The following is a 103,818-nucleotide window of genomic DNA, read 5'->3' on the forward strand; positions in this document are numbered from 1 at the left end:
AGAAGTGACTTGCCTATAGTCACATAGGTGGTAAAAACACAGGATTCAAAATTATTTTTTCCGACTCAGAATCCAGCATCAATTGCTCAACACCCGGTCAAGAAACCACAATCTAATTAGGGCCCAGATGGTGTAAAGAAGACCTTGGGTCTGACCCACCAATGAAAACAGTTTCAATTTCAGGGGTGTGAGCAAGGAAAAAGCCTATAACCGGAGGCAAAAGAACAGTAGTGGAAGAAAAGTGTGGTCAGCCAAGGGGAAAGGGAAAGTTAGGTTTTATCCCAGGAAAACTCTGCACAGAGCACCCCTGCTGGAATATTCTGAGACAATGGAATGGACAGACAATGGAATTGTTTCCACTGGCCCTTGGAAAGAACTTGACAATGACTTTAAGGAACAAGTGGGGGAGTTGTGATGGTGGTTAGAGTTAAACCTATGGAATTCCATGCTCCTATTCCAGGACTGAGGGAAGAGTGTTTGACATTCAAAGATCTTTGAGGCTATGTCCTCACCCTGGTCTCCTACCCAGTTTCCAAGGACCTGAGGTCTGACAAAAAATAATTTCAAACTATTTCATCCATAAGGAGTAAATGCTTAATAAATGTGTGTTGCCTTTTCCAATCCCCATCCCCCCCCAGAGTTTGCCAATTTTATTGTGTTGAATTTGGAATGAGAGGTCCCAGATTTTACCACTTAGTAAGTTATTACATTGAGTAAGTCAGTTCACTTGTCTAGGTCTCAGTTTCTTCATCTTTAAATAAGGTTTAGACTAGGTAACCTCTGAGGTCCCTATTCATTCTTATTTTATAATCCTATCAGGTAGCATTCCTTGCTTCCTCTGCCGGGCCCAAAGAGGTTAGAGAGAAGGTAGAAACACAGTTTGCATCTCCTGAAGCAGACCAACAAATTTAAAGTCACAAGTGAACAGCTGGCTTGTTGTGGGGAATCCTAACCAATATATCTGAATCTAGTTCTCTAGACTTGTGACTATAATCCATTCAGGATTCCCCCTGGGGAGGAGATCAGATAGTTTTTAGAACTTTATTCTCAGCATCCCCCTTTCCAGCTATCTATATCAAAGCTTCAAAAAAATGGAAAATAATTGTCCCCCAGAAACTCACATTTATATAGCACTTTAAGACTTACAAACTATTTTTTGAAGAGCAACTAGATGAATTCAAATCCAGCCTCAGACACTGTTCATTTACTAGCTGTGTGACCATGGGCAAGTCACTAGACCCCAATTGCCTCCATACAAACCAAAAACAAAAAAACAAAAAACAAAACTATCTTCTGAATAACAGCTTATTCATGTTCATTTTATAAAGAAATATATAGTTTAGGTTTCTTATAATCTTAACAATACTTAATACTTACAATCCAAGATTGATTTAGAGTTGGATCACACTCTCTGATTGCTTTGTACCTATCATATATTTACTTACACATGTACCATTTTGGTATTGTCCAGCTTCATAGAATAATGTGAGCTCTCCGAGGGCAGACACTACCTTTATATATCTAATATCATCTGACACAAGGTAGACAATAAATGTCTATTGAATTGACTATAGATTCCAACCCATGAAACCATAATAATGTAAAGTGACTTGTCCAAGATCATACAGATGGTAACAGAGTTAGGATATTACTCCAAGCTTTCTGGGGCCAAATTACCCACTCTTTCTCCCCTACCAGGCTGTGCCCTCTATTAAGTGTCTAAGCCAAGATTCAAAGCCAGGTTTCCTAATTTCCAATCCAATCTCTTTCCACTGCACCCTGACTCAAAGTTTGGGGTTCTCTACTTTTGCCTCTAACTTGTAACATCTATGAACCAAGATGGAATAAGCCATGCAGAGGTGGCCAAGTATGCATTTTTGATTGAATTATAGATCCTGAGATTCTTTCCCCCTAAAGAAATGCAGAAATAAGAGGGACCAGAAAGATCTGAAAACATTCCTGCTATTCTTAAGGGCTCTATCACACTTTTTCTTTAACATATCAATATGTTTTCTAAGGTCAACTTTTAGATGGAAAATTTTTCATATTGGAATCTTCCTTACATTTGCACTTTTATACCTTGAGCTCCAAATCCTTTGGGTGGTCTATGTGACTTTAGATAAGTAACATACCCTCTTTGGGTTTCAGTTTCCTCATTTATTTAAAAAAAAAAAATTGAGGGAGGACTTTCAATTACTTGGCTTCTGAAGTCACTTCCAGCTCTAGATTTGTGAACCTATGATATTGAAAATGTCACTGTCTCTCCTAGAAAAAGGGTGTCCAAATTGTGCACATTACTTGGGTAAACTGTTGGCTGTGAAAATAGTGTCTCCCACTTGGAGTTAAGGTTCGGAGATGGGATGGAGAGAGGAACTCTGATGGTTAAGCTCTATACTCATATGAGAAACCACTCTGCTATGACTACCACTCTGTCCTAAGCTCCTAGGTACTCTCCTCTCTCATCTGAAGGAGGGGGCAGGTGAACTGCCTGGGAAACAAAGAGGCGGTGGGAGTGCTTCGAGACCCAAGGAAACAAGTCAAATATCTGAAAGCTTCCACCTGGGCCCAGCTCCTGAAATCCCATGTAGCCCAGAAATCATTTAACCCTCAACTCAAACATATAAATGCCATGTTCATAAGTACATTTTCCTGTGTAAATGTTTATGTAAAGTAATTTTGCAATGCACTGTGCTGGACTAACTGGTAAATTCCTTAAAGAAACAGACTATGTCTTATTGTTGCTTTCTACCTTCCACACTTGATATTGGTCCTTGATGCAGTTAGTACGCAAAAGTTTACTTTCTGGTTCAGTGTCTATTAGGTTGTAAAAATGCAAAAAAAGCAGATTTTACCTGTGTGGTCTACCTAAGACATTAATAAGTAGATCGTTAATTAAAGTTTTACTTGTTGGGAAACATTCTTAGGATCCAAAGCAGGCATGAAAGATGATCCTTTGGAAGCTTCCTTTGATTACTTCCAGGATCAGAAATGATCCAGGTACCAGGGAAGTATCTCTGATTCAATTTTCCAGTTTTTCTTCTGGGGTATGGGCTATCTAATGAATATCATCATCCAACTGTGGAATTCATTCGTGTGGATTCTGATAACTGACCATCTGTGCAGATGAGCCTCCTGCAAACAAGGAGCACCAGTTCCCTAAAAGTTCCTTCCTGGCTCCCTGTCTACAGTTTGCTTCTGCAGTTGCTACCAGCAGGTATGTTCTTTTAGCATAAATAATAGCAGGAAAGGTCATTCCCCTCCGTAACTTTCTGCCCCTTTCCTTCCCAAACACCTCTGTGCTTGGCTTAATTCTTCATGCTTATTCACAGTCCATTTCATCAACCCCACTGAAGAGGGGACTGACCCATTGTAAGCTGCCCTTTGCTGGTAGGGAATGACAGCGTGGCCAGATGGAAGGGAAGGGGCTGGCCATTATATTGCCTGAGGGGTGGGCACTGTAGGGAGGAAAACCTCAGAGATTAATTGTATTTAAAATACATAATTCATTTCATGCCCTAAATACTACATGTGGCTACAATAGGCTGCAATAATTAAATTGTTTTAGTTTACAGGCTTCCAGTGAAGTTTTTGGATTCAACATGCAAATTTATGCCAAACAGGCAAATATTAAACTGTGATTATATATGAAATTAAAAAAAAAAGTTTTTCCATCAGCTCTTCTCTGATATGGAGTAAAGAGCAAAGGAAAAGCAGACAAGTATTACTGCTTCCAAACCTATGCAGCCTCCTCTACTCCCTCACTCTCCTCTCTTCAGCAATCTCTCCCCCTCCCCAATATAATTAGTTCATGTGTCATAGTTACTCTAGGGATAATACCTCCAACAAAAGAGAATAATTAGCAAATTTGTCAACTAGGGTCCAACTAGAAATAATGTTTACTTAAACCAGTGTGCAGGATTCATTAAGAGTATTAGTACCTTAGAAAACTTGATACTATGCCATGATATATTCTATTGTTCATCTCAAGTCACAGGGAACTTTTTGATTAGTGTGAAAACAAAAAGTGCTAGGTTTTAATAGGTTTTACACTCACTTTTCTGAAAGTGACCAAAACTTACCTCTCATCTAAGAAAACTGACCAGATATATTTGTATACATGTGTGTTATTTCTGGGTTTTTGAGTACATATGTACCAATATATGTCTTCTTTTCTCTACACACCAAATTTTCAGTCAATATAACTCAAAAATAACTCACATGATTGAATCAAAGGGGCAGCTTTGCCAGGCAAAAGTGAAAAATGAGTATGTGGGTGTGTTTGGGTTGGATATCTGAGAAAGACAGAGTTAAAGAGATGAGAGAAGGGGAAAGAGACAGAGACAAACACAGAGAAAGAGAGACAGAGAGACAGAGGCAGAGACAAGAGACAGAGAGAGAAGTAAGGAGTAAGGGAAGGAGGGAAGAAAGAAAGGAGGAGGGAGGGAAGGACAGAGGGAAAGATAAACAGAAAAAGAGATAAAAATGTATGTGTACACATATCCCTGCCCACTTTCTGCCCTACCCAGTCTTTACCACCTAAAAAAAAAAAAAAAAAGATTCAGCCTTTAATACTCCTCACATGGATCTTCTCTGTCCCTTAGAACCATTCCACTTGCCAACTTGACCCAGGCCTTTCAATCCCAAGCTGTTCTGTGTGGGCATCAGTCCCTGGCTGCCCAGGGATTGCTGGTGCCATTCTCCCATGCTCAATGACTTCTCTCCTTTGCTTAGGAATGGGGTGCATTAGTTCTGGCCACTGAATTCATTATTGAATACTTAGTAACCACACCAAGAACTGGAATCATGTAAAACTTTCCCCCTTTAATGTACATTTGGTCCCCATTATCTTCCCTGGGGTTCTGGTACCTTAAATACATTTGAATAGGGCTTTTATCAAGAACAAAGCAACAATTACAATAAACTGTACACATTAAGTCATTTCTTTGGAAATAATTTTCTGATTCTTCTTATTATCCATTCTCTCTCCCTGCCATTGGAGAGCAGTCTCCTCCCTTATCCTGGGCCCCATTCATACACATTTATCAACCCAGGTGCTTGTAGGGTCTGGTGTGGACAGAACCACGGCCATCTCCCTTTCCTTCAGACCCAGCAGAAAAAGAACAAGGGGTCAGACTGAGCTGAAAATAACAATAGGAGGTCGTTTCCAGGCCCTTAGGTACAAGGACCACCCAGTCTCTGCTAGATTTGTAAGCTCCAGGAGAACACGGAGTGTTTAAACTATATACCTCCCCTAGTCCCAAGCACAGTGTTCTCCACACATCAATTCCTTTAAAAGCGCCTGTTGATTTTAATTGAATTGAACTCTTCTCTAGCTCTGAGGAGCATCAGCCAACACACACCTTCAGTGGGCCATTCCAGCACAAAAGCCAAGAAAATTTTAAAATAAGGAAACAAAGAGAAAATCCAAAATGTGGGGCAAAGGAGGCTGAGAGTGTCAAAATTCCAATGAGAAGATATTGCTTCTCTTTGGTCCAAGAACATCACTTAATCTATGAATGGAACCAATGGCCCATTCACAGGTAGGACAGCACACAAATGTACCATTCTCAGAGCAGGGACCTCTCCTTCTAAAGCAAAAGCCTTAGGAAGCAGATGGCCCGGTGCTTCCTAGAGAAACTTCTGAGTGGGAGACCAAGCTCTAGCCCCCCCCCCCAAGCACCTGTTTATACTCCGAAGCCTACAGAATTTCTGATCTTCTAAGGCGACACAAGAGAGATTACAGGACTTAGAGAATAAGGGAAGCCTGGGGATCTTCTCCGTGTGAATCACACAATCCAGTCCTGCTGTGTACCCCCAACCTCACCCCCCGAGAGTGCAAAGGGCTAAGAAAAGCATTTCTCAACTGGAGTGGAGGAGGAAAATCGACTCTGGTGTAAAATTATTAATTTAAAAGTATTAAAAACTATACACGGACACACAGACACATAACAATTGGGAGTCAGGAAAAAATGTTCAGCTTCCTGGAACTCATTTTCTTCAGGTCCAGGCAAGAACCAAGCTCCCCAGCCCAGTGCCATGGGCACTGCTCATATGGGATATCCCGGTCTCAGCAAAGGGGGGAGACGCCCAGAGAGCATCTCCTTGGGGAGAAAGGAGAAGGAAGTCTCTCAGGTCCAGACTCAGGGACAGGATCAGAGGGAGATTGGACAGTCAGCTGAGACACAATCCTGGGAGTTTTAGGGGTGAGGCTGGGCTGGACCGGAAGCAAGTCTGAGGCTCCCCTGGCAGATTTGTGACCCTCGGAGACAAGAGGATAGAGTTCATATCCTTGAAGAATCTCAAGGGAGGGATGAGTCCGTTGGTCCACCATCCATACTTCTATGAATGTGTGTGAGAAGAGGCCAGCACATTTAGAACAAGCCCTACACTCCCGTCTGCTCTTTAATCCAGTCCCGAAGAATGGGGATTCTCGTATAGACCCCCGGCTTGTTCCGCCGAGCGCAGCCGTCACCCCAGCTCACCACTCCAGCCAGGAACATCCGCCCGTCATTTTCCACACTGGACAGAGGGCCCCCTGAGTCACCCTAAAAGAAAAGAAATCCCAAACCATGTGAAGATCACACTCCCTGTCCTAGATTCCAGCCACCACTGGACTCGCTTCCCAAACTTCCTCACCCATCCAATCACACTATTTTACAAAGCCACATCCATATTCATATGCTCTCATTCTGTGTCTCTCGGTTTCTGTCTCTCTCTCTTCCTCTTCTCTTCTTTCTCTCTCTCTTTTCCTCTCTTCTCTCTCTCCCCTTCCCCTTTTCTCTTCCTCCCCCCTTTTCTCCTATCCTCCCCTTCCCCTCCCCCCTTCTTCAGCACATCAGTCCCTCTTGTCTCTCCCCATCCAAAGCTGGCAGCTGCCTACCTGGCAAGCATCAACACCCCCATTGAGGAAACCGACGCACATCATGCGGGGGGTCACCTGATTGGGCAGCAAGGACTCGCATGTGGTCTGATTAATCACTCGGATCTCCCCCTTCTGGAGGATCAATGCCCCTGTGCCTAGCAGTTGGGAAGAAGCAGCAGAAAACTCTCAGGAGGGCCTCAAGCCCCGGGCCTAGGCACCTCCTGCGGCAGGTTCTGCCCCACACGCAGACTGCCTCCTCCCACCCCGTCCAGCCTCTTTCTGAGTAGGAAGAAATCAGTCAGCCCTCCCCTCCCCACCAGAATAGGAGTCGTGTCCAAGGAAGCGAGCCCCAAAGAGATCAAAGGGGAATGAGAGCAGGGGAATGGGGGGACCCAGGTGCCTTCACAAATGGGGGACCAGAGGGAAAGCTCCCCAGCAGCCTCTTACCTCCCTCCTTCGTGTGCCCCCAGCCCGTCACCCAGATGGCCTTGCCCGCGGGGAAGGTGTGGGACGAGTCAGGCAGGCAGATGGGCCGAATTACAGAGCTGAACTGGACGGGCTTATCTAGCTCCAGAACAGCAATGTCGTAGTCGAAGGTGAGGTCGTTGAAGGCGGCGTGGGGGATGATCTGCTTGAAGCCCCTCTCCTGCACCCCCTTGACACTGCGCTTGCTCTGGTCGTGCAGACCCAGGAAGGCTTTCCATTGGGTGGGCTCAGAGTATCTGGGAAAGACAAAGAGGGAACTGCACATTCAACAGCATGGTCGTCCTGGGGATGAGGAAAGGGGTCTCCAAGTGCCGGACTTAATTCTCTCACTGACTTTTTCAGTGGGGGCGCACGACACGCTCTCCCTGTGCTTCCAAATGGGAACTCGGATATTTGTAGTTTCAACAAATATTAATTCCTGCTATGGAAAGGCAGTGTGCTGCTACAGGAGAAAATATGGGCTTAGAAATACCTGGGCATAAATACTGCCTCCAGTGCTGAAAAGCCTCCTGAGCTTGGGCAAAAGCTTCTGTTCTCTCCCCACCCACCCATCCAGACTCCAGGGCTCCTACATGAACATTCACAAGGAGACAAGCCAGAATTCATCCACCCCCTGGCCCCCATTCCTAAAATCTTCTCAGCTTCATTATTCTTCTCCCCGCCTTCCTTCTCATCACAGAAAAGGAAAATCTCCCCGTGTTCACTAGTTCTTCCCTCCTGACTGTATGTGTCCCCATTCTGTCCATCATCTTCCCTGACCACCCTCTCTCCTGCAAATTCAATTTCTGCCTCTTCACTCCAGAGATGGCTTTATGCAGCCCTGGCTCACTAAATCCAATTCATTTTCAAATAAGACATCACCTTGTTGATGTCATCGGTCCTCTTGGAGAACAAAGGACTGACAAACAACTACATTTCCTGGAGCCTGCAAATGTCTTCGCATCTCCCCACAGTTGGTTATAAGTTCTCTCTCTACAGTATCTTTTTCACCTGTCTCCTTGTCTCCACTCAAATGCTACCAAGGTTCCAATTCTAGTTCTCCTTAGAAAAATAACTTGGGCTTCAATTTCCCTGGCTGTAAAATGAGGAGCTTTGGACCATATAATTTCTCAAGTCCTTTGCAACCCTAAAGCCTTTTTCCTTTCTGCCTAGATTACTGAAACAACATCCTTCTTTCCAATCCATGCTTGCCCAAATCATCTTCCTACAGGTCTAACCTGACCGTGTTGCTTCCTGATTCAGTCCTACAGCATCATCATCTGCATGTGATCTTGGACATTAAAATCAGCAAGTCTCCCTGTGGTCTCCATAATTAACATTATGGAGACTTGCCCAGACTCTCCATTCTGGCCCTGCTAAAAAGCCCTGCCCTACCCTGCCCCCGAGATGAAAAGACCAAGATGCTTTGTAAAGTGTTTCATAAAACACAAAGCAGAGACACCTGTCCTATCTTGCAGGTGATGAGGGAAGCTCACAGATGATCCGAGGAAGTTTCCCTTCTCCCGTTCCCTCCAACCCCAGGCTTTCCAATCCCAGGTTGAGCCTCTCAGAGGACACAGCACCTACCTGATTCCTGAATCATCAACGAAGCAGTGGGCTGCAGAGACAAGCCAGGTGGAGGAGATTAGTGACGCCCCACAGAGGTGACCCTCGCCCTCTGCATGGAGGCTCACCTGCCACGGCCACTCTCCTTCGTCTGAGTTCTGGCCTCCAACAATCCTCGCCTGTCTACTGAATGACCGGAGACCACAATCTATTGAATGATAGGAGAGAACTCAGGTGGAGTGTGTGAGCTGGGAAAGGGAGGCTCCCCACTGCCCAAGATCCATTCTGCTGGCCCTTTTGAAGCTAAAATTATCTCTTTAAGTCCTCTTTTCTTCTGACTCCCAGGAAGCAAGGAGGATTTCTGGTTTAATTGCTTTTTAGTTTCCTCCTTTGCATATGTTTACAGAAAGTATTTTAAGAAGCTCCAGAGAGAAAGATAAATTCATAAAATATCCAGGCTGAAAAGCAGCCCAGATTCCCAAACACCGTACTGATAGGAAGGAACAAGGAGAATGGGCCTCTAAGAGTTGTTTTTCTCCCTTCCTGATGGACACAGAGGCTAATGTAGTAGGGGGACTTCCCTTAGCTGTTTCCTACAAGCCAGGGACAAAGAGAAACCCAAAATAAAGGGGCCACGCCTGCTCCTGCCCTTGATTCCATACCACAGTTCTTCTCATCCGAGCCATCACTGCAGTCTTTCTTCCCATCACATTCTGGGTTCCTTTTGCTCAGACACAGTCCATTGAGGCATTTGTATGTGTATTTGGTGCAGGGGATGGTCGAGACTGACAACAAAGGGGGAGAAAAGGTCAAAGCTGGGGTTGGGGAATAACACTCAGTCTCCTCCTAGAGTACAGGTTATCAGGGCTAGAAGTCAGCACCAAGCTGAAGCATCCTTGCCATACCCACACAAAAATTACTCCAACTCGTACTTTTTGTGCCTTTTTTATAAGACTGGATCTCCCTATCTCACTGAGGCCGGACATGCAGCAACTATTCACAGGCCGAAGCCCACCATTAATCAGCATGGAAGTTTTAACTTGCTGCTTTTCTGACCTGGGCCTGGTCACCCTGGGCAGGCTGGTGGCCCCCTACCCCTAAGGTTACCATATTAGTGCAGCACTCATTTGGCTTTGGCCTTTATGCAGTTGAGAACTCCTAAACTCAGGCTATCCCTCAGATTCAGCTCTTCTGATAGCAGGGACTGTAGTATGAACCACCGTGCCCAATCCATTAACTTCTAACACAGTTGCAGCTCTCCTTGCCTAGGACTACCAACTCGTATCTCTACCATGCTTCAAAAAACTTCCCAAGATTTCAAGAAGTCTTTCCTGACTTACCATTCCTTCTACTATGCTTTCACCAAATAGTATATAGCACTGTCTGCATTTATTAAATAATATTTGTAGATATATTGCTTTGTCTATGTCTGAATGCCTTTGAATGGGTCCTAAATTCCATGTAAAATGCATGTTTCCCTGAAGGCTGGAGCCACACAAAGTGTTCCCTTTTTGTTTCTCACTTGCACACAAGGTATGAGGCATAGACTTAATTCAGAGTCCTCAGTCACTGAGGGGGAAAAAATGGAGTGGAATATTCCTAGCTCAACCCCAGAGGAATTTTTGTTGGTTCTAGGGGTAATCTCTGATACCTTGACCCCCAAATTCCCACAAGAGGTCCCCAATCTCTGCAATGAGCGGTCTCAGGACACCTATTTCTTCAGCTCTTACCACTATCACACTCAGCTTCATCACTCCAATCTCCACAGTTATTCTGCTTGTCACATTTCTGGCTCTCGGGGATGCATTTTCCATTGCCACACCTGAAGTTTCCATCTGGGCAGCCTGAAAAAGCACACAGCTAATTGTTTCTCTCTATCCTATGACATCCCCCTATCCCAAAGCAAGCCACCACCGTCCTAAGGGGACTAACCCAAACAGAAACAGATCTCAGTGGGTCACATATTGACTTGGAAAACCACAAATTAACATCGTCTAATTTATTGCTATTTTATTGATCTAATTAAGCATTCCCAGTTATTTTAATCTAATTTGGGCTGCACAGAATTTGACAAGTCACTTGTGGTTCCAATGCAAGTTTGACACCTCTCCCCTAGGATGCTGAAAAGGGGTAAATGGAATAGGCAACAGCTTTGCCTGAGCCCTTCCCCAGGAACCCTAAATGCTGAGGAAATTACTCACTGCACTGAAGCTCATCGCTGTTATCCCCACAGTCATTCAGGCCATCGCAGACCCAAAAGAGGGGCTTACAAAATTCATTCTTGCAAGTGAACTGGAAGGTTGAGTTACACACTGTTGGAAGGAGGAAATGAGAAGAGGTGTGAGCAGCAAAGTGATGGAGAAATGAGGGAACTTACAAACAGAAGAGTCAGGGGGCCTGAATCTCGGTAACACATCTGGCTTAGACAATAACAATAACATACTAAGATGGAAAAAGGAATACCTAGAGTGTTCAGGGGCTACAAGGCAAATGCTACAGAAACGCTTCATGTCCAATTCAGGCAAAAGATTAAAAAAGATTTAAAATTGGACTCCAAGAGTGAGGAGAACCTGGACTAGGTTATCCCTTCCACATCCTGGGGGTTGAGGGCATAATGACTCTGTGACCTGGAAAATCTGTGTAAAATGTTTTAGTTCTCCCTTCATACCAGATAAGAATTCTGATATGTTGATCTTACAATGTGTCCTATATACCATGTAAAATGCATAAAGGCTGGAGCCACACAAAGTGTGGCTTTTTATTTCTCACTTGCACACAAGGTATGAGGTGTATACTCAATTCAGATCCTCAATGACTAAAGTCATCTACTGGTCATCTGCAACTTCCACAAAGTTCCCCCAAAATATCATTTCATATCTTATGCCGACCCACAATGGAACCACTATGTGGAAGGGATAACAATTTCAATAGGAGGTTCCCAACCAGCTCCAGATTCATCTTATGAGAAGCACCGGGCAGCCACTTTTGGTGGGGGGTAGGAAATGGGGAGGGCCTAGAAGTATCCATGGGATAAAAGAGTCATGGGGGTACTGTGTGCCCACACAGGCAAGGCGAAAGGCAGGGAGTCACAGGGCTCAGGGCCACCATCTTGGAGACCAAGTCTATCCCACGGCAGACTCCTCAACTTACCACACTGAAGCTCATCACTGAAGTCTGTGCAGTCTGCCCAGCCATCGCAGCGCAAAGTGTTATTGATACAGCGCCCTGATTTGCAGGTGAACATGCCAGGACAGGCTGTGGGGGAAAGGGTGGAGGGACAAAGTGGGGGGCCCCTGTTAAACTCGTAGTTCTCATTTATTAATCTAATTCATCTGAAAACCTCCTACTCCATACCTAAGGGCAAGGACTTAAGAAGAGACGGCCCTGGACACCAGTGGATGCGGATCAGAGAACTCTAGTAAATCTCTTTGGAAAGCTCAATGCTAAATTAGAAAGAGCCCAAAACTGAGCATCAGGAGATCCTAATTTTAATCCTGCTTATGTCACTTGCTACATGTGCACATGACCTTTCTGAACTAGAGGTTTTCTCAACTGTAAAACAGGGTTAATGTGCTTGCGTTCCTTACCTCACTATATTGTTGTAAGGATCAAATAAACTGATGGCTATATGCTTTATAAATATGAAAAAAACAGAAGCTCATCTTGAACCAATTTCCTTTTTTTTTTTTTTAATTGAAGCTTTTTATTTTCAAAATAAATGCAAGGATAATTTTTCACCACTCACCCTTGCAAAACCTTGTGTTTGGACCAATTTCCAAACAGGCTAACTTTCCAAAGCCACCCTTTCTTTACTCACGATCACTGGAGTCATAGGAGAGGTACTCGGCGAAGAAACCTGTGTCAGTATAGGACTCGTCTGAGTGGAAATGGACAGTGATCTTGTTACTATTGCTGGACACAACAAACTGTGGCTTCTCTCCACAGAACCTGAAGGGGATAGGAAAAGAAAGATGATGTGCATTCTTGTGACCATTACTGAACCCCAGCCAAAGGAAGAAAAGGGATTATGGGGTCAGGAAGTGGGAAGGGGGACCAAGTCCAGGAAGCGGGCTGGGAAAATCCCCACTGGTCAGCCAGAGTGAACGCAAACCCCTACAGAAGGGACAAAGCTGGAGCTAAGGGGTTAGGAGCGAGCCACCCAGGGGAGGCAAGGTCACTCCTCCACCACAGGCAATTCTCTCCATTTCTCCCAGAACACTTACTTTTCCCCATTGATTTCCACATAGTCCTTGGTGCAGGTCCCCAAGGTTTTGTGAGGCTCCACTAGGTAGAAGAGTTTGAAACGAACCTTGACATTTTGGTCAGTGGGGACCTGCAAAGGGAATCACACTCAGCCACTATTTCCCCTAAGCCTTTATCCCAAGATCTTGGGAAGGAAAGTCCTCTCATCATTCTTGTTCCTAAAAAAGGATCTAATTTTTTTTATTCCTTTCTTCAAATTCTTCCCTTCCCCTGACAATTCACCCAATATTAGTGACACCAAAGATACTGAAAACACAATAATTCAAATTTATAAGGATGGGCCAAAGATTTCAGCGCAATTTTGGCTTTAATATCTTAAGCAGCTCAGAACTACACTAAGATTGAGGGTCACCCTGTCTAATGCTTTCGAGTTCATAAAATCCTTTCTTCCCAATGACCCTGAGAGACAATGATTATTCCTGTTTTACATATGATGAACCCAAGGGTCAAAGAGATGCTGTGATGTGCCCATGGTCACAGACCAAGGCAAAGACTTGGAAGTCCAAGGCTTTTGACTGTGACCAAGTGTAACACCATTTGGTTTATATTGCAGCAGAAAGGTCATACATTAGATGGTTAACAGGATTTCCTAATTACAAAGGTGAGACACCAGAAACTGTTGCTAGGGAAGATTAGCATTTCCAACACTGGAGGTTGTTAGAGAAGAAAAAAACTAGAATGACAAGGAGATCAGTCCTAGGAGCCTCTCACCATCTCTTGAAGCCCTTTTTTCAAGGTCATGTTGTAACAACACATAGCTTTTTCTCATCCCTTCTTCCTTGTCTCCTACCTTATTGTACTAGGTACATAATTAGACACACCTAACTCCTACCTCAATATCCCACGTGCAGTCAATATTGGGGGGGTAGTGGCCTGGGTAGTAGGGAGTACTGAATGTCCCCTGCACTCCAGTTAGGCGACCTCCACATTCTGAAAGTCAAAAAACACGAGAAGCAATGTGAGGCATCCATAAACAGAGTTTGGATGAAAGGCATAAGAAGAGACAGGTCAGATGGATTCTTTTCAATAGGAGCTTTCAGGTAAAAAGCCAGAGATACTGCTGTTACTTCCCCCTTATTTCTGGGGTGGGAGGAAGAGTAATGAGGATCTAAAAATTCTGGTGATGGTTGGATACACCAAGGCCTTCATGGGTTTCCTTTAAGATAATCCTCAAAACCCAAGCTGCTGGTTCAACCTTACAGTCATCAGACAAAGTCTGAAGGTGTTAATCTTTGTTTGCTATGGATCCCTCTGACAGTCTGGTGAAGCCCATTTCACAATAAAGTTCTTGAAATGCATAAAAGACATGCTTACAAACACAATTATATTAAAATAGTTTTCAAAATATTTTCTTAAAAAGAAATTCACAGATTCCAAATTAAGGACCCCTGCCACAAAAGCTCCAGTATTATATGTTTCAAATCATCCAACCTGTTCCTTAGCCAGCATACCAGCCTCCCCTTTCCCAAGCATCCTTGCTACTGAGGATTTCAATTTAATTCAGTAAGTATTTATTAAGATCTGGGCACTGTTGGGAGTCAAGTTATAAACACAAAAATATTCTCTTCCCCCTAAGGGGCTCACATTTTAATGGGGGAAGAGAAATGGGGAAAAGAGAGAAAGAGAATATATACATATATACATGATCAAAAGAAAATGTACAAAGTAAAAAGTCATTTTGAGGAAGGGAAGCAAAAACAATTGGGAATATCAGGAAAGGCCTTATAAAGGAGATGAAAACTGCCTTGAAGAAAGAGCTCAATATTCCAAGGAGCTGAGATGAGGAGAAAGTAAATTAGCCATGTAAGACAACTCATGGAAAGTTATAGGGAAAAGCAACAGGAAATGATGAGGAGGCCCTTCCAAGCAGGACCAGTGAGTGTATGAGAGGAAGTTATATGAAATGAATCTGAGTCATAATCAGGGAAGGACATATTTTGCATCTCTATCTGGGAAGCCAAAAGGCTTTAAGTGCTACACAAAGCAGTTTGTGCTTTATCCTAGCTACAACAGGAGTCACTGCAGTTTCTTGAGCAGGGGAGGGATGTGGGCAGGAATGATTTTTTAGAAATGTCAAAGTTTGGTGGCCATGTGGAAGGTGCATTAGAGAGCAGAGAAGCTTGAACAAAATTGTCTGTGTACTGGCAAACACTTGCTCAGTCACAAAACCATTAAGTGTCCGAGGCTGAATCAGAGACAGTACTGTCTCCACTGTACCACCCAGGTGCCTGTCCCATTCCCCACCCCCACCTCCAACCCTTTCCTTACCTGTCATCTTGGACAACTGGAAGAATTCGGCCTTAAAACCGGGATGACGCCGCACAGTGTTGGTGATGAGTGTGACGAGCATGACGTTCTGAGAGGAGAGGAAGGTCAGGTTGTAGGATGGAGGGTAAGTGCCACACAGCCTGTGAGGGAAGGAGGGAGAGGCTGAGGGAAGAAGGAGCAGGCAAGCCCCCGAGGCCTCTTCCCCATTTTAGACCTGGATCTTAACCCTGCTGCAATTCCCGTATTTCAGGAGTCAGATCTGGAAAGTGACCCTGAGCAAAGCCCCCCGCACATAATCAGCCGTGTCCTGACTGACAACAGAGCAGGGACAGTATCTTGGCTCGGGGACTTCACTGATGAAATCACTTCTGAATTCTCAGGACATTCTTCTGTGGCTCACTCCAAATACTGGACCTGTTCCTGGCTGTATACCAGGGTTCTCAACTTTGGGGAGCATGGTGGACCCCTCTGGTAGTTGATTGAGGCCCATTTTTTAAGTACACAGGCCCCAGGTTAAGAACCCCTCTCAGAGATAACTAAGCAGCATATAGAGTAGCAGCTCTGCAGTCAGAAGGATCTGGGTTCCCCACTTCAGACAGTAGTTATGTGACCCCTGAGCAAGTCACTTAATCCTGTGTTTAAAAAAAAAAAAAAGCCCCAATTTAGAAGTTATTAAATGGCTTTTCTTTTCTTTTCTTTTTTGTTTTTTTGCTGATGCAATTGAGGTTAAGTGACTCACCCAGGGTCACACAGCTAGGAAGTGTTAAATGTCTGAGACTAGATTTGAACTCAGGTCCTCCTGACTTCAAGGCTAGTGCTCTACCCACTGCGCCATCTAGCTGCCCCTATTGGGTGGCTTTTAACTAAAAGTAATGCACAGCCTTTTGCACTATAAAATCAGTGGCTCAAGCTTAGCCAGCAGATATCTCAACACAGCAAATGAAAGAACCTATGTAAAGGACCCCTCAAAATTCCACATAAATGCTCACCAATGTCATCATTACATCTCACCCTCTCCCTTCCAATTCTCCTTATGCTGCCTTGCTCTCCTTGCCTGTTTGTTACCTTTCCATAAAAGGGTGGCAAGGGGCTTGAGCCCCAGCATACTCACTGTACCACAGCACGAGGTTCCACAGGGCTCAGGGAGTCATACACCATGACCACATCACTGCCAACATCATCACACGGTGCAACATCAAAAGTATGGAAGGTAAGGCTCAGTATCAGGCCAACATCTCCACGCAGTGCCCACTGGCAGCGGGCACGTGCTGGGTAGGGGCTGTCTGGGAATCCTGGGGTGGTGAAGCGGGTCACCTCATCAGCCCGGGCATGTAGGGAAAAGCTGCAGCTGTCTGCACAGAAGAGCATTTAAAATGAGAGAATTTGAGGGAGGGAACAACAAAGAGAGAGGCAAGCAGAACAGATACAAAGAAAATATATATAATATGTACAAAATAAGCATTGAATAATGAGGGGAAGATACTAGTAACTGATAGGCAGGGCACAAATCAGGAAAAGTTTAATGGCAAAATACTATGAGTTGAGTCTTGAAAGAAAGATTCTAAGAGGCAACAGTGAGGAGAAAGGGCATTGGGAGATGCTTGGGAGATGGAGGGTCTCACATAAAGAAGGGTAAGAAGGTAGGTCTGGTAGAACAGCTGACTGTGGGAAAGGGAGCAATGTATTGTCAGAAAGGTAGATTGGTGCAATAATGATGGGAGGAAAAACAACTTTAAAAGACTTCAGTAGTCTGATCAAAGGACCAACCAAATAATTGTACCTTCAAAAGATTGATGATGAAACTCACCACCCACCTCTTAGTCAAAAGCTCATAAATTAGTTACAGAAAGAGACTTGTAGTCTCAGACATGGACCATGTGCTCACTTTCTTGCTTGAATATGTAAATTTGTTATAAGGGAGGGTTTCTATCTGGGGAAGAGGGTGAGTTAGTGGGTACTGACATGCATGGGGAAAAAAAGAAAGAGCCTCAATTAAACATTTTTAAAAGCCTGAAGAAGATAAAAAGTGCAAATGGGGACATAAACCAATTTTATTAAATTTTATATATTTTACAAAAAAGAAGTTTGATTTCCAAACACAATTCTCTTTCTTGTTCTTTGTACAGTGTAAGATTTGTGTTTACTTTGAAAAACTTCAGAACTCTGATGGGTGCAATTAGTAACCAACCACAATTCCAAAGGACTGATGATCAGGCATCCTACCAACTCCTGACAGAGAGATGATTAGAGCTCCTGGTATGGAAAGAGACATGTTTTTAGACTTGGCCAATGAAGGAATTAGTTTTGCTTAATTCTCCATATCTGTTATAAGGGTTTTACTTTTTTTTTTCCAATGGAGGGCAATGGAAGAGAAAGTAAATTTTTGTTTATTGAAAAAAAAATTTAATTTTTTTTAAAAAGAGCCCTATTAGTGACCAATCACAATTCCAGAGGACTAATGATGAATCATGACAGAGGAGATGGATTTAAGATGCAGATGAAAGATACATTTTTAGATTGGGTCAATATGGGAATCTGTTTTACTTGACTATGCATATTTGTTACAAAGTTTTTGTTTTCCTTTACTTTTCTTGGGGTGGAGAGAGAAAGTAAATACTTGCTAGTTGAATAAAAATTAAAGTTCAAAACCCAAAATGTTTGAATTTTTTATTTTTGTAATGAAAAATAATTTTTAAAAGTCATAAACTACCTACAAAAGTATTTATAAAAGCTCTTTTTGTGGTGGCAAAAAATTGGAAATTGAGAAGATACCCATAAATTGAGGAATGGCTGAACAAGTTATGATGTATGAATGTGACAGAATACTATCGTACTGTAAGAAATGATGAAGGGGATGGTTTCAGAAAACCTGGGAAGACTTGAGGAACTGTTGCAAAATGAAATTAGACTAACCAGGAGAACAAAGTACATAGTTACAGCAATATTGTAACACTAATCAAATGCGAAAGACTTAGTAACACTGACTAATACAATGATCCATGCATGACAATTCCAAAGGTCACAAGAAACAAAATGCTGTCTATCTCCAGAAAGGAACAAGCTGAAGCATGTTTCTCTCTATATATTTTCTTGCTTTTCCCCCCAGGCAGCATGGCTAATGTGAAAATATGTTTTGTATGGCTTCCTATAGATAGTGTTATATCTCTTTATCTTCTGAGAGGGAGAGAGAAAATTTGGAATTGAAAATAAATTTTTAAGATAAAACAAGATATGAGGGAAGAAAATTAAAGTAAACTGGTGTCAGGTCAAGAAAGAATTTAAAAGCCAAAAAAAGTTCATCTTTGATCCTAAAAATAGGATCAACAGAAAGTCATTGGCATTCGCTGAGAAAGGGAGAGATATAATCAGACCTGTAGTATGGGAAAATTACCTTTAATAACTTTGTGGAGAATGGATTAAAGTGGACAAACGAGCCGGGAGGAAAATCAGCAGCTCATTGTATCAACTCAGGAGAAAACATATTAAGGGTGAGGTAGAGTGAGTGGCTATATGAGTAAAGAAAAGAAGAGAGATGTAAAAAATGTTTGTAGAAAGGATAAAATTTGGCAACTTTATTGAGAAACAGAAAGTGTAGCAGTCTTTAAAGAGATCAATATGGATTTGCAGGGAACTCAGTGATCAATTTAATTTAAAAACAAACATGTACACAAAGGAGACCAACATTCCAAATATATCAAAAAATGCAAAACAGTACTTTTGAGTACCATAGAAGCAAAGAACTAAATACAAAGTAATTGCAAATTGCCTGGGAAATGATTGAACAAACTGTGGCACATGAATGTGAAGGAACATTACCAGACGCTAACAAACAATGAATGTGAAAAATTCAGAAACATAGAAAGATATATACACTGATACTGACTGTAATAAGCAGAAGCAGAAAAACAACACACACAATGAACATAACAATGCATAGGGAAAAAACAAAAAACACACTGGCTTCTATATAAATTATAATAAAGAAGTCTGACCCTAGTTGGAAAAATGCTCTCCTTCTTTACAGGGTTGGGATATAATGGATATGGAATACACGATATAAACTGTCAAGCACATGTGTTGACTGGTTTTGCTAAACTGTCTTCTTTCCTCTTTCCCTTTTATGGGATGGGGGAAGGGATATATTCATAAAAGAAAATAATTTAAAATAAATATTTAAAAATTAAATGTAAAAATGAGAGAGAGAAAGAGAACACAAGAAAAGTCAAGAGCAGTGTGATTCAGTAAAAAGAATACTGGATTTGAACTCAGGCTCCTTGTGCTCAAAGTGATTAATTTCTCTGGGTCCCAAGTGCTCATCAGTAAAAGGAAGCAGTTAGTGTAGTTGACTTAAAAGGTCCCTTTTACTTCCAAGGATGTAATCCTATGCTGCAATCATAAATAACCATGGATGAATACATAAGAGGAACATGTACTGTAAGAATAGAATAAGGACTGTAAATACCCGGAATGAGTTGAAGTTGTCAATAAATAAATATTAAGAACAATAAGAAGGGCGGCTTTTTAGAAAAGCTAAACAGAGGATGAGAGAAAAATCAAAACAAGTAACTAAGATTGCTATTTTGGTAGATAGATTAATGATTATGGGCAAATAAACAGCAGAATTATTTGATGCTTACTGTACTTCTCGTTTTTTTTTTTTCTCCCTACCAAGAAATATGATTAGGAAGAGTGAAAATAACAAGGGATTGAAATCAAAGATGAGTGAAGAGATGCTAAAAGAGCAACTAAATGATGAGCTCATTAAAGCTCATCACCAGATGAGACACATCTGAGAGCACTAGAAGAACCCACAAATATAAATGCTGAGACTCTATTAATAACAAAATTTAAAAAGCTGAAAAGAAAAGAAGTATTGCAGTTCTGGAGAGAGAAAATTTCCCTCAACACCCCCACCCAAATTTCAAAACAAAGACACAATAAAGTAGTGCTAAACTAAAGGCTAATGACCTTGAGTGCGATTATTTTTACAATTCTAGAAAATATTATAAATGAGATGGGGTATGGGTAAATAATATGAACAGAAATTTTCAGATGAAAAAACTAAAGCATTTCTAGTCATATGAAAAGGTGCTCCAAATCATTATTAGTTAGAGAAATGCAAATTAAGACAACTCTTGAGATAGCACTTCACATTTATCAGACTGGCTAAGATGACAGAAAAAGATAATGATAACTATTGGAGGGAACATGGGAAAAACTGAGACACTAATGCATTGTTGGTGGAGTTGTGAACTGATCCAACCATACAGGAAAGCAATTTGGAACTATGCCCAAAGGGCTATCAAACTGTGCAGACCGTTTGATTCACCAGTATCTCTACTAGATCACTATCCCAAAGAGATCATAAAAAAGGGGAAAGGACCTACATGTACAAAAATGTTTGTAGCAGCCCTTTTTGTAGTGGCAAGGAACTGGAAATTGAGCCCATCAGTTGGGGAATGCTTGAATAAGTTATGTTATATGAATGTTATGGAATATTATTGTTCTATAAGAAATCATCAGAAGGATAATTTCTGAGAGGCCTGGAGAGACTTACATGAACTGATGCTAAGTGAATGAGAAGAACCAAGAGAACAATTTACAGTAACAAGAAGATTGTGATGATTAATTGTGATGGCCTTGGCTCTTCTGATTCCAGATAATCCCAACGGATTTGTGATGGAGAGCGCCACCCGCATCCAGAGAGAGAACTATGGAGACTGAATATCCAAAAAGCATAGCATTTTCTCCCCCTTTTTTTTGCTCATTTTTTTCTTTCTCGTAGTTTTTTTCCCCTTTTGGTCTGATTTTTCTTGCACATAACAAATATGGAAAATACTTAAAAGGATTACATGTTTTAAACCTATATCAAATAGCTTACTGTCTTGGGGAGAAAGGATATGAGGGAAAATTTTGAAACACAAATTCTTACAAAAATGAATGTTGAAGAGTAGTTAGATAGTACAGTGGATAAAGCACTGGTCCTAAAGTCAGGAGAACTTGAGTTCAAATCAGACCTCAGATACGTAACACTTCCTAGCTGTGTGAACCCTGAACAACTTAACCTCAACTGTCTTAGAGAAAAAAAAAGGGGGTTGAAAACTATCTTTACATGGATTTGGAAAAATAAAATACTATAATTTAAAAAGAGAGAGAGATGGAATATGAGCACTAAGAAAGGGAAGCAGTGATCACAAAGTACCAACATAACTGCATCAAGAACACATTGTGCCAAACTAATTTTCTTTTTTGATGGAGTTTATAGACTTGTAGGTCAATGGGAAGCCCAAAATATAATTCACTGGTGTTTTAGAAAATAATTTAACAAAATCTCTCTTGATGATTTTATGGACAAGCTGGAAAGATGTGTGCTCGATGTTGGTATAAGTTACATAAATTCAAAACTGTTAAATGAATATATCTATAGAAAAATCTATATTATTTAGGGAGTGAGGGGGAAGGGAAGATGTCCTACAAAATCCTACAAGGGTCTGTCTTAGATGCTGTCTTTCTTAAGATTTTTATCAGTGTCCATCAGTTGGAGAATGGTTGGGTAAATTGTGGTATATGAAGGTTATGGAATATTATTGCTCTGTAAGAAATGACCAGCAGGAGGAATACAGAGAGGCCTGGAGAGACTTAGGTCAACTGATGCTGAGTGAAATGAGCAGAACCAGAAGATCACTGTATACTTCAACAACAATACTGTATGAGGATGTATTCTGATGGAAGTGGAAATCTTCAACATAAAGAAGATCCAACTCACTTCCAGTTGATCAATGATGGACAGAAATAACTATACCCAGAGAAGGAACACTGGGAAGCGAATGTAAATTGTTAGCACTAATATCTGTCTGCCCAGGTTGCATGTACCTTCGGATTCTAATGTTTATTGTGCAACAAGAAAATGATATTCACACACATGTATTGTACCTAGACTATATTGTAACACATGTAAAATGTATGGTATTGCCTGTCGTCGGGGGGAGGGAATAGAGGGAGGGGGGGCAATTTGGAAAAATGAATACAAGGGATAATATTATAAAATATATATATAATAAAAAAAAAAAAAAAAAAGATTTTTATCAGTGCCTTGGATAAAAACACAGTTAATACACTTATCAAATTGACAGATGACACAAAGTTAGAAAGGACCATTATATGATGAATAAAAGAACTGAGATCCAAAATGATAGGCTAGAATAGCCAAATAAAATATGATGAAATTTAATAATCACCAAGACCTACACTTGAGTTCAATCAACTGTACAAAATGAGGAAATACAACTGAACAACAGTTTTATGGAGTTTCTGAATTGCAAGCTCACTATGAATCACAAAGTAGCTCAAATAAAAACTGATGCAATCTTAGGTTGCAATCATCGAAATAGACCGTCTAAAAATAAAGGATCTTCATAGCTATTCTGTGCACCTTGGCCAGACCACATCTGAAGTTGTGGGTCTGCTTCTTGGCACCACATTTTAGGAAGTACATGGACAAACAAGAGCAAGTCTAGACAAGTATCACTAGGGTGGAATGAGAACTAAAGACTATGCCACAGAATAACTAATGTTTGCTTGGGTGTTTTTTTCTCTCATGTTTTTTCCCCCTTTTGATCTGATTTTTCTCATATAGCATAATGAATAAGGAAATATATTTAAAAGAAGTGCACATAGTTAACCTATAGTGGATTGTTTGCTGTCTAGGGGAGTGAGGGAGAAAACAAAATGGAACACAAGGTTTTGCAAAGGTGAATGTTAAAAACTACCTTTACATGTATTTAGAAAAATAAAAAGCTATAATTTTTTTAAAAAGGAAGAATAACTAGAAATTAGAAATGTTCAGTCTGAAAGAGAAGAGAAGTGAGGTATATATGGTAGCTATCATGAAGTATGTGAATGGGTATTGCATGAAAGAAAAATTTAACAAAAACAACAGGTACAATATGCAGAGGTAGATTTTAGTAAAACTGATAGAAGGAATGGGTGCTGTCTATACTCAGAGGGGAGGCTGATTGTGTCTGAATGCAAAATGAAACAGGCTCACTCTCTCTTTCTTAACTTGTTTTTTGACAGTTTTTTTTAAAATTAGGGTGAAAACTCTCTGCTTTCTTTTGTAGCATGGCTTTGGTGGAAATGTTTTGCATTAAAAAAAAAAATGATAGAAGCAAAGATTTCCAAACAGTAAATGCAATCCAGAAGTGAAAAATATTCATTCAGCATCTACTCTGTGCTATCTGGAAATACAAAAATAGACAAAAAGGATGTCTGCTCTCAAGGAACTCATACTCTCTAATAGGGTACAACAGGGAAACAACTATGTACAAATAAGCTAAGTCTAGGATAAGTTGAAAATAATCAACAGAAGAAAGATACTAGCATTAAGGAGGATTGAGGAAAGACTTCCGGTAGAAGGAGAGATTTTAGTTGAGACATGAAGGCACCTGGGAAATAAGGAAGTGGGAAAGAAGAGGGAAAGCATTCCAGGAAATATTACTTACTGTCTCGTGTTGTTTGTAGTGTTCTGGCATCAGTGGCTAAAAAAGGAAGAGAAAGTACAGACTATTTATGAGGTTTGTGTATTTCCTTCTCTCCTGCTTCCTTATTACCCCAAAGGGAGGAACTCTATCAATAAGCCAAGAACTCTGATCCCCAATGCAAGACTGATGGATCTGTCTATTCTATTCATGAAAAAAGAAAAAGATTCTACTGAGAGATCCTTGAAGGACAGCTCCAAACCTCCCAGGCTATGACTCAGCCCTCATTTTCCCCCATCCTTCCTTCTAGCCCTTCTTTCCCTCTTCTTGGCTCCAACTCACTCTGGCTCATCCATTCACCTCTAACCCCAGAACTCACGGAAAGCCACAATGGAAGCCACATTGAAGGACTGCAGAGCTCGGGACCTGGGAGGCAGTGACAGGACATATTCTTTTGATATGGCTCGCTCAACTTCCTCTGCCTTATACTGGGGGACACTGAATTCTGACCAGTAGTAGGCAATAACACTGCCCTCACTGAAAAGAAAGAAGGACATGGAATCAGGTTTGTCAATCAATTGATTAAGCACCTACTCTCTGCCAGGCATTGGGCTAAGCACTGAGGACAGAAAGAAAGGCAAAGGACGGTCTTTGAACTCAAGGAACTCACTGTCTGGTGGGAGAGATGACATGTGAACCACTATGTGCAAACAAGATGTATGCAGGACAAATTGGAGGTAATCAACAGAGGGAAGTCACTAGAATTTAGGTCTGTATCTGCAGGGAGGAGAGGTAGGGCCCTTCCTTACAAATATGGGCTCTGGACCCACACAAACTAAAGATTCATGCTCCGAGTTAGAACCTCCTATCTTTTCTCCCCAACTCTCTAGATGGGAAAAGTATCCATGCCCTCAAGAAAGAGTGGCTTTCTCTCTAGAGCTTCAGAATAGAGCTTCAGATATGGACTCATACTTGGGTTTGAATTATGCCTCAAACATTGACTAGGTAAGAGACCATGGGCATTTTACTTAACATCTCTCAGCCTCAGTTTCTTACCAGTAAAATGGGGATACCAGCAGTACCTACCTCATAGGATTGTTGTGAAGATCAAATGAGATAACATTTGTAAAGCACTTTGCAAATCTTATGGGGCTAAGTAAAGGTGAGCTATTATTATTACTATTAATATTCTAGATTCTCCTTAGCCTTTATTAAATAATAACAGTCACTTGTATTTATGTAGAGTTTTGAAGCTTACTAAGTGTTTTCTTTATTGATGAGCAAGGTGATTTCAGAAAAGCCTGGGAAAACTTGCATGAACTGATACTAATTGAAGTGAGCAGAACCACTATATACAGTAACAAGATTATGTGAAGATCAACTGTGATGGATATGGCTTTTTTCAACAATGAGGTGATTCAAGGCAATTCTAATAGAGTTGTGATGGAGAAAGCATCACATCCAGAGAGAGGACTATGGGGACTGAATGTGGATCACAACATAGTATTTTCATTTTTATTGTTGTTTATTTGCTTATTTTTTCTTTCTCATTTTTTCCCCTTTTGATCTGATTTTTTCTGCATAGCATGACAAATATGGAAATACATTTTAGAAGAATTGCACATATTTGACTTATATCAGATTCCCTGCTGACTTGAGGATGGGAGTGGGAAGATGAAGGGAGAAAAATTTAGAACAAAAGGTTTTACAAAGATGAATGTTAAAAACTATCTTTGCATATATTTGGAAAAATAAAATACTATTAAATTTTTTTTAAGTGTTTGCATTTCAATAATCTTCAAAACAGACTCTCAGAGAGAGTCATAATAACTCTCATAATGACATGGCCGAAAAAGGTCAGAGATCAAAACTGAACTCTGGTCTATTAAATCCAAATCTGGAACTCTTTCCACTATACCTTTTGTTTCCATGTGGAAGATTGCTTTCCTGTTCCTTAGTGTCTTGCCATCTGATACTGGCTCATACCAGAGCCCAACCTAGGGCTAATTCAGGTTCAGAATGATCCATGGTGTCTTCAAATGAGAACAACTGATCAGGGTTCCCCTGTGTCTCATAAAACCTATACTGCTGATTTTCCTCAGGTCACCTAAACTGGAATTCCAGACAACTTCCACTATCTCAGTGCATTTACAAAAGGGGTCAGGTCATGCCCAAGTAAAGAAGTTCTTTGCTTTTTTCCATTTAATCCTTTTCCCCATATCCCATCGAGCTTCTAACCCCACCACCTTACCTGAAGGCCGTTATTCCAGATTCCTTGTAGAAGGGCCCAAGGGCTGGGATTCCATTGTATAAAACTTTTAGCTGCCAAAGAGCATAAGATGGGCATAGAAAATTAAAGAAGAGAAGGTCACAATATATCCTATCAACTGGCTTGCACTTGTCCTGAATTTCATATCCACCAAGCCCAAGAACCTTTCTATTCTGGGATACCTTCCCACTCAAGTGTTCTTTGACAGACCAATACTCAATCCTAGTGTCATTAATTGAAGTGGAAATAGAGCAGCAAGGCAGCTATGCTTTCTTGCCTGGACAACTTTATTACAAGAAAGCTTACCGCTTCCTTAACCTTGTTGGCCAGGTGTGCAAATTCCGTGGAGTTGGAATTCTCATAGGCATCTATAAAGTTCTCATTTGTAATTCTCAGGTAACCATTGAAGATCTTTTGCACCCGTACATTCTGATCTATAAGAAACCAAGGAAAGTAAAAAAAATGAAATCAGGGACAGCCCTTTCCACCCACTTTCCACCAGACACTGTCATAGACTGTCTCTTTGTCAATGTCCCAACATCATTATAAAATAGAATGGGACTAGATGGATTCTAAAGTCCTTTTCCAGTTTTAGCTCTAAAACCTAGCCCATCTGCCTCCATTGATGCAATGCCAGAAGATACAGCACAATAATACACCTATATCTCTGTCTGCATCCTGTATCCTATTACAACAGTTCTCTGGGATCTCTCAACTTAAGCTACAGTGTCCAGAGGAATCCATGCAGGACAGAGCCCTCGACCAGGGGTGTCAAATGTGATTGCCAAATGAAGCTCAAACCAGATTAAAATGTGTTTGGGAAATTTTGAATAAAATAAATGGAAATACAATTAAGCATAGATAATATTAATGTGTGGTTTTCTAAGTGAATATACAACCCACAGGGATCCTTCTGTCTTAAGTTTGTTGCCTCTCGTCTATTTGAGTTTGAGATTGCTGTCTTAGAATACAAATAATTATAATACACTCAATCTCAATCATTATTCCTCCTTCAGACCACTATTCAGGCTTTCAATTCACCCCACCCAGAGACCACTCCTTCTACCTATTAGTATATTAATGGCACTTTTTCTTGTACTCACAATTAAAATGCCACACCAGAATTCCAACCATAAGGGAAAGAAGGATGAAGAAGATCACCAATGCAAGCAGCACAATCCAGCGCTTCGGTCCTCGTTTTTCCACCTTCCTTGAATTGTTAGCTGGCAAGAATTCCACTCCTTCTTCAAAGACATTTATATTCTAGGAGGGAGGAAGAAAACCGTAGAATCATCTGGTTAAATCTGAAAGATTTAAGGTCTTCTAAATCAAGGCCATCAAATTAACAAGTAACAAAATTGGGACCCAGAAGGGTAAAGTAAGTTTATCCAAGAAATAAGTGGCAGCACCAAAATTTGAATGTAGCTCCTCTGACTCTAGCCAGTTAGATAGCACAGTGGATAGAGTGTAGGACCTGAAGTTAGGAGGACTCATCTTCCTGAGTTCAAATCCAGTCTCAAGCACTTCCTAGCTATGTGACCCAGGCAAGTTGCTTAACCCTGTATGCCTCAGTTTCCCCATGTGTACAATGAGCTGGAGAAGGAAATTACAAACCACTCCAGTATTTTTGTCAAGAAAGCCCCAAATGGGGTCATGACGAGTTAAGTGTGACGGAAAGGACACTATGTGCCAGGTAAGAGTTCTTGCTTTCAAGGACTTTACAGTGAGGTTAAGGACAGAGCCTCAGATTACACCCATAATTAGTGGATGGGACTGGATCTAGCAACAGCACTAAAGCCCAATTCAGACAGGTAAGAAAAGAAGCAGGAGAGATCATCTTATAAAAACCTAGAGAGAAAGCTTCAAGGAGAAGAGGGGAATCAGAAGTGTTCAGAGTTGCAGAGGTCAAAAAGGATGAAGGCTGAGAAAAGGCCATGAGACGTGGTTAGCACTAAATGAAAACTGCAGCAACAACCTCTTAACTGCTAAATCAAAAATTTTTCCTCTCAGTCTTCATCAGTCATGACCCTTCTGATCCCTGTGACATAGCTGACCAATCCCCTGGTTTGACCTCCACTGGTCTCGGGATATTAATCACTCTTGGTTCTCTGCCTGCCCAATCATTCCTTCTGATTTGTGTCTCCTGGACTCTGCTCTGAATCCCTTCTCTCTCAGGGATCCTCACTTCCCGTGGGTGCAGCTGCCATCTTCAAACAGATGATTCTCAAAAAGCTATAACTAATGTTGATCTCTTCTGAATTCTCATCCCTACTTTCAATCAACAAATATTTATTTAGTGCCTCTGTGCCAGACATAGTGTTAGGTATTGGGGATGCAAGTACAAAAACTGAAATAATTCCTATGCACAAGGAGCTTGTGTTCTAATAGAAAAGACAAGTGCATATAAACATATTTATAATAAAAATATAAAGCTAAAAATGTATATAAAGTTGTTAAATAGGAGATAGGAAGAGAAGATATTAAAGATTTAGGAATGGAAGGGTGAGAAGACGGTGCTTCACTACCTTCTTAAAAGAAGTACTCTAAGGAATAGAGTTAAGAATGAAATTTCAGTCATGGGAAATAGTTCTTGCAAAGGCATAGAAAGAAAATGTCATATAAGAATATCATAGTTTACAAAGTTTACCCAATGAGGATGGAAATATAGTTTGGGACCAGGTTATTTAGGAAACTTAGAAGCTAAATAGGGGAGTTTATTTTTTCTTCTATAGACAACAAAAAATCATTAGAATTGAATAAGTAAAGGGGATAAACAATCAACTCACACTTAAAGAAAATTACTTTGGCAGCAGCATATGGAATGGACTTGAGTAGTGCAAGATTTGAGATAGGAAAACCAATTAGGAGGCTGTTGCAATCAATATTCTGGGCTAGAGGTTCAATGAGCTCCTGAACAAAGTTGGAACTTGTCATAGGAGTCATATTTGAGAAATGTGAAGATCAAAATAGTCAAAATTTGGCAATTGATCACATATGAAGGGTGAGGGAAAGCAAGGAGTCTAGGATAATGCCAAAATTATGAAAACCTGAAAGAATGAAAAATTATAGTGTCTTAGACAGAAATTATAATAATATTGTTTAGTTATTTTTCAGCCATGTCTCTTTGAGACCTCTTTGGGGGTTTTCTTGGCAAAGATATTGGTGAGATTTGCTATTTACTTCTCCAGTTCATTTTACAGATGAGGAAACTGAGACAAACAGTAAGTAATCTGCTCAGTTAATAAGCATCCAAAGGCCAGATTTGAACTTAGATTTTTCTGAGTCCAGGTCCAGTGCTTTAGCCATTGCACACCTAGCCGTCAGTAGGATGTTTTGGTAGACAGAGGGTTTAGGGAGAAAACTCAATTGTAAATATGTTGATTTAAAATGTCTTTGGGACATTCCGTTTGAAATGTACAAACATCAGTGATATCTTCCTGAAACTCAAAGGAAAGACTGGGGAAATAAATACAGATCTGGGAGTCACTCACAAAGAGATGATATGAAAATGAGTGGATGGCAGCAGCTCCATGAGAAGCAGAAAGTTTTCCATGAAAAAAAAATGTAAAGAAAAATAGGGCCTAAGTCAGAACTTTGGAGAATATCCACAGTTAGAGAAAGGTGTGATGAGGATGATGGACAAGGAAAAGAGACTGAGTAGGTGCAATACAACAGGTGAGAGGAGAATCAGAAAAGTGAACAGAAAGAAGAGGGATACCAGGAGGAAGGTGATCAACATTCTGAAATGCAACTGATGGATTAAGAAGGATTAGGTCTGAGAAAACATATATGGCAATTAAGAAATCACTGGTAACTTTGGAGATGGCAATTTCAGCAGGAAGCCAGAATGCAAAAATATTCAGGAGCAAGAGAAGTAGATGTTAGACATCTCTACTTGGATGTACTGTAATCAAAATCAACATGTCCAAAGTAGAATTCATATTTTCCTCTAAACCCTCTCTAAATTTCCCAATTTCTCCTCATGCTACCTCTATCCTTCCAGTCCCCCAGGTTTCCACTTGACTTTTCCTTCTTCCCAACTATCCCATCAGTTGCTATTGATTCTAGTTCTACCTCATCTCGACATCTATCAGCTTCTCTGCATTCTCTACCTTACTTGAGATTCTCTCCTGAACTCTCACATTGCCACCTGCCTTTTGGACTTATAGAATTCAATGTCTGGTAAATGTCCAAAACAGAACTCATCTTTCCTTTCAAATTCTTACTCTCCGAATTTCCCTATTAGTGTCAAGAATATCATCCTCCTCCTAATCACCTAAAATCACAACCTCAAAATCATCCTCAACTTCTCACTCAGACTCATCTCACAAATCCCATCTGTTGACAAGTTCTATTATTTTTTGTAAGGGCCCTTTAAATGGGAGGACACAGTGCATCGGGAGATTGAGGCCCGGAAGTAATTTCTGTGGATATTAGGACTGCCCTTGGGCGGGATCCTGGCCATATTGAGATAGCTTCGTAATGGGTGACTCTCTCGCTGATTGGCTGTGTGTGTGACCTCACAGGCCCTATGTAAGCCCACTGCAGGCAGCAACCGCCCTCTTTAACCTGGTGCTCTTCACTCTGGCTCCCTAGCCTGGGTGGCCAAGCCAAGATGGGTAGCCAAAAGAGGTAAGGGTTTTGGTAGTGAACACATGGGTCTTCTGACCAGGTGTTCACCAGGGAACCAACAAGTCAGGGCATCAGTCAGGGCATTATGTGAGTAGGTATAATAAAGGCTTTTAAGATTACATGTGGTTGTTCTTGAGTGCGCTACCGGTTACTAAGCTATAGATTCAAGAGATTATGGCCAGAGACCTTAGAAGGCCTCAGAGGAGGCGAGCCGGGTAGAGCTCACACTGCAAAGGACAGTGGTCAAAGGTACTCTGGTGAGTCTAGGACAGACTAGTAATTGTAACTGCCAGGAGAGCACGTTACAATTTCTACCTTCACAATATCTCTAGTTCATACCCACTTACACAGCCCTCATCCTTACTTATAAACTACTGGAATAGTCACCTGATTGATGTCCCTATCTCAAGTCTCTTCTCCATTCTACTCAACTGCCAAAGGAATTTCCTAAAGGTTCTGATCATGTCACTTTTCTCTTGGTTTCCTTTAAGACTCAACTCAAATTCCATATTCTGAGATTCCTTTCCCGTTCTCTACAACCTCCTCTAAAATGTCACCATCTGAAATGATCTCCTTTTATTTATTTTATGTTACATATGACCAAGTCAATTATATTATATAAATTTTGTATATACATAATTACTTGTATCATGCCTTTCCTGTTAGAAATTCCTTGAAGTCATCATCCAAGTTTTTGTCCCTTTTTTGTATTCATGAATTTAATTCAGTGCTATGGCCACATAGTAGGTGCTTAATAAGTGATTGTTGGTTTGCTGATGGACTACAATAGCTTCCTGATTCATCTTCTTGCTACCAGTCTCTCCCTCTCCAATCCATTCTCCATACAGGTTCAAAATTGTTGTCCTCTCAGGAAAACCCAATAAACAATATCATTGTTCAATGATCAACTGTGATAGACTTAGTTCTTCTCAGCAATACAGTTTTCTAAGACAAGTCCAAAAGACTCATGATGGAAAATGCTATCCACATCTAGAGAAAGTACTGATAAGAGTCTGAATGCAGATCAAAATATACTATTTTCATTTCATTTTTTGGTATTTTTTCCTTTTGTTGTTTCTTTTTTCATAACATGATTAATATGAATATGCACATTTTGCATTATTACACAAATATAACCTATATCAAATTGCTTACCATCTTAAGGAAAGGGGAAAGAGGGAGGGAGAAAATTTGGAACTCAAAATTTTATATAAAAAAGTTTAAAAATAACATACTCTCTATGGGGAAAAGGGAAAAGAAAACAAATGGTATTTTCTAAACATGTCTAAATCATGTCAGTCCCTAACTCAAAAATTTCCAACACATTCCTATTCATATAGGATAGAATACAAAATACAAAACCTTCACAATCTAGTTCCCACCTACCTCTTCAATTTAATTTCATATTACTTCCATTCACACATCCTCCTTTACAGCCAAAATAGTCTATTTGTTAAGTTCCACACACGAAATTTCATATCCTAACTGCAGATTCCCAATGTCTAGAACACAATTAACACCTTTTCTTGAGCTCAGAATCTGTAACTTCATCAAAGCACAGCTTGGATGACACACCCACTCAGGGCTTTTTTTGATTGCATTAAGATTTTCTCCCTTTTGAAATTGCTTTGAATTATATTGTACTTATCTATCTGCATAAACATATATGTGTGTGTGTGTGTGTGTATATATATGTATACATATATATATTCTTTATCAGATCCTTATAGGGACTGTCCTATGTCTCCTGTCATGCACCAGAAAAATGTAATTCTTTGACGTTAGAGGTGTTTTATTTTTAGCACAATGCCTGATGCATAAATATTCATTAAAATGAATCTGAATACTCATTTGGACAAAGAGGCAAGGATCTGAGCAAGGGGCATAAAAAAGTAAGAAAGAGATTTGTTCCTGAACAATTTTCTCTCTCATCTATGTCCCCATCTGCTGAGAAGAAAAAGAACAAAATGTATCATCCTCAGAAACAAATTTTCTCACCCTCAGAAATTCAAGTTCTCAGCTCCTATTTACACTGCAGGTGAACCATGTAGGGAGAGGTGAATCCCAGCCAACATTTAACAAGCCAAGAGAAAAAAAGGTTTTATAGCCACAGACTGGCTGTTCTGATTATCCTGTTTAGGAACAACCTCTGTTGATTTTAACCCCCACTGTCCCAACAGAATTTAGCTTGAGACGTAGTACAGAGCTCTGTCACAAGCCATCCATACATAACCACAGGCTCCCATCTGAAAGAATGCTGAGAAGCAGTAAAATATAAACATGTAAAAAAACACTGACTGTGGGCACCTATTCCGGACCCTTGCAAAGGCATAATCAAACAGAACTGGAAGTCAAGGACAAATGCAAACTGTCTCATAAAGCCATGGTCAGAATGCCTTAGAAATGCTCAAATTGTCACCTGTGGTACAAGGAAAGTCAATGGAAAGAATTATGTATTGGAGAGCATTTAATAAGTGCCTTCTATGTGCCAAACACTGTTAATCACATTACAATATTATCTCATTTGATCCCCATAACAACCCTGTGAGGTTGGCAGACTTGCCAGAATCAGAAGAAATCAGACTTAGGTTTTGAATCCTGGTTCTGTCACTTACTGTCATGAGCAAGTCACTTTCCTTAGGGCCTCATTTTTTACTCTATCAGAGAAGATTTAATATGCTTGATTCCTTCTTATCTCCAGATCCTAAATCCATGTTCCTCTACTTTATACCTGCTTCTTCCCTGCCTCCCGTGCCCTAAGAAGCTTCTGAAGGCTTTTCATGCCTTAGACACAACCAGGACTTGTGGCCAGACTTGACATGCCTCGCCAGATAGTCTAGACAAAGTAATCTGGGCAAATCCCGCGGATGGGGATACCAGATACTGGATCAAATTCTAGTGGCCCTGGATATTGCAGTACCCTCAAATCCATGGGAAGATGCAAAAACAATGTCTGATCTCACTGAATACTAGGCAAATATTCAGCTACTCACTAGGGCAGTATGACCTAGATGGGATGATGGTATTTCAGAAATAATACTGCTACCACAACAATAATTATTACTACTATTACTATTACTATTAATACTACTTCTAAATAATACTGCTACCAACAATAATTACTCTACTATTACTAATTACTACTACTATTACTGCTACTATTACTACTTCTACTACTGTTATTATTACTACTACTTCTAATACTGCAATTATTACTACTGCTACTACTATTACTACTGCTACTACTACTACTACTACATGACAATGACTACTATAACTACTACTACTACCAAAAAGACCTAATATGTATAGAGCATTTTTCTATCTATTACATCTCATTTGATATTCTATGTGTTTGGCAGCACATCTAAGCTTCTCAAAGGCTAAATGAATTTTTGTGGTCCCCCAATATCAAGTGCCATCAGTACCTTACACAGGTAAGCCCTTAACAAATCCTTCTCAAGTTGAAGATCATTTTTATCATCTTTACAGATGGAAAAAATGAGGCTCAGGGAATAATTTACCCAGTAAATTACCCAGTAATTTGCCTTGCTCAGGAAGTAAATTTGTTGTGCATACCCTTTGATCCAGTAATGTTTCTAGCAGCCCTTTTTATAATGGTAAGGAACTGGAAACTGAATGGGGAATGGCTGAATAAGTTATGGTATATGAATATTATGGAATATTATTGTTTTATAAGTAATGATGATGAGCAGGCTGATTTCAGAAAAGCCTGGGACGACCTGCATGACCTGATGCTGAGGGAAGTGATCAGAACCAAGAAAATGTTGCACACAGGAACAAGATTATGGGATAACCAACTGTGATGGACTTGAGCCTTCTCAACAATGTTATGATTCAAGGCAATTCCAACAGACTTGGGATATCATCCCCACTTGAGAGAGAATTATGGCAAATGAATGTAGATTGAAGCATAGCATTTCCACCTTTTTTGTTTGTTTTCTTTCTCATATTTTTCCCTTTTTGTTCTGATTTTTCTTGCATAACATGACAAATATGGACATTTGTCTAAAAGAATTGTACATATTTAATCTACATCAGATTACTTGCTTGGGGAGAAGGAAGGTAAGGCAGGTAGGTAGAAAAAATTTAGAACACAAAGTCTTACAAAAATGAATGTTGAAAACATTTACATGTATTTGAGAAAAATAAAATACTATTGAAAAATTTTTTAAAAATAAAGTTGTGTGGATAGTACTAGAATCAAGATATTCATTTGTTGTTCTTTATAGTACAGCAACGCAGTGGAGAAAAACATATTCCCCCAACAGGCTCCAAGAGAAAGGATGAGATTCTAGGAAGCAAAGCTGTGTTTCAGGTATCACCTCCCCCCTCCCCCTCCCATAGCAGAACTCTCTGTAAATCCCTCAGATTTAGGACACTGCTTCCCTGCTCTAATGCCTGAGCTCAAGACTTCAAAGTACGTTTACTTGACTTCTACATCTGCACTGGACTGTGAAGATCTGTTTAATTAATAACTAAACTGCCTCCCCCTACAACATAAGCCCCTTTTAAAATTTAACTTAAAACAAGCAGGAGAGGCCTTTACAGATTCTACCTCCTCCTTTTATTGATAAGAAAGCAAACTAGACTCTTTAGCACATCACTCATCCCATCTCCCCACACAGCCCCTCTGGAGGAAGGGACAAACTAGATACTTCTCATCTAATTCTGCTCCATAGTCCATATGGAACAATCCCACCCACTACCAAAAGCTAAGAGGAGAGATACTGCACTATGCTCATATGCCCATATATACATAGAAAAGATTTACCTGCCATAAATAAACAAAAATAACACTCAAAAGAATACTGGAGGCTAGGGAGTCTCCAAGAGGACTCTTTACAAGTCTGGCTGAGATTCTCCACCAGTAAAAAGAGAAGCAAATGAACAGAAAAGTCAGCACATTACCACTGCCATCCAACTTCCAAATTAGATGAGAATAGCTATAGTTGAAGGAAATGATCAGAAAGTTGAGGAAAGGGAATGTGGAGCAACTAGGGGCACCTGGGGTAGGGCCACAGTGCATAGAGTGCTGATTCTGGAGTCAGGAAGACATCTTCCTGAGCTCAAATCCAACCTCAGGCACTTACTAACTGTGGGACTTTGGGCAAGTCACTCACTTAACCCTTTTTAGTCTATTTCCTCATCTATAAAATGAACTGGAGAAGGAAGTGGCAAATCACTCCAGTATCTTTGCCAAGAAAACTCCAAAGTGGGTCATAGTCAGGCCAGACTCATCAATAAAACAATGTAAAACAATCAATCAATCATTAATTAATCAGCTATTACTTAGCGTCAAGGAGCTAGGGATATAAATATTAAAAAAAAAAAAACAATCACAATGGCTAATATGCTATTGGGCATTACAAGTATATATACAAATATATGTAGTCTACCCTGTTTATACACACACACATACACGCTGTTTGGGGGAGAAACCCCTGTCAGGTGGAAGAGAATCAGAAAAGCTTGATGAAGACGATTAAGTTACATTTTAAAGGAACAAAGGGACTGTACTGTATGTATTTAGTATTTGTATTTATACATATATATAAACTTTATACTTATTCTGTATATATTTTTATGTACCTGTTTTATATATAGACACACACTATACACACACACACACACACACACTTAACACTTATTCTGTATATATCTTTGTATGTACTTGTTTTTTTCCCATTAAAATATAATCTCTTTAAAGGAAGCACTGTTGCCTCTTTTTCCCATTTCCAATCCTTAGCACAGTGCCTGACACATAGTAGGTGTTTAATAAATATTTATTGTTTTATGATGGCATGGTTTAAGTAGGGATCATTTCATTCTTTGTACTTTTTATTTCCAGCCTTAGAATAGTGTCTGTCACTTAATAAATATGTATTGCTTTTATTTGATAAATCCATAACTTTTTGGTCACTTTATTACTATTTTGCCCCCTTCTAGGAAATTGGATGAGAGGATGACAACATATTGAATTCTTTGTCCATTTGTGTCTCCTTAATCAGAGGAAAGTTATAAATCTCAACAAACCCTCTTATATATCTATTTACCTCAGCTAAAACAGGATACAGAAAAAAGAAAAGGGCTCGGGATGGAAGATATCCACCATTAATGGGCACAATCTGGATGAAAATCCAGAAAGGAGATAGAGAAGGTCTGAAGACAGAAGAACCAAGTATGAAAAGTCTCATGAAAATAAAGGTCAGAGTATCCAGGAGAAGAAAGTGACTGTGTCAGAGGCTACAAAAAAGTTCAGAAGGATGAGGAATGAGAAGAGGTCATAATATTTGACAAGTAAGAAATCATCGATAACTTTGGAGAAAACAGTTTCAGTTAAGTGATGAGGTTGAAAGTCAAACTGACGAGGGTTTTGAAATGAGTGAGTGAAGGGAAGTTAAAACACCAATTCTGGATAGTTTTCTCAAGGAGGTTAGAGAAACAAAAGGGAAGAAAGATAGAAGATGATAGCTGGTGGTGATAAATGGATCAAGTGAGAGGTTTTTTTTAAGAATAAGGGGGGGGGGCTTAAGCGTGTTTATAAGAGGTAGCCAAGAGATGTAAGAACCAGCTAATAGATAGAAGCAGAAACTGAAGATTATGAGAATGAGAGGAGAGAGAGAGACAGAGACAGAGAGAAAGAGGGAGGGAGGGAGAGAAGAGGGAGAGAGAGAGAGAAATAAAGACAGAGACAGAAAGAGAAACAGAGAGATACACACAGAGAGATATAGAGACAGAGAATATGAAAGCATAAACAATCTGCTACAGAAGATGAGATGGAATGGAAATCATCGGTGCATATTGAGGGGCTATTGTCCAAGGTAAGAAGGGCAATTTCTTTGTGTGAGACATGAGCAAAAGAGGAGATTGGGAAAAGACATCTGAGTCATATGAAAGGGAAAGAGGAAGTTCTTGGTAATTGGCTTCATTTTTTTCAGTGAAGCATGAGGCAAGATCCTCAACTGGGAAGTAAAATAAGGAGGTATCATAGGAGGCATAAAAAGCATGAAAAGTTTTTAAATAGCTGATGTGGTAAGTTTGTGAATTGATTAGGGAAACTTAAAACAATTGCTTTGCTGCAATGGGGAAACCCAGTTGACATTATTTAATATAAACTGGCTGTGGATCTAGTCTGCATGGTTTCATTAATTTCTCTAGTTTTGTTCAACATGTGTATAAGAACTAAGTCAGTGGAAGGAGAGCACATCTAAGGCTGACATTTAGCAAGGCATGATTGGCAATAGGATAAGGGCAAAATGGACTCCAGGGGAAAGGACAGCTTAAAGTTGGACAGATTCATTAAAGGATTCATTAAGATAAGGAAGAAAGGCAAATGTAACCAATGCATGGGCCGGTAATATGAGAAGCAACTGAGATGGAGTGATTATTAATTAATCAAACAAGAATCTGTTATCACCTATATTAGAGATAACATGCAAAGAAGGAAATCACTTCCCTTGTAGGACCTCACAAAAAAAAGATACAAAATATAATGTCATTTTCGAAGGGAATGGTTCTAACTGTTAGGAAAAATCAGGAAAGGCTTTACGTAGAAGGTGACAGTTGATCAAAATGTTAAAGGGGAAAAAAGTTCTAAGAGGTTGACATGAGATGGAAATGAATTCTAAACATGGAAGATAAGCAGTTCAGAGTCACAGAAACAGGATGATAATAATTATCCTGCATTTATATAATGCCTATCATGGGCCAGGTGCTGTGCTATTTTATAAATATTATCTTGATCTTCACAACAATACTATGAGATAGATGCTATCATTATCCCCATTTTACAGATGAAGAAATTGAGGCCAACAGAAATCACACAGTTAGTAAGTCCCTGACTCCAAGCCCAGTGCTCTATCTATTGCATCATCTATCTTTACATAGGAGATAAAGTATTATGTGTAAGAACCAGAAAGAAGACCAGTTCGGACAGATAGATTGTGGCCAGGTAGTTAAAGGTTTTAAAAGCCAAACAGAGTATCTTATATTTAATTCTGGAGGCAACAAGGAGGGTCTGTGAAATAGAGAATCCAAAAATAAATAAAAATTACATAAAATATCTGGCATTGACCCACCAAGACACATACAGTACTTATAGCAACTCATTCTTCATACTCTGCTGCCATGTTTTAGCTACCTGCTCCCTCTAACCGCAGTATCCTTCTCCCATTATTAAATTCCTCTTGGAACCTCCCTTCTGAGGAGGAGCCCAGACCAATTATCTTCATCATCCAGACTGTCTTGTTGCCTTTACTGTACCTCTCTTCTCTCCCTTCCTGCTCCTTTTATGTGCTGTCTTTCCCCATTAGACTGTAAGACCTTTGAGAGAAGCTATCTTTTTGTTTATATCTGTATCCTCAGTGCTTGGCACAGTGTCTGGCAAATAGGAATTATTACACTACAGAAATAAAGATAAATACAGGAATATTCAATCCCCATGATTGGTCCATACCAATAAGATGTGAATGATATTATCTAAATTAATGTACAGATTTAGTACTCCACCAAACTACTAATGAGATGTTTTATGGAATTAAACAAAATAATAACAAACTTCATTTGGGAGAATAATAGGTCTAGAATCCCAATGGAAATAAATGGGGGGAAAGTAGGAATAAAGAGAGCATAGCATTACCAGATCTCAAAATATATCATAAAGTAGTAATTCATAAAAACTGATCAGGACTATTTTCTATTTTGGATAAAAAATAGGAAAGCAGTTCAGTAGAAAAGATTACATAAGCAAGAATGAGAAACAATTAAAAACAGTGGATCAACCAAAAACAGCAATGGATACACAACCTGAATTTTTCTTTAAAGTCACTTAATTTTTAAAAATAGAGAACAGGTCAAGTGTTCTGGATCAAAAAAAAAAGCGGGGGGGGGGGCTAGAAATGATCATAAAAGACAAAATAGGCCATTTAAATTACACAAAATTTTAAAGAATTTGCATAAACAAAATCAATGCATATTATCATAGATATTTCAAGGATAAACAGGGAATTTATATAAATTAGAGTAGTAATAATAATACCTAATTTTTATGTAGTTCTTTAAAATTTATAAGCTATATCATTTGATATATCATTAAATGAGATATATCATTTGATCATCCTCACAACAATTCTGTGAATTAGGTACTTTATTAGCTCTGTTTTACAGATGAAGAAACTAAGGCAGAAAGAAACCCACAGTCACACAGCTAAGTGTAAAAGGTAGGAGTCATACTCAGATCTTCTTGATTCAGCAACTGTGCTAACTAATCCCCAATTATGAATAAATACAAATCATAGAAAAAGGTTTGCTCCAAACAAATCACTATTGGGATAGTGAGATGTCAGAGCAGATAGAGCACCAGCTCTCAGGAGAACCTGAGTTCAAATTCAGCCTCATATTCTTAATAGCTACTAGCTGTAAACCCTAAACAAGTCATTTAATCCCAAATGACCTCCAAAAAGCCAAACCAAAACAAAGCAAAAAAAAAAAAACCCAAATTATTATTAATAAAAGAAGTGCAAATTAAAATTACTCTGCACAGGTACAAATTGGCAAAACAGACCAAAAAACAGAAAGTCGATGTTGGAAGGGCTATCTGAGGAGACTGGCTCACTGATGCATTGTTATTGGAGCTGAAAAGCAATTGGAATTGTGACAAGAAAAGTAACCAAACTATTCATAGTATTACAGATTTAGACATTGTTGAATCTGATCTCTCTTTCTGAAGATGAGAAAACTCATCAAGAAATTAAGTGACTCATCTGTGATCATTCACCAGTTAGTGTCTGAGTCAAGATTTGAATCCAGTTCTTCTTGACTTCAAGACTAATGCCTTTCTCTCAATATATTATGCTGACTTTCACATCCTTTCACCCCACAATCCTACTGTGCAAAAATGCCCCCAAAATTTCAAAAAAGAATAAAGAAATGGAAGAAATGAAGAAAGGGGGTAAGTAGAGACAGAGACACAGAGAGATAGAGACAGAGACAGGAAAAGCCACAGAGGGAAGAGAGACAGAAGAGACAGATTCAGAGAGACAGAGAGAGATAAAGAAAGCCATAGGGGAAGAGAGAGACAGAGAGGAAAGAGAGAGACATGAGAGAGAGACAGAGAGAGAGAAACAGAGAGAGACAAAGAGAAAGAGAGAGAGACAGAGAGAGAGAGAGAGAGATAGAGAGAGAGAGAGAGAGAGAGAGAGAGAGAGAGAGAGAGAGAGAGAGAGAGAGAGAGAGAAAGAATGATGAGGAGGATAATGATGTTGATAATGACAGACTCAAATCTCTGTACTTAGGTCTGGTCATTAAGTTGCAGGGCTGGCTGGGTTAGGCATTAACTTAAATGATCTGTAAAAATGGCCCAGAAAAGATAATTAAAGACTATCATGTGCTAATTGATATCCCATTGCAACTGGTGTTTTAGATAGAGGCTGAGAAGCAGAATGATCTCATCTGCTCTCAGACCTGGGACTTTGGACAATAGTACCTCAACTCAGCCTCCACTGCTAATACTACCTCTCACCTACTGAGGCTTCTATACACTTCCTCTTTCAATGCCTGAGTTTCTGTATCTATGTAATAGGATGCAACAGAGCACTCTAAATAGAAATATCATCACCTTCAGCAGTCACCAAATACCATAGTGCCCCCAAATCTGCTGAGCTTGTAAAGGAAGAAGGGAGAGGATTCCCTGGACCCCACCTAGGCTGGATTGTACACAAGTCTCTGACGTTTCTAGGACACTTATATGATTATCCTTTTCCAAAGAAGAGGAGATAAAGCTGATTGCAGGAGAGTGTAGAACATTTCTCTGTTTATTTCTGCTAGTTAAATTCTTACAAGGGTTCTGAATTTGGGATCTGTTCCTGAGCTCCCAGAAACATAATGGAGCATGAGATCACAAAAGACAGTCAGAGACATGAGAACAACAGGGAGTGACTTTTAAACATTGATCTTGTATTCACAAGATCTCTAGAGAAATTTACACCCTGAGGTCCCCAAACCAAAAATCCAGAAAGATCTAGATTGCTTTTTAAAATTAATTTTTAATTATCAAGAATTTATTCTTTTCTCCTCACCCCTCAAAAAAGAAATAATAATAACAATAATCAAATTCCCATATTGATCATGTCCCAAAATGTGTGTTACATAGTGTATACTAGTCCATCATCTTTCTCTCTCAAGTATTAGGTAACTTTCTTCATCATCAGTCCTCTGGAATCATGGTTAATGATTGTATAACTCGAAGTTGAGTAGTCCAAAATTGTCCATTTAGCAATGCTGATGATATAAGTTTTCCTCTTGGTTCTGCTCATTTCACTCTTGTATCAGTACAAAGAAATCTTCCCAGTTTTCTCTGCAACTGTCTTTCTACACTTTTTATAATACAATGATATGACATTACACCCATATATCATAATTTGTTCAATCATTCTCCAGTTGATTTACTTGGTTTCAATTCCTTCAGTTTCAACTTGATTTTTGCTAATTCTTTTAAAAAAATCAAGCCTCTATCAGAGAGGAGAAGCTCCTGATTTTCAGTACCTTCCTTGTGCTTCAGGAGCCATTTGGCAATATCATTTCTATGATCAGATATCATCAGCAGACCTGGACTATGGCTGTGATTATATGGATGTAACAGGAAGTTCCTTGAGAAATTAAGGTTCCCTTGGATGGTATCACTGGGTGTGTGTGCCAAAGGGATGGTGCCCTGTCTGACCCACCTCCTCTCATCTGTGGAAAGAACTGGTTATGTAGGAGATTCCATCATCCTATTTTAGGCACTCACATTCAATGGTGCAATAAGAGACTGGAAAATGATGTCAGATTTGCTTTCAGTAGTCTGAGAAACTACCAATTCAGTAGGCTATAAAGCATCTTTAGGAGTCTTGAGACAGCAATCTCAAGGGTTTCTTCAGGCTCACTGGTTTTCTGGAGATGTACATTGATTCATTCATTCCACCATGATCCAACCATCATCTCTCTTACTCCAACCAACCATGAGCTCTGTTAGACAGCCTTATGTCTTATCTTGCCCAAAATCAGGCCTCTGAAAGACTTCTTAGCTATCTCCATACGATATCCCTCCCTCTCAACCTCTTTGCTGCTCCCTTTATTTACCTCTGATTTTCCCCCATTAGAATATAAAACCTCAATAAATGGTCGCGCTCTCTCTCTGTTTGCCTCTCTCCTCTCTCTGTCTCTTTGTGTGTGTGTGTGTGTGTGTGTGTGTGTGTATCTGTGTCTCTCTGTGTCTCTGTCTCTTTTCTTGCTGTCTCTCTGTCTCTGTCTCTCTCTGTGTGTGTCTCTTTCTCTCTGTCTTTCTCTCTCTTTGTCTGTGTGTGTGTGTGTGTGTGTATCTGTTTCTCTGTCTGTCTCTCTCTCTCTGCCTCTCTGTCTCTGTCTCTCCTGTCTCTCTCTGTCGCTATCTCTCCCAAATACCACATACATCCTCCCAAGATACACAACATACAAAACTCTTAACCTACTTGTCACTTTCTTATCCAATTCATGGACTAACACAGTCCTCTCCTACCTCCTACTGATAGCCAAGCCTCCACCAAAGGTTAGGAGGCACAGAGACAGAAGAAAAGTATTTTTTATTCTTCATTCAAAAGCCTGCTCTGGGAAAAAGATAACAGCTACTGGACTCAAATCTTTATTATCTGTGAATTCCAATGAGCCAAATGCCTATGGGCACTGGGGCATCCAGGCCAACTAAAAGTGGATTTTGGCTCACAGTTAATGAAACAAATAACCACAACTACCACCACAAATATATACAGGCATTCTTACATATGCATCTAGCTCAGCAGGGAAGATCCCCTGGAGGCCTGGCTCAGCAAAAGACAGTACTTTGTTTAAGTCAGCCCACAGAAAGCAGGGACACTTCACACATCTACTCCAGTCCTGCTGCTGGTTTCAGGAAAAAATAGAGTTTTACAATTTGAGTTACCTTCCCTCTCCCTTCTCTTCCCAGAGATGGCCCTATCCATATAGATTGCCAAGGATACTTACATAATCACATTGCCAGTCATAAACCAGGGACCTACTACTCACAGCTAAGCACTACTGGGGAGGAAAGAAAGGGAAAAACAATAGCAGGAAAATTAAAAGAAAGACAAAGAACAGTGTGAAAGATATGATATTGAACATGCATTTTCTTCATCCCCTTAATTAGAAGATAATGGATATAACAAGGGAGAAGAAAGAGAGGGGACCTTTGAGCTAGCTAGGGTGGATGTTTCTCAGTTCCCTAGGAAAATTAACCCTCCATTAAAAAAGACACAACCAGTAATGTATGAAAAGACATCAATCTCTTCATCAGAACTCATGTAAATCATAATCTATCTATATGGAAGAAACTGTGTCTATCCTTGGTGAAAGAAGGTTCAAGATGCACTGTATATGCCAATGGGAAGGAAAAGGAAGACTTCTGTTTAGTTCCTCCTCACCCTGTCCTGATACCCCCAAAAGCCAATCTGCTGAATACATAATCAAACTGGAGATAAAAGTAAATAACCCAGAATCCTAGGGGTAAACTCTTCTAAACCCTTGTAATTTGTGATCACAGAAAGTCGATTGAGGGTAGGAAAGTTCCTTCTGAATCCCATAAGTGTAGCATCTTTTCTCAGTCCTAAGCACTGAAATCTCTCACTAACCTTTCCTCTAATCACAAACTCCTTTGACTAGATTTGATGTATGGCCCTTATTATGTAACATAACACCTGCAATTCAGCCACTCCTTCAATCTGCCTGGAGAGACCGTCTCAACATCTTTCCTTCCAGTCCGCCTCCTAATCCCAAACCTGAAAATAACTGGCAGATTAGACCTATTCTAGATTACAGAATTCATACCCCTTCTACTATGTCTATCTTTATCAATTCATCTTCTAAATCTCATATCAAGTCCCACTCCCTTGTAAAGCTTTCACTAACCAATGCCATTCAACAAACATTGACTAAGAACCTATTATAAGAAAGGCGCAGAACTAAGTGCTACAGAAATGAAAATTAAAAAGTGATAGGCACTAATTTCGAGAAGTTTTCATTCTGTAGGGAAGTTTTAGCAATGATATACATAAGTATAATAGGAAGTAGAGTCTAATGAGGATAAGGGAGAAATCCAGACAAAGTACGTAGGAGGAGTTGCGAATGAAAGAACTACTTTCAACTTGTCTCCACGGGAAAAAGTGGTAGTACTCAAGTTGAGTCTTGAAAAAAAAAGGATTCTGAAAATTGGAGATGGAAGAGATGTGGTGTATGGTCTGTACAAATGTCAGAACAGAAGACAGCATGTTGAATTCAAAAAACACTTGCTGGTCTAAATATAGCTAAGTATGATGTTTGTGAAGAGAAGTAATTTGAAATAATTTAAAAGAAAAATAGGTTAGGGCTGAACTGCAAAGGACCTTAAAAGAACCTTAATGAGTTTTTTTTTAATCCTATAGGCAATGAAAAGTTGTGAAAGCTTGCTGAGTTTGCTTATTTGCTTGTTTTACCAGGAAAGCAACATGATCAAACATGCATTAGGAAGATTACTTTTAAAGTTGTTAAAAGGATGGGTTAGAAAGGGTGAAAACTGTTGATAGAGCAATTAGAGAACTATTATAATATTTCAGGGGAAAAGTGCTAAGGATTAAACATAACTAATAAATATGAACTGAGAGAGAGAGAGAGATGCAATAGATGTCAGAAGTAGAATCAGTAGAATTTAGCCATTTACTAGATGTTGGGGGGAGAGAATATTATGGGGGAGAAGCTGAAAAAGAGTAAAAAATATGAATGAGTTTTGAGTGACTTAGCACAATGCTTGGCACATTGTATGTGCTTAATTGGTGGTTGTTGATCCTCTAAGTGAAACAAGGAAGTTGGAAAGACGACTTGAGGGTGGATACGGGAAGAGATGAAGAGTTAAGTTTTAGACTATGCATCTGAGGTCATGACAGAATATCTGGGTGGAGATGCCTAGGAAGTAGTTGGAAATGCTTTCCTGAAGTTGAGGAGAAAGATTAGAACTTGATATATAGATCTGGCAGTCATCCACATAGAAGTATAATTAAACTCACGGGAGAAGATGAAATCATCAAGTGAGAGAAAATAGAGAAGAGGGCCCTTGTAAAACACCTACAATTAGGAGAGTAGAAAGATGATGAATCAGTGAAAGAAACCAAGAAATACTGGTCAAACAAATAAAAAAGAATCAGAAAGTCACAATATCATAGAACTTCAGGAAAGAAAAGCAAATCTTGCAAGAATGAATGATCAGTCATGTCAAGAAGGATAAGCAAAAAAAAAAAAAAAAAAGACCACTGGATTGAGTATTAAAAATGAGAATATACTAGTAGTTATAAAATGTAAGAGAGGGGCAGCTAGATGGCACAGTGGATAGAGCACCAGCCTTGGAGTCAACAGGACCTGAGTTCAAATCCAGCCTTGAATTGAATGTATTGCAGAACAAAAACATAATAAATGAGATGGAGTGGTAATTGCCTATACTAAGGTTCCTATCATGTGGGTTATGCTAATTCTCCCCTAAAAACAGTGAAACAGTCCTTGAGACATTTTTGGCCCAGAAGACTTAACCTTTGGTGAAATGTTATGGTCATCTAAACACAAAACCAAGTGCAAAAAAAAAAAAAAAATCACTGTCTCCTACCTTAGATTAGACACACACTGGTTCCCTATAGAATTAATGCTTGCTGACCATCTTTTCTACACTATGCCTAAATAAGCTTTTTTTATTCATTGTTAGATGGTCTAAAAGTATCTATTCATTGCAGTCCCAAATATGAACCATTAGCCTGGTCTAGCCCACAAGAGGTGGCAAGATGAAGAAGAAAATTCATATATATTCTCTGAGCCTAGTGCAAAGGAGAGTTGGATGGATGAAGATGAAAAGAGATTTTTGAAAGGTGGAGAAGATCCACTTGTTTCCATAAAAAAGGAAGAGACAACCTCTGCTGAGAAACAGAAGAGAAGTGGAGCAGCTGGGGGCTCAGTCCAGGAAAAAAAGTCTGGAAAAGTGAAGTTTACAATGATATTTCCAATCTCTCCCTTCTCTCCCGACTTATAGCACTAACTGTCTACATCATTCATTTAATATTTCATATGATAATAAGATCCCCTAAGTATATAAGCTCCTCTCAGAGAGGACAGTGGGAACTGAACGTGTGTGGACCACAGCATAGTATTTTCACTCTTTTGTTGTTTGCTTGCATTTTGCTTTCTTATTTTTTGCCTTTTGATCTGATTTTTCTTGTGCAGCATGATATTTGTAGAAACATATAGAAGAATTGCATATATTTAACATAAATTGGATTACTTGCCATCTGGATAGGGAGTGGAGGGAAGAGAGGGAAAAAATTTAGAACACAAAGTTTTTGTAAGGGTGAATGTTGAAAATCATTCATGTATATATTTTGAAAATAAAAAGCTTTAATAAAAAAATGACAATCTTTAAAAAAGAAATATATTTTAGCATTTTAATACATTTAAATATAAATATAGCATTTATATTAAACTTTTTTAAATAAATTTAAGCTCCCTGAGGGCATGGAATATTTCAACTTGTTCTTTACATCTCCAGTGCCTAGTTCCAGTGCTTGGAACACAGTAGACACTTATTTATTAATCAACAATAATATTACTGATAACAAATTTACAGCTAGACAGAACCTTAAACTCAACACCTCATTTTACACTTAGTACACTTATTTCACCCTCAATTTACAGATATATAGGTTACTAAAAAACAAAGAGAGTAAATCATCTGCCCAAAATCACCTGGATAGTAAATGCCAGAATTTAATCTTTTATTGTTGAATAGAATGAAAACACCTAAAAGGTAGAGCCAAAATCTAATATATCTTTGCACTGTTCACAGTACCTAGCACATTAAGAGGCATTCCATACAGATTTGCTAACTGACAAACAGCTTTACATGTTCTAAAGCAAGCAAATTCACATATTGCAAGGTCACTGGGCAGTTTTCAGTAACACAGATTAAGGGTATATTCTTTCTTCCTCTCTTCCTGCCTCCAAGAGTGGGATTGTGGGCTTCTGTGGGCTTGTGTGGGCTCCTCCTTATATATGCTCTCTTAAAGGTGTGAATCTTGTGGAATTCTAGTAAGTACATTACTAAAATAGAGAACTGTTAAGTACCATGCTAAATTAGATAATTATTGTCTCTATCAATTCCAGTGGCTTAGCACCTTAAAAGAATCAAAACATCTCCCAATTTCTTTTGATTTAGAACATAGGGTAGTCATGACCTCCCTGACTTCTCAAGGAGGTAAGAACCCCAAAAAAGAAATGATCATGCCTTCCCTGACTGCTCAAAAAAGGAGTGAGAACACCATAAAAAGAGGTGACCACATCCTCCCTGACATCAGAGGAAGGGAGATGAAAACAAAAGTAAATGGGAAATCAAATCAGATTATCGAGTTTCTGAAGGGGCTCACTCTTAAAACAGGTATACATAAATCCATCAGTATGGGAGGTATTGCAAATAATTATATAAGCACGTAGTAACATAATACAGGCTAGAAATGATGTAACAAATAACATGAATCATCATGAGGAATTATACCTGTCCATAAGTTCTAAAAATAATCCAAAAGGAATCTTTTGTCCATTAGTTCATGTTCTAGGAATCCAATAATTCCTTCAAGTTTTGAAGTTCTTCAATAGTCTCATCTTGTGTTAGGGAATCCAATGATTCCTGATGATTTTCAAGTCCTGCAATAGTCTATATCAACAATTTTTCATCTCAAGGAATCCAATGATTCCTGCAAATTTTGTTCTTAGGTCTTCTCCTTTGTTTCCAGATACTTCTCTTTTCTTTCTCCAGGTGCTTGTTGCCACCCATCTGTTTCCTTCTCCATCTGTTTCCTTCTCTGTCTGTAAAAATACAAGCAAACCCTCTCTCCCAGGCAGTTAACCTATCTAGTCCCTTCTATTTACCACTTTCTTAGTCTCTTCTCATCATCTGGCAATTACATTGGAGCTATTTGCACTGGACACTGCCCTGTTGGTTTAAAAAGACTGCATTCTCCCCAGTTATATTCCCTTTCTGCCATGTGATTACTTTTCGGCTGATTGATCACATCAGAGTCCTGACCTTCTAAAGATTCTCTGGGTGTAAACTCAGCTGCCGTCAAGCCCCACTTGTCTTTTGTTGATATCCTGGAGATGGGTTCCACCTCTCATTTCTCTGGGTCAATCTACATTCTGAGGCCCAGTGGAAGCCCTTGTGACATTTTAGACAGAGGGTTTTAGGTCTTCTCTCACCCTGTCCTCTCTATCTCTATATCTACACTGAGCTCCAAGATGTCCTATTCTTCCACACTGAAAACATTAACGATTTTCTCTAGAAGTCCCTTGCCAAGAGGGATCCTGTCTTCCCATGTTCATCATAGTCTGGATGTAAAAAGCATTTGTGCCCACTGTGGCACAGCATCTTATGATCTCCTCTAAAGAAGCATCTTTGTCTAGTCCCCATATAATTCTTCTGCAAACCTCATTGGCATTTTCCATAGCCAGATGTCTGGTCATTATTTCTATAGCTACATTTTCTCCAATTGTTCTTTTGACAGCTGTCTGCAAACATCCCACAAAATTAGCAAAAGGTTCATTGGGACCTTGCTCTATTTTTGTGAAGGCTTACCTTTGATCTCTTTGTCCGGGGAGGGAACCCCAAGCTTTTGTTGCAGCCAAAGGAACATCCCAGTAAATATACTCTGCCTTGGCCCCTCTTTCTGAAGTCACCCTTCATCTCAGTTCCTGCTGGCCCATTGCCAGATCCAGAACAGAATTCTGAACCAATAGAAACTGCACAGGGGTTCTTATTCCAGTGGAAACCAAACACATGAGAAAAAGGAAAAACAATGATCGATTTTCAGCAGTTTTCTTTCCTCTATCTGCTTATAGGTAGGTAGGTAGATAAATAGACAGACAGAAAGATAGCATAATTATGGGCCAATGTTTCCCCCTCGCCCCCCAGGCTGGGATTAAGTGACTTGCCCAGGGTCACACAGCTAGGAAGTGTTAAGTGTTTGAGACTAGATTTGAACTCGGGTCCTCCTGAATTCAAGGCTGGTGTTCTATCCACTGCTCCACCTAGCTGCCCCGGCCAATGTTTACTTTCACAACTACCTCAAAGGCACAAAATGCAAAAGTGGGGCAAATTAGTGGGGAAGTCACAAGTTCTTAGATGTGAAAGGGCCCTCAGAAGCTACCTGAACCTAAACAGAAATTCCTTCCCTGCAACCAACCAACTAAACATTCATTCATTCACTTATTCCTTTGTTAGTTCATTCAACATAGAATTTGGGAAGCCTACAGTCCTGTGCCTCAGAAATGTAAACAGATTAGTGCCAGAGCCAGAACTGCTGAATTATATTAAAAGGCCAGAGAATTCTGTATTTGAGGTAACTTCAAGGTCACTTAACCCGACTTCTCAAGTGATGTAAGGGACTACTTAACTTCTTGAATACTTTTAGTAATGAGAAGCTAACTACTATGCAATTCCATCAAACAAACAAAACATTCCATTTGTTTTTCCCTCGTTTTTTTCTTTTTAAAGCTTTTTAATTTTCAAAACATACACCCAGATCATTTTTTAACATTGACCCTTGCATAGCCTTATGTTTCAGATTTTCCCCTCCTTCCCCCCACCCACTCCCCAGATGGCAAGCAATCCAATATATATTAAATCCAATATATGTAAACATATTTTACAATTCTCTTGCTGCACAAGAAAAATCAGATAAAGAAAGAAAATGCGTAAGAAAACAAAATGCAAGTGAACAACAACAAAAAGAGTGAGAATGTTATGTTGTGATCCACATTCAGTTCCCATAGTCCTCTCTCTGGGTGTAGATGTCTGTCTTCATCATGAGATCACTGGAACTGGTCTGAATCATCTCATTGTTGAAGATGGCCACGTCCACCAGAATTGATCATTGGATAGTGTTGTTGTTGAAGTGTATAATCATCTCCTGGTTCTGCTCATTTCACTCAGCATCAGTTGATGTAAGTCTCTCCAAGCCTCTCTGTATTCATCCTGCTGGTCATTTCTTACAGAGCAATAATATTCCATAACCTTCATATATCGTAACTTATTCAACCATTCTCCAATTCAGTTTCCAGTTTCTGACCACTACAAAGATGGCTGCCACAAACATTTTAGCACATCTGGGTCCCTTTCCCTTCTTTAAAATCTCTTTGGGATATAAGCCCAATAGTAACAAAGGGCCTGCACAGCTGATAACTTTTTGAGCATAGTTCCAAATCGCTCTCCAGAATGGCTGGATCAAAATAGCTTTTATTGTTAGAAAGTTCCTGCTTATTTGGAACTGAAATTTGCCTCCCTAAAATTTTTAACCACTGGAGTGGCTATGGGACACAGTTGACATCCTGAGTCTAGAATCAGGAAGCCTTAAGTTCAAATCTAGCCTCAGACACTTACTAGCAGTGTGACTTAATACAAGTCACTGAGCCACTATCTGCCTCAGTTGTAAAAAAGGAGATTAATAAAATTTCCTGCTTTATAAGGTACGGTGAGGATCAATGAAATTACACACACACACACACACCCTGGCACTTAATGACATTTAATGAAAGCTTTCCCTTTTCTTTCCTCCTTTCTTATGTCCTATAGGATTAAACAGGATTACTTTAATTTCTCTGCCATGTGACAGCCCTCCAAATACCCATCCTTAGTCATTTCCGAGTCTAACATCACCAGCTTCTTCAAGAACCGCTTTTATGGCACAGCATACCGAGCCTTCCCTGTTCTGGGCAGCCTCCTCTAGACTCCAGCTGATCGATGTTCCTCCTAAAAGACAGAGCTTAAGATCTGAACACAGTTTCTTGTAGGAGCTCTCACAAGGGCAAGGTAAAGTAGAGCTATGAGATTCCTTATTTAATATTTTACAGCCTCCACATTAATTTTTTTTGGCAGCCACATCCTAACCAACTGGTGGTTAGGTTAACCAGCAAGGAGATTAATTAGGTCAACCTAATACTGAGTAAATTCACAGTCAACTACAACGTCTCAGTCTTTTCCCTATGAACAATTGTGAAATAAAATGTTCCCTAGCTTGTGCTTTGCACAGCAAATTATTTTAAATCTCTATATATTTTTCACCCTATAAAATTTTATCATTTTCATTCTGACCCATCAACCCTCAGCAAATTGTAATTCTACAAGATTCATTTTTTTTTATTTATTGAATGACAATTATGTATAAGCACAGTCCTAGGCACTGAGGGAGCAAAAGGCAAATGCCCTTGAGGAACTTACTAGAAATGTAGTAAAGAATTTTAACAAAATGTGACAAGTAAAGTGCATAGGAAAGGTAGAAGGAAGGTATGATGAGAGTTCAGAGGAGAATCTTAGCTGACATGGGCAGGAAAGTTTAAGGAAAGAGGAAACAATGGAGCTGGGAGGGAGAAGGAGACATGTATTAGATATATAAAGGATTGTGTGAGTCAGAGGCCATAGGTCCAAGGTTACATTCTGAAAACAGCAAGTAGTTCAGTTGACTAAGACATAAAATATTTGATTTTAACATTTTTAACATATATTGAATTGCTTGCCATCTGGGAAGGGGTGGGGAAAGGAGGAGAAAATCTGAAACACAAGGCTATGCAAAGGTCAATGTTGTCAAATTATCCATGCATATGTTTTGAAAATAAAAAACTTAATAAAAAAGACATAATATTTGAAGGGTCAAAGTTTTAGGTGAATCTGTAAATTCAGATAGTGAAGGGGCCTTGAATGCAAGGTTAAGGAAGAGATATTTTAGATTCTAATCTCCAAAGTATTTCATAGTAAGCTCCTTGTCTTTTACCTTTCTTTGTATTTCCATTGCTTAGAGCAGTACTTGACATATAGTAGGCCTTTAATAAAAACTCGTTTATTTGACTTAAATATAAACTAAATGTAGTACCTTGGAAACAACAGTGGTTATAAAGTCAAAAGATCTGAAGCTTTGATAACTTATTACTTATATGAATCTGAACAAGTCTTTTAACCTCCCTCAACCTCAATCTTGCCCATAAAAAAGAGGAATTTTAATTAGATGATCTCTCATGTCCTTTACAATTCTAAAATCAAACCTACAAACAATACCTCCGTTTTGTATCCTAAGCAAATTTAGTAAACATATCATATCATCTCTGACTTCCTTGGAAATTGTAAAAAAAAAAAAAAAAAATATATATATATATATATATATATATATAAACAGGAAAGGCTTAGATACTATTAAGGCCTTTCTTTAAGATGACATCATCATTCTATAAATATACATTGTTCACTTATTCTTTCAAAAAGCATTTGTAATATGGAAATATCTTTAAAATGACTGTACAATGGATGTTTATGATTGTATTTTAATTATTTAAGCATCTCTACCCTTACAGATAACATTTTATGATAGTCTTATTTGCAAAAATCATAAAAGGACAAAAAATGTAAACTGTCTTATAATAATCCAGGAGTTGCATAATAGCCAGTGGTTAAAAAACAAAATGAAACAAACACAAAAACCATGTTTATTGCTGTAGGTGGACTTCATATCTGTAAAGCAATCAATTGCATATTTTTGTGACATGTATCATAAAGTGTGCTCCAATAGATGTCCATTTATATAAATTTTTTATTTGATATTGTATATATTGTTAAAGGAGATATACTTTTTAATTCCAACCAGTTCAGATATGAAACACAAATTATTATGTCTTTCAGGATGATGGTGGAGCAATATTAAACAAGCTTCCACTTTAAATAAATAAAATGGCTGTATAAGTAAATCTTATGTCAAATTGCTTGCTATCTTGGGGAAGGGGGAAGTAAGGGAGAGAGAGAGAAAAAAATTTGGAACTCAAAATCTTACAAAAATGAATGTTGAAATTAGAAAGATAATTTCGGAAAGCTTTATATGCTTTACATGAACTGATGCTACATGAAGCGAATAGAAGCAGGAGAACAGTGTACCCAGCAATAGCAAGATTATGTGATGATCAATTTTGATCACATGACTCTTTTCAACAATGAGGTGATTCAGCTCCAATAGTCTTGTGATAGAGAGAGCCATCTGCACCCAGAGAGACTGTGGGGACTGAGTGTGGATCACAACATAATATTTTCACTTTTTTTGTTGTGTGTTTGCTTTTTGTTTTCTTTCTCATTTTTTTTTCTTTTTGATCTGATTTTTTCTTGTGTGGCATGACAATTGTGGAAATATGTATAAAAGAACTGCACATGTTTAACATAAATTGGATTACTTGCCATCTAGGGCAGGAGATGGAGGGAAGGGAGGGAGAAAAAACTTTGAAACACAATATTTTGCAGGGGTGAATGTTGAAAATTATCTATGCATATATTTTGAAAATAAAAAGCTTTTAAAAGCTATATTTACATGTAATTGGAAAAATAAAATATAATTGAGTAAAAAATTATTTTTTTTTAAAAAAGCATTTGTTAAGGTACTGTGTGCAGAGTACTATGAAGGTATTATAGGAGTAAAAACTTTGCATGAGGAAGGATTGGTCTCTCCATGGAGCTCATAGTTTAGAAGGATGAGACAATACAGATGGCTATAATGCACAAGATCACTGCAGGGAAGGAAATAAGCATTTAGTAAGTATCTACTATGTGCTAAGTATTTTAAAAATATTATCTCTGGGGGGAGAGAGAGCAGCTCTAGTTAACTGTAGCTGATTACAAAGTGGGAGCAATACGAATAAAGGCTAAAAAAAACCAGGATGGCACCATATTATGATCCCCTACCTTATAGCTTGAGATGCCAAGACTCGTGTTCTAACTCACTGACCATACAATTCCACAAACTGAATGCTAGTGCCTTCCTCGGATGCATACCAGTACAGACACATTTGGGGATTCACATTTTTGGCCAGGAATTTTTAAAAATCTGGATCTAAGATGTTGAATTCTATATAAGGAAAACTTCTACCAGATAGAATTATTTAGAATTATTTATTATTTAGAATTTTATTTAGAATTTTTATTTATGTATTTATTTAGAAGTCTGTCTTAGAAAGTTGCCTAGAAGCAGGTATATAGTGCAGTGGAAAGAGCATTGGTTGAGTCAGGAGGACCTGGGTTCAAATGTGAACTCAGACACTTAACATTTAGTAGCTGTGTGACCCTGGGAAAGTAAGTAAGTAAATGAATGAATGAATGAATGAATAAAAGGAAAGTCACCGGGAGGCCTGACAGGGTGATTTATCCATAGTTACATATGAGTTGGGGGGAGGGAGGTGCCCATGCACCTGTCTGTGTCCGTCTGTCTCACAATCCTGATTCTAAAATCAGCCCTCCTCTATCTACCACCATTCTAATTCATAATTCTACCACTTCCAACATCCAGAATCTTGAACTCATACTTGCCATCTATAATCTCTTATAATTAGACAATTATAGACACCAATCTATGCTTTGCCCTGATTAGGAACTCTAATTCCTGGTCCCTCATGTCATTTGTATTTTCCCAATACTCTCCCATTTTCTGGCTTTCCTTTTCTTAATCAACCTTGACCTCAAAGAGGTCAAGGTTGACCTCCTCCCCCTAGGTCTGGACTTTAATATTTTGCAGGGTACTTGTCTAGAATCCCCGTTTTCCCCTAATCTTCTGCCACTGCTGATCAGTAAATCTTTATCCCTAAGTAACCCCATCATCATTCCTTTGCTCTTTTTCCAGGTCTGGAGAATATCCCAAGAGTAAGTCACAGAACTGAACTGACTTCACCCACTACATATTCATGCTACATAACTTTAGCTGGGTTCTTCCTGCTTCTTGATAATCCTGCTTTTTCCTTTCCCACTACCTATCTAGTTCCCCAGAGCTATCATTTTAATCCTTTTCTTCTCTCTTCTCAAGTAATTCTACCCTAAGAATCAGAGCAAGTGACCTAGTCTCCTACTTCCCTCAGACGACTGAGGTTTTCTGATGTGAGATCTCAGTTCTCTCTCCAGGGCTATAACTAACATGGGACCGACAAGGCTTTGTCCCAGGGTACTAATACCAGGTGTATACAGGGACAAGGGGAGTAGTTTCTGTACTTTCTCCCCAGACAGAGCTGTTCCAATGTGCCTTTTTTTTTTTTTTTTTTTGCAATGATGGGATATCCATGAATCAACTAAGAATTCAACAAATTATATAGTTTTCTTTCCATATTGCAAACTTTCCTTATTGCAGTTCTGACATATCACAGTTCAGTATAAAAAATTAAATGGGAATTATGAGGGAGTTATGAAAAAACTGCAGACAACACATAAAGGCCAGCAAACAACACACAAAAAATTCTTTTTCACCCAATATTTTTACTTAACATTGACCTACATATAGCCTATGACCAAATACTTAACCCAGATTTTACAATAAGGTACCATAAACACCCCATAAAAGGAAAAAAAAATAGATTTCTTTTCTGGTACTAAGGAAGAGCAAAAAAAATTTTACATGGATTTTCCAAATTGTAGGGGTACCAGACCCATAACTCCCTCAAAATATGGAAGGGATAATTCCATTTTTTTCCTCTTGCCCACATGAAGAGTATTATAAAACCTTTGCTAAAATCAAAATAAACAAAATTTATGGTGTTCTACCAATATAATAACTCTTATCAACGAGGAATGAAGTTTGTCTGGCATGGTTTGTTAGCTCTTAAGAGATTGCTTTTTAAGTTTTCATAATTCATCTGCTTAATAAACTATACTAGGATTTTTCCAATGATCAGTATTAAGTCTGATTCAGACTGGTACTTTAGTCTATCTTTGCCCAAGTCTTCAACTTATCTATCACATGCAATTTTGTAAAGTATCTTTTAAGGAGGGGTAGAATGGAGAAATTATGTCATATACAGAGTTTTTACAGGAAAGGGGAAGTTGGGGAAGATGGGATAATTTGTAAGCAATGCTTGAATCTTACTCTCATCAGAATTGGCTCAAAGAGGGAAAAATACACACTTGATTCTCTTATCCTACAGGAAAGTAGAAAGGGAAAGGGATAAGAAAAGGGATGCTCATCAAAGGGAGGGTGCAGTTAGAAGCAAAACATTTTTGAGGAAGGACAGAGTGAAAGGAGAGAGAGAGTAGAATAAACAGAAGAAAAATAAGATGAGGAAAATATAGTTAGCAATCATACTGAAAAAAATTTGAAACAAGTTTCTCTAATAAAGGCTTTATATCTCTCAAATATATAGAGAAATGAGACAAATTTATAATAAGAGCCATTTTCCAATTGATAAATGATTTTAAAAAAATGAAGTCAGTTTTCAGATGAAGTAACCAAAGCTATCTATATTCATATGAAAAGGTGTTCTAAATCACTATTGATTGGAGAGATGTAAATTGAAACAATTTTTAGTTACTAATTCACACCTATTAGATTGTTTAATAGGACAGAAAATGAAATTGGAGAGGATGTGAAAAAAATTGAAATACTAATGAATTGTTAAACTGATTCAATCATTATGTAGAGTAATTTGGAACTATGCCCAAATAATTATAGCAGCTATTTTCTGGTGGCAAGGAATTGGAAATTGAGCTGTCCATCAGTGGGGGTATGGCTGAACAATTTGTGGTACATGATTGTGATGGAATGCTATTGTACTAAAAGAAATTATGAGCTAGATGATCTCAGAAAAACCTGGAGAGACTTACATGAACTGATACAAAGTAAAATGAGTAGAAGCAGGAGAACATTGTACATAGTAATAGCGATGTCATATAATGATTAACTATAAATGACTTGGCTATTCTCAGCAACATAATAATATAAGACAATTCTGAAGGACTTATGATGAAAAATTCTACTCATCCCCAGGAAAAGAACTGATGAATTACTTTTTTAAAAAGCATACTTTTTTAAACTTTATTCTTATTGAGTTTTAATTTTGATCTATGTTTTCTTTTACAACATAATCAATATGGAAACATGTTTTGCATGATTATATATGTATAACTTATATCAAATTGTTTGTCTTCTCAATGAGGGGAGTGTGGAATGAGGGAGAGAATTTGGAACTCAATTTTAAAAGCAAGAGTTGAAAATTGTTTTTACATGTTTTTCAGTTAGGGAAAATAAAATACTAAACTAGTAAAAAGAAAAACACAAAAGCATAAAATAAAATAAAGTGTCCCTTACATACCTAGAGTCAAAGAAGAGACAAAGAAGACAATGTTGGATAACAAAGGGGAAATCCTCCACCTAGTCAGTTCCTTTAATTCCATGCCATTAGACAATCACAAAGTGTGTCAGAATATTTTGAAACTCCTACCCAAAACTTTCAATAAATTATAAAATGAAAAAAAAATAAATAAAATAAATTATAAAATGAGTAGATTATCCTATGGTCTACTGGGACAACTCCCAATTGACCCAAAGTGTAATTTGTTTGCACATTAGTGCTATCTGGAAAATGTTGAGAACAGAAGTTCACATATTATCAAACGGTACTGTTTTCTGTTAACCTCACGCTTCACAGAAACATGTCAACAAAATAAATATAGTTCTCTGGAATCCCCTAGAAATCTCAAGACTTAGTAATACAGTCCTCTCTCCTTGATGGTGATGATTTAAGTCAACTGTGAGAGATGGTTGGGGGATGGGGAAAGGGTGGAGAAGACAAAGGATTCGAATCTTGGCACCCCCAGGAACTATCTGCATGACCTTAGGCAGCCATATCAATTCTGTGGGCTTAGTTTTCCTTTTCTGTAAAATAAGAGTATTGAATTGAAGAAGCAGACATGTCTTATTCTCACATAATGTTTCCTTAGGCGAGAGGTGAGCTGTTTAGGCTGAACCACAAACCTAAGACAGACAAACAGAGACCACAACATCCTGACTCACAGACAGCCACAAGTACAGTGCCCACAACAAGACATAATATTTATAAAATGTTTTATAAACCTTAAAATGCTATCTAAATATTGGCTATTGTTGTTATTGTTATTCCTGCTATGAAATGAAGGGGGAAAAGTCTAAAAGACTTCCAGAGAAAGTAAAGACCCAATCTAAACCCAATGTTTGTTGCATAACAGTCCTGATTGTTGGATCCAGCCACAAAAATAAATATTCATGTCTCCTCCATCACAACAGACAACCGGCTTCCAAGCCTCACTCTTTCCAAGGATAAATAGGTGGCAGTTCTGCGGTCAGGGTGACTACCTCTATTAGATCACACTTGGAGTACTGGGCTCTGTCTTGAGTGCCATTTTTAAGAAAATCATTCAGTGATAATTGAGAGAGCTGAAGAACCTTCAGCTCATGCCATAGGAAGATGAGGAAATATAGTTACCTTCAAGTTCTTCAAGGATTATTCATATAAAAGTGGAATTAAATTTGTTCTGCATGGTCCCAAGAAAAGGGGGGGGGGAACAGTGAGCAGAAGGCACAAAGAAGTAGTTTTAGTTTTGATGTAAGGAAAAATTCTTGACAGAAGTATGCAAAAGTGGAATGGATTGTCTTGAGGGGTAGTAGGTTTCCCTTCAAGAGGAAATCTTCAAGCAAGATTTCTAAGGAGAGATGTTTTCCTAGTGGGCTCCAAAAAAGCGCGCATTTTTAATAAGATGTGAGCCCAGTATAGACCACCCCCTGCCTAATCATCAGGATACTCTCTCTAGCTTATTCCAAAGCAGTGAATATATTTGGCCTTCAACTTCTCTACAGAGGAGGTCTTAACAAAATGACCTCCTCTATCTCAGAGCTCAGGTTTGTGTTTTATTTGGGAGTTAACTGCTTTTCCTTTTACTCCTACATTAAAACTCTGATTACTGAAGCCTATTTCCATATCTGATAATATTTCATCTAAGCTCTGAACCTAAGACTGCAGCATATTTTCATGGAGAAAGTTTAGCTCTGACCATTGCCAAGTAAAATCCAGGCCTCTGGTTTGGGAAAGACTCAAAGAAATGGAAAGAGAAAACTTGTCTCTATAATCTAATTAAGGTCTCCTTAAAAGTGTATTGATTGGCACGTATATATATCTACTACACAACACTCAGTATGAGTCAAGCCCCAAGATAGTCAAGTCTTTTAGTATCTATGTGAAGTTGGGAAGAAAGGGTAAACCCGGGATTTGATAGCTTAGATGTGAGGAAGCACCTCAGGAAGGAAGCAAAAAAGTAATAAAGGAGAAGGGGTGAGTACTTGAAGATTTAGAAGTATTTTATTAAGTTCTGACATTTGAAGCTCACAACAACTTTCTGAAAAACAGATAGAGCAAGCACTATTATACTCATTTTACAGATGAGAAAACTGAGGCTTAATGAGGTGATATAACTAAGTACAGATTAAATGAGGGGTCTGTAAAAGATAACAATTCTCATTTATGTAGGTTTTACCAAGCAAATGCTTTTCAGAAAAGTTGAAAAATTCAAAATTTCAACCAAAACAATTTGGAATTATAAGTAAATAAAATATCTTCAAATATCTACTGCCAGACATATATCCATAGAAAATCAATGATAGAAGAGTCCCATATTCACAGCAACACCTTTTAAATCAAAGAAATAGAAACAAAGTATATGTCCATATATTGCAGAAATAATATGCAAACTGTGGTATAGAAATGTAATAAAATATTACTTTACCATAAAAAACAATAAATAAGAATATGAAGACACAAAGAAAACTTGGATAGATTTATGCAAAGTCAAAGGAGAATCAAGAAAGACATAGACAATGACTATAAAAGTACTAAGTGGCAGGGAGGAAAGGATGGAAGGGAAAAGAGAAGATGGGAGAGGAAGGAACGAAAGAATGAACAAAGGAAGGAAACTGTCAAATTATGGCCAAATTTGTTCCTATAGAACAGATGGAAAAAAATACAAGTCCCTTCATTGGAGGTAAAGGTTTATGGATGTGGAATACTACATATACTCATATCGTTACTTTTTCCTTTTCCCTTTTTCTTTTTTATTTTTTGTTATAAAATTCTCTGGGTGATGGAGGAGAGATGTATTTGGATATTAAGGTAATATAAAAACAAAAACAATAAAAATTTTGTAAACAAATTATATAAAAAAAAAACACCAAATGCTTTTCTCACTACCTACCTCAAAGCGTTAAATAGTGAATGTATCACTATTCCTATTTTATAAATGAGAAAACTGAAGCACAGAGGATTGGTTGAGTCACCTGAGTCTACATAGCTACGAAGTGGCCAACCCAAAGACTCAAATCTAGTTCTCTTGACCTCCAAGTCTGGTACTCTTTTCACTCAGTGTAGTCTCTTAGTTTCTTTCTAACTCTAAAAGGCTACAAATCTAAGACTTTTGAATAAGTATTTCTTAACTGCTTTTTAAGAGCTAGGAAAAAGAAAGACTAGAAATAAGAACACTAAAATTATCTTGAAAAAGTTAGATGGCTGAGAAAACCCAAGACACAGGACAAATGAAAATGGACCAATATTCCAAATAAGATCAAAGGCAGAAGACAAGGAGCCTAAGGCAGCTTGATTCCCGGACCTTCAATAGAAATCTATATATGTGATGGAAAATGTTAACCATATTTAGAAAAGTCTCAATTCAGATTGAAGCATACTATTTTTCATTTTGCTTTTTCTTTCTCATGGTTTTTCCCTTATGTCCTGATTCTTCTTTCCACAACATGATTAATGTGGAAATATATTTAATATATATTTAACATGATTGTATGTGCATAACATATATATGTCTTGGGGAGGGAGGAGAAAAGAGAAAGAAAAATTTAGAATTCAAAAATCTTACAAAAATGAATATTGAAAGCTATCTTTACAGTAATTGGGGGGAAATAAAATACTATTAAATAGGGGAGAGAAATCTATACATGCACATGACAGAAGGATGGCCCTATATTTACTTTAGGACACACTTCAGATTGTTTTTTACAGAGGGATATCCATTGGTTCTTCTGGGAACTTCTGAATCATAGTCATCCATCCCATTTATGGATCAGTTATAGGATGTAGGAATCTTTTAAAAAATTATTTATTAGTCTCTTATTTTTATTACATCACCCAGATTTCTCCCAGTATCCCTTTCTCTTTCTCTTCCCCCTCTTCTTAGCAAGGCATTTTAATCATTTTAATCTTTAATTTAATCTAATGTTTAATTTTTAAATGGCTTTCTTTGAAAATGTGAAGTGTTCCAACCTTTCTGAAAAGTATTTGGTAAAAATCTATATAATTGGTAGCAAATCATTTTTTTCAAAGAGAAAAAAAAAAGAAGAAAAAGAGGAAAAATGATCACTACATTGATTAATGCATTGAAAAAAAATCTAATTAACATTCACAGACTCTCCCATCTGCACAAGGAAGTAAAAGAAGGTGTTTTCTCATAGATCAACTTTGAGAACATGTTTGCTCTGTGAAATCTTGCAATTCTCATTTTGGATTATTATGTGGGTGGTTCTTTCCATTTATGACATTGATGTCATCGTTTATGTTGTTTCTTTGGCTTTGCTTACTTCACTGTGCATCAGTTCATGCAAGTCTTTCCACATTTCTCTGCACTCATCACATTCACTGTTTCTTACAACAGAGTAACACAATGGTACCCTGGGCACTCATCTGCTTCAAAACTCATTGAATGTTGTAATCAATGCATTTCAAAGAGGAAAAATGCTTCAGCGTTTGATACTTGTCAGTCTGGGTTGAGCAGTAGGGACATGAGGTTGGCCTGATATACTGCCCAGCCCCTGCCACTGCTACTGCTTTTGTCCTCTGCTGTGGGCAGGACTGTGAGGCTGGAGCCCACTAAAAGGCAAAGAGCAGCCAGGGTGCTCAGCAGGAGCAGGAGCAGCAGCCCACAGAAGCAGTGGCAGAGGACCCAGGATTCCTGCCAGCCCCAAGCAGCCAGAGCCTTAGGCAGCAGAGGGCACAGACAATCAACATCTAGCCCCCACCCCCTCCAAGATTGGAATGTATTGGGCGGGGATGGGGGGGGGGGTAGGTAATAAAGGTCAAGGTTACTTTCAGAAAGTGAGTTAGGTCAAAAAGGGAGGAGTCCAACTGTGCTAGGTTGGACAGGCTTTTCTCTCCAAAGCTGTAAACTCCACTTACCTATTTGGAGAACTGGGAGAAGAGGGAGGGTTAGGCTGTAGACTGGAGATGTACTCCTTGTGGGAAAATTTCTACTCCTTGTTTTTGACACTCATCACACCTTTTGGAATTAATGAGTGCCCAGGGTGCCACTGTATTCTATTTCATTTATTGTTCAACTATTCAGATGGGTTATAAAGAGGCATATTTGCATTTGATATTAGAAAAAGCCTCCTAACACTTAGTGATGCCCCAAAGTGGAATGGGCTACCTCAGAATGAGGGAGGGTCCCTTCCTCTTAAGTTTGGACAATCATTTATCAATCACGCTGGAATAAAGGGAGGGGGCTCTTTTTCATACTTGGTTGGCTTAAATAGCTGCTGAGGTCCCTTGCAGCCCTGAAATTCTTTGATTTTTAAGTCATTTAAGTCAACTCTGGGCAAAGCAGAATTCCAAGAATTCTGTAGCAAGTAGATCTGATCCAGTGACAATCATGTAAATGTTTGCAGGTAGTACCAAATGCAAAAAAACCACACCCATGACACAAGAGCAGCTGGGTCATCATCAGAACAGCTGAGTACATAAGGTTAAAGAGTCCATAATATGAGTAAGCATTAAATTTGTGTGTGTGACTTTTTGTTTGTTATAATATAGAAACAGAAAAGTGGGACTAATGACTAATCAATTTTCAAGAAGAAAGGTGGGGATGGCTATGTCTTCAAATCACTCTCCAAAAAAGCAGATTTGGAGACAAATTTTTTGATAAGAACTTTTATGCTCTCCCATTATACTTATTGTAGAAGCATATGATATGGGTTGTTCAAATATGGCCTATCATATATAACACAGGCAAGATATTTAACCTTTAAAATAAATTGAAGGTGCCAATTTTTCTCAGTGAGTGTTCATTATGCCTAATAAAATCAAAAATTCACTCTCCTCCCCAGCACTAATTATAACTACTGATTATTCCATGCAAATGTTTTGCTATCAACTATGTTGTTTAAACATCTAATCCTTTATCAAGTAGTATACAAACTTTAAGTTTTTCAATTATGTGTGATCTTATGAAAAGTATTTGGGACTATTCTCTGAATTATCATTTATTTAATTTGTTATGGGTTAGACAAAATGATCAGTACAGTATAGAAAGATGTATTAGGAATCAGAATGTATGGGTTCAAATTCCAGCTCTCTTATTTAGTAACAGCTAGGCAAGTTCCTTAACCCTTCTAGATTTATTTCCTCATCTGTAAACATGTTAGCTTCGATGACCTGAAATATTCAATATTATCCAAGTCTATAATAATTCTTTATTTGCTATTTGCTTCCCACAATACCTAAGATAATGATATTCAAATCATTTTAACAAATATTTCCAAGTACTACACTACACACAAGGCACTGTGGGAGATGCAAAAGAGGAAAGAGAAGTAAAACTGGACTCTATGCCATCTTCCTTCAGAAGGTAGGAGTGGACAAGTATTAAAAGAAAAGGGGGGGGGGAGTTAGAATGTGCCATCATAAAAGGGCTATGTTTTGAGAGTCTAGATGAGATCATGATCAGTGCCTACTATTTATTAAGTGTCTACTATTTGTCAGGCATTGTGCTAAGCATTGGAAATAAAAAAAGAAAGGCAAAAGGCAGCCTCTGCTCCTAAGATGCTCACAGTTTAATGCAGTTTAATATAATAACTACATACCAACAAGCTACACAGGAAAAGTGGAGAAAATCTACAGAGAGAAGGTACTGGCACTAAGGGAAAACAGAAAAACCTTTCAAAAGAAGGTGGGATTGTCGCTAGGACTTGAAGAAAGCCAGGGAAGCTAGGAAGTACAGCTGAAAAGGCTATTAGAAAATCAGGAATAGTTTCACAAAGATAGCAGATTATGAGTAGATTTTAAATGGATAAATGGATGGATAAGGAAGAGAATTTCAAAGGACTTTTAATCAAATCAAACTTCATTGAACAATATTCAATAGTTTCTCTCTGTATACAGGAAAAAGTCTAAACTCTTTCACCTGACATTTAGGACCTTTGATGGTCCTAATTCTACTCTTTAACTCCCAATACTTTCTTACACATACTCCAAACTATAGTCAAATGGGATCATCCCAATGTATGCTCAAAGCGTTTCCACTCCTGTACTTTTGTTCATGTTATTCCTTTCACCTGAAATAACTTTCTCTCCAGTTCCACCTAATTCTTATTCATGCTCCAAAGCCTATCCAGCTCAAGTGTCTCCTCTCATTGAAGCAGACTCTTCTTTACCCAAGATGGAAGAAACTCCCTCAGTACTTTGTACCTATCTAATTACAATTTTTTAATTTTAATTTTTTGGGGTTTTACATGTACATTCACTTTTTTTAAAAATCACATTTCCTTATGAATAATGTTGAGAGAAAAATCAGAACAAAAGAGAAAAAGCATGAGAGGGAAAAAAAAAGTGAATATAGCATGTGTTGATTTACAGTCAATCTCCACATTTTTCTCTCTGGATGCAAATAGAATTTTCCATTCAAAATTTATTGGGAATGTCCTGGATCACTGAACTACTGAGAAGAACCAAATTTTTCATAATTGATTAATGCACAATCTCGCTATTACTGTGTACAATGTATTCCTGTTTCATTCGGCATCAGTTTGTATAAATCCTTTCAGGCCTTTATAAAATCAGCTTGTCATTATTTTTATAGGACAATAATATTCTATAACATTCACATATCTTGACTTATTCGGCCATTCCCCAAATGATAGGCATTCACTCGGTTTCTAATTCCTTGCCACTACCAAAAAGCACTGCTACAGACATTTACACATGTGGGCCCTTTTCCCTCTTTTATGATTTCTTTGGGATATAGACCTAGGAGAGACAATGCTGAGTCAAAGGATATCAAAGGATATGCAGATTATTTATAGCCCTTTGGGCACAGTTCCACATAGTTCTCCAGAATGATTGGATCATTTCACAACTCCACCAACAATGCATTAGTGTCCCAATTTTCCTACATCCCCACCAATATTCATCATTATCTTTTCCTATTATCTTAGCCAATATGAGATGTGTGAGGTGATACCTCATAATTGTTTAATTTGCATTTCTCAAATCAATAGTGATTTATTTAGAGCATTTTTTCATATGACTATAGATGGCTTTAATTTCTTCATCTGAAAACTGTTCATATCCTTTGACTATTTATCAATTGGAGAATGACTTATATTCTTATAAATTTGACACAGTTCTTTACATATTTTTAGAAATGAGGTCTTTATGATAAACACCAGCTATAAATTATTTCCCACCTTTGTGCTTCCTTTTTAATCTTGTTTGTACAAAACCTTTTTATTTTAATGTAATCAAAGTTGCCCATTTTGCATTTCATAATGGTCTCTAGTTCTTCTTTCACCATAAAGATCCTTCTCCAAAGATCTAATAAACTATCCCTTGCTCTCCTAATTTAGTTATGGTATCACCCTTTATGCCCAAATCATGTACCATTTTGACCTTATTTTGGTATGGGGTATGAGACAGAAGTCTATGCTGAGTTTCTAACATTGTAATTGCAATTTTAGATTTTCATGTGCATTAGAATCATCTCCCCTACCACTAATAAACAAAGACTCACATTTTAAAAATCTTTGATTTCGAAACATTTTATTCAGAAACAAACCTATAAATTAGCTAGTATATTATTATTCCCACTTTACAAATAGGGAAACCAAGACACAAAATCACTTGCTATAGCTAATTAGTGCCCTTTCAATTATATCACTCCTAGACAATAATAAGTGGAAGAGAAAAGAACTTTTTTTAAAAATTTTTTTTCTGAACTTAAGAAATAAAACAAGCATTTCCATAACATAGTAGGACAGGAAAAGAAAAAGTGATTGCACACAAAATTGCAAATCTATTATGTAAAACAGAGCCTCTTTCTTTTTATTTCTCACAATATCTTTGGATCAGTAGGTGTTGGCTGAGTAACTGAATAGATGGACTCAACTTCAGTGGAATGGACAAGATGATACAAAAGATGCACCAGTAGGTAAGAAAAGCTAAGGATAATTAAAGAGGTTCGGTAATCTAAGGCAATTTAATGATGAACTTGGATGACAAATACAAGCTTCCACACTAATATATTGTTTGAGAAAAGGGAACTAGGGGGAAAGTTAGTGACAGAGAGAAGCATGATTTTAACCTCCATGAAAATGGTGGATTAATTAGTCTTTGTTATCCCCAAATATGATGCCAGTGGTGGTGGTGGTGATGGTGGTGATGATGATTAATGACAGAGATTTGGAACCAACACCCAACTTTCTCATTTTTCAGAATTCCTGATTTGACATTTCCTAGCCATGTAACCACAGATAAGTCACCTGACCTTGCAATCTCAGTTTCCTCAGTCTTCCCAGGGTTGTAAGAAACAAATAGATAAAGGGCAAAAAATACTTTTGTACAGCTTGAAGGACTATAAAGCTATTATAAAAAAATAAAAATTTTAAAGCTATTATAATTATCAGTTGACAAGTTATATTCATTCTGTACCCTCAATATCTCTTGAATCTGTACCTTCATAGATAGCCTTTAGGAATAAATGTACCTGTGCATATATGTGGGTATATATGACACACACACATATATATATATATACATACAAAACACATATATAGATATAGCTTGAAAGATTATCTAGTCCAATGGCCTTATTTTCACAAATGAAGAAAAAGACTCAATGAGCAAACACAGACATCGATAATTAGAAGAGCTTAGATTTCAAGCTGTCTCCTAGCTCCAAATGCAATATTCCCCCTACTCCTCTGTGATGGCTGCATCCTTTCTATTCTCACTCCCACCACCCTAGTTCAGACCTTCACTACCTCCCACTTAAACTATGAGACTATCCTCCAAACCAGTTTTCATCCCATTCCCATCCAGCCTTCAAACAAAGGCAGATTAGTCTTTGCTATGCACAAACCTGATGATGAATATAACAATAATAAGCATTAGCTTTTATATATCACTTCAAGGTTTACAAAATGTCTTATATACATTATTTCATTTGATCCTCACCACAACAACCATCTGATTACTCTGGATGTATCATTATCTCCATATTTTACAGAGGAAGAAACTAAGGCTCAGAAAAGGCAAATGCATTAATAATAGCTACATAATTAACACATAACACTTTAAGGCTTGCAAAGTGCTTTAAAAATATCATATCATTTGATCCTCACAACAACCCTGAGGGAAAGAGGAGGGAAAAGGGAGAGCATATCATTATTCCCATTTTAGACATGAGGAAAAAGAGGAGAAATGACTTGTCCAGAGTACTACTTCTCATGCCATTCCTCTTCTCAACATTTTGTAGTCACTTCTTGTTGCCTAAGGAAGGACAAGCCCTTTAACTTGACTTTCCAGGCTCTATACGGTCTGGTGCCACAATCCTTTTCCAATCTCATTTCACTCTTTCCTACATGCATGCATATTCTAGCTAAATAAGCCTTTGCTCATAGTTATTCTTGCACCCGAAATATCATCCCCAATATACCTGTCTCCACATACTGAAATCCTACTTCTCAACAGTTAACACAGTTGTAGTACATGAATATAATGAATGTTATCAGTATGCTGTAAAACAAATGGGGGAAAAAAACCCACTATGACAATGAATACAGAAAAGTAGACGGAAAACCAGGAAGCAATATACACAATGACTACAACAATGTAAATAGAAAGAACAAAGCAATTGAAAACAAATGGTCTTAAATTATAACCAAATTTGATCCCAAAGAAGATATGTGAAAAAGTGTCTTTTATCCTTTTTTGACATGTCTGAATGTAAATGAGTGGTTAGGTTAGAAATTGGGGACTATGGATATGGAACAGTACCAATGCTACATTATTTTTGGAAGTATTAGTTTTGTTAAACATCTTTTTTCTTTTTTTGATTCTTTGTATCACAGCTCTCTAGAGTGTTTTACATCTATTATCTTATGTTTCCCACGATAATACAGTTAAAGTATGTACAAAGATATGCTAACAAAGGTAGATGATATAAAAATAAAAACAAAAAATGTTATTTAAATATATTTTAAAACTTTCAGTTGTAAACCCCATCCCTCCCAAGGAATTCCCACTTCTTCAAGTCCCATTTCAAATATTTCCTCCTCCATGAATTTTTCTGAGAACTTCCCATCCCCTCCACCTCTCTATCCCCACCTCACCTACCATAATACATAATGGTATTTTTTTCCCTCTTATGCTGTATCTCTTATATATTTAATTTATTTTGTTTTTATATTTATTGTATGCTTTGTTTGATTATAGAACGCTATATATCCCTCAGCACCAAGAAAGATTCTTTGGAAAAAGCAAATGCTTAAGTGTATTTTGAATTGAACTGGGGGGGCCAGCTAGGTGACAGCGTGATTCTGGACAAGTCACGTAGCCCCAACAACAAGAAAAAGAATTGAATTGAGAGATTATAAAGAATAAATGAGAATGTGATTTTTATGGAAATGTTTTTAACTTCAAATACAGTTTCTTAACTGTGGGTAGGGATGAGGGAGAGAACCTAGAACTCAAAAATTTTAAAAACAAATGTAAAAAAATCTTGTTTTGAAAAGTAACTGGGGAAAAATATTAACTAAAACAAAAGGTACTTGGTTATATAAAAAAAAAACAAATAAATAAAAGATTGGGGGTAAGAAGAGAATAAGTAAGACCAAGGTTTCCACAGTCAGCAAGAAACCATGCCCAGAGGAAAGAAAGATAGGAAGACAGGTGACTTATAGGCACAGGAGAAAAACAACTTTAAAATAACAAATAACTGGGCCTCTGCTGAGAAGCAGGAGGTTAAGACCCAAGTAAGTAATTACCAGAAAATCATAAACACCACAATTACCATAAGGAAAACGAAAAGATAAATGATATTTGTGTCCTTTTGCAAAGGTGGAAAATCAGACAAAACAGACAGCTAAGTCAGGGCATCTGCTTTAATCATACTTCCCCCTTCTCAATGAATGAGAAAGGGGAAAAAAAATCCACAGAACTCAAGATTTCAGTTATCACTTAAAAATTTTGTAGCTAAGGTAACATACCCCTCCATATGCTCATGCCTCAGGATATAAGGAAGGGAAGAAAGGAAAGAAGATCAGAAATGTTCCAGAAATCTGCCACAGAAATCTGCAGCTCAGAACAGCACGTGTATTCTCCACCCCAGAGAGGAAGCATATTCCAAGAGAGCAAAGGAAAAATTGTTTGATAGTGTTACTCTCCCATCCCTTACACTGTAGTAAAGGCTCCCAATCTATCAGTGCCTAAAATATTTCTTTCCTCAATTCGGAACTATGCCCAAAAGGCTATCAAACTGTGCATACTCTTTGATCTAGCAGTATCTCTACTGAGCCAATATCCCAAAGAGATTATAAAAGGTGGATTCAGGCCAATTCCAATAGACTTGTGATGGAGAGAGCCATCTGCATCCAGAGAGAGGACTATGGGGATTGAATGTAAAGCACAATATAGTACTTTGATCTTTTTTGTTGTTTGCTTGCTTGTTTTTTTTTTCTTTCTCATTTTTTCCCCTTTTGATATTTTTCTTGTGCAATATGATAAGTGTGGAAATATGTTTAGAAGAATTGCACATGTTTATTTTTATTATTACTGCTGAGGCAATTGGGGTAAAGTGACTTGCCCAGGGTCACACAGCTAGAAAGTATTAAGTGTCTGAGACCAAATTTGAACTAGGTCCTCCTGATTTCAGGGCTAGTGCTCTATCCACTGTACTAACTAGCTGCCTCAAATTGCACATGTTTAGCCTATATTGAATTACTTGCAGTCTAGAGGAGGAGATGGGGGGAAAGGAGGAAAAAATTTTGGAACACAAGGTTTTGCAAGGGAGAATGTTGAAAACTATCTTTGCATGTATTTTGAAAAATAAAAAGCTATTATCATAGAGAGATCACAAAAAAGGGGAAAAGACACATATACAAAAATGTTTCTATAGCAGCTCTTTTTGTAGTGGCAAAGAACTAGAAATGGAGTGGATGCCTATCAGTTGGGGAATAGCTAAATATATTATGGTATTTGAAAGTAATAGAATATAATTGTTCTACAATAAATGATGAGCAGGCTGATTTCAAAAAATACTAGAAAAATTCACATGGATTGATGCTGAACAAAATGAGCAGAAGCAGGAGAATATTGTGCACAGGAACAGTAAGATTATGTGATGATCAACTGTGATGAACTTGGAGACTGAATCTGAATCAAAGCATAGTATTTTTTGCTTTTTTCTTTCTTGTGGCTTTTTCCCCTTTTTGATCTTATTTTTCTTGTGCAGCATGTTTGTAAGGAAATATTTAGAAGAATTGCACATGGTTAACTGATATCAGATTATTTCCTGTCTTGGAGAGGAGGAAGAAAAGGAGAAGAGCTTGGAACATAAAGTTCTGCAAAGATGAATGTTAAAAAACTATTTTTGCATGTATTTGGAAAAATAAAATACTACTAAAGAATGTTTCTCTTTCAGAGTTCTTACTCAGCATCTCAGGAAGAAAAAAAAATTTTAGCTTCTGTCACCTGGCTATAGCTTGGCACTGGGAATGAAAGTGCTGTGTCTACACTGAGAATATAGGATATGTAAGACAATTTTCCCCCCCTTGCTACAGCATTAGAAAGATATCATAGAATAATGGATAAAAAGCTGACTTCAAGAAGACCTAAGTTCAAGTCCAGCCACATGTTGGTTTTGTGACCACAGAGAAGCTGTTTTTTCTTTTGGGTCCCAAGCATCAAAGACTATAAATTTCAGACTAATGCCTACCTGAATTTCTAAAGAATTTTTTTACCTGCCAGGAGATCTATATACTGAAGTACAAGTCAGTGCAAAGTTTGGGAGAGAGAGGGAGAAGCAGAATAGAAACTGCTACATGTCCTCTACCAGGAGGACAAAAAGTGTTATACAAGGATTGGCTGAAGGAAATGAGCATGTTTAGCTTGGAGAAGGAGAAGGGGAGAGGGAGAGATACATGTAAATATCAAATATCAGGTATTTAAAAGGTAGTTATACAGAACTATTGATCCTAGAGAGAAGAACCAGAAGGAACAAGTGGAGGCTGTAAAGAAATAAATTTAGGTTTGGTGTCAGGAAAATGCCCTTAATCATTAGGCATGCCCCAACAAGGAATGGGCTGCATTGTAAAAGCTGATTTGCCCCTCATAAAGTGGCCTTCCAGCAGAGCTGGATATGCTAGATAGGCTTTTATATAGAGAGATTGGATGAGATGGTTGCTGAAATTCTATGATTCTGTTTAGAGATCTGTGAAGGAGACATGTATCTTTTCATAATCAATCTTGCTTGAACTTTTTGCCGTCCATCTTTATTTTTTCCTTCAGGATGTAGCAGGTATTCAGCTTTAAGGGGAATTCTTCCTTTGACACATAGTAGCTGGGTAAATACAGGCAAGTCTCCTAAACTCTCAGTACTGCTCAACAGCAATTTAAGACTGAGTTACAGGGAAGTTTCAGATCTGTATCAATTTTTACAAGGAAGCTTTCTACAAACACAGGTTTGTGGGTTCCGGGATGGAGATTAGCAGTGGGAATCGATACTTAAGTTGCACTAAAACAACCTGACCAGAAAACCCAATAATACTCTTCTGGGATCATCTGCACCAAGGGAGAAGTCCCACAAAGGCCCAAGCCTAGGCCTCCATGCTGCACTAACCAATTCCACTTCCTCTCAACTGCAAAAAAGCAAAGCCCCCAGGTAAGACCCGCAATAAAAGGGTCTCCCTTCCTCGTTTCTCCCCTCCCATCCAGACGCAATCTGGGTTTAGTTTAAAGATCAGGGCTCCCATTATCCAGATGCTAAAGCGTGGCTCAGTGATGCTAATGGAGCTTCAGGCCGCCGGGCTGAATGGTTCCGAGGCTAGGATGGGAGGAAGCCCGAAAAGTGGGTTCAGATCGAAAGGTCCTCTCCATAGACAGCCCCAGAGATCTTTAACCATTTCTCATTTATTCGCAACCCTACATAGGGCACGAAACGCCCCGGCTTTCTTCCCGTTGACCCCGAAAGCTGGGCTCTGCTCCTCAGAGCTCTGGCGTGTATGCACAATCCCAGAGCTTCAGTCCTTCCTCCCTGCCCTCCTACAGGTAAGAGGCCAGGCACCTGCCAAACCGGAAATTCCACCAGTCCGGCAAAGGCCTGCCGCAAACAAAAGGGGGAAAGAGGCGGTGGGTCCCTCCCGAAGCCCCGCGTACTGGGCTGGCGAGGCCTGGGATGGGACAGACGAGGCGGCCTCAGCCCAGGCCAGGAAGGGACCAGGGCAAAGTCACAAGAAACTTCCACAGCTCCTCCCGCCCCGGTTTCGGTAGCCTCCAGTGGGCAGGGAGGAGTGGGATGGAGAGGACGGAGGGGCGGGGAGCACTTTCCGATCCTTAAAGGGGAAGCTTGGGAACATGCAAGGCTCCTTCCCTGCGGTCTGGGGAGCCAGGGAGGGAAGGCAGCGCAAGGTTAGAGCGGCGTCGCCGGGGGGAGGGCAGCTATTGTTATCCAGATCTGCTAAAAGGGAGGGTTTCAACCTAAGCAGGAAGCAGCCCCCAGAAATCGACAAAAACTGCAGCCCCCAGAAGTCGGAAAAAGCAGCAGCCTCGCCGCCCATCTGTTCCGGTTCCCAGCGCCCCGAGGGAGCCGGAGATGCCCCGACGGCTCGGAAGTGCCCGGGGGCCGGACTCTGGGCCCACTCTCACCTGAGATTGGTGGCTGTACTTAAGGCCGGCGCCGAGGTCCTTTGGGCCGCTTCCGCCCTTCTGGGCTCGGTTGCTCTTCATAGTTCCTGATGTAAAGTTTAAGGAACAGTCGTCCCGCCAATGGAAGCAGGCCCGGGTCTCAGCAGCGCGCTCCTAGCAGGTAGCCGGCTCCCATCGCAGTCGGGGCTGCGGCTTTGCGAAGCGAGCCGGGGGCGGAGGAAAGGGGGGAAAGGGACGCCGCGGGGACCCCTGCTCCGCTCGGTGGGTCCGCGGTCCTACGGGACGCCGGCACTGCGCTGGCGGGATCCGCTCCAAACCCTAACTCCGGCCGGAGCCCTCTCACTCTCGCTCTCGCTCTCACTCTTACTCTTCCTCCAGGACTCAGGTAGTTTCAGGGTGTGGCCTCCTCTCCGGCCCGGGCTCGGCCGGCTCCGCCCCCTCGGGGCTGCTCTCGGGCAAACTTTGCCCGGCCGAGCCGCGCCCCTAGCCCGGCCCCCTGTCGCTGTCCCCGAGGACCCGAGCGAGACCTGAAGCCAGGACTGGATCCGAGCCTGGGGACTAGGTTCTGTGAGCCCGTGGAAAGAACCGGGGCTTGGGATGCGAAAGACCCGAACCAGCCACGCCGGGGCTAACTAAGCAGGAGAGCGACTTGGAGCCGCAAGCCTTTCCTTTCTCAGTCTGAGATTTCTCCCGTCACCCAACTCCCAAGTCATAAAGGCAGGAACCGAAGGTGATGTGTGACCCAGAGGGCAGACGTGCTAAGAAGAACCACGTTTGCTAGAGATTTCAGTCTCTGAAAGTACTTGACATTCCATGGCCTAATTTAATTTTCTCAACAACCCTCTAAAAGCAGCAGGTCAGTTAGCAAGTCAACAAGCTTTTGTTACGCCTTTGCTCCGTTCCGGGGGGGACAAAGAAAGGCAAAAACTCAGCCCCGGCCCCGAGAAAGGGAAGACAATACGCAAAATTCCTGGGGAGGGAGGCAACACAAAATATTGTGGTCACTCGGAAAGAAGGCGCTGGCCATAAAAAGAAGTGGGATGCGCCTCCTGTGGGAGATAAGACTGGAGCTGCATCTCTAGGGAAGGCAGACGGAGTCGGAGATGAAGGGATAATTCCTGGAGTGAGGGCTCGCGCACATGGTCAGACCTGGCTTAGGAAAATCCATTTAGGAGCCGAGTCGAAGGAGGTTTTGGAATGTGAAAGCCTTGAAGCTTTTAGAGCTAATTAGGAGACCTAACCGATAATATGACGAGATTGGATAAGTGGATAATAATATACAAATGTTATTATTATTATTCCCATCATATAGATGAGGAAACTGGCCTCCCAGGATGGCCAGGTGATTTATCTGGGCAATAGGACTAAAAAGTACAAGAGACAAGCGACATACCCAGAATTTCCTGATTAAGAAGCTCGGAGGGTTTATAGACTAAACTAGGACACCGGCCAATCAATTATTTGATTCAGTTTTATCCTTTAATGCCACATTGAATTATTTACATAATTCATTACTCTAACACTGAGCAGACCCTCTTTTAGTAATAATCAAATAAAAAAATTACCAGAAAAATAATAAAGAAAAAAGAAAAACCTTGTAACAAATGCATATAGTTAAGCAAGACATTTTCCCATATTGGCCATGTAAGAATTGTTTCATTCTGTATCATCTCTGTCAAGAAGTAGTAGCATTCATCACTAGTCCTCAGAAATGATGATTGCTCACTGCATTGACAGGAATTAAATCTTTCAAAATTGTTTTTACAATATTGCTTCTTTTTAAAAAATGTTAAAAATCATCCTTCACAATTAGAATACAACTCTTTAAAAACTTTTAAATAGTTTTATTTAGGGTTTTTCTTGTAGTCTCTCTGAAAAATTACTTCCTTTGAAAAAGAAAAAATAGGATTTTCTAGTGTTTGTTCTACTAGGTTGAATATGTTTGCCAGGCTATTATACATGTTGTACATGCTGTTAAGAAAATGAATCAAATTGCTTCTTTTTAAATAATTTATTTTGTTTTCAAAATATATGCAAAGATAGTTTTCAACATTAACCCCTGCAAAACCTTGTATTTCAAATTTTTCTTTCCCGAGACAGCAAATAATCCATATATTGCTTCTTCTTGCTGTTCAGTCATAGCCATTCTTTGTGACCCTGTTATAGAGATTTTCTTGGAAAAAATACTGGAGGGGTTTACCTTTTCCTTCTCCAGTAGATTGGCAAACAGATTGTGTATGACTTGCCCAGGTCACACAGCTAGTGAATCACGTCTGTGGTTAGATTTGAACTAAGTCTTCCTGTCTCTGTCTGGAATGCTCTATTTTATCTATCTACTATAAGGTATTTATTTAGTCATTCCTCAGTTGATGGGCAACCTTAAATTCCACCACAAATATAAGCAGTTCTAAATATTTTCGTATAAATAGGTCCTTTTTCTCTAATTGTGATATGTCTATTAGTGTTATAGCTAGGTCAAAGGGTAGGCATAGTTTAATAATTTTAGGGGCATAATTGCTTGCCAGAAAATTAAACCAAAATTTGCACCCCCATTAACAATTCATCAATACACCTGTTTTCCCATAGCCCCTCTGACATTTGTCATTTTTCTTATTTTCCTTTAACTTCACAATCTGATGAGAGAAATAGACTCTGAGAATTGCTTTAATTTGCATTTCTCTAATTATTAGTGACCTGGAGCATTTTTTCTTATGGTAATTAATAGCTACTGTTTTTTCCTTTGAGAATTATTTTATATAATTCACCCATTTATCAGCTAGGGAATGGTTTTTATTCTTATAATTTTAAGTTAGTTCCCATATCTCAAAAATGAGAACTTTACAAATAGATTTTTAAAAAAAGACTCTTGGTTCAGAAGTGAATTGCCTATTAAATAATGATTCTCGTTTATTCACTATGTATTATATGTAGCAACAGCATCCTGGCTTGTTCCAACAATTCAGCACACTTAGTTGGAGGTTATTTATCCCCTTGTCAGTGGTGGTATACCAAGGACACTTTTAGTTGTACAAGTAGGTTAACATTCACCAGAACACCCTGCTTTTGCACTTAAGTCTACTATGTGGGAAGTAACCAATCTGAAATATATATATATATGAAATTACAGGATTTAGAGCTGGGTCCTAACATACTGGTATCCAAAACTATATTTTACAAAAAAGAAGAATAAGAATTTTAGAGTTAAAATAAAGTGACCCAGGTAATAAGTAACAGAGCTAGGATCAAACCCTAATCCTCTGCTTCCATATGCCAGGCCTCTTTCCAACACATATCATGTTGCTTCTTAAAAGTAAGCTATTCAATTTCATTCTAGTCAGGGTAATAATACTTGATATTTGACCTTAAAGTATGTAAAATACTTTCCATCACATATTATCTTATTTGAGTACTACACCCCAATTTCCATTTTACAGATAAAGAAACCCAAGGCTCAACATGGTCAAATACACAGCTAATGGAAGTCAGAAGCCAGATTTGAATCCAGATTTTCCAGATTCCATGTCTGGCATTTCTCTGCACTATGCCTCCCCAGAAGAAAGAGGCACATGGATTTCTGAGTCTATATTTCAAAGAAATCATAAAATAGGGGGAAAGGACCCACATGTACAAAACTGTAGCAAGCAGCTCCTTTTGTGGGGGCAAAGAATTGAAAAATGAATAATCAGTTGGGGAATGGCTAAACAAGTTGTGTTATATGAAGATAATGGAATATTATTGTGTTCTATAAGAAATGATGAACAGGATGATTTTAGAAAGGTCTGGAAAATTTTACATGAAATGATGCTGAGTGAAACTAGCAGAACCAGGAAAACATTGTACACAGCCACAAGATTGTTCCATGATCAACTATGAAAAACTTGGTTCTTCTCAGAGGTTCAGTGACCTAAGACAATCGTAATAAATTTTCTATGAAAAAGACCATCCTTATCCAGAGAAAGAACTATGGAGACTGACGTAAATCAATATGTCCACATTTTTTCCTTTTTCTTGTTTTTCTCTCTCGTGGCTTTTCCCTTTCGTTTGAATTCTTCTCTCCCAATCTGATTCATAAAGAAGTATGTTAAAAAAAAAAGAAGAAGAAGAAGAAGAATGTACATATGTAACCAAAAAATACATGAAACTGGAAAAAAAAATTTTAAAGAGGTACATGATGAGATGACAGTGCTTAATGAAAGTTCAGTTTTTAGGATCAAAGATCAAAAATTGGACTACCAAATCCAACATGAGGAAAATGAAACCAAGGATGGATATAGTGATTTAACCAAAATCACAAATGTTAATGCTGGGGTCAAGATTGGAATCCAGTTCTCCTGATTCATCAGTGTTTCCCCCCATGTATCACATTGCCTCCCCTTTGCACTTATTCTTTCTGAATATGTTAGACCTTTTTTCCCCCTAAGGCAATTGAGGTTAAGTGACTTGCCCAGGGTCATACAACTAGGAAGTGTTAAGTGTCTGAGACCACATTTGAACTCAGGTCCTCCTGACTTTGTCTGGTGCTCTATCCACTGCACCCCCTAGCTGCCCCTTATGTTACGACTTTTAATGGATATTGATCCATAGTGGGGGAGAAATGTAATCTCTTTTTAGAGATAGGTGGTAAAGAATGCTTTGCTCAAAATCACCCAGTGGCAGGAGAATTTGAACCCAAGATTTGTGACATTGACCTTCAGCAATGATGTTTCATAAACTAGTCTGTTCCTGACCCTCCTGTTCCTTTAGTACCTCCAAAACCTTAGAACTCTCACCTCCTGAATAGAAGTGCTAGAATGTGTTTGACTAGAAGGCTAGGTATGAGGTTATTTTCTTTAAAAATTAAGAACTGTGAAGAACTATAAGATTGTCTTTCTGGCACCACTAGCCCCCATCACTCACCACACATCAATCACTCTAGGCTCCTGAGAGTGTCCAGGGACATTCAGATGGTGTGATAATACCATCCAAATAATGTAATGGTTTGAAAATGGTATTCTAAATCAGTCAACTATGGTATTCTAAATCAGTCAACTATCATTGTCATCGTAATAAATGCTGAAAAATTTTTAAAAAGCAAAAAACAAATAAAACCCTACCTTAAACTGGACTAGATGATATTTTAAGGTCCCTTCATATTATAAATCTATTTTCATGGATTTTCTCAAAGAAGATACATGCTCACAATACTCAAATGCATCTGAGATCATCTTGTTTGTCCTTCCTCTTGAAGAGAACCAAGGACATTATTGTTGCTCACAAATTGGATTGAAGTAAAGCAGATTTGCACAATATCCTCAGTCTCTTCCAGAGTCACTGAAGTCCAGTAGCAAGAGAAAGGTCAGGATAACTGGCCACAGCACTGTCAGCTATGGCCCTTGGAATAGATGGTTCTTATCCATCCATTCTGCCTGTGAAAGTCTTCACCTTCGGGGGTAGGGGGGTCTTCAGGTTTGAGATCTGTTGGTTACCTTCAAGCTGCTTTAGAGAATCTGATGAGACATTTTACCAGGGTGTAATCACTACACATGTTGATGCTTCTTGAAGCCACAGGTAAGAAGAGTTGGGTGGAGGTGGACAAGGTTGGACGAGCATCCCTGAAAAGGTTTGGCAGGTCCTCACACCACTGGTGCTAGTCCTCCCTAGACATCCCACAAACTCCTATGAGATCATACTATCAATCTAAATGTTCTCTCCTAAAATAATCCCACAAGTTTGCCCCAGACAGTCCAGTTCTTCTAACAAATAGAGAAAGCTACTGTCACATTAGGCTGTCCACCTGTCTTATCTCACATTGTGACCACAGAAAAAGATGTGACATGGTCATCAACACAGAGATCAAGTGGGAAATAGGACTGGAGACACCATCACCACTGAACATCACCCCCACCCCACCCCCCGCCAACACACACAGCCAGGAGTTTACAAAGTATAATGAGGATAAAGGTACACTGGAGAAGAAAGGAGAGAGGGAGAAAAAAGAAAATAAAAAAGGGAGGAAAAAAAGAGAAGGGAGGAAAGGAGAGGAGGGGAAGGAGAGAAAATTGTGTGAATTATTCAAGGGTGAGGTTAAGAACCAACCAAAGATAGCCCAGCTATGGACTTGTCTTTCAGAAATACAGGGCAAGTTATTTCACTTTTCTATACATATTTCCTCATATATAAAAATAGGAGTTTAGAAAAGTGGCTTCTAAAAGTTCTCTATGGTTCTAAACTCTATAATCCTAACATCATCTCAACAGAATTCACCTTGTTTGTTGGACCCAGCCCAGTGGATGTGCACAATGTGACCTTGGATAAGAATGGAGAGGAGGAGGAGGAAAGCAAGTTGAATTGCCTTTGGGATGTTGTGCAGTATTTTTCAGTCTCTAAATTTCTCCCTGGAATCAAGTTCCACCTTTTTTAGCATCAATATTCTTCCAAATATAATGTATTATCATAAGTCATAGAATGTTGCATTCTTGGAAAACAATATGACAGAAACCATACATAGACCAACATCTCATATATATCAAGAGAAGGTCAAAATGAGTATGTGATTCTACTGATCAGAGAAATGCAAATTAAGACAACTTGAGATACCACTACACACCTGTCAGATTGGCTAAGATGACAGGAACAAATAATGATGAATGTTGGAGGGGATGTGGGGAAACTGGAACATTAATACATTGTTGGTGGAGTTGTGAAAGAATCCAACCATTCTGGAGAGCAATTTGGAACTATGCCCAAAAAGTTATCAAACTGTGCATACCCTTTGATCCAGCATTGCTGCTATTGGGATTATATCCCAAAGAAATACTGAGGAGAGGAAAGGGACCTGTATGTGCCAACATGTTTGTGGAAGCTCTTTTTGTAGTGGCTAGAAACTGGAAGTTGAATGGATGCCCATCAATTGGAGAATGGTTGGGTAAATTGTGGTATATGAAGGTTATGGAATATTATTGCTCTGTAAGAAATGACCAGCAGGAGGAATACAGAGAGGCCTGGAGAGACTTACATCAACTGATGCTGAGTGAAATGAGCAGAACCAGAAGATCACTGTACACTTCAATGCTGTATGAAGATGTATTCTGATGGAAGTGGAAATCTTCAACATAAAGAAGATCCAACTCACTTCCAGTTGATCAATGATGGACAGAGGTAGCTACACCCAGAGAAGGAACACTGGGAAATGAATGTAAATTGTTAGCACTAATGTCTATCTACCCAGGTTACTTATGTCTTCGGAATCTGATACTTAACGTGCAACAAGAAAATGGGATTTACTCACATATATTGTATCTAGGTTACATTGTAACACATGTAAAATGTATGGGATTGCCTGTCATCTAGGGGAGGGAGGGGATAATTTGGAAAAATGAATACAAGGGATAATGTTATTTTAAAAAATCACATGCATATATACTGTCAAAAAAATTTATAATTATAAAATAAAAAAAATTTTTAAAAATGAGTATGTGATTTCCACATAAAGAATGATATAATGCAATTTAAAAAGCGTGGAAAGTTTACTTATCAAATTTATAGGTGAAGAATTTAGTATCAAAGATGATATAAAGAGCACTATAAAATGTAAAGTAGATTATTTTGTTTATATAAAATTAAAAAGGTTTTGTACAACTATTTCAAAGTCTGATTCTTTTTGTTCAGCAAAATAACTGTTTGGTCATGTATACATATATTGTATTTAATTTATACTCTAACATATTTAACATGTATTGGTCGACCTGCCATCTTGCGAGGGGGGGGGGGAGAGGGAAGAGAGGAAAAATTAGAACAAAAGGTTTGGCGATTGTCAACATTGTAAAATTACCATGCAAATATCTGGTAAATAAAAACTAATAAAAAAATTTGTACAAATAAAACTAATGCAACCAAAATTATAAGGAAAGAGGAAAATGATGAGGAGAGAATTTGCAACAATATCTCTGATAAAGACCTCATTTCTCAAATATATAGAGAACAGAGTCAAATTTATTTAGTTTTTTTTTTTTATTTTAAAAAACAGATTAAGAGAAAGAAAAACAGAAAATGAATACAAAACAAAAGAGAACATTGTCATGTGCCCAGCAGAACATCAGGAAGGATATATATAAACTACTAATTACCAGTTCAAGAAAGTATACATACACACACACACATACACACACACATACACATACACACACATACAAATATAGTAATAGAAGAAATTATATTCATGAGTGTCCATCTTTACTTCCTTGTAAATTGTTCTTTTGTTCTCTGCTGCTATCTTCCACCTTCCCCAAGCAGACTATAATTAAAAAAGGATATTTATGTACACATATGTAGATAAAAACATACACACTGACACCCCCCACACACACATATACACACAAATATCTCCTCCTATTCCTGCTGACTCTTTGCTTTAATTCTACTCCTTAACTTGCCTTGCTATTATTTAACTTCCTCCAACCCACAGATCCCTCCCTTTTCTTCCTAATCCTTTGCTTCTCTATCTATGCATTCCTCTCCCCCATTGCTTTATAGATTTTTGAGGGTGCTATATTCCCTTATGTTATATATGTAGTGTTGCCTATTTAACCTAATCCTATTGTGGGTAGGTTTTCAGAATTACAAGCCCTCCTATCGCCTCTATTGCCTCTGTCTCTACTCTTCCTCTGTACCTCATTTGTATAACAATTATTTTTATCTAAAACCTCACCTCAATCTTTCTTTTGAGCTACCCTATTACTGATGTCAATCTTAAATATGTGGTATATGGGGCAACTAGTTGGTGTAGTGGATAGAGCACCAGCCCTAAAGCCAGAAGACCGGAGTTTAAATCTGGCCTAAGACACTTAATACTTCCTAGCTGTGTGACTGGGTAAGTCACTTAGCAGCAAAAAAAATATATAGATATATCAATATCTATCTATCTATCTATATAGTTATACATTTCCCATGTATAAAACATAAGCAATTTGTCCATGTTAAGTTCCTTGAAACTGATCTTTGATATTGGCTCTTACATGTTAGATTTTCTTTTGAATTCAGGTTTGTTTCAAAGAAAGTCCTGAAAAAAATCTCTAAGTTCATCGAATGACCATTTTTTGTCACGCAATATTATGGTTAATTTTGCCAGATATGACATTTTTGACTGCAGGCCTAGTTCTTTTGTTGGTTGATATGATTCCAGGACCTGTGGTCTTTTATTATGGCTGCTAAGTCCTATACAATTATAATTACAGCTCCAGCATATTTGAATAGTTTTTTCTTGTTTCTTGCAAAATTTTCTCTTTGATTTGGGGGTTTCAAACTTTGGCAATAATATTCCTATGTGTTTTCCATAAGGATTTTATTGAGGTGATGAATGGTGAATTTTTTTTCTATTTCTACTTTCCCCTCATATTTTATCACTTCAGAACAATTTTCTTTTATATTTTCTCTTCTTGATCTGTTCTCCTGATCTATTTTTTTCTTATAAGATGTTTCACATTCTGTTCTGTTTTTTCATTCTTTAGAATCTGTTTTGTTATGTCTTGGTCTCTTTTAGCCTCATTGGCTTCCCCTTGCCCAATTCTAATTTTCAAAGACTTATTTTCATCTTTGAGACTCTATCTCCTTTTCTAGTTTTCTTTCTTTTTTTTTTTTTTTTCATAATCTTTTCTTGGATTTTTTTTTTTTTTTTTTTAGTTTTTCCTCAATGTCTCTCATTTGATTTTTAAATTCTTTTTTGAGTTCTTCCACAAATTCTCTCTGGGCAGGGAGACATTTCATATTACTCTTTGGGGTAGAAGCTTTTTTTACTTCAGTGTCGTCCTCTGAAGATGAACCTCAGTCTTCCCTGTTACCATACTAAGTTTCTGTGGTGTGTGTTCTTCTTTGCTGGTTTGTTGTTTTTAAATAAGAGGTATCAGTGTAAGCCCCTCTAATTGGAGGGGTGGGAGATGCTGTCTCTAGCTTCACTAGAATTTTCTCCCCTCTGACCTAGAACCCCAAATCACCTCCTGCAAGTGCCTGCAGCCAACAGAGTCCCTACCCTACTACTACTAGCAGTACAGCTGCTAGTCAGCCAAGGTTCACCCAACTTCCCTGACTTACAACTCCCTCAGTCTGTAGGTGAAGGTTTCTGAGGTTCTTGCTCCAACCAAACCCAGCTACCCCAGGGGTCTCCACTTGGTGTTTCTGTGGAGCTAGCCTGGAGGTATATCCATTTCATACTAATTAATCCCTGACCTAGGGACTTTCTTCAGATCCCCAGTGGTACCTGAAAGACCCCTGTTCTGTGTCCCAAGTCTTCTTGATTTTTCAGCAAGTTATGTTCACCTTGAAGTGCAAATTTGTTCTATTTGTGGGGGAAATGTGGAGATCTTGAAATTTGCCAACCTACTCCACCCAGAATCTTCCTCCACAGAGTCAAATTTATGAAAAATACAAGGTCAAAGGATATGAACAGGCAGTTTTGAGACAAAGAAATCAAATTTATCTTTAGTTATATGAAAAAAATGCTCTAAATGATTACTGATCAGAGAAATGCAAATTAATATATCTTTGAGGTACCGCCTCACACCTATAGAAAAGTAGCTAATACAAAAACAAAAAAAAAAAAAAAAAAATAAAACAAAAAAAAAAAAAAAGGGAAATGTTGGATATTGGAGGAGATGTGGGAAAACCCCAGACATTAATAATGCAGTGATGATGGAATAGTAAACTGATCCAGCCATTCTGGAGAGCAATTTGGAACTATGACCTAACAGCTATAAACTGCATACCCATTGATCCATCAATACTATCCTAAGTCTATATTCCAAAGGCATCCAAAAAAGGAGGAAAGGACCTTTTTCTACAAAAAATATTAATAGTAATTTTTTGTAGTGGCTGAGAGTTAGAAATCAAAGGGATGCTTATTCATTGGGGGATAGCTAAAGAAATTGTGTTATATTGTTGTAATAGAATATTATTGTGCTAGAAGAAATGACAAGTAGGATGATTTCAGAAAAACCTGAAGATATTTAAGTTGATAAATAGTAAAGTGAACAGAAAAAGGAGAACATTATACACAGAAATAGCACTGTTGTTCAGTAAAGAATTATGAATGATGACTTAGCTATAGTCATAGTAATATGACTCTGATAAAGACATCATTTCTCAAATATATAGAGAATGTAGTCAAATTTATTTAGGTTTTTCATTTTATTTTAAAAAACAGAATAAGAAAAGAAAAACGGAAAAGGAATACAAAAACAAAAGAGGACATTGTCATGTACCTGGTAAACATCAGGGAGGATTCAAAATACATAACTACTAATTACCAGTTCAGAAAAGTATATATATATATATATATATATATATATATATATATATATATATATATATATATATATATATATATATATATGTGTGTGTGTGTGTGTGTGTGTGTGTGTGTGTATACGTACACACACAAATATAGTAGTAGAACAGCTTATATTCATGAGTGTCCATCTTTGCTTCCTTGTAATAAATATGCAATAAAATGATTCAAGACAATTTCAAAAGATTCCTGATGAAGCACATACTATCTACCTCCAGAGAGAACTGATACTGAGTACAGGCTGAATCATGTTATTTTCACCTTCTTTTTTTTTTTTTTATCTAATCTTCTTGTACAAAATGACTAATATGGAAATGTTTTACATAATTGCATATGTATAACCTATATGCTTGCTTACAATCTCAGGGAGGAGGGTGGAAGGGACAGAATTTGGAATTCAAAATTTTAAATTAAAAATGTTTAAAAAATTGGAGGGGAGGAAAAATGCTCCATTGTGTGATAGGCATAATTGGATGAAGCCTAATGCCAATTAGTTATTGCACAAGAGAAGTAAAGAGTATCATCAGATATGACCAGAAGAAGAAAACAGTAAGTTGGTCACAAAGTGTAAGAAGAAGAATGAAGGAAGGAAAAAAACATTTACCAAGCAGCTAAAACATGTCAGGTACTGTGCTAAATGCTTTATAAACATCTTATTTGATTTTCATAAAAACCCTGGGAGGTAGATATTATTATTAAATCCATTTAAGAGGTCAGGAAACTGAAGAAGCCAACAGTTAAATGACTTGCTTGGGTTCACACAACTAGTGAGCATCTGAGGAAATATTCTGACCTAGATCCTCTTAACTCATGACACAATGCTTTTATCCACTGTGCTATCAGGTTGTCTTGAAATATTATTGATGGCTAAGCTGAAACATTCCCATTTATAACCATATAAAATCAAGATATCTGAAGAAAGGCCTCATCAATTCCTTCTCTCACTCTCCAAAACAAACAAACAAAAAAAACTTTGAGCAAATATGCTATGTAGAATTTATGGGTGAATTTGGCATCATGACTTTTCTTTCTTTTTAAAAAAATATTTAAGTTAAGTGCGAAATAAAACAAAAGAGAAAAGGAAAATAAAAACAAAACAAAACATTTCCATGTGCCCAGGAGAACATCAGGAAGGATATTCAAAATATGTATCAATAAATTTCTATTTCAAAGAAGCATATATAATAATAGAAATGATTATATATTCACAACTAATCATTTTTCTTTGCCCTTGAAGGTTATTCTTTTGTTCTCTGCTATAGCTTTACACCTTTTCTAATCTTCTTTTATTGCTCTAATTTTCTCAATCTTTCCTCTACCATATTTATTTGATTTTTTAAATCATTTTTTTAAGCTTTTCCAGGATTTCTTGTTTGATTTGTATCCAATTCAGTTTTTTTTTATTTTATTTTTTTATTTGAAGCTTTGCTTGTAGCTATTTTGGAATAGCACTGTCTTTGTCAAACCCTGACAATATATGACCACAGAACTCTGAAAAATACCAAAGACCACACAGAGTTAATACCCTAACTATTAACTATATACAAAATGAAACAAAACCAAACCAAAGAGCTAACAGTGGTTATGAGCAAAAGGCATTCTTTATTTTATTGGAGGAAGGAGACATGCTGGGAGGTTGGCTCTCCAAACTGAAGGGAGCCATTTTAATACACATATTAGTGGCTAGACAAACACACACTGAAATGCAGCCCTGTTGAACAGCAATAAGGAGACCATTTTGATTCATAGCAGGACTTCACAACTGAAATGTAGTTCCTTGTCCAAGCTCAGGGACCACCTGGGCTGGGCAGGAAACAATTCTGTGATACTGCTGGAGCAGAGCTCATCCAGATAGTAAGTGCTAAGGATTGTTGTTATGCTAAGCTTTCTTGCTGAATTAGCTCTGAAAAACAGTTATCTCCTAATAATACTCCAGGAGTAAAAAAAGTAAAAAGAGAGGAGTGGACTTGTCATGGAGAGCCTGACAAAGCTTTCTTGCTGAATTAGCTCTGAAAAACAATTATCTCCTAATAATATTCCAGGAGTAAAATGTTAGGATTACTAAGTGAGAACTGAGGTTGTCTGGATAGTTACAAGGTGAGAACTCAGGTTGACTTGATAGAGGGGGCAAGCTCATTGGCTGAGGTGGTTCTTCCCAGAAGCCCTTGCATTATCCCACGCCCATTCTCTGGGAGAATAAAAGAGAGGACAGCACTGGGCGCAGAGCAGATCGGCCTGGAGAAGGATAAGAGCTGGAGGAGATTCAGAGCCAGGATTCAAGAAGAAAGACTCTGAATTGCATCAGGCTTGACGGAGCTCTCTGCAGGAAGGGAAGTCACTTCTTTGGACAAGAGTTAACAGCAACTGCCTGGAGACAACGGTTCGTTACAGGAAGAAGAATCTGTTGGAGAGATTTGAGTAGAAGACACAGCAGATCTCTTCCCAGAGAGCGATCTGGCAGCTTCTGGAGACGACAGCTCGCTACATTTGGCGTCCACACGTGGGGCAAGGACTTTTACTTATCCTGACAAGAGGAGCTAGACCAGACCTTCGCAATTTGGCGCCCGAACAGGGACAGACACAGTCCTGATTCCAGTGGAAAAGCTTCCAATCTAGATCTCAGTCTCTCTGACCCAGAACCGTGAGTAACGAGGAAACTTTGTTAAAGATTAAGTGAGCGTGCTAATAGATAAATAAGGAACTTAACTTGTTAAGGGCTAAACCAGGAATCTCTTATAGCTGAAATGGGGCAGATGTTAGCTATATTCAATCCCTGGACCTCAGCCGACTCAACCTCAGCCCCAGACGCAACCTCAGCTCCATTCAGGAGTGGTACTATAGAGAGTATAATCAAGATAATTGAGGAGCAGAGTTTACTTGTAACCTGGGTACAGATTGCTAAACTCTTGGCTGCATTAAGACGCACATCCCCTTGGTTCTTAGAGGAAGAAAAGATAGATGTAGATAAATGGAAGCTAGTGGGATATGAAATGAAAGAATTTCAAGCAAAAAATGGGCCTCGTTCAATTTCTGCAGAAGTATTTTATATCTACAACATAGTTCAATTAGCCTTAAACTATCAAGCAAGTTGTAGGAGAAGGAAAAGTTCTAAAAATGAACAGAGGAGGAAGTGTGAGGAAAAAAGGAAAGATCAAGATCTTTCCCTAGAGCAAGAGGATTTAAATGAGGAATTATGGTATGATTCTCTTGAAGAAGCTTCAACCCTGCCTAGAGAACAGATTATTGACAGGCCCACATCAACCCCACCTTCAGAGATGGAGGAAGAAAGAGGGGAAGAGGCAGAAACACAAACAGAATTGCCTGTGAAGAAGCCTAAGCCTATGACAAGATTAGAAAAAGCATTGGTTAAAGCTAAGAGAGAAGGACAGGATATAAGTGATTTTATACATGCATATCCTGTGATTGAAAATATTGATTCTGTAGGTCATAAAATGAGAAGATATGCACCTTTAGATTTGAATAAAATTAAGGATTTGAAAAAAGGTTGTACCCTTTATGGGACTACATCAGCTTATGTCAAAATGTTACTAGATGGTTTGTCTTATGAAGTCCTAACCCCGAATGATTGGAAATCCATAGCAAGGATATGCCTGGAACCTGGAGAAAATTTATTATGGCTTGCGGAATTTCATGAATTATGTAAAATTCAAGTCAGATGCAATTTGGAAATAGGAGTTAACACACAATTCACTTTTGAGCACTTGGCTGGTGAAGGTCGATATGGAGAGAATTCGGAACAGATTAATTACACCATGACAATATATGAACAAATTGCTAAGGCTGCAATAAAAGCTTGGGGTGTCCTTCCTGGACAGAAAGATCGTGGAGAGGCTTTCACTAAAATACAGCAAGGTCCCAATGAACCTTTTGCAGATTTTGTGGGACGTTTGCAAACTGCTGTCAAAAGAACTATTGGAGAAAATGCAGCTACAGAAATAATGACCAGACATCTGGCTAAGGAAAATGCCAATGAGATTTGCAAAAGAATTATATGGGGATTAGACAAAGATGCTCCTTTAGAGGAGATCATAAGACGCTGTGCTACAGTGGGAACAAATGCTTTTTACACCCGGACAATGATGAACATGGAAAGACAGGGTCCCTCCTGGCAAGGGACTTCTAGAGAAACTCGGAGATGTTTTCAATGTGGAAAAATTGGACATCTAAGAGCTCAGTGTAGGTATGGAGATACAGTGAGAAGACAGGGTGAGAGAAGACCTAAAACCCCATGTCCAAAATGCAACAGAGGACTCCATTGGGCATCAGAGTGTAGAATAATTCAGGGAAATGGGATGAGGGGCCCAGGTCCAGGGTCCCAGGCAAAAAAGACTTGGGGCATGATGGCAGCTGATGTTACACCCAAAGAACCTTTAGAAGGCCAGGACTCTGATTTAATCAATCAGCAGAGAAGCAATCACATGGCAGAAAGGGATTACCTGATAAGTCAGTCAAAAGGCAATCAGATTGCAAAAATGGATTACACTTGGGGAGAATACAGGCCTTTTAAACTAACAGGGCTGTGCCCAGTGCAAACAACTCCAATGTAATTGTCAGATGATGAGAAGAGATTTAGAAAGTGGTAAATAGAAGGAAATTAGATAGGTTAAATGCCTGGGAGAGAGGGTTTTCTTGTATTTCTTCAGCAGGAGAAGGAATCAGATGGGTGCCAACGAGTCATATTCGCCTTGTCCATCAGAGAGAGACAGAAAAAGAGAAAGACCTCAAAATAAAGGAGAAGATCTAAGAAACATCTGACACTGAAAGAGCATGGATAATAAGAAGACTGTTAAAGAACTTTAAAACCAGCAGGAATCATTGGACTTCCTCACACAAGATGAGACTAATGGACAATGGACTTATGGACATTTATAAATTTTCAATTTATGATTATGTTATATACTTCTAGCATGTGTTATGTTACTATGTTACTATATGCTTATGTAATTTATGTAATTATCTGTAATACTTCCCATATTGATGGATTTATGTTTCAAGGTCATTTATGTAATTATCTGTAATACTTCCCATATTGATGGATTTATGTTTCAAGGTCATGACTGTCCTATGTTCTAAATCAAAAGAAAGGGGGAGATGTTAGGATTACTAAGTGAGAACTGAGGTTGTCTGGATAGTTACAAGGTGAGAACTCAGGTTGACTTGATAGAGGGGGCAAGCTCATTGGCTGAGGTGGTTCTTCCCAGAAGCCCTTGCATTATCCCACGCCCATTCTCTGGGAGAATAAAAGAGAGGACAGCACTGGGCGCAGAGCAGATCGGCCTGGAGAAGGATAAGAGCTGGAGGAGATTCAGAGCCAGGATTCAAGAAGAAAGACTCTGAATTGCATCAGGCTTGACGGAGCTCTCTGCAGGAAGGGAAGTCACTTCTTTGGACAAGAGTTAACAGCAACTGCCTGGAGACAACGGTTCGTTACAGGAAGAAGAATCTGTTGGAGAGATTTGAGTAGAAGACACAGCAGATCTCTTCCCAGAGAGCGATCTGGCAGCTTCTGGAGACGACAGCTCGCTACATTTGGCATATCTTCTCCTTTTTTTACCTACGTTGGGCGCCAATTGTTGCGTGCTGTCGTCTCTAGAAGCTGCTGGATCGCTCTCTGGGAAGAGATCTGCTGTGTCTACTCAAATCTCTCCGTCAGATTCTTCTTCCTGTAGTGAACCGTTGTCTCCAGGCAGTTGCTGTTAACTCTTGTCCTTAGAAGTGACTTCCCTTCCTGCAGAGAGCTCCGTCAGGCCTGATGTAATGCAGAGAGTCCTCTCCTCTTCCTGGATTGCTGTCCTCTTTATCCTCCCAGAGAATGGGCGTGGGATAATGCAAGGGCTTCTGGGAAGAACCACCTCAGCCAATGAGCTTGCCCCCTCTATCAAGTCAACCTGAGTTCTCACCTTGTAACTATCCAGACAACCTCAGTTCTCACTTAGTAATCCTAACAGTAAAAAAGTAAAAAGAGAGGAGCGGACTTGGCATGGAGAGCCTGACATATTCTTCTGAGAAGGTGTCTTGATATTCGATATTCCCTATCACCACAGACATTTTTTATGATCAGGTTCTTTTTTTTTGTTGTTTGTTCATTTTGGGCATCTATAATCTATGTTGTTGGAAGAAGTGCCTAAAAGAAGGAAGCACAGTATATCCCAAGGAAATACTAAAGAAGGGAAAGGGACCTGTATGTGCCAAAATGTTTGTGGCAGCCCTTTTCATAGTGGCTAGAAGCTGGAAGATGAATGGATGTCCATCAATTGGAGAATGGTTGGGTAAATTATGGTATATGAATGTTATGGAATATTATTGTTCTGTAAGAAATGATCAGCAGGATGAATACAGAGAGGCTTGGAGAGACTTACATCAACTGATGCTGAATAAAATGAGCAGAACCAGATCATCATTATACACTTCAACAATGATACTGTATGAGGATGTATTCTGATGGAAGTGGAAATCTTCAACATAAAGAAGATCCAACTCACTTCCAGTTGATCAATGATGGACAGAAATAACTACACCCAGAGAAGGAACACTGGGAAGCGAATGTAAATTGTTAGCACTACTGTCTATCTACCCAGGTTACTTATACCTTCGGAAGCTAATAATTAATGTGCAACAAGAAAATGGTATTTACACACATATATTGTATCTAGGTTATATTGTAACACATGTAAAATGTATGGGATTACCTGCCATCGGGGGGAGGGAGTGGAGGGAGGGAGGGGAAAATTTGGAAAAATGAATAAAAAAAAAAAAAAAAACAACCCAAATGGGGTCAGGGAGAGCTGGGCACGGATCTTATGACATGACTTTTCTACCTTACCTGTGGGCAGGTGCCTTCCTCCACCTCCTTTTCTTCTCCCTTTTATATGATGTCTCCCTACCTCACCAACAGTTACCTCAGTCTAGTTGAGCCTGTCTGCCAAGACGTGTTACTGAGGTGTGGCGGCTGCTCAGCCCGTGCCATCCCTTCTTGGAGCCCTGGGTGGGAAGTGAGTGATAGGCCAGGATTGAAGTGGAGAGGAGATGGGGCTGGACTTGTGGTTGGCAGAGGGCTGGGCACTCGATGGCAGCCTCTGAGGCTGAGATGCTGCCTACCGAACTGATTGATTTTCTGCTGCTGGTGCTGGCTTTGGCCTGACAACACCAAGAAAACAGACGTTCTTACCAGCCCGCATCCCCACGAGCCAGCACTCCCACCAGCAGGCACCCCCACCAGCCAGCATCACTGTCCAGATGTGGACCCATTGGCCTCAGTAAATGTTGGCTATGTTATTTACTTGGCGGCAGGTATATACAAATAGATAATGAAGTTGGCTCATAGTGCTAGCCCTGGCTCACTGTTTGGGAGGCTCCAAAAGAAAAGGGCGAGAAAGCAGCGGGGTATTGGTCACTTACCAAACGGAGGGTCCACAGAGCCATTGTGATGACTTCAATTTTGTGTGTCTAAAACCTGGGCAGTTTACTACCAGCACTGTGGCAGGAAACTGAAGCACTTCCAAATGAAGTGTCTAAGGAAGATTCTGAAGGTCACCTGGCAGAATGCAGTACTGGATGGACACTGAGGTTTTCTCTCAAGCTGAGCTGCTTGTTCTGATGGACTGACTACTTGGGCCTGGCTGTGGTAGAGCCTTCTGAATCTGTATTGGCGTGATCAGCCACAACCAAACACACTGTACCTTGACCCAAATATTCCTCTTCAAAAATGTAGGAAGAACAACATGTGTTCTCTACTCTTAAATCTCTGTCTGTCTGTCTCTCCCCATCGATCTTCCCCCCCCCCCATCCCATAGTTAAGGCCTTAATAAATGTCTTATCTAATCTTATCATCTAAAGTGCAGTAATTCTGCAAGGGACAATATAATTTTCCTTCTTGTGGGTTTGTCAAGGAAATAGGTAAGACTCAAGATAGGTCATAAAGTACAGGGTTGGGCCAGAACTTGAAACAAGGTGCTAATGCTTATATACTTAGTACACATCTTTAAAGGAATTCACACATTAGTTCATACATTCACACCTTTAGAAAGCATATATAAGAACAAGTCACAAGCCCACTAAAGTACAAGCCTACTCTTGGACTTTCAGAGATTCACAAGTCAGAAACCCACAAACCCACTCTTGGAGGTGGAGTCAGTCATTCCAACTTCCACCTTTGTGCTGGATGGAGACATTGGGAAGACAAGAGCCTGAAGCTGGCAGAGACAAAAGACTAGTAGCAAGAGTTCTCAGAACCAAGGAGAGAGATAGGCCTCTAAGAAAGCTAACTGGGCCCCAGAAAAAGATTCAAGACTCTGAAGGAGACAATAAAGGATCTGAACTTTAACTCCTGGCTACATTCAGGGTGATTAATTGAACTGAACTGAAATGAAGGCTGCCTCCAGAAGAACCTGCTCCCAGGAAACAATTATATTTTAGAGAAGAGAACATAACATTTTGGTGCCCGAACATGGGACAGAGAGGATCTTGATTCAGTGGAAAAGTTTCTCGACCCAGAAATTAGGGTGAGTACAACAAGGAAACTTTGTTAAAGGCTAAAGTAGAATTTCAGCTGAAATGGGACAGATGTTTAAAAAACAGCCTTCTTTTCCTCTTCAAGGAAAATGTGTAGAGAGCTTGCTCAGACTAATAAAAAATCAAGGTCTAATTGTAACCTGAGAGGAGATCACTGAACTTTTAAAAACTATAGAGCACACATCTCCTTGGATCCAGAGGAGTGGAAATTAGTAGGAGAGCAACTAGTCCAATCTCAATTTCCAAAGATACACTTCATATATACCATTTAATACAACTGGCTTTAAGAAATTACATAAGTGTTAGACTAAGGAAAAAGAAGAGAGAGCAGGAGGGGAGAGGTACCAACTAAACTAGGTGAAAAGGATGAAGAATCAGATAAAAATGGAGTTAAGGAGTATTCCTATCCTCTGACTTACCTCCCTCAATTAACCCTTCATGGATGGAGGAAGAAGGAGGAGGGGAAGAGGCAGTGACACAAACAAAATTGACTGTTAAGCAACCTATGAGAAGATTACAAAAAGCACTAATCAAGGCAAAAAATGAAGGACAGGATGTAAGTGATTTTATAGATGCATACCCTGTAATTGAAGGGCTTTACCTTTCAGGTCAAAAAAGGAGAAAATACATTCCTTATGATCTGGAAAAAACTAAGGATCTGAAAAAAGGGTGCATTCTTTATGGGGCTACATCATCTTATGTTAAAATGTTACTGGATAATTTGGTTTATGAAATCTTAATCCCAAATGATTGGAAATCCATAGCAAGGATATGTTTAGAACCTGGACAAAACTTATCGTGGCTTTCGGAGTATCATGAATTATGTAGGATTCAAGCCAGACACAATAGGCAAACAGGAATTAACACACAAGTAACTTTTGACCAACTACCAGGTGAAGGTCAGTATGGAGAGAATTCAGCACAGATTAATTACCCCACAACAGCTTATGAGCAGATTGCAACTGCTGCTATAAAAGCTTGGGGTTCTCTCCCAGAAAAAGATGGAGGGGAAGCCTTTACAAAAGTAGAGCAAGGTCTCAATAAACTTTTTGAGGATTTTATGGGACGTTTGCAAACTGCTGTCACAAGAACTATTGGAGAGGAGGCAGCTAGGTGGCGCAATGGATAGAACACCAGCCTTGAATTCAGGAGGTCCCAAGTTCAAATCTGGTCTCAGACACTTAACACTTCCTAGCTGTGTGACCCTGGGCAAGTCACTTAACCCCAGCCTCAAAAAAAAAAAAAAAAGAACTATTGGAGAAAATGCAGCTACAGAAATAACGACCAGACATCTGGCTATGGAAAATGCCAATGAGGTTTGCAGAAGAATTATATGGGGACTATACAAAGATGGTCCTTTAGAGGAGATCATAAGACGCTGTGCTACAGTGGGCACAAATGCTTATTATACCCAGACTATGATGAACATGGGAAGACAGGATCCCTTCTTGGCAAGGGACTTCTAGAGAAACTCGTCTATGTTTTCAGTGTGGAAAAATAGGACATTTAAGAGCTCAGTGTAGATATAGAGATAGAGTGAGAGGAGAGGGTGAGAGAAGACCTAAAACCCTACATCCAAAATGCCACAAGGGCTTCCACTGGACCTCAGAATGTAGATTGATCCAGAAAAATGAGAGGCAGGACCTAGCTCCAAGACCTCAATCAAAAAACAGGTGGAGTATGACAGCAGCTGAAGTTACACCCAGAAAGTCTTTAGAAAGTCAGGACTCACCTCATATGGAAGAATAAAAGGTCGAGAATTGCAAAGAAACTAATGAAAAAAAAGTCAGATGAAGGTGGTCTAAGTGTACCTGATCTAAAGCTATATTATATAGCAGCAGTCACCAAAACCATTTGGTATTGGCTAAGAAATAGACCGGTTGATCAGTGGAATAGATTAGATACAAAGGACAAAAAAGGGTACATCTATAGCAATCTAGTTTTTTTTTTTTATTATATATATATATATATATTTTATAATATTATCCCTTGTATTCATTTTTCCAAATTACCCCCCCTCCCTCTATTCCCTCCCCCCGACGACAGGCAATACCATACATTTTACATGTGTTACAATATAGTCTAGGTACAATACATGTGTGCGAATATCATTTTCTTGTTGCACAATAAACATTAGAATCCGAAGGTACATGCAACCTGGGCAGACAGATATTAGTGCTAACAATTTTCATTCCCCTCCCAGTGTTTCTTCTCTGGGTGTAGCTACCTCTGTCCATCATTGATCAACTGGAAGTGAGTTGGATCTTCTTTATGTTGAAGATTTCCACTTCCATCAGAATACATCCTCATACAGTATTGTTGTTGAAGTGTACAGTGATCTTCTGGTTCTGCTCATTTCACTCAGCATCAGTTGATTTAAGTCTCTCCAGGCCTCTCTATATTCCTCCTGCTGGTCATTTCTTACCGAGCAATAATATTCCATAACCTTCATATACCACAATTTACCCAACCATTCTCCAACTGATGGACATCCATTCATCTTCCAGTTTCTAGCTACAACAAAAAGAGCTGCCACAAACATTTTGGCACATATATGTCTCGCAATCTAGTTTTTGACAAACCCAAAGATACCAACATTAGGGATAAAAATTCATTATTTGGAAAAAACTGTTGGGAAAACTGGAAATTAGTATGACAGAAATTAGATATGGTTTCACACTTAACACCATATACCAAGATAAGATCAAAATGGGTCCATGACTTAGGTATAAAGAATGAGATCATAAATAGATTAGAGGAACAGAGAATAGTCTACCTCTCAGACCTGTGGAGGAGGAAGGAATTTATGACCAAAGGAGAACTAGAGATCATTATTGATCACAAAATAAAAGATTTTGATTACATCAAACTAAAAAGTTTCTGTACAAACAATACTAATGCAAACAAGATTAGAAGGGAAGTAATAAATTGGGAAAATATTTTTAAAGTTAAAGGTTCTGATAAAGGTCTCATTTCCAAAATATATAGAGAATTGATCCCAATTTATAAGAAATCAAACCATTCTCCAATTGATAAATGGTCAAAGGATATGAACAGACAATTTTCAGAGGATGAAATTGAAACTATTTCCACTCATATGAAAGAATGTTCCAAATCACTACTGATCAGAGAAATGCAAATTAAGACAACTCTGAGATACCACTATACACCTGTCAGATTGGCTAAGATGACAGGAACAAATAATGATGAATGTTGGAGGGGATGTGGGAAAACTGGGACACTGATATATTGTTGGTGGAGTTGTGAAAGAATCCAACCATTCTGGAGAGCAATTTGGAACTATGCCCAAAAAGTTATCAAACTGTGCATACCCTTTGATCCAGCATTGCTGCTATTGGGCTTATATCCCAAAGAAATACTGAGGAGGAGAAAGGGACCTGTATGTGCCAAAATGTATGTGGCAGCTCTTTTTGTAGTGGCTAGAAACTGGAAGATGAATGGATGTCCATCAGTTAGAGAATGGTTGGGTAAATTATGGTATGTGAAGGTTATGGAATATTATTGCTCTGTAAGAAATGACCAGCAGGAGGAATACAAAGAGGCTTGGAGAGACTTACATCAACTGATGCTGAGTGAAATGAATAGAACCAGAAGATCTCTGTACACTTCAATGTTGTATGAAGATGTATTCTGATGGAAGTGGGTATCTTCAACATAAAGAAGATCCAACTCACTTCCAGTTGATCAATGATGGACAGAAATAATTACACCCAGAGAAGGAACACTGGGAAGTGAATGTAAATTGTTAAGCACTACTGTCTATCTACCCAGGTCACTTATACCTTTGGAATTTAATACTTAATGTGCAACAAGAAAATAGTATTTACACACATATATTGTATCTAGATTATATTGTAACATATGTAAAATGTCTGGGATTGCCTGTCATCAAGGGGAGGAAATAGAGAGAGGGAGGGGATAATTTGGAAAAATGAATACAAGGGATAATATTATAAAAAAATTACTCATGCATATATACTGTGAAAAAAAAATTATTAAAAAAAAAAAAAAAAGAAAGTCAGGACTCTGATGTGATCTATCAGCCAAAAATCAATCACATGGCAGAAAGTGATTACATGATCAACCAACAGAAAAGCAATCAGCAGAAAGGGATTACGTAGTTAAGAGAGAATATTGGCTTTTTAAACTAACAGGACAGTGTCCAGTGCAAACTGCTCCAATGCAATTGGAGATGAGAGATCTAGAAAGTGGTAAATATAAGGGACTAGATAGGTTAACTGCCTGGGAGAGAGGGTTTGCTTGTATTTTTACAGACAGAGAAGGAAACAGATGGGTGGCAACGAGCACCTGGGGAGAGAAAGAAAAGGAGAAAAACCTCAAAACAAAGGAGAAGATCTAAGAAACATCTAACACTGAAAGAACATGGCTGATAATGAGACTGTTGCAGGACTTGAAAACCAGCAGGAATCATTAGATTCTTTGAGATGAAAAATTGTTGATAAGACCGTTGCAGGACTTGAAAACCAGAAGGAATCATTGGATTCCCTAACACAAAATGAGACTATTGCAGGACTTCAAAACTTGCAGGATTTATTGGATTCCTGGCACATGAACTAATGGACAATAGATTCCTTTTGGACTATTTCTAAGAATTATGGACATGTATAATTCCTCATGTTGATTCATGTTATTTGTTACATCACTTCTAGCCTGTATTATATTGCTATGTGCTTATGTAATTTATGTAATTATATGTAATACCACCCATACTGATGGATTTATGTATACCTGTTTTAAGAGTGAGATCCTTCAGAAACCCGCTAATCTGATTTGATTTCCCATTTCCTCTGGTGTTTTCATATCCCTTCCTGAGAAGTCAAGGAGGGTGTGACCACCTCCTTTTTATGGTGTTTTCACTTCTTTTTTGCGCAGTCAAGGAAGGCATGATCACCTTCTTTTTTGGGGTTCTCACCCCCTTGAGAAGTCACGTAGGTTCACACATTCACACCTTTAGAAAGCATATATAAGGACAAGTCACAAGCCCACTAAAGGACCCACTCTTGGACTTCGGGAAATTCACAAGTCAGAAACCCACAAACCCACTCTTGGAGGCAGAGTCAATCATTCCAACTTCCACCTTTGTGCTGGATGGAGACATTGGGAAGACAAGAGCCTGAAGCTGGCAGAGACAAAGGACTAGTAGCAAGAGTTCTCAGAACCAAGGAGAGAGATAGGCCTCTAAGAAAGCTAACTAGGCCCCAGGAAAAGATTCAAGACTCTGAAGGAGACAATAAAGGATTTGGATTTTAACTCCTGGCTGCATTTGAGGTGATTATTGAACTGAACTGAAACTAAGACTGACTCCAGAAGCTCCCCAAGAAATCTGCTCTCAGAGAACATTATATTTTTAGAAAAGAGAACATTACAGTACAGAATTTGGGCAAGCAGCAGCGAAAGAGACCTCAAATTGGATTCAGAGGACCGAGCTTAAAATCCTGCCTCCATCACTTCCTTTCTATGTGATATTATTGAGCCTTCTTTTCAACAATGAGATGATTGATGTCAGTTCCAGTAATTTTGTGATGAAGAGAGTCATCTACACCCAGAGAGAGGACTATGGGAACTAAATGTGGAACACAACACAGCATTTTCACTCTTTTTTGCTATTTGCTAGCATTTTATTTTTCCTTATTTTTTTTTCTTTTTGATTTGATTTTTCTTGTACAACAAGATAATTGTATAAATATGTATGCATATATAGGATTTAACATATATTTTTACTATGTTTAATATATATTGGTTACTTGCTGTTTGGGGGAGAGGGTAGGAAAAATTGGAACACATAGTTTTGCAGAGGTCAATGTTAGCAAACTCTCCATGCATATACTTTGAAGATAAAAAGTTTTAATTTTTAAAAAAGGTATTACTGAGCCTCAGTTTAATGAGGGAATTGGACTAGCCAACATTAAATCTATGATCCTATGATTGATAGAGAAGAGAGCAAAGGTAACAGGGGAGAGAACTCTAGATGGGTAATAGCTTGAACTAAGACACAGAGAGATGAGGTGTGTGTGTGTGTGTGTGTGTGTGTGTGTGTTGAATGTTTGGCAGGGGTACAGATTGGAAACCTATCTAACAGAAAAAAGTATGGTATAGTGGAAGATAACAGATCGTGTACAGCGGCTTCATTTGTTGGAAGACTTTGCATTACTGGTCTTTGAATTTTCCAGCTCTTAATCCTATGATTCTTTGACAAAACCAATGCACAACAGGAGGTTACATCATGTTTTACATTATATTTTATAGTAATGGAAATAAAATACTTCAGCATTCTCTTAAGGAAGATTAATATGGCAGCTGCATATAATACAGATTTGGGAATAGGGATAAGGAAAATATTAAAGACAATAACCAGTTCAGACCCTTTGGCTCATCTGAGCTAAGGATGGAAGTTAGGAATCTAGACATGTAGATTTAGGAATGAATAGTATATGGGGGAAAGTAGAAGTGAGTGGATAAATCTTCCTAAGGAACGAATGCAGCAGGAGAAATAGTCATAGGAGAAAAAAAAAAAAAAAAAACAGAAGAAATGAGGACCAAATAGAGAAATAAAAACCTTTAAAACACTTCAGGAATTTCAAAAAGTAGGAAAATGAGCAATATCAGACTTAGCAGGGATTAGAGACCATTATAAACCTCATGTGGAGTATTTGATCAATCAGTAAGCATTGCATTAAATGAAACACTATAAGGCACTGCTCTAAGAATTGAGGGTACAAAAACAAAAACAGACCCTGACTCGAGGAGCTCATATTCTAATGAAAAAACCATGTATGGAAGGAATGAGGATATGATTTTTCCTCAGATCAGTTAATGTATTCACAAAATATAGTAACACATATGAAGTTTTAAATATATATTCAAGTTGAGTCAAAGTCTTTTGAATTTTTTTAATTGGGTCAGGAAAGGAAAGAAATTAGGAAATCAGGAAAGGATTAGGTAACCAAACAAGCTAACCACATTTCTAGAGACTAAAAAGCTGAAAATACTTCCATAGTGGGGCAGTGCAGCAGTGGAAAATTTCATTTTGAGAGATGAAGATAGGACCTTACTCTCATAAGGGAAAGGCTCTTATCTCCCTTCCCCCTTATCTTCCCTTGCACCATTTTCAATCTTCCCCACTATTCACATTTTTTAAAAATTCAATTTTGTTGGGCCAAGATGGTAGAATAAAGGACTTGACTGAACTCTCCCCCAAACCCCACTCACATATATTAAATAACAAATCTAAAAAAATTCCAGATCCACAAAATCCACAAAAAGATGGACTAAAACAATTTTCCAGTCCAGCAGATGAGGAGTGAACCTTAGGAGTCACTACATCAACATCAGCAGTAGCAGTACCTCCTTCCAGAGGTCTCACCCCACAGATGGTAAAATGGTCAGACATCTGGTCAGGAGGGGATTACAGGGAGTCTCTTTGCTAGCACTGAGGTTGCTTTGCCCATGCTTGGATCCAGGTCACAGTCATGGATGACACTCCCAGGGTGAGGAGGAGCATTAACACAGCAGAGTCTACAGCCACATTGGAGCAGGAACCCTCCTCACAGTTCCAGGGCAGAAAAAGAGTACTTTTGGTCACTCACAGATTAGAGTACAGATCTGGAGAATAATAAACATACTCTAGAAATATCCCTGAAAACAAATGAACAAAATTTTGCACTTGGGACAGTGCACCCTCTACTCTGAAAGCAGAGCCCTACCTTAACAATGAGTTAAAAGAAAAGTAATAGGCTGGGAAAATAAGCAAACAACAGAAAAAAATTCTGACCATAGAAATTTAGGATGGTAACAAGGAAGATCAAAACACACACGCAAAAGAAGATAAAGTCAAAGCTCATATGTTCAAAGTCTTCAAGAAAAATATGAATAGGTCTTAGGCCACAAAAGACCTCAAAAAGGATTTTGAAAATCAAGTAAGAGTGACAGAGGAAAAAATGGGAAGAGAAATGTGTATGATTCAATAAAATTACAAAACACAAGTCAACAGCTCATAAAGGAGAAACAAAAAAATACAGAAGAAAATAGTAGTTTAAGAACCAGACTAGGCCCATTTGGTAAAGGATGTACAAAAAGCCATTGAGGAAAAAAAGTAGAATTAAGCCAAATGGAAAGAGGAAAACAAAAATTTACTGAAGAAAAAAAAAATCTTTAAAAAGTACAATTAGCCAAATAGAAAAGGAAGTACAAAAGCTCACTGAAAAAAAAAAATAATAATTCCTTAAAAATTAGGATTGAGAAAATGGAAGCTAATGAAGTCAAGAAACATTAAAACAAAGCCAAATAGAAAACAATGTGAAATACTGTTAGGTTCTTACTAAGTGCTAATGAGATAATGAGAAATTAGGTTCTTACTAAGTGCTAAGTTGGTACTTGACAATTCTCTAGTTCCGGCCATGACTGGGAGTTTTACTTGTGAATTTTTGGGAAAGAACTTGCATGCTTAGGAGGAACAAGTTCATTGGTTGAAGTAATTTTTCCCAGAAGCCCTTACATTTCCCACGCCCATTCTCTGGGAGGATAAAAGAGGGAAGTCACTACTCTGGACCAGAGTTGGCGGCAACTGTCTGGAGACAACGGTTCTCTACAGGAAGAAGAATCTGTCTGAGAGATTTGAATTGACACAACAGATCTCCTCCCAGAGAGCGATCGGCAGCTTCTGGAGACAACAGCACGTTACAAAATACCTCAATGGAAAAACAATTGAGCTGGAAAATAGATCCAGGAGAGATGATTTTGGTCTACCTCAAAGTCATGTTTAAAAAAAAAAAAAAAAAAAAAAGCCTGAACATCATCTTTCAAGAAATTCTTGATATTCAAGAAATTCTAGAACCAGAAGGTAAAATGGAAATTGATCACCTAATGAAAGAGATCTCAAAATAAAAACTTTCAGGAATGTTATAACCAAATTCTGGAACTCCTAGGTCAAGGAGAAAATATTGCAAGCATCCAGAAAGAAACAATTTAAATATAGTGGAGCCACCATCAGGATAACACAAGATTTAGCAGCTTCTACATTAAAGGACTAAAGGGGAATGTGTTATTCTGGAGAGCAATGGAGCTAGGATTGCAACTAAGAATCACCTATCCAGCTAAATTGAGCATAATCCTTCAGAGGAAAAGGTGGCCTTTTCAAAGAAACACAAGATTTTCAAGCATCTATGATGAAAAGATCAGAGCTGAATGGAAAATTTGATTTTCAAATAGAGGACTCTGGACAAGTATAGGAAGGTAATCAGGAAAGTGATATTATAAGGGACTTAAAAAGATGTATCTGTTCACATTCCTACATGGAAGGATGGTACTTGTAACTCAGACCGTTCTCATTATGATAACGATTAGAAGTAGAATATAAAGACAGAGGGCACAGTTGTGAGTTGAATATGAATGGATGTCTTTTTTTTTAATGATGAAATTAAAGAGTGAGAGGAATGTACTTGGAGAAAGGGGAAGGGAGAAGCAGAATGATGCATAAAAGAGAAAAGCAAAAGCTTTTACCATGGAGGAGAAGAGGGGAGCAGTGAGTGAACCTTTGTCTCATCAAAATTGGCTCAAATAGGAAAATAGCATACATATTCAATAGGGATATAGAAATCTATCTTATGCTGCAGGAAAATAGGAGAGGAATGGGATATAGGAAGGGGGGAGGGTGATAAAAAAGAGGGCATACTAGGGGAGGGAATAGTTAGTAGCAAAACACTTTTAAAAAGGGACAAGGTGAAAGGAGAGAGAATAAATGGGAGAAAATACACTTACCAATAGTAATTGTAAAAAAAAAAATTTTTTTTCAAAGCAAGTTTCTCTGATGTAAAATTATTGTTCTCTGGGAAATGATGAACAGGATGTTCTCAGGGAAAAAAAAACCTGGAAAGTTCTTTATGAACAAAGTGAAATGTACTATATATACAGAGTAATAGCAAGTTCTGGGATGACCAGCTGCAAATCATGGTTATTCTCAGTAGTACCTCATCCACAATTACTCTAAAGGACTTATGATGAAAAATGTTATCCATACCCAGAAAAGGAACTGATTGTGTCTGAATATAGATTGAAGCACTCTCCATTTCTCTATTTCTAACTTAATTTTTCTTGAGTTTTTATTTTCATTAGTGTGAGAGATTTATGTTTTCCTTCACAACTTTATTTTTGTGGAAATATTTTGTATAACCTCACATGTGGCTTATTATTTGTGGGTGGGGATAAGGAAGAGAACTAAGAACTCAATCTTAAAAACAAAAACTTTTTAAAATTTTGTTGTGAATGTAACTAGAGGAAATGTTAAATAAATAAA

At 38.5% G+C, this 103,818-nt stretch overlaps 1 protein-coding gene across 1 annotated transcript; it reads right to left on the reverse strand.

Annotated features, from left to right (window-relative positions):
• Positions 1–4,801: 4,801 nt before the first annotated feature.
• Positions 4,802–73,768, reverse strand: ST14 (ST14 transmembrane serine protease matriptase). The gene is made up of 19 exons (XM_074303794.1): positions 73,637–73,768; positions 27,274–27,433; positions 26,477–26,604; positions 26,153–26,223; positions 24,281–24,438; positions 23,926–23,961; positions 16,536–16,776; positions 15,425–15,564; positions 13,989–14,086; positions 13,117–13,226; positions 12,711–12,841; positions 12,044–12,148; positions 11,095–11,205; positions 10,624–10,737; positions 9,556–9,678; positions 8,915–9,101; positions 7,310–7,584; positions 6,881–7,017; positions 4,802–6,545 (listed from the first exon to the last, which is right to left on the reverse strand). Exons 1-19 carry the CDS (start codon positions 73,715–73,717, stop codon positions 6,384–6,386), a joined length of 2,568 nt encoding a protein of 855 aa, XP_074159895.1. The 5' UTR covers positions 73,718–73,768; the 3' UTR covers positions 4,802–6,383.
• Positions 73,769–103,818: the final 30,050 nt, after the last annotated feature.

The sequence above is a fragment of the Sminthopsis crassicaudata genome, chromosome 3 (assembly GCF_048593235.1).
Source record: "Sminthopsis crassicaudata isolate SCR6 chromosome 3, ASM4859323v1, whole genome shotgun sequence".
Classification (NCBI taxonomy): Eukaryota; Metazoa; Chordata; class Mammalia; order Dasyuromorphia; family Dasyuridae; genus Sminthopsis; species Sminthopsis crassicaudata.

Excerpts from the sequence above, each read along its gene's own strand:
- ST14 (XM_074303794.1), bottom strand. The coding sequence starts at position 73,717 with ATGAAGAGCAACCGAGCCCAGAAGGGCGGAAGCGGCCCAAAGGACCTC. Across the intron at positions 26,605-27,273 it reads TCTGGTGTGGCATTTTAATT|ATCAGAATGTACGGGTGCAA; the intron begins GTGAGTACAAGA and ends GGTTTCTTATAG. Across the intron at positions 12,149-12,710 it reads CTCCTATGACTCCAGTGATC|CCTGTCCTGGCATGTTCACC; the intron begins GTGAGTAAAGAA and ends TTTCCCCCACAG.